A 142514-nucleotide genomic window follows, 5' to 3' on the forward strand; every position below is an offset into this window, starting at 1 on the left:
TCCTTTCCACTTGGTTACTTGCACACACAAGATCTCCACTTTTCTCCTTGCCATAGTTTCAACCAATTCTCTCCCTCTCCCTGTCATGGTGCCAACATTCCAACTCCCCACTCTCATTGACTTAACATTCCTTCCAGGCCCCTTCACCTTGTTTCTTTTCTGTAGCCCCCACTCTACAGTTTTCCCCACAGTAGCATAATTTCCATTAGTACCCTGTTGGGACACAGCACTAATGGCGGACGTTGTTAACCCGGGCCCCGGCCGATCCGGTATGTGGTTTGTGTTCTTTGCAACCATGGTTTTGGCAAGATGGTTTTACGTCAGATGCCCTTCCTGACACAACCCTTTTAGTCGCCTCTTACGACAGGCACTTAGGGAGTAGGCTGATGTGTTTAAAAACAACCAGCGCCAGGCAGGAGTCGAACCTCCAAACTCCTAATCCATAGTCAGACACATTATCCATTGCACCACTGGCCCTGGTGTGACACTACAGGACTGTAACCCAGTGAGCTTAGCACTGCAACTAGTAAAATATTACCCCTGGTCCATTCTTTTCCAAAAGTGAGAAACACCTGTTTTCTACATTTTGTCTGTTTTAAAACCATATCTCTTTAAACCAAACCAAAAGTTTGTCTTTTGCACTGATATTCTGATTCATTTCGATTTCAAAGAAAAAAAAACATTACCTTCCAAAGCATCATAAAATTGTCCCTTCCTCCACACTCTACTTCTCTCTTGTAGTAGTACAGCAGACCTTTCCAGGTGAGCAGATCACAGAGTCCGAAATGAGCTTCCTCCATCAAGCAAAGTACCTGAACATGACTCTGTCATCATAAAAGCGCCCCTGTAATAAAGAAATTAAATCCGAAATCAAGAGGGCAGTTGCCTACTGAAGTTCAAGAAGTCATAAATTTTAACCTAGCAACACATTAAAGGCTGCATCTATACAAGTACGATTCTAGAAATGCTCACCAGATTACGTTTTAAGAAAGAACTGCGCCTCAGGTTCCGCCGAGATCTTAACTCGGATGGCAGGATTCAGAGTCTGGAGTGTGGAATGATGGCGCACGGAGGGTCCACATACTGTGGATCTCTCAGTGATCTTCCGCGTGTTCAAACCGCCAGCGTGTGACTCCCCTGTCCCCGTGACCTCATTGCTCTGCTCTCGCCTCTGTGCAGCTGAGCCCGACTCATGGTAAAGTGGAAAAAAATATGCCCTAAACGTGAGATTTACTCTGGAGTGAGGATAGTTGTTACCTTCTTATCGTTGAAACGGATGTATGTGATATGGCGACTAGGTTCTTCTCCATTAGCAGGCTTAAGGTTAAAGAAAAAAACATTGCTGACTTCTTTTTTTTTTGCCAGCCTCGAGCGCTGATTAGCGAGGTTTGTATTTCATGTTTTGCAAGTTGCATCCATTTTAAGAAAAACAAGTCGCGTTAAAGACAGGAAATGAATACTTGCATTTAATTAAGTCTAGCGGTAGGCGGTTGTCTGTAAGGACCAGTTCAGTTCGAGAAGACAGAACGAAGAAGGCACCACTGGGATTCGGACCCAGCATCTCCTGTTTAAGGAGACAAGCACTTTAACCAACTAAGCCACGGCGCCCTGGGAGTGTTGTCCTTTTGCAGCCACTTGGACACACCACTCAGACACATCTGCATTCGGTGTGTGCTCCGCCTGCTCGCTGAGCAAGTTGCCACCTTTACATACAATAGCAACATCGACACCAAGAGAAAGGATGACAAATGGCTTTTATCTGGAACTTTTCATGTCCAAGGAGCTCAATGTGCTTTCTGTGTACAACAGGGCCACTGAACTCCACACTGGCCACTGAACCACAGCAGTGGCTTGCTGGCTTGACATCTCCCAAGGAAAATGTTGAAATCGCATGTGGAACAGGAAAAGGACCCTCGAGTACGAGGGAAAAAAAAGAAAAAGATCATCTTTAGCGCGCCAACCCATGTCTGGACAGCCCAGTTTCGTCGACGAGGTGGCCGAGTGGTTAAGGCGATGGACTGCTAATCCGTTGTGCTCTGCACGCATGGGTTCGCATCCCATTCTCGTCGCTCTCTATGTCTGACACGTGTGCCTGTTCGACGTTGGCCCTCCTTTTGTTTGCTCCAGTACTAGAGCCGTGCATTTTCTAGCGGTGGCTGAACATGGTATAGTAGGCTAACGTCGGTATCGAGCAGTGGCAGTAACAGTATTTACGTGCCGCTGCTGCCAAGTGGCTCTGGTTTGAGACTGCGTTTTCACTTACTTGCAGCACAAACGGAGAAAGCGATTTTTGACAGTCTCTCGAGAGACTGCGCTAGGTGTTTAGGGATAGATCAAAGGGATAGACTTTGTCAGTTCCCCCTGGGATGATGGCCTCTCAAATAGTTTGTGATTCCTCTAGACGTTTATACAGTAGAAGCCTGCTTCGTGGCTTAAATCCAAGCTAAGGAAACGAGTTAGAGGTCTGATGCAGAACTGCGAATTCAATGAAGGGGAACACTACAGTACATTGCACTGTATGTGTGAGGAAAGCTGCCCCCTTCTGTTCCTTGTCGACCGAACAGAGGACTGTAAAGGATACCGCCAAGAAACTTTAGGATGCTGGTTGGAATCCAGCTCCAAAGAGGCCCCTTTGGGTGTTATGTCATCAAAAAGTAAGAACAGAGAATCTCCCTTTGATCAAAAGCGCAACAGAACTGTTTTCCGTGGAGCAGGTTTCAGACCCGTAGACCTGTTTTATTTGTAGGGCAGGGCGCATTCCCAAACGCGAATCTCCTGTTTTAGAAATGGTTTGGGGCGGCGTGAAGTGAAAATAAGAAGTGGGCTCCAGATGCACATGGAAGCAATCAAGTGTTTCATCCGAGCTGTTTCAAAGACTGCTCAACAGCTTTCCTTTCACAGAGGCCCAACGATTAATGATGGGGGTGCACCCTTCAATGTGCCTTACGACTCTAGGGAGTGATTGAGACGATTCGTAGCGTGTTTTCATTTCCCTCTATTCCCCGTGTTGCAGTGGTAGGATGACGTAAATTCCTGCTTCAACACGTAACGGCATTATAATCACGTGCAGGAGCTGAGGGCTTTTGTTTTGTTTCGTTTTCCATGGCGTTCGTAAACGCGCAAAACAAAGACAATTCCTCCGTCTAACACGAATGTAAATGCTTTTGAAAGTGCAGTGTGGTGCAGCTTGTAAAATCCTTGTCCACATTTTTGGTTTGTTGATGTTTTTTCTGTCTGCCAAAGTTGCATTTTGACATCAGGACGGGGAGACTTTATCATTTGAACGTGAAGCCAGCCTTAAACCCTCTGAGGCGTGTCTGTCTGCCGGCATGTATCTTGTGAAAGGTTTTTTTTTTTTAACGGAGAGCGACTTAAAAAAAGTTTCTGCAGCCACCTCGCACTCCGTGTTAGATTATAGGAGGAATGCGGCGGCGGCGAGCTCGCTGTAGTTGTGGCCGAGTAGTTAAGGCGATAGACTTGAAATCCATTGGGGACTCCCCGCTCAGGTTCGAATCCTGCCGACTATGGCGTCTGCCGCACGTTGCCTTGTGCCTGTGCGGCAAAGGCGAAGTGCAGTTTCTCCTTTCCTGGTACTATAAAAATGCTACATCGCTTGGTCCTGCTTCCATGGAAAGCAGTTCTTCAGGTAATTCTACTCTCTTACCAAAGCTGTTAGGTTCCTTTCCGTGGTGAGAGGGGTTGTCATGCAACGCTGCCACATAGTGCCGACAGACAAGTGTGTTGCGGGAGAAGAGAAAAGTGTTTGAAGATTTAAGAGTGTCTTAGGTGGAGCCAAAATCAAGTGTCACAAATGCAAGTGGGAGGATTTCCAATGTTTAATATGGTAAAAATAAGCGGAAGTTATCTGCCGGTCCGGCACAGTCTGCCATGCTTTTGTCATATACTGTAAAGTGGTGTCGAACTGGGTGTCGAACTGGAGCCTCACCATTTGCATATGTGAGGCTCCAGTTATATATCGAGTGTCACATTAAATGACAAAAATGAAGAGAGTTAAAGCAGCTGGAGAGGTTTTCTTACAACTTTTGAGCTGACACAGTTTTGGAAAATGTTTCCTTCACGCTGCACTGTACAACATAGGCAGCCAAGAGTCCCCAAAACAAAACAGAATTGACAGATAGGAGAAAATTCCCATTCGTCCTGAAGTTCCCAAAATCCAGCACTGAGCGTAAACAAAGTGTCTAAGTAGCGTGGGAATGCTAACCCTAACCCTAGCTGGAGTTTGAGCAATCCAGCACTGAGCGTAAAAAGATGAGTCAAAGTAACGTCTAAATTGGGTTAGTTTCCTTAGAGCTGGTTCAGAGTTTGCTCAAGAGTTTACCTTTCACAGATGGGCAAAGAAGAAAGTTGGGGGTGCACGCTTCAAGGCACCTTACAGCTGTAGGGAGTGATTCGAGACGATTCGTGGCGTGTGCTCGTTCCCATATACCGTACGCCCCGGGGTGCAGTGCTAGGATGACGTACAATACCGCTTGGGCACGTAACGGCGTTATATGCAAGTGCGGGATGTGAGGGTTTTCGTTTTTCCGTTTTGTTTTGCTCTGCTTTGCTTTGTTTCGTGGTCAAGAGGCGTAAGGTAAGTCGTAATCCAGGGAGAACACTGGTGGCAAACAGTCCGAGGTGAGAGGCGAGGTCCAAAGTCAAAAAGGCAGAAGGGGAGTCCAATATCCAGAATAAACGAGGTAATGGAAAAAACGCCAGGTAGAGCTCTCAAGGCATAGACTCAATACCGAGCAGCGGGAAGCAGGTAAAGATGGTAAAAATAGCACTGTGTACCGCACGGTGGAGTGTGTGCAGGTGGGTTAACTCGTGCGGCAGGGTTTGTTAATAATCACCCACTGCTGGTGCTGATTAGATCGCTTAAGAGTTGGTCTTAACTGCCTGGCGGTCATGACAAGCTCCTCTTTAAGCTGTGGTTTAGTTTTGCATTCATGTGTTTCTAGAGCAGTTATTTATGGGGGTGGGTGGGTCTTTCACAGAGGCTCAGGACAAATCCCCCGCATGAAAGTCTACTGTGTGCGTTCAAACAGTCACAGGTCAAGAGCCAGGCAGGAGGACAATGGACAGAAGAGCCAACGAGCTAAAAATAAAAGAACGAATATGAAAAAGCCACCATCTTTTTCTTTTTGACATTTTCCGACATTCATGCAAGCCAAGACAAAGTTGCTCGTAGCTACTTGTGGATTCCAATACTCTATCGAGTGCTTTGATGAGTTTTTGCAATTTGATTGTCGTCCTGTCAGCCTGTTTCTGTTTTTTTTTTCAATCTAGTGATGGAAAGTAAGAGGGAAATGATGGAGCAATCAATAACCGCTCCGGAAAAAAAATGGCAGAAAGAAATGGCCCGTCACTAAGGACATTTGTGAAGCAGAGGAGTGACATCACCACAAAGGCGACTTATTCTGCTGATCGTTTTGGTGAATAATGATTGAGGCGCGTTAAGAGAAAGGTAGCTGCATCAGCATGCTTAGGCTGCAAAGGATAAAGCAAAGGTTTACTCCATGCTGAAAAGAGAAAAAAAGAAGCACAACGTTTTGGCTGTGGAGCCTTCTGCGCCATCTTCTTTAGCGATGGTGATGATGTTTACATTGGAAAAACTGAGACACCCATACCAGAGGGGCTTGAACCACCAACCTTTCAGTTAACAGCCAAATGCACTAACCGATTGCTCCACAGAGACTGACGGCCGCTTGTGCTCCCTACATTTGCAGGTTTATGGTCAAAGAAAACAATCGTTTGCGCTTCTTGTAGCCAGCAATATTTTTTCACTGACAACCAAGAAATTGATTTCATCTTTCACAAAATGTATGGATTTCTTCAGAAACAAGTTATTCCAGAAAGGAAATGCATTCTTGCATTAAACTGAACAAAGCTGTACATGTTTGTCTGAAATGATACATTTGGCACAACAAGACACGGAGAGAGGCACAGCTGGTATTCAGACCCAGGATCGCCTGCTTACTAGGCAGGCACTTTAAGCCACTAGGGAGCACCGCACTTTTACAGACACTTGGACACATCTGCGCTCGGTGTGCACTTAACATAATCTCTGAGCCCGTTGTCTTTTTCCCATTTAATAGCAGAACTGACGCCAAGAGAAATGATGAGAAATGGCATTTATTTGACACTTCTCATGGAGCTCAATGCCCTTGACACCTCCCCAAGGCGACAGAGCTGCATTCTTTGGCGACAACATTTTTTCTTTTGTTTTATTTCTATACTTATTGATAGAAAAAAAAAACGATATGTCATGTACTGTAAGGGAAATGTCTCTTTTCATGGGGAAAGCTAGCACCAGCAAATGTTGTGTTTAGAAGAAGTGATTTAACATGACACGTGACCTAATTTACCGGAGCAAAAGCTCACCCAGCAAGCCCTGCTTTACTTCTACAGGAGAGAAGTACTGTAGAGTCTGCAAGATGTTCAGCTGGGTAGCTACGTCACCATGCCTCGGCTGCAAAGGAACAAGTAATAGGTTTATTGCATGCTGAAAAGAGAAGAAAGGAAACACAACGTTTCGGCCATGAGGTCTTCTCACACCTGAAGAAGCCTCACACCTGTAAAAGGTTCCATGGTTTTCTTTCTTCTCTTTTCAACATGGAATACACCTATTGTCTGCAAGATGTTAGAATTTCACGGTGTTTTGGAAGAAAACCTTTTTTCTTTGAATTCAAAATCAATCGGAATTTCAGCACGACACATCAACACTTTTTCTGTTTTAAGGAGATGATATTTTAAACCTGATAAAAATAGTAGGAAACACAAGTTTCTTGCTGTGAAAATTTAGATGGGGAAGTGTACTACTGGTAGCAGTGTAGAGCTCTCTGTGGTGGAGTGTAAGCGCATGTTCTATGGGCCAGTGGCGTAATGGATAACGCGTCTGACTTCGCATCAGAAGATTGTAGGTTCGAGTCCTTCCTGGCTCGTGAGGCTTTTAAACCTCTCAGGTTCCTCGGTAACAGGTTGCCGTCATGTATATGAACTATAGAAAAGCATTTGCCACAACCCGTAAATTAGCACGCAAGTGCGGGCTAGTTAACACAGAACTGTATGGAGATCATCTCCAGCTCCGAGCTCAATTGCAATGAAAAAACATGCAGAACAGAACTGGAGAGCAGCTGAATTTGTGCTCAGTAGGGTGGGGAGGACTCAGCATTGCTATTGTTCTAATTGGCATGAACTGCAGGGGATCTGAATCAGAACATGTCAGTTAGTTCGATCATTGCGTCAATATGTAGGCCACGTTAATATAGAATTATTACTTTGTCTGTCTCGTCTTTGTATATAGCTGAATGTCCCTGACAATTTCATGTTAGTTTTTAAGAACGACATTGGTTCTAATATATACATATATAGCATATAAGGAACACGTAAAAGTTTAGTCCATGCTGAAAAGATAAGAAAACCGCCACAACGTTTCATCTTGGAATAAATCTTTACTTGTTGTTTTGCAGCCTACCCATTCTGATCTAACTCCTCCCTTGAAATTCCCTAACAGATAAGGGTACGTACCGGCTCATGCGATGCTCAGTTGCAATTTGTCCCAAAACAAACAAGAACAGCAGCTGAGGTTTTGAGTTTGAACATGCACTGTATTAAAGCAGCTTTTATTTCCATTGATAAATGCTAGATATTCCTACAGAGATTCTCCAGGTGAGTAAGCGATTCCTGTTTCTGTTTGTATTTCTGTTTCATATATATATACAGTATATATATATATGTTACATGTGTCTCTGCAATAGTATAAATGTGTTATACACTATCAGGGGCTGCTTTTTTGTGCACCTCATCTACAACAAGGGTTTTTTTTCATTTATGTTTGTGGACCTTCACCATTTGAGGAAGTGAGTTAGATAAGAAAGTTACAGGTATGGTGAGCAATGACTGACAAAGGCACGTACTGCGTATTCCTTACAGAAGAGTAAGCAATTTGTTCTAAAAAACACTGGCTAAAGTCCAACATCGTTAGCAATCTTATTACTTAAATAGAATTAACATCAATAAACTGTAAGGTGCTGGTACATGCGAGTAGATTTGATCTTCTATTAAACAAAAATGCAATTACAGCTCTAAAAAGGTCAACCTAGACTTCTGTAACAGATCTGTTCAGGTCATCGCTGTTCCTCTGACCTTGTGAGTCTTTGGAATTTTAAAAGTGTATTTTGCTTGCCTTTCATGTGGTCTGTGTACAAGTCACTGTGGCGTATGCGGTCCTACACAGCCTTGCTATAGACGTGACGAGCCTCCGCTATGTTGCAATGGAGAACAGGTTCAGTATGGAGCTGCCGAGAAAATTCAGCTGGAAAGCTCGTTGCAGAAAAGCATCGTTATCTGCGTCCAGCTGCAAAGCGTCACTCGTGGGTGCTGAACAATCGATTTCCAAGGCAGTGGGTCTAGGCGATTTAGAGTGTTAAAGGTCCCAGCGAAAACAAAACAGCGCTGGTCCTTTTTCATGCACGCACGAGAGCAAATGCAAAGGACACCGTAGTCGGCAGGATTTGAACCTGCGCAGGGAGACCCAAACAGATTTCAAGTTTGTTGCCTTAACCACTCGGCCACGATTACAGTAAATACGCCAGCTGTTGGCTTCTTGCTACAATCGAACAGGGAGTGCGAGGCGGCGGCAACTTTTTTCAAGTTCGCTCTCCGTTTAAGAAACCTTTTACGCCATACGTGTAAGCAGACACACACCTCAGAGTACTTAAGGGTGGCTTCAAGTTGGAATGATAAAGTCTCCCCGTTCGGACATGAAAATAGAACTTTCTTAGACAGAAAAAAATCAACAACGGAGACATGTGGACGACGATTTCAGTCACTGCACTTTGAATAGCATTTTTACTCGAGTTACAGGAGATGCACGAATGGCCCTTGACCTACGCTCTTACGAATGCCTTGGAACATTGAAAGAGAACAGCCCTCAAGTCCTGCGGTTTATTATAATGCTGTTGCGTGTCGAGGCAGTATTTGACTCCGTCCTACCGTTAAGACACGGGGCGTACTGTAAATGAACTGCACCTGACAGCTTTAGAAAAACACCTGGGCTCAGTACGGTGCTGAGAGCTCAGCGTTGCTGTTCTAATTAGCACGCACTGCATCGGCTATGACCCGAACTTTTCAATTATCCCGAAGGACGGCGCCTGTTTGTGCAGCAGAGTGTTGCCATCAGGAGGCTGGGGCGTAAGAGAGCCACACAGCCCGCAGGGTGAGCGCTCCCTACTGGTCCCAGTCACACCTCTTGCAGGAGCAGCAGCAACCGGAGCTTTTCCGGGGTGGAATCTCCCATCCGGGTGCCGGCCAGGCTCACACCTGCTGGGCTGCCCCGGGGGTGAGCCCAGTCGAGAGTCGCAGGGCCAGATCTAGTCACCGGGGAGAAACGATACAAGTGAAGGATTGCTCGGCTCTCGGCACTTGAAAAGACCGACAAATGTCTCGATCCCGCCGGAGCTGAATGTACCCGCATGTGTGGTGTCGTCTTCTTCCCCCGCCCCGCTGTGTTTGCTGTATTGTCTCTGAAGGCGGCCCCCCCGAGACGAGACGGGCTGTTCCTGTGCCCCAATTAACACTTTACAGGTGCCATTCCCCGGCATTGTGGCCATTGTCGGTGCTCACACGCGATAAGATAAGGCGGAGGAGAGCGGGGCATGCCCAGCGGCAGACATTCAAGGAGGGGGCAGTGCGAGGTGAGGTGAGGTGCGACACGCCGGAGCCCCGACGCAGCTAATGCGGAGCACTTGTTGGACTGGCATCGAAAGGACGTGTGCGCACGGAGCGAGCCTTCCCTGCGGCGGAGCGCGGGAACTTTCTCCCCCCCTCCCGCTGCAGGAGTTGTGTGCACTGCAGCGGTGCCGAGAGAAAAGCACAGAAGGCAGCAGGCTCTGGAGAGCAGGTAAGAGACGGAGCCTTGTGGGCAGGCGAGCAGGCCCGTTTTTTGGAAATTGCTGAAAAGGTTTGTTCGGTGTGTGGCAGGCGCACGTCGCGAGCTTGCGTGGCGATCTGCCGGTCTGGAGTTATGCAAATGAGGCCGAATTGCATCCCGGGACATGCTGCGAATGCGCAACGGCGACTGCAGATGTGTAGGAAACGGCGCGCTCGTTTTCTCGTTTTGCCCACACTTTTGAGTGTTAGTGTGGCGTGTGAGTGTGTGAAAGAGTGGGCCCAGCAGGAGGCGGTGGCGTGCGGGGCGAGGAGGTGGCCTAGACTGCGCGATTTGTGCTGTGGGTGCGGGCCGCTTGCAGGGGCCTGTTTAACTCATACTTACCTGGCAGGGGAGATACCTTGATCAGCCTGTAGGTGGAGTAGTTGGATTGTTTTTCTTTTGTTGGAAGAAGTGTTCGATTTGCGGTTTTTGAAATGGCAACCTTTGGATCCCGTAAGAATGCTGTACGTTTTGAGCTCTTGGATGACCTCTTCATGGATCGTATGCAGTTCAGCAGAAAAGTGTTACAGAAGGAACTTGGCTTTGAACCTCGGCACTTGGATTTCATCTTCGCTCTCCCAGGTCAGAAAGCATTTGAGGTTGTATTTGCTACCTATCCTCTGTTTGAACAATGCGTGGATGTGTTTGAGGCAAAAAGAGGCAAAGTTCCTGCACTTGAGAAGATCAACTTGCAGCCTCTGACACAGAGAGAGAGGAAAACGGTGCACGTTGTTATGTTCTCGGAACTGGCAAAGACGGAGGACATTCACACCTGGCTTAACCAGTACTGCACCGTCCACCATGGAACTGAGGTTAGAGATGTTGATGGTATAAAAACAGGAGCAAGGAAATTCGAGGTTCGCTTGCTACCGGACAGCGTAAATGGAGGCTTAAGGCACCTGCCCTCTACAATCCGGCTGGGCGCCTGCAATGGCTATGTGTTTTATGTGGGACAACCAAAGGTGTGTCGGCGCTGTGGTGCTGTGGGACACCTGGCATCGTCCTGCACTGTGAAATGCTGCAAGACCTGTGGCAAACAGGGACATTTAGCCTCTGACTGTTCAATGCTGCCAAAGTGCAATTTATGTGGCTCGGAAGGACACGTTTTTAAGAACTGCCCTCACGCCTACGCCAATAAACTCAAAATGAGAAAGGATGAGGCAGTGCTTGTTTCAGCCAAACCGGCCCGAAAATCCAAAGCAAACAACAAGTCAAACAAAGAACCCTTGTTGGACAAAGACTCTCAGCCTCCAGCCAGGATCAGTCCTGCTGTGGCTCCGGGGCTGGTGGAAGAGAAATCCACTACGCCCCCACAACCGCAGACTGCACCAGACAAGCACGAGGGTTTGAAAACCCCCGAGAACAGCGAGGACCCCTCCCCCACTCCTGCTCCTCAGAACGAGGGCCAGTGTGGGGCCCCCCGGTGGAGCGGGTCCAGCGAGGATACCCAGGATTCAGCGGAGCTGCTTTTCTCAGACTCTGCAAGTGCTACAGATGCCCTCCTCTCCTCCATCCAGTCCATCACGGAGGATCTGCAGCAGCTGGTGGGTGAGGGGGAAGAGGAGACTGGTGCATCGGCTGCACCCCTTTCCCCTCAGTGCTCCCAGGAGCTGGACTTGAGGAAAAGAAAAAATGACTCTGTTTTCTCCCCGAGCGAGGAGGAAGGAGAGCATGGCGATGGGGACAGCTGGAACCTCTCCACCCCTCCCTCTACCCCCTTCCTTGAAATGGACTCTGTGAACGCTTTTACTGCTGCCACCCTGATGAAGGCTCATTCAGAGGATGACTGGCAGGAAATTGGTAAGAAGAAAAAGAAAAAGAAAAAGGTAACAGGTGAGACCGAAGAGAAATGTGTTTTGTAAAGACTGGTTCCACTTTCTTATGTAATATGGCTCTTAACATAATTTCTCTTAACACAAGAGGTATCAATGACAGAGTTAAATGCCAGTCTGTCTTTGATTACCTCCAGCAGAGAGAGGGAGATGTGTTGATGTTGCAGGAGTGTGCTTTAGCCTATCAAGAGAGGTATAAAAGTTTTGAAGATAGGTGGGATAAAGGGCCTTCTGTTTGGTCAGGGGACAATAACAACAGAGCCTCTGGCGTGGCCATTCTTTTCAAAGGATGGGCATTCAAATTGAAAAGTATTCAGAGGGTCATAGATGGCAGGTTGCTGTGTGTGGATGTGGAATGGGGGACCGTTAACCTGCGGCTAATCAATGTGTATTGCCCTACTGACGTAGGAGGAAGGGTGGAGCTACTCAAGGCACTCTCCCCCCTATTGTTATGCAGCACAGACGTGATAGTGGGAGGGGATTTTAATTGTATCTTAGAGCACACAGACAGGCAGTCTAGCTCGCCGATAAAATTGGATTCCAGCTCACTGGCCCTGCAAAACTTAGTTCAAGACTTTAAACTCTCAGACACATATAGATGTATATATCCCACAACAGCAGGATATACATGGTCAGGGAGGAATAGCAGCTCCAGAATTGACTATTGCTTTGTCTCAGAGAGAGTGAAAGTTGTTGGGGTCACTCTTCAGCCTGTCTTCTTCTCAGATCATCAGGCTTTAGGGTGTAGAGTGGAACTCCAGGGCGGGACTGTCTTTGGCCCAGGCCTCTGGAAACTCAACACAAAGCTGCTAGAGAACGAGGGGGTAGTATCCCGCTACAAGGAGAAACTATCACAGTGGCTGTCCTTGCAGTGTCTGTACGGGTCAGTAGGAGAGTGGTGGGAGGAGGTGAAGGTGAGGACAAAGGCCTTTTTCATGGCTGAGGGAAGGAAGGCTGCTGCCAGACGGAGAGGAGTGCTAGCCAGGAAACAGAGGCAGCTGCAGCGTCTCTACACGATGCTGCACAGTGGCTTCGATGTGCTCGAGGATATCGCCCTTTTAAAAAAGGACATCCGGAGCATAGCCGAAGAAAGTAGTCGAGGAGTGCTGTTAAGAAGCAGAGTGCAGTTCTTGGAAGAAAATGAGAAGTGTACTCGCTTCTTTTTCAGGAAAGTGGTAGGCTCCAAGACTGTCATGGAAAGTGTAGTTGATGAGGAGGGACGAGAGAGAACAGAGCCGAGTGCTATCCTCTCCTGCACCGAGGCCTTCTACTCAAGACTGTACAGCTCTACAGAGGTAAAGGATGAAGATATTCATTTTTTTACCTCAAAGCTAGAAAACATTTTGAGTGAAGAAGATAGGGAAGTACTTGAGAGGGATTTGACAGTAGAAGAGCTGAGACAGGCTATGGAGAGCTTACAGAAGGGGAAAACTCCGGGTGCTGACGGGCTCCCTAAAGAATTTTATTGCACCTTTTGGGATCTGCTTCAGGATCCGCTACTGCTCCTATTCGAGGAAAGCTACAAGACAGAATTGCTGCCTGACTCCTTAAGAGAAGGCACTATCTCTCTCTTGTTTAAGAAAGGAGCAAAAAATGACATAAAGAACTGGAGACCCCTCAGCCTGTTAGGCGTGGACACTAAGATCCTGTCCAAAGCCCTTTTCCTGCGCCTACAAAATGTAGTGGCCTCACTGGTAGGGAAAGAACAGACTTGTGGGATAGCAGGACGCCTGATGAGCGACAACCTGGCCTTGTTGAGGGATGTCTGTCTGTACTCTGAGGATCGCTCCCTCCCTCTGTGCATTTTAGGTGTAGACCTAGAAAAGGCCTTTGACCGCCTAAACCGGCAGTACTTAACATCGGTACTTGAGCACATGAAGTTTGGCCCCATCATGAGAAAGTGGATTAACCTGCTGTACACAGGTAGCAACAGCAGAGTCATGGTTAATGGCAATAGATCACGCACCTTTGAAGTCTGTTCAGGGGTGAGGCAGGGCTGCCCATTATCCCCCTTGTTATTCGTTTTGGCTATGGAGCCCTTAGCCTGTGCCTTGCGCCAGGATCAGGCCATTAATGGGATACCAGTGCCTGGAAGTGGGGGAGGAGAGGTAAAGACATCTCTATACATGGATGACGTCACCCTGCTCCTCTCTGACAATGCCTCAATTAGCAGAGCTCTGCAGTGCTGTGATCGGTTCTCTTTGGCTTCCTCCGCAAAAATTAACACATCTAAGAGTGAGATTTTTTATCAGAACTGGAGGGAGCCAAAAGAAGGACATGATCTCAGGCTGCAAGAGAAGAGAATTAAGGTCCTGGGGGTGTATTTTGGAGAAGAGATGGGAACAGTAAATTGGCAGAACAAATTGCCAATCTTAAACAAAAAACTGATGCAATGGAAGGACCGAGACCTCACCATGACAGGGAAGGTGCTGGTCATCAAAGCCGAGCTCTTGCCTGTCTTGAATTTTCTGGCTTCTACCTTCCCAATCCCACACCGTGTTGCGGCGGTGCTGAGGAGATTGATGTTTCAATTTCTATGGGGTGGGAAGCAGGAAAGACTCAGAAGGGAAATAATGTACAGGCCGCTACCCTCAGGGGGGAAGTCTGTCCCAGATATTGCTACGAAGCTGCTGTGCATTTTCCTGGCCTCTGTGCTGAGAGGCTTTGCAACAGCACCTGCAGCGCGTACCTGGACTTATTTTTCCAGACTCTGGGTAGGTAGGGAGGTGTTCAGAGTGTGGGGTGTCAGACCCAAGCTGGACGTCCCACTCTCTGACACATGCCCTGCAATTTATGGGACAGTTAAAAGTTTTCTAAGATCTCACCCAATTGGCCATATTCCCCTCCGAGATGTCAGCGTCCAAAAACTGGAAGATTTCGTAGCACCCCAGAACAATAGGCAGACCCCTGTGGGCATTTTAACATCAGCCCAAACAAGGAAGGTGTGGAAACACACATCCTCTAAATTTCTGTGCAACATTCACAGAGATTTAGCCTGGAGTGTCGTCCACCAGTGCTTACCGGTACGAACTTTCTTGTACCGTAGGGGCCTCACCCCCAGCCCTCGCTGCGTTAGGGTGGGCTGCGGCGAGGAGGAGACTGTGACCCATCTCCTGTGGTCCTGCTTTTTTGCTAAGGCCTTCTGGGCACAGTTTGAAGATTGGTTGCTGGCTCTCTCGCCCCAATTTACCCTGACCGCTGCTTTCATCATATACGGCATCTCTCCTGTCAAGCTTCCTCCTGACGTGTTTGACAGGATCTGGGCTGTGGTGAACAGTGGGAAAGACGCCCTGTGGAGAGTGAGGAACATGGGGCTGTTCAAAGGCATCGAGGTCCCAGTCAAGGCAGCAGGTAGCCTGGCCCTGTTCATCACCCGAGAGAACTATTACCTCAGAGATCTGTGGAGAGAAGGGAGGGAGGAAGCAGAAAATCTGTGGGAAATAGAGAGCATAGGTCAATATCTCAAGAAACTGTGAAAAACATTATCATGTTTAAATAAAGAATGTGATTTGCACCAGAAAAAAAGAAAATTGTTGCTATGTAACTGTTACCGTGTCAAAATGTAATGAGATGTGATCATATATACTGTTTTAAGTATGTATATTAATGTAAAGCTTTCTGATTTGTGATTTCCTGTATTTTTTTGTGAAAAGAAAATAAAGTTCTTAAAAATCGAAATCGGTTCACCCAGGGCGAGGCTTGGCCATTGCACTCCGGCTGTGCTGACCCCTGCGAATTCCCCAAATGTGGGAATCTCGACTGCATAATTTCTGGTAGTGGGGGACTGCGTTCGCGCTCTCCCCTGATGTGCTTGGTCCAAAATCAGATACGGGAGGGTTAGGACACCACGAGCTGCGTGGCTGCGGAAGGATCCCGGTTCGACAGGAGTGGACGCCGCTGCTGGTTCTCGCTGGCTTTTAGTTAGGGGTCCGGAGAAGCATCTCAAGCTAGTTCCACTACTCTTTCTGGACGTTCATTCCCTTTTCAAAGTCAGTCGTTTTGCTGTAGTCTGCGTTCTTTAGGCTGATTATCGAGGTTAGCCTTTATTTGGTCATGGGGGGCCTCGGTACTGTATGCTGAGTCTAAAGACAGTTTCACCCGTTTTCTGATTGCTCGGTTCTGTACCAGTGCAGACATGTCAAACAGTGAATGGCTGTACCTCTATTGTATCCGTGCTCAATGAATGAAATCGGTAACAAATGAATATATGTCTAGTTATACGAAAAACGAGTGGTTTATCGACTCATCTTCATTTGCAGATTTAGAGGATAGCAGGGGGCACATAGCATACCTCATAGCAGGGGGCACATAGCCGCAATGTATTATCAATGTTAAATTTCAACCATAATATCGACAACATTAATAAACGCATACATTGAGAAAATATTCAACCCAGCATATTTTCCGGTTATATACCACAATGCATTGCTAGTATTCGTTGGTCACGTTTTTCAAACGTAGAAGTATATCCGCAAATATCTCAGCAATCCTCTTTTGACGAGCAAGTATGAACAATAATAATACTATCTGAATACATACAGATCTTTCTTAATATTATTTTGATTAAAATAGTACGTGAATAAGCAAAAAATGGCACATAAAAATAGTGTGAATGGGGAAGATGACACAAAATCGTTTTGCCGTTTCTCTTTTCTTATTCTATGTTGTACTTTCAAACTTTGGGTACTCTTTAATTAGGACAGACTTTATTGCTCAACTGCTATGATGCAAGCCAAATTTTATACATTTATTTCAGCTTTGAGCTCAGTAAACCATTCATTTTTTAGATTATACTAAAGAAGATATTAATCATCATTTATTTGGGAAGTAATATTATATAATTTTCTCCTAGCTGCGGTGCTGAAGTCCCACCCTACATCAACAGAAAAAGAAATAAAGGAGCACGCCATGTGTTACTTGAAGAATGCATATGCAAGGCAGGGGGCCAGGAGATCTGGACACTGAAAATAATAGGTTTTTGGTTCTAACTGTTAGGACAATTAGACAGGGTTTGCAAATAGTGGACAAAAATCGTCTTAACTTCCATTGTAATATTTTTTTTTCTTGGAAATATAGAAGTTGTACATTTTAAAATGTATATTTGAATCAAAATGTGGTTTTGAGTTAGTGTGTTAATGTAATTAGTTTGTGTTTGTCGTTACTATACTGTATATTGCCATGTTACCAGAATTTGAAGCTGAAGTTTAAGACTAGTTGTGTTTTTTATGATTATTGCCCATATGTTGATTGTTGATTGATTGTATACAATGTATAATTTGAAATACATATGTTTCAGGTGTGAATGTGTATTTTCAGAATAAATTTCTAAACCTAATCATTGGCTTGATTTACTAGTTTCTACACCTGTAAAACCTATCTTTGATGTATAATAGACCTCTACCCATATATGTATAATAGTCCTCTAAAGTTATCTGTAACACCTACCATATATGTATAATAGTCCTCTGAATTTATCCGTATAATAGAACTCCAACCATTTACGTATAATGAACATCTAATCATAGACGTATAATTGACGTATAACAGTAGACGTATATTAGAATTTCATTCTAGATGAATTGCAGACCACATTTAGATGTCTAAGGTATGCGTTTAATAGACGTATATTATACGGCTTTTGCCCACTGGGAAGCTCGTTTCTTTCTACCATTATGTCACTATGACAAAATCTGTCTTTAAACACCTTGCTCAGTCTCTGACGAGACTGTCAAAAATTGATTTCGCCGATTGTATTGCAAACCGGCGGAAGCGGGGTATTGGGAAAAGTTTTCAACTAGCAAAAATCGCGCCTCGGCTAAACCTCACAGGCTATGATACTGCCAATGCGCAAAGCTGACGGTTGCCAGGCAACCGCGGGGATCCTATGGAAATCGTTATCGATCGTCTCATGGCATGTCGTTGCTATAATGCTTCATATTTGTCGTCTTCTTCTTCTTCTAGCTTGAGGTTTTGAAGAATTTCATGACAGACAAGGGCTCCGTCAGGAACAAAGGGCGTTGTGAGAAAACCGTTGCTTATTTTCAGCAGCAGAAATACAACCCTTTAAATACAAGATGACAGAACAATGACGAAGGGCATGCCAGGAGGAACTCATGCACTGCAGAGGAAAGGGGGCGGGCACGTACAGTTCACATTCAAGCCACAAGTACTCTTCTCGGATGTTGCATAAACAAATCCTAACGTCCTGAAAGCATTGCAGCATGTTTGTGTCCCACTTCCCATGGCTGCAGGACTGACACGAACGGACAAACACTATCTGTGGCGTTTAGCGTGACATAGTCTTGCAGGCATCGTGCTGTCTTACTGCAATACTATACCGCTGGAGGAAACAGCACGGGTTCGATGAGCCTTGGAATGTGACTAGGAAAGAGATGCCTTTTGAACGAGGTAAAGCACTGCACAACGGAATTGAGGGATAATCTTACAGGGGATTCTGAGCGGTGTCTAAATAAATAAATTCTTCAGCTTCCGGGGATGGCATTTTGCAGCTGGAAGCAGATGTCGATGCTTTTTGAACAGAGCACCAAAAAAGCGTCTTTTTTGAAGGTACTGGCATTGGTGGTTCAGTGGTAGAATTCTCGCCCGCTATGCGGGAGGCTGGGGTTCGATTCCCGGCCAATGCAGTGGCTATTGCAGCGAGCGGCTCCATCACTTGCATCCCCTTGCAACTTGCAACTGAAAACCCACTGAAGCTAAGCAGGTGTTAGCCAGGTCAGTACCTGGATGAGGGTGAGCTACAGGGAAAAACAAAGCTTCCAGCTGGAAGCGGTGTTAATGGTGCCAGTGGGGGGGTGCTCACCCTGAGGTCTGTGCGGGTCCCAATGTCCCAATATAGTGACGGAGAAGCTGTGTTGTAAAAGGGTGCTGTCTTTTGGATGAGATGTAAAACCGAGGTCACAGCGCACTGTGGTCATTAAAAATGACCACCAAAACCTTTGACAAAAGCTCTTGGTAATTGATGGTCTTCAATAATGCTTCTCCTTTAGGTACATTTTAAATCAGCTGAAAAATGCTGTGAAATGGGGGGGCACTTCAGGCCAGTGTAGGATTTGGGTTACAAGAACCATGAAACTGCACGAGAAAGCCCGTACACTGAATTACACGGCTTTCTATTCAAAGGAGGACAAAAGAAATTCCCTGAGTTCGATTTTTTGCAGCACAGAGAGGGCCACTGTTGTGAGGCCGGTTAGCTCAGTTGGTTAGATCGTGGTGCTAATAACGCCACGGTCGTGGGTTTGAGCCTCGTACGGGCCAGGTCCTTTCCTCCTCTTTTACCAAAGCTGTTAGGTTCCTTTCCGTGGTGAGATGAGTTGTCGTGCAACGCTGCCACATAGTGCCGACAGACAAGAGTTATCTGCCGGTCCGGCACAGTCTGCCATGCTTTTGTCATTTACTGTAAAGTGGTGTTGAACTGGGTATCGAACTGGAGCCTCACCATTTGCATATGTGAGGCTCCAGTTATACATCGAGTGTCACATTAAATGACAAAAATGAAGAGAGTTAAAGCAGCTGGAGAGGTTTTCTTACAACTTTTGAGCCGACACAGTTTTGGAAAATGTTTCCTTCACGCTGCACTGTACAACATAGGCAGCCAAGACTCTCCAAAACAAAACAGAATGGACAGATAGGAGAAAATTCCCACTCGTCCTGAAGTTCCCAAAATCCAGCACTGAGCGTAAACAAAGTGTCTAAGTAGCGTGGGAATGCTAACCCTAACCCTAGCTGGAGTTTGAGTAATCCAGCACTGAGCGTAAAAAGATGAGTCAAAGTAACGTCTAATCGGATTAGTTTCCTTAGAGCTGGTTCAGAGTTTGCTCAAGAGTTTACCTTTCACAGATGCGCAAAGAAGAATGTTGGGGGTGCACGTAACGGCGTTATATGCAAGTGCTGGACGTGAGGGTTTTCGTTTGTTCGTTTTGTTTTGCTCTGCTTTGCTTTGTTTTGCTTTCCATCGCGTTGGTAAGAGCGTAAATAAAAAGGCGATTCCTGCGTCTACCACTAATGTAAGAGCTATTTCAAGTGCGGCGTGGTGCGGCTTCTCAAATGCTCAACAGGATGACTTCGCATGCACGCGTGCTTTCTTGCAGTCGTGTGTGCAACCATGTCTGCTTACGTGCAAACGGGCGTGGTTTCATGTATGCAAAAAACTTTCCTGGGCTCTTCTGAAGCACATAACATTTTTTGGAGATATACATTTGTCTTGTTTTCCTCTTAGGCTCTAGAATTGATAACTTTTTTTTCATTTTTGGCATTTTTATCATTTTCCAGAAAGTGGTTGCAAGCCCTATATCATGCGAAGAAACTTCAGAATTCGGGGATCAGTCAATGGATTTTCTTCAAAGTTGGATTTTTGCACTCTGTGGACCAAGAGATGTTGTTCTATAATGTTTTTTTTCAAATTTAAAAATATCATTTTTTCATGGAGCTTTGAAGGGGATGGATTCACCCTCCTTTAGCCAGGACAGAGCTCCAGGAGCCTGGGTAGGATTCTAGCTTTCTCCCCTTGCAGGCACCTGGCACAGAAGACATCATTTTTTTCCTTAAAATCTTTTTTTTTTTGTGTTCCTTGTTGTTCCAAACTTAATTTTAATCACTTTTAATTAGAGATTTTATTAAAAATAGTGCAAAAAATGACAAATTTCACACAAAATAATGTAACATAAAACGGATGTTTTTAACTTTATTGTAGTGTTTTAGAAACTAATATGTCTTCAAAAATGGTTGTTTTTCACTCCTAGGAATGAAAGCTGTTGTTAAATGATGTTTATTTTCAAATTTTGAAAAAATCAAAGGATTCTAGCTTTCTCCCCTTGCAGGCATCGGACACAGAGAACCTCATGGTTTTCCTAAAATCATTTGTTATGTTCCCTGGTGTTCCAAACTTAGTTTTAATCAATTTTAATGTGTTATTATGTTAAAAACAGGGTAATAAGTTTCTAATTGGACTATAAATAATGTCATATTGTCTGCTATAAAACTGATGTTTTCAACTCCATTGTAGAGATTCTAGAATCAACTAATAGAGAATTGAAATAAAAAAAGGGCATAAGAAGACATTACCAACAACGACCACAGGATGGAGATATTGTCTAGACATTACCAACAACGACCACAAGATGGAGATATTGTCCAAAGAGGCAAGAATGGCAATGCCGCGATAAGGTAAAATCATTTTTTGAAAGAGATTGCTGTCAGAATGCACACCCGTATCCCAAACATAATCTCTAGTAAAATATGATCATTTGTGAAACAGGCAAATGAGTGTCTGCGACAATATGATTGCTACATATCTGCATTTGTTGGTTTTTAAGGAGTAAGAGTGCAGGGGGTTTAAACCTGCGATCCAGTGTGTTGAAGTATTTCACAACACTAACCCTAGCACATTTGGAAATAAATCCTCATAATGATTATTGCCCTGGGCATGTACCAAAAAATCAGTGAGCATATATATATATATCACTGTGTTGAAGCTAGAGACACAGAATAAGAGCAAACACATCCTAAATACAGTGTTCCTGCACCTTTGACCTCATCCAGAATGTATCGTTTTTTGAAAGGGATTGCTGTCAGAATGCACAACTGAATCCCAAACAGAATCTCTAGTCAAATATGATCATTTGTGAAACAGGCAAATGAGTCTCTCAGGTGCCCATTGCTCATTTTCAGACACATTTATGCAATACTTTCACCATGCGTTGAGCAATAGGGATTAAAGATACCAGAGGTAAGGTTTAAAAGTGATTCTGAGGTGCAACACATCAGCGATACAGCTAGGCATCTGAAATGCGGGGTTTGAGAGCCCTTCAGGGAACACCGTACCCTAAAGGTACCAGAAGTCCACTAGTATAAGCATTAAGTCACTGTCACCCCTGTTACAATGTGATTGCTACATATCTTCATTTCCTTGGTTTTTAAGGAGTAAGAGTGCAGGGGGTCTAAATCTGCGATCCAGTGTGTTGAAGTATTTCACAACACTACCTGTAGCCCGTCTGGAAATCAATCCTCATTCTGATTGTTGCCCTGGGCATGTACCAATAAATCACTGAGCATATATATATATAGCACTGTGTTGAAGCTAGAGACCTGTATGTAATAATATGATGCTAAAATGTTATTTTCAGATATATTAATGTAATAAATGATTGCTTATGCTTTATAAACAAATCTAATTAAAATAAAAGCTTAAGTTTTGTATTTATCTTGTATCATAGAACATGATTTTCTTTGTATTTCAAGCCCACAAAGTGTCCAAATGACGCACTACATGATATAAGGAAGATTATCACATGCATATCGGTATTATCTTTCTTATGAAAATGCATTCCTTTCATTACCTTTTACTTTTTAAAATGAACTCAAATTGTGTATAATGTAATAATTTAAGTAGAATAGATTCTAATAATATAATGATCCAGTGTGTTGCACTACTTCACTGCTTCACTGCTCTATGCCGTCTGGAAATAAATCCTCAGACTGCTTACTGCCCTGGGCATGTACCAATAAATTACAGGAGCACATCTATATATCACTGCGTTGAAGCAGGGGACACACAATCACTGCAAACACATCCTAACTACAGTGTTCCAGCACCACTGACCTCATCCAGAACGTATCATTTCTTGAAAGGGATTGCTGTCCGAATGCACATCTGAATCCCAAACAGAATCTCTAGTAAAATACGATCATTTGTGAAACAGGTAAATGACTGTCTCAGGGGCCCATTCCTCATTCTCAAGACACATGTATGCAGTACGTACACCATGCATTGAGCAATAGGGATTAAAGACACCACAGGTAAGGTTAGAAGTCATTCTGACTATATTCTAAAATATTGGACTCATATTCTTATGATGGCTGACATGATGCTGCGTTTAAAACCGGGGTTAATGGACATTATATGACTGTCAATTCTGTTTTGTTTTGGAGACTCTTGGCTGCCTATGTGGTACAGTGCAGCGTGAAGGAAACATTTTCCAAAACTGTGTCAGCTCAAAAGTTGTAAGAGAACCTCTCCAGCTGCTTTAACTCTCTTCATTTTTGTCATTTAATTGTCTGTCGGCACTATGTGGCAGTGTTGCATGACAACCCATCTCACCACGGAAAGGAACCTAACAGCTTTGGTAAGAGAGGAGAAATGGACCTGGCCCGTACAGGGCTCGAACCCACAACCTTGGCGTCACTAGCACCACGCTTTAACCCACTGAGCTAACCGGCCTCACAACAGTGGTCCTCTCTGTGCTGCAAAAAATCGAACTCAGGGAATTTCTTTTGTCCTCCTTTGAATAGAAAGCTGTGTAATTCAGTGTACGGGCTTTCTCATGCAGTTTCATGGTTCTTGTAACCCAAATCCTACACTGGCCTGAAGTGCCCCCCCATTTCACAGCATTCTTCAGCTGATTTAAAATGTACCTAAAGGAGGAGCATTATTGAAGACCATCAATTACCAAGAGCTTTTGTCAAAGGTTTTGGTGGTCATTTTTAATGACCACAGAGCGCTGTGACCTCGGTTTTACATCTCATCCAAAGGACAGCACCCTTTTATAACACAGCTTCTCCGTCACTATGCTGGGGCATTGGGACCTGCACAGACCTCAGGGTGAGCGCCCCCCCGCCGGCACTGTTACGTCCCAGTGTGTGTTCTGTGTGTTTTTCTGTTATGTCCACACTGCTGACCCTTGATTGTTCTCCCTTCCCCATTGGCCAACCATCACACCACTGTTTCAATATGATGTCATCATCAATCAGCCTTCAGCCAATCAGAACATATTTTATTCACTATATAACATGGAGGCTTTCAGAAAGAAAAGGCCTTTTGTTTGACTTTGGTCCTGTTTGGTTTTGGTTTTCGCTTCGCTTCGCTTCGCTTCTTGTTATTGCTTCGGCTTCGTTTGTTGGTTTGTATTGCTTTGTGTTTGTGTATTTTCGTATAGCTTCGGCTTTGTTGTTTTGTTGGTTTTACGTTAGTTTCTTTGTACTTTCGTTTGTTTGTGTGTTCATCCATGATTTGTCTTTACCTTGCCCAGGTGTTACATGTTCAACTTATGTGTTCTTTTGTACCCTGTCCTGTTGATTACTCTTGTTTTTCCTTATTTGTATTCCTGGTTCACTTGTATTTTTGTGTGAACTTTTGTATATAAGGTTAGTTTAGGTTGTTGGGTACACTTACACACTTAGTTAATTTTGTATTAGTACACTAGTTTAGTACGGGTGAGTGCCATTTGTCTTGTATGGTTTTGGGTAGTCAGTGCAGGTTAACTAGGGTGTTGAAGACGCAGAAGACCGTGTGTTTCTGGTTTTTCTTTTGTAGTCAGATTAGCTTTCCCTCACTGTCCTAGCCAGCTCCATTTTGTTTGTTATTTTCTTTTCTTTGGCAAAACTCTAGTTCCTTACCCTTATCACGCTTCCTAGTCCCTCACCAAAACCCATCTGCTTCCAAAAGAATTATCCTAAATGTTACACCCCTTTTCCCCTAGACACTTGGGGTCGTAACATTATTGGGGGCTCGTCCGGGATATCAAATTCCCGTCCTAAGGATTTTTTTTTGTGTTGCAGAATTTTGGTGTTGGTACAGGATTTTGATTTGTGGATTGTGTTTTGGCAAGGTACTGTAGTTATGGCTACTTTTGATTTGCGAAAGTTTGTGGAGGAACCTTCCTTTGAGCAGCTGGATAAGTGTAGGAAGGACGAATTGCTCCAAATTGCTGATTACTTCCAGATTCAGGTTTCGACGCAAGCTCTTAAAAGGGACGTCAAGAGACCTGTGATGGATAGATTGGTAGAGTTAGAGGTCATTGCATTAACGAGCAGGTACGCCGGTTCTCCTGGGGCTGGTGCTAAACCTGCTATGGTGGTGGAAGAACAGGACGAGGTGCAGGGGGTGGCTGAAGACTTAGTGGAGGCTGAGGTCAAGGCCACCTTGCCTCCCTTTGAACCGTTCTCTCCGGTCTCCACCGGGTCAAAAAGCGATACTCGCCTGAAAGTTCATTTGGCCCGCTTGCACATGGAGGAAAAAGCCCAAGTACGCCAGGCAGAATTTGAATTGCGCCTTGCAATTCGTAAGATGGAGATCAAGGCGGAGAAAGAGGTTAAGCTCCGACAGCTTGAGCTAGAAGCACGAAAGAATGCTCCTGCTGTGCAGCCGACCCACTCCGAGGCCTCTAGCATGTCTCCTTTGCAAGATCCACTCTCTACCACCTTTGATGTAAGTAAGCACATTGCTTTAGTACCTCTGTTTAGGGAGACGGAAGTTGATTCGTACTTTGGTGCATTCGAGCGAATTGCCACATCACTTCGTTGGCCTAAGGAGGTTTGGTCACTGCTTTTGCAGTGTAGATTAGTGGGCAAAGCTCAGGAAGTTTGTTCTACACTTTCTTTAGAAGAAAGTTTGAATTACAATACTGTGAAAGCTGCTATCTTACGGGCTTATGAATTAGTTCCTGAGGCATATAGACAACGCTTCAGAAATCATCATAAAGTGTCAGACCAGACATTTGTTGAATTTGCTAGAGAGAAGGGCACTCTCTTTGATAAATGGGTTGTAGCCAGTAAAGTGAGTGACTTTAACTCATTGCGTGAGTTAATGCTCTTAGAGGAATTTAAGAACTGTTTGCCTGAACGCATTGTTGTGTATTTGAATGAGCAAAAAGTAACTACTTTATCGCAAGCCGCTGTTTTGGCAGATGAGTTCGTGCTCACTCATAAGAATGTTTTCATGTCTGTGCGTGCGGAGAAGACTTTGTCTACTCTAAGTTCCCAGTCTCAGTCTCCCCCAGTAAAAACTAGTTCCTCACGTCTTAAAGAGGAGCGTGAATGTTTTTATTGTCACAAGAGAGGTCATATAATTGCAGATTGTTTGGCCCTAAAACATAAGCAGCAGCAACAGCAACATCCTAAGAGTGCTGGGTTTGTTAAGACTGTTTCCCGTTCTGCTATTCCTTTGTCTAGTGAAAACAGTCTCCCTGACCCTAGTTATGAACCATTTATTATGGAAGGATTCATTTCGCTAACAGGTTGTAAGAAAACCGGCTCAGGGACGCCAAATATGTAATCATAGTGGCTCTCTGAAGGCACCAGTTCTGTAGGGTTTGGGCATTTACTGAGACAATTATTAATTGTAGCAGTAAATCACAAAGTTGATTCTTTTGATGGCTTTAGAATCCAACCATGCGACATAACTCAAACAACGCACACACACAGGTACTAATACACGAGGATACATTTATTAATACATAGAATATGCATGTAAACCTAACAGATCTTATCGAGAGGGTTATCAGAATACAAAAGGTATATATTCAGTCAGTTACTAAGTGTTACACATATCAAGAGGACATACGTTCAGTATATCATTCATTTATACCGTTTCGTAATTGAACTTGGTTACAACTTCTACATTAGATACTCAAAACAAGTACATAACTCTTAGGAAATAAATTGATATCAACTGGTTGGGATAACAATTGAATTCTCGAGCTGTAATGCATTGAAGTTGAATACTCATCCAATTTCTGGGGATTCAGATCTCCTGCGGGCACAAAGAAACAGTTGCAGGCTGTTGCTGTCAAATCCGCGCTCTCTGGCTCGGTGCCAGGCTGTGATGTGCGGCTTGCAACGATGCGCTGCTGATGCTCACTGTTGGCTTTAACTAGCAAAGTTTGTGCACAGGAGAAAAGATGACTGTGGGTCCCAGCAAGTCAGGAAGAGGACCTGTTCGTTCCTGATGAAGAGCTAGTTCTGAATAGTGATTCAGCTGTCCACAGTTCCGACCTGTTCACGAGGCTTGCTGCTGGTGCTAACCTCGAGTGGATCCTCTGGTTAGTCTCTGGCAACCTCCGCTCTAGACTCTTAGAACAAAGGAAAGTTCTGGCACTCGGACACACTGGCCGTTCCGTGGTTGTCCGGGCTGAGTCTCAGGATGGTCAGGAGGCGCGCTGCGAGAATGTCCTGCCCTTGGGATCCTTCTGCTCCTGGGCCGTCCTGCCCTGGAATTCTCCTTTGAATTCCCTTTAGAACAGTCCACAGAATCCTCTCCAGAATCTTACTGAATCTTACTGAAGCCGAATCTTGTTGAATCTCTCAGGCTCTCTGTGTTGCCTGTTTTTACCTGGAGGAACTTCAGCTCATTGATTGGTTGAAAGTTCCATGGGCATCAGAGTCCCATGTGGGTTACTCGGCCCTACCAGTCCCTGATTGGTTGATCAAGGTGAGATATGAGTCACTTACTCCTGACACTTAGGAATGCAGTCCAGATGTCCAACTGGCACTCCCTAGACAGATAGGCACCAATGGATGACCATTGATCATGATAGCCAGGCTTAGCTAAGTGCATCCCCCTTTGGGAGCTGTCCTAATCAAACCTTATATCAGCTTGCATGAATAGTTTCTCTGTGGCTGCACCACAGAGATGAACAGAGAAATAATTTGGGAAAGCTCAGAAACACTTAATTATTTCTTATTAATAAGCCTCGCCGCTACAAGGTAAACCAGAAGACCAGAAAACAATTCAAATATTTAGAGATAGTGGAGCAGCCCAGTCATTTATTGTTGTGGATGCACTGCCTTTGTCTGATAAATCTTTCTGTGGTTCGAGTGTATTAGTTCAAGGCATCGAAATGGGTTTTATGAAAGTGCCTTTACACTGTGTACATCTACAATGTGGTTTAGTTACTGGATTTGTTAGAGTTGGGGTATGTCCTTCGCTACCTGTTAATGGAGTAACTCTTATTCTTGGAAATGACCTGGCTGGGGGTAGAGTATAGCATATTGTTTGATTGGTTTTGTCTTCATTGTCCAAACATTAGATGTTTGTTTTTATGGGTGGGGGTGTTACGTCCCAGTGTGTGTTCTGTGTGTGTTTTTTCTGTTATGTCAAACAATGTCAACCATCACACCACAGTTTCAATATGATGTCATCATCAAACAGCCCTCAGCCAATCAGAACACATCTTATTCACTATATAACATGGAGGCTTTCAGAAAGAAGAGGCCTTTCGTTTGACTTCGGTCCCGTTTGGTTTTGGTTTTCGCTTTGCTTCGCTTTGCTTCTTGTTATTGCTTCGGCTTCGTTTGTTGGTTTGTTTTGCTTTGTGTTTGTGTATTTTGGTATAGCTTCGGCTTTGTTGTTTTGTTGGTTTACATTAGTTTCTTTGTTCTTTCATTTGTTTGTGTGTTCTTCCTTGTTTTGTCATTCCCTTGCCCCAGTGTTACATGTTCAACTTTTGTGTTCTTTTGTACCCTGCTCCTGTTTATTACTCTTGTTTTCCCTTATTTGTATTCCTGGTTCACTTGTGTTTTTGTGTGAACTTTTGTATATAAGGTTAGTTTAGGTTGTTGGGTACACTTACACACTTAGTTGACTTTGTATTAGTACACTAGTTTAGTACGGGTGAGTGCCATTTGTCTTGTATGGTTTTGGGTAGTCAGTGCAGGTTAGCTAGGGTGTTGAAGACGCCGAAGACCGTGTGTTTCGGGTTTTCTTTTGTAGTCAGATTAGCTTTCCCTCACTGTCCTAGCCAGCTCCATTTTGTTTATTTTCTTTTCTTTGGCACCACTCTAGTTCCTTACCCTTATCACGCTTACTAGTCCCTCACCAGAATCCCCCTGCTTCCAAAAGAATTATCCTAAATGATACACCCCTTTACCCCTAGACACTTGGGGTCGTAACAGACCTCTAACTCGTTTCCTTAGCTTGGATTTAAGCCACGAAGCAGGCTTCTACTGTATAAACGTCTAGAGGAATCACAAGCTATTTGAGAGGCCATCATCCCAGGGGGAACTGACAAAGTCTATGCCTAAACACCTAGCGCAGTCTCTCGAGAGACTGTCAAAAATCGCTTTCTCCTTTTGCGTTGCAAGTAAGTGAAAACGCAGTCTCAACCCAGAGCCACTTGGCAGCAGCGGCACGTAAATACTGTTACTGTTACTGCTCGATACCGACGTTAACCTACTATACCATGTTCAGCCACCGCTAGAAAATGTTCGGCTCTAGTACCGGAGCAAACGACAGGAGGGCCAATGTCGAACAGGCACACGTGTCAGACATGGAGAGCGACTAGGATGGGATTTGAACCCATGCGTGCAGAGCACAATGGATTAGCACTCCATCGCCATCGCCTCGTCGGGGAAACTGGACTGTCCGGACATGAGCTAGCGCGCTCCAGATGATCTTTTTCATTTTTTTCCCTCATACTCGAGGGTCATTTTCCTGTTCCACATGCGATTTCAACATTTTCCTTGGGAGATGTCAAGCCAGCACGCCACTGCTGTGGTTCAGTGGCCAGTGTGGAGTTCAGAGGCCCTGTTGTACACAGAAAGCACATTGAGCTCCTTGGACGTGAAAAGTTCCAGATAAAAGCCATTTGTCATCCTTTCTCTTGGTGTCGATGTTGCTATTGTATGTAAAGGTGGCAACTTGCTCAGCGAGCAGGCGGAGCACACACCGAATGCAGATGTGTCTGAGTGGTGTGTCCAAGTGGCTGCAAAAGGACAGCGCTCCCGGGGTGCCGTGGCTTAGTTGCTTAAAGCACCTGTCTCTTAAACAGGAGATCCTGAGTCCGAATCCCAGTGGTGCCTTCTTTGTTCTGTCTTCTTGAACAGAACTGGTCCTTACAGACAACCGCCTACAGCTAGACTTAATTAAATGCAAGTATTCATTTCCTGTCTTTAACGCGACTTGTTTTTCTTAAAATGGATGCAACTTGCAAAACATGAAATACAAACATTGCTAATCAGCGCTAGCGGCTGGCAAAAAAAAAGAAGTCAGCAATGTTTTTTTTCTTTAACCTTAACCCTGCTAATGGAGAAGAGTTAAACGACCGAGTCTATGCAGCTTAAACGGTGCTCATGTCGGGTTCTTAGCTGAAAGGGTTGTAAATCACGCTCACCCCAGTCCTTAATCTTTTAAAAGGATACAAAATTGAACCTAGTCGCCACATCACATACATCCTGTTCAACGATAAAAAGGTGACATCTATCCTCGATCCAGAGTAAATCCCACTTTGAGGGCATATTGTTTTCCACTTTACCATGAGTTGGGCTCAGCTGCACAGAGGCGAGAGCAGAGCAATGAGGTCACGGGGACAGGGGAGTCACACGCTGGCGGTTTAAACACGCGGAAGAAAACTGAGGGATCCACAGTATGTGGACCCTCCGTGCGCCATCAGTCCGCACTCCGGACTCTGAATCCTGCCATCCAAGTTAAGATCTCGGCGGAACCTGAGGCGCAGTTCCTTCTTAAAACGTAATCTGGTGAGCATTTCTAGAATCGTACTTGTATAGATGCAGCCTTTAATGTGTTGCTAGGTTAAAATTGATGACTTCTTGAACTTCAGTAGGAAACTTCCCTCTTGATTTCAGATTTAATTTCTTTATTACAGGGGCGCTTTTATGAAGACAGAGTCATGTTCAGGTACTTTGCTTGATGGAGGAAGCATATTTCGGACTCTGTGATCTGCTCACCTGGAAAGGTCTGCTGTACTACTACAAGAGAGAAGTAGAGTCTGGAAGAATGGACAATTTTATGATGCTTTGGAAGATAATGTTTTTTTTTTCTTTGAAATCGAAATGAATCAGAATATCAGTGCAAAAGACAAACTCTTGGTTTGGTTTAATGAGATATGGTTTTAAAACAGACAAAATGTAGAAAACAGGTGTTTCTCACTTTTGGAAAAGAATGGACCGGGGGTAATATTTTACTAGTTGCAGTGCTGATCTCACTGGGTTACAGTCCTGCAGTGTCACACCAGGGCCAGTGGCGCAATGGATAACGCGTCTGACTACGGATCAAGAGATTGCAGGTTCGACTCCTGCCTGGCTCGGGTCGTTTTTAAACGCATCGCGCTACTCCCTAAGTAGTCTATGCTACTTACTGCATTGTAATCGTACCCAGTAAGAGATTTCCTTCATGTAAATGAACTGCACCTGACAGCTTTAGAAAAACACCTGGGCTCAGTACGGTGCTGAGAGCTCAGCGTTGCTGTTCTAATTAGCACGCACTGCATCGGCTATGAGCCCGAACCTTTCAATTATTCCGATCAGTAAGTCAACACGTAGTCCACATGAACGGTAGAAATATTCTCGTCTGTCTCTTGTTTGTATAGAACTGAATGTCCCTGACAATGTACTGTTAGTTTTAATTGAAGAACGGCATTTGTGTTCAAATATACCAGACAAGTTTATGTAACTGCTCATGCGACACTCAGTTGTAATTAGTCAAGAAATAAAGTCGAACAACAGCTGCGGGTTTGATTCTGAACGTATCAGATTGCAGCGCCTTTTACTTCCATTGACAAATGATAGAGATTCGAAGAGAGATCCTTCAGACCAGCAAGCAAACCCACGGCTATTTCGGTTTTCTATCTAGGCAACGTTGGTGTGTGCAATAGCATACATGAAAGCGTGATGCAATTTCTGTGGTTACATTTGTTGCACGTCATGCACAGTAAGAGTGTTTCTAACACCAAATAAAAAGTCAACAATTAGCGATCACGCCTTCTCCTCAGTTAACCCACTGAAACCCTTGCTGTTAACAGTTCTTTACTGCGTGCTTTAAGAGCACCTACACATCGTGTCGGTTCTTACAGCTTTATTCATTAGGTTTTCAAAGGCATAAGTAGAGCACCAGAGGTGCGAACGCAAAATGTGTGGTTATCTGAAGAATTGCTTTCCATGGCAGCGGGGCCAAGCGATTTAGCGTTTTTATAGTACCAGGAAAGGAGAAGCGGCACTCCGCCTCTGCCGCGCAGGCACAAGGTGACGTGCGGCAGACGCCGGAGTCGGCAGGTTTCGAACCTGCGCGGGGAAGCCCCAACGCATTTCGAGCCCATCGCCTTAACCACTCGAGCACGACAAATGCGGGCTCCCCGCCGCCGCATTCCTCCTATAATCAAACACGGACTGCGAGGTGGCTGCGGAAACCTTTTTAAAGTTGCTCTCCGTTAAAAAAAATACCTTTCACAAGATTCGTGCCGGCAGACAGACACGCCTCAGAGGGTTTAAGGCTGGCTTCACGTTCAAATGATAAAGTCCCCCAGTCCGGATGTCAAAATGCAACTTTGGCAGACAGAAAAAACATCAACGAACCAAAAATGTGGACAAGGATTTTACAAGCTGCACCACACTGCACTTTCAAAAGCATTCGTGTTAGACGCAGGAATTGCCTTTGATTTGCGCGCTTACGAACGCCATGGAAAACGAAACAAAACTAAAGCCCTCAGCTCCTGCACTTGATTATAATCCCGTTACGTGTCGAAGCAGGAATTTAAGTCATCCTACCACTGCAACACGGGGAATAGAGGGAAATGAGCACAAGCTACGAATTGTCTCTAATCAGTCCCTACAGTTGTAAGACGCCTGGAAGCGTGCACCCCCATCATTAATCTTTGCGCATCTGTGCAAGGTAAACTCTGGAGCAGTCTCTGAAACGGCTCAAAGGAAACACGTGATTGATTCCATGTGCATCTGGGGTTCATTTCTTATTTACATTTAATTCAAGGGAAAGGCTTGGGTCAGTTTCAGACGGCCTCCAACAGCGAGATTCAAGCGTCCCACCTTCAGCCCAATCTGCGCCGCCAGAACGCCAACGGCTCCTCTGGTCTCCGGGGTGCGGTTGTGGCCCCGTAACCTAAAGTGTTGGTGGCAGACAAATGGAGACTAACAGGTGATGTCCTAGGACATGACTACATTGTGACACTCGGTGGGGATGGTGACCATTGCTTGGAAAAGAGTGCGAGGCCCCTTTAGAAAAACATTTTGTTAACAGGCATTCTGCCTCAGCCTAAACACCTATAGCTTGCAAAGCGCATGCTATTAGACAGGCACCTCTGCAAGACCTTAAGAGTCTCTTAAACTAGTGATAGTAAGGTGTTCCCAATGGGCGATGTTCGGCTTTCAAATCATCTCTCCGTGGAAGCGCCGAGATGCAGCTGTTTAAGGCTTAGAAGCAGCTGACTGTTTTACTACCTAGCTGATCACTGTCAGTCAGGGAGCTTAGAGGTGAAAAGCCTGTCTGAGAGACAATTCGCCGTCGATCAGTTCAATATGTTCCGTACCAGCTCGGCGCACCTGAGATCATCTTGGTAGCCGTGTAGCTCATATGAGTGAAAGCGTGTGTGTCAGGACTCTTACTTGGCCATCCCAACATACGGAATTTCTTCTGTTTCAGCCACTCTGTTGTTGATGTACTCCTTTGTTTTTGTCATGTTGCAAGACCCAGCGTCTTTTGAGTTTTAGATCACAGGCAGACACCCTGACATTCTGCTGTAGAATTTCCTGATACATCTCGGAATTCATCGGTCCCTCGATGATTGCAAGCCGTACAGCCTCCGCCATGCTTCCCAGGTGGGATGAGGTTTTGGAGTTGGTATGCGGTGTTTTGTTATCTCCAAACATAACACTGTGCATATTTACCAACAAGTTCAACTTTTGTCACGTCTGTCCACAGAACATTGTTCCATGAGTTGTGGAACATCCATGTCGTCTTTAGCAAACTTGAGAGGGGCAGTGGTGGTTTTTTTTTGGGGGAGAGCAGTGGTTTCCTCCGTGGTGACCTCGCATGATCACCACTCCTGTTCAGATTTCTTCTTATGGTGGACTCATGAACACAGACGTAAGACAAAGTAAACCACCTGTTTGCTAGATCCCATCCCCACTCAGCTAGTCAAAGATTCCCTCGAAGGACTGGCAGGACCTATAATTAGTATGATGAATGCATCGCTTGCGTCAGGCGTCGTACATGATCAATTTAAGGTAGTGGTTCTTAGACCGCTCCTTAAGAAGTCAAATTTGGATCCACAAGTTCTTAACAACTACAGGCCTGTCTCAAAGGTCCCATTTCAATCTAAAAGTCTTGAAAGAATAGTTGTTGCCCAACATCAAATGGATTCAAATAATATACTTGAGAAATTTCAGTCTGGTTTCTGAAACTGCATTAACAAGAGTCGTAAATTATATTCTCTTAGCTACTGATGCGGGGAATGCAACAGTGCTAGGTTGCAACAGTGCTAGGAATGCAAACTTTAGGTTGCGCTTCTTCATGCTGCATCATTGGCATGAGTGGAGCTTTTTAAACGTCTGTACTTACTGCGCCCCATAAGAAATCGTTTGTCCCTGTTCAAAAGAGATTGTGCGATGTCCTGCAGCGTTCGCAAAGCAAACCTTTGACAGTTTGAATAGAGGAATTTATTCTGCTTCCTGTGCGTGCAGTAGTTACAAACTTGAACGTCTTTACACGATCTCCTGCAGTTTTCAGGGGGCAGGCTTGGTCAGATGGCTTGGAAAAACGCACTGTGTTTCGGCTCGGGAAACATCATGAGCAGTGTCCTGCATGTTTTCTGTGTATAGCTGTCTTTTAACGCATACAGAATTCATTCGAAATCATTGATTTCTCCAATTAACAAGGGTCCCTTAAATGATGAGTCAAAGTAACATCTAATCGGATTAGTTTCCTTAGAGCTGGTTCAGAGTTTGCTCAAGAGTTTACCTATCACAGATGCGCAAAGAAGAATGTTGGGGGTGCACGCTTCAAGGCACCTTATAGCTGTCGGGAGTGATTCGAGACGATTCGTGGCGTGTGCTCGTTCCCATATACCATACGCACCGGGGTGCAGTGCTAGGATGACATACAATACCGCTTGGGCACGTAACGGCGTTATATGCAAGTGCGGGACGTGAGGGTTTTCGTTTGTTCGTTTTGTTTTGCTCTGCTTTGCTTTGTTTTGCTTTCCATCGCGTTGGTAAGAGCGTAAATAAAAAGGCGATTCCTGCGTCTACCACTAATGTAAGAGCTATTTCAAGTGCGACGTGGTGCGGCTTTTCAAATGCTTGTGGGCATTTCTCTGTTGTTGATTCTTTTTTTGTGTGTAACAAAGTGGCATTTTCATGTCCGGACGGGGAGACTTTATCATTCCGACATGAAGCCACCCTTAAGTCCTCTGAGGCGTGTCTGTCTGCAAGGCTTGTATTTTGGAAATGTTTTATTGAAACGGAGAACGACTTTGAAATAGGCTTCCGCCGGCGCCTTGCGATCCAGGTAAGATTGTAGCAAGAACGCAGCGGCAGCAGGGCTTGCTGTAGTCGTGGCCGAGTGGTTAAGGCGATGGACTAGAAATCCATTGGGGTCTCCCCGCGCATGTTCGAATCCTGCCGACTACGTTGTCCGCCTCCAGTCGGTGTGTTCCGGCGCAAGCAAAGAAGCGCGCCTCTTTGCTGTTCCTGGTGGTTTTAAAACGCCCAATCGCTTGTACCCGCTGCCTTGAAATAAATTCTTCAGCATCCGCGAATGGCATTTTGCAGCTGGAAGCATATGTCGACGCTTTTTGCACAGAGCACCAAAAAAGCGTCTTTTTTGAAGGCCCAGACACTGAGCATTGGTGTTTCAGTGGTAGAATTCTTGCCTGCCACGCGGGAGGCTTGGGTTTGATTCCCGGCCAATGCAGTGGCTTTTGCAGCGAGCGGCTCCATCACTTGCATCCCCTTGCAACTCGCAACTGAAAACCCACTGAAGCTAAGCAGGTGTGAGCCAGGTCAGTACCCGGATGAGGGTAAGCTACAGGGAAAAACAAAGCTTCCAGCTGGAAGCGGTGTTAATGGTGCCGGCGGGGGGGCGCTCACCCTGAGGTCTGTGCGGGTCCCAATGTCCCAGCATAGTGACGGAGACGCTGTGTTGTAAAAGGGCGCTGTCTTTCGGCTGAGATGTAAAACCGAGGTCATAGTGCTCTGTGGTCATTAAAAATGACCACCAAAACCTTTGACAAAAGCTCTTGGTAATTGATGGTCTTCAATAATGCTTCTCCTTTAGGTACATTTTAAATCAGCTGAAAAATGCTGTGAAATGGGGGGACACTTCAGGCCAGTGTAGGATTTGGGTTACAAGAACCATGAAACTGCACGAGAAAGCCCGTACACTGAATTACACGGCTTTCTATTCAAAGGAGGGCAAAAGAAATTCCCTGAGTTCGATTTTTTGCAGCACAGAGAGGACCACTGTCGTGAGGCCGGTTAGCTCAGTTGGTTAGAGCGTGGTGCTAATAACGCCAAGGTCATGGGTTCGGTCCCCGTACGGGCCATGTTCTTTTCTCCTCTCTTACCAAAGCTGTTAGGTTCCTTTCCGTGGTGAGATGGGTTGTCATGCAACGCTGCCACATAGTGCCGACAGACAAGAGTGTTGCGGGAGAAGAGAAAAGTGTTTGAAGATTTAAGAGTGTCTTAGGTGGAGTCAAAATCAAGTGTCACAAATGCAACTGGGAGGATTTCCAATGTTTAATATGGTAAAAATAAGCAGAAGTTATCTGCCGGTCATGGCACAGTCTGCCATGCTTTTGTCAGATACTGTAAAGTGGTGTCGAACTGGAGCCTCACCATTTGCATATGTGAGGCTCCAGTTATACATCGAGTGTCACATTAAATGACAAAAATGAAGAGAGTTAAAGCAGCTGGAGAGGTTTTCTTACAACTTTTGAGCTGACACAGTTTTGGAAAATGTTTCCTTCACGCTGCACTGTACAACATAGGCACCCAAGAGTCTCCAAAACAAAACAGAATTGACAGATAGGAGAAAATTCCCACTCGTCCTGAAGTTCCCAAAATCCAGCACTGAGCGTAAACAAAGTGTCTAAGTAGCGTGGGAATGCTAACCCTAACCCTAGCTGGAGTTTGAGCAATCCAGCACTGAGCGTAAAAAGATGAGTCAAAGTAACGTCTAATCGGATTAGTTTCCTTAGAGCTGGTTCAGAGTTTGCTCAAGAGTTTACCCAGTGGGCATTGATTCGTCGCATATACGTATATTCACGGCGAAAATACGGCTATACGTATATATACGTCGCCTCGACGTATAATCAACGTCGAATTGCAACCGTAAAATCGACGACATTAATAAACGCATATATAACGTCGAAAACACATCTAACACAGTGCCTGAGGCTTTTTACTGTATGTATCGTGTGTGCCGCAACTAGGAGTATACGGCACTCTGCACAGTGTACGAAGTAAATTATTTTCGCAGTAATTAATTTACACTTGTATAATAAATATAGTAAATATAATAAATTAATTACTGCGAAAATAATTTTCTTCGTAAATCCTGCAATCCAGATGATTGGGGTATTGGTGCATGGCTACAGTCTGTGCTAGGAACATGGAGAGGGTCTCTGGTTCAATACATATTTGTGGGTCTGGTATTATTCGTTATGATCATATCGTTAATATCCTGTTTGAAAAACATGTGGACTAAAGCTGCTGCTTCTGTGCTAATTGTACGCCCTGAAGGGATCATGAAGGTCAAAAAATGATTTCATGGGAAAGATTCTCTTATCTAGTGGCAGAACCTGATGGGTAGAACAATATAGCTTTAAGGGGGGTTACCCTTGGGAGTGATTCCCCTAGATGCAAATGATTATTGTGGTTTGTTTGTTCATAATAAGATGTTTTGCAGGAACGGAACAAAGAGAAATTTTACAACTTCAGCTAGTATTGTTCTACAAAACGTCACAGCTGAGGCAGGGGAACAATGTGTAGATTTTTCTAAGAGTTATTACCCAGTTGTTGACCAATCTGTTGACCAATGTTGACCAAAAAAGCCTAGGATTATGCTGGGCTCCAGCCCACAGGGATTTACCTGTGCTGTAAGAACTAATGAGTGAATAAGGAGACTGGATTCTGGTGAAAGACTTCAGGAAAAAGAAATGGTGTTCACTCAGGTGGAGGGGGCTGTACCAGGTGCTGCTGACCACTGCCACTGCTGTGAAGGTCACAGAAATGGTGCCCTGGATTCATGCTTCCCACTGTAAAAAGGTCACAAACGAACTGAACAAAGCGCAGGAGTGATGTCTCCACAAGGACAGATGGGGATAACCTGCTTGGGACTGATGTGCACAGCCTTTTTCCTTTTTATGTAGAAGCCTGTCACCACCCCAAAAGAGGAAGAATCTAAACACGAAGCCTCTTTGTATACAAACTGGCTGAATGAAACTGATAATGAGGGGGATATGAGTAATTTGTGGTATAAATTTATAAATCATACTGTAAAGTTAAAGAAATTTAATGCATCTTGTTATATATGTGCTTTAATGCCTCATTCTACAGCCTCACCCATGCGACTTTTTATGAAATGTACTCTTTTATTAATATCATGTTAGAAGGCTTAGACGCTATCAAACAAGAATTAAGGGGAGTTAGATTAATGGCACTTCAGAACAGGTTCGTGCTGGACCTTCAAAATGCAGCATCTGGAGGAGTCTATGCTTTAGTAGGAGACTCCTGTTGTACATATATTCCAGCTAATGACTATGATTACGGAAATCTTACGCTCGCTATTCAGCATTTAAAAGAACTAAAAGACAAGGTGAATAAAGAGAGAGGCATAAAAGATACACCGGCTTTTCTCTCCTGGTTAGAATCACTGTTTGGGCCAGGGGGAATGTTTTTCTTTTAAGTTACTAACACCGATTATAGGGGCTGTGATACTTGTCTTCCTGTTTTTATGTTGCTGTATGACATGTATTATTCCAATGCTTCGAAATATGGAAATATGGTACCTAGGGGGATAAACTGTTCATCCTTCCAGTCTGGAGAATTGGCAGCTGTCTGACGTCAGTAAGTGATCCTTAAAAAATTAATAGTTCCATGACAGTGTGCATCACCAGAAAATCAATTTCAATGCATTAAAACTCTTGTTATCCTTCTGATCATTGAAGTGTCATTGCCCCAGCACTGTATACTCTTACTTTTGACGCCTGTCTGAAGTTGGATCCATTTCTAAGAATGGTGACTCACATATCCTCATGCTCAACTTTGGCTCAACCACACAAACTATGAAGTTAATCATCTGCTTTTGCTCCAAGATTTATGTTACTAGGCTCTCTCCTGGGGATCCTCGTGTTCAAACATTGCCCTTATTGTGGATGATCCATGACAGAATTCAGGGAATTCAGAATTCTGATACCTCAGCTCAGATTCTGACTGGGCAGACTGTCATTGCCTGGTGTGAATGTGTGCATATCTGTTTTTGTGCATGTTCTGTGGCCTGTTGTACAGTACATCACAAATGAAAGGGAAATGGAAAACTAAAATAAGACTCAAGTGTTTTATCTTTCATTAACAGTGTTTCATTAGTATCTGTGCTAGATCCTGTCATCCACTGCTTACCACGACAGGCTCTAGCACAGGATAGCAGCTAATACATTTAACAATCTCACTGCACAATGTTGTATATTCAAGGGCTGATCTTCTGTACTTTTTCTTTCACTTTTCATTTCCTAGAAACTCAGTCCTGCCAGGAATAATCTGAGAACAAAATCAATCTGAGTGAAAATCTAAGCAGAGGAAGATTGTTTTACAGAGTCAACAAGGTCTTATTCAAGGTCATCAGCACTAACAACATTCTCTCTGGAGACAGGCGATAAGAAAATTGAAAGTGTGTATTGTTACATAACAGCAGAGACTATGAGTTATGCTATCATGAGAGTGGTGATGGATTTTTTTCATTGCTTAGTTTTGCAGGTTCTGTACATTTGAACATTCAAAGTGACTAAAGTAAAGGAGTTTTCCCTTTTTACCACATAATTCCCAAAGATCAACACTAATAGAAAGCCTAATTCCAGCCAAGATTCAATTACTGTCTCTCAGGCATCCCAGCAGTGGATTTCATGACTTCAGACAGCCATCTTTATCAGTGGAGAACTCAATGCTCTGAGGTTTACTGGCAGAGTCTCACACTGGGTAATATGTTGGTAAATAATGTCCTATGGAATTCTACTATTGATAAATTCTACTATGGAACTGCGATGTGTCCTGAAAAAATCTTCTATGATAGTGGTACAGTCCATCACACCCCACCTACAGCCTTTAAAAGAGAAAAAAATATTCTGATATTATGGTGGAAAAAGAGCCCTGGAATCTTTGTAGAAGGACAAAAGACGGAAAGAACGGGCAGTGTAACCATGGCGAAGAGAAGGGAAATATTGGAGAGAGCTTTTTTCATACACTTTTTATCATTGTTTTTCCAGCCCAACAATGATCAACAAATATGGGCAGGCGTCCTGTGCCAAATCCAATCTACCTTTCTTCCAAGCATACAGGAATGTCAGTGAATTAAATATTGACATATGAAAATACCCAAAAATATGCAATCACACATATGCAGTTTGAGCAAACATAAGACAATACCCAAGTACCACAAACTACCAGGCATCATTAGCAGTTCAGGTGGGGAGCTGTGTCAGCATGCGTAGGCTGCAAAGGAACAAGTAATAGGTCTATTCCATGCTTAAAAGAGAAGAAAGAAAACACAACATTTCAGCCGTGGAGCCCTCACACCTGAAGAAGGCTCCACGGCCGAAACGTTGTGTTTTCTTTCTTCTCTTTTCATCTAGTGTCATTAGCCAGTTCCTGTCAAAATAAAATAGAAATGGATAACATTCTAGAGAGAGTTTGAAATACCAAGGTACAATTTAAACCATATTTCTTCCACTACAACCACAATATTTTGGAGAGATCGCTGAGCCTAACTGTTCTGGCATGCCCGTTAGCCTCCGTCCTGCTTCAGCAATGAATGCAACGGGGCACATTCTGAGGGAGATGCGGTCAATCAGGTTGCAGGAAAACCACGCTATGCTTTTTTTTGAGATCCTGAAAAGGACAGAGGGGCCATGTATATGTGTGCAGCTGGATATGTAATTGCAGGTGGCGTAGCAAATTCTGCTGAAGCCCCACTGCCTGGTGTGGACGGTAGCTGTGCATGTTGCAGCAGAATTGTGCATGTGAGATCAAGGGGGCATGTCATGTGTTTGAGCACTTCACTCCCTTCCGGAAGCACGTGATTCCCTGAGTCCAAAAATATTTGTAAGTTCTTTGGATGACCTGTGGACCGATCTTTCACGATGAAGAATTCCTTAAGAAGAATAGATCTCGGCCCACCATCCCAATGCCTCCATCTCAAAACAGCAACCTCCCACTGCCCTTAGTCTGCAAGGCAGTCCTTTCAAGTGCGATGATGACGCCGGGACCTTCGTTGCCTATTGTACGAGCTGAACTTTTGTGCTCATCAATTCAACGCTCTTTCCATCAACTCATCTTGTCTTTTGACGCTTCGTGTTTTGTGCTCCTTTGACTATCGGCATATCGGGTGACTGCAAACACTGAAGTTCTTGCTTACGGAGTGTGGAATAGTGTTTTCAAGTGATCGCTGTTCTGTCATGTTGACGCCGAGTGAATCTTTCTTTGGCAACATGGGCAGGCTGACAGCAGCGCGAGCGAAAGTAATGGCAAATTTCTTGACTTATTTCTGAATGTGAATGTTCTTTAGAAAAGGGATGCGGCGTTGCTTCTCCCCCGTGTAAAGGTCACGCATTCCAGACGTGGTTATGAGCGAACAGTTGCCGCAAGTGTTTGAAAAGAGCAAGAGAGGAAGCAGCCCTGCCCCGTGTGAGGATCAAACTCAGGACCTTCAGATGATGAGACTGACGTGCTACCAACTACGCCAACGAGGCCAGCTGCAGTACACAGCCGGAAAGTTTGCCTCATGGATTTCAGTCGCCCGTTCCCTAATCTTTAGACGCCCTCTGCTGGATGTTGCATTTGCCTTTTGATCTCAGCGATACTTTTTTGGTCTGTTTCTGTTGCAAGTCTGTTTTTCAGATCTCACCTAGCACAAGTCTCTCTGACTGAAGTGGCCTCTCTGCTTCAGCATCGTGCCCTCACTCAGCCTTTAAAAACGTCACTCGGACTTCTGACATGCTGACATGAAATGTCAAGAGAGAGTGGCGGAGACGCTTAAGGCAGAGAGAAGATGAAGAGGGGGCGTGGCTGCGAAATGATTGACAGATGCATGACGCTCTCCGTGACCACAGGCTAAAGGACACCTTTCGGCACATCAAGCTCTAAGCACACACCTGGAGGACGTGGGAAATGATCCCGCTACCTCTCGCATGCAAAGCGAGCGCTGTACCATGCAAGCTAACCCCCCTCGCTGGGGCTCATGCCTCGGTGTCGCCTAGTGCCGCTTGTTCCCCTCTTACCGGGTGCAGTTCACTGCCCTTCGTCTGCAAGGCAGTCGTGTAATTGCGGCTTTCTTGACTTATTGATGAAGGTCTGACTGGACGAGCGAATGACGCCTCTCCCCCGTCCTCAAGCTCGCTGACAGAATAAAATGGAAAGTGCTGCCGTGGCTCATTGGTTTAGGGGTATGATTCTCGCTTAGAGTGTGGGAGGTCCTGGGTTCAAATCGCGGATGAGCCCTTGTGTGTTCTTTCTGTCCTCGTCCACAAGACTGGGAACTGATATCCACATCACCTTGCAGCATCTGCTTATGGCAAACGATGGAATGTGACTAATGACTGAACGAGCCTGGTGAATACTCATCACGTGGCACAATGAGAGCGTGCAGTCAGCTGTCCAAGGCAGCAACCTCATTGCTCGTTCAAAAGAACACGTACTGAAAACTCATCACCACTATGTCGTAAATGAGCACCGCGATCGGTTGTTGTCATGCGTCCTTACCTGGGAAATGCAGAAGCAAAAACTGCCCTCTCTCAGCCACCGAAACGTGTGCGGCTCGCCTTGCACTCTCTGCGCCTCGCATATTTATGGAGCTGTCTGCTCTTCTTTCTGTTGAAGTACGCAAGTTATGGGGCGTACTGCAGACTATGATGTGCTCAATGACAGCTTTCAAGATTTGAAAACTATGAGCTTGATGGCTCAAGTCGAACGAATGTGGTTGTTACGCAATTGATGATCAAACGCACGTATTCTAACGATTCGTGAGAGTATGTTCTAAAGGTCCCTGGCTCGATCCCGGGTTTCGGCATTTTGTTTCATCGCGCTCTTTGTTCCTCTCTCCAGCGCCCTCTGCCTAAAGTGACGCGTCCCTTTCTCAGCCCGAAACGCAAGCGAGACACCAGCAGCAGTCCCTACAGGTTTCCGTAGTGTAGCGGCTATCACGTTCGCCTAACACGCGAAAGGTCCCTGGTTCGAGACTGGGTGCAAACAGCCTCTTCTTGCACGCTCCTGCACTTCACAGAGGTCTTGAACCACCAGTCATTTGTTCCCAATGTATTTCCGGTGCCTTCATGCACTCTTGTACCAAACGCACGTTTTTTCTGTACCTGGAGCCGATCATTTGCAATTGGGCTGTCCCGACAGACCAAGACGAGCTCTGTCGGCTCAAAAGCAGCGCAACACCTGCGAGAACAACAGAAAGATTAGTACCCAGCGGGGGCCTCTTAGTGAGCCCAAGATCTAATCAAGAATCGACTCCAGAAACAGGGCTTGGCGCATTGTTCCATACTCCGACCACTCTTGGTGTAAACAGGTCCCTCCTGGTCTCTGCATGAAATGCACTTTCCTGCGTTTGCTTTGGTGTAACTGGCTTCCCATGCATGGGCGAATGTGAAGAAGATCCTTAGTAAGTCATTGAAGAAACCCGAGAAGAGGTCGGAGTGGCCTCTGTCGTTCATCAACGATCCAGTCAGGCAGTACTCCTCTGTAAAGCGCCGTTTGTTCACATCGATTGGCTTTTTTTTGCCTTCATTCATGCAAGTAGTAAAAGCAGACGCCCCTATTCTGCCGTGACCCGGATTTGAACCAGGGTTGTTGCGGCCACAACGCAAAGTACTGACCACTATACAATCACGGCGAGTTACCGATACACACGTGGCAGGGCGGAAAAGGCTGTGCTCTCTTCGTGTGACATAATTCGGAAAAGTCCTGACGTTGCATTTCAACTGAGTCCCAGTATACATCGACCCTTCGACACTCTGAGTGACAACTCTCTTGCGTGTTTTCTCATATTTATGTAGTTTGCTTGCATGATGCCCGGAACAGCAGGGTTGTGCACTCCCATATGGTCTAGCGGTTAGGATTCCTGGTTTTCACCCAGGCGGCCCGGGTTCGACTCCCGTTATGGAAACGTGTCAATTTTGCCTCCTGCTTTCCAAAAGATCAGCAGTGTGTACGAAGGAGCCACATTAAAACTACTCAACGTGCAAAACGTGCGAGAAGAGGGGGCGCTTGTTTCCAGCCGAAACTTCTCGCGTGTGAGACGAGCTGACCATCGCTGCAGGAGGTGGGAGGGTCACTCTGGTAGACAGGGCTGACCTTCGGCAATAGGATTTATACTCTCCAAGATGATATTTGCACTTTCTGGAGAGGCGATTTTCTCCACTTCAGTAGCCCGATTTCGTCGATTGCGTGGAGAGGGCTGTAGAATGTGGCGCCGTCTTTCCTGCTCCGTCCATGACAGGCGTGCTGGTCTCTGGAGAGAGAGCACGGTCCATCAGCGCACCCCAATAAAGGCACTGGAAGCAGCTGAATCGCATTGGCGAAGCTCAGCGCTGGGCCGCTGGGCACATCTGACCACAGTTTCCGTAGTGTAGTGGTTATCACGTTCGCCTCACACGCGAAAGGTCCCCGGATCGAAACCGGGCGGAAACAGACCAGACTTCTTCTGTCGCCACGCACAAAATGGGATTGGGGATTGGGGATTCGCCTAGTGATCGAACAGACCCACTCACCTCTTAGTGTGGCGGGATCTGCACAGTGCATGTCGCAGCGCATCCTGCTTTCACTTCAATGCGCGTCCTGATGTACCCCGGTCTCCCGCGTGACAGGTGGGGACAGGTGACAGGTCCTATACTAACGAGGAAGACATCACTCTCTCCGACCCCCGGCATCGTGTCCCGACCCACCGTGCTGGAAGCCGACTCGTGCTGTGATTCCTTTACGGAGCAGAAATGACAACCGAGGAGCCGAGAGATCATTTCAGCATTTCGCGTCTGAACGGAAAACACAAACGACCAACTCGGAATGATTTGCCTTTGACGCTTATCAAAGCGTTCTTTGTGCATCGAACAGACCCACTCACCTCTTAGTGTGGCGGGATCTGCACAGTGCATGTCGCAGCGCTCCCTGCTTTCACTTCAATGTGCTTCCTGATGTCGAGTCGTGTGCCGTGCGGAGGCTCTGAAAGCGAGAGCAATGAAAAGGTGCACGACGCTGTGTTAGAAAACAGAGAAGTGAAAGGCAGTCCTTTCTCTAAGGAGGTAAAAGAAAAGCTACTCCCCGTCGGGGAATCGAACCCCGGTCTCCCGCGTGACAGGCGGGGATACTTGCCACTATACTAACGAGGAAGACATCACACGCTCCGACCCCCGGCATCGTGTCCCGACCCAGCGTGCTGGAATCCGACGCGTGCTGTGATTCCTTTACGGAGCAGAAATGACAACCGAGGAGCCGAGAGATCATTTCAGCATTTCGCGTCTGAACGGAAAACACAAACGACCAACTCGGAATGACTTGCTTTGGACGCTTTTCAAAGCGTTCTTTGTGCACGACAACTGCGCCGCCTAGCAGATACAAATGGGTTGTACAACTTTGAAGTAGCAAATGGAAGAGGGCTAAGCCTCCTCTCTTTTAGCCCAGGTTCGATCTGTCTCCCAGAATCACCAGGGCGCACGCACACACACACACCCATGCCGTTGAAGTACTCTGCTTCATTTCTAAGGGCAACTCAACATTCACTCCTACCCCGAGTGCAGAAAAGACAGCGTCTGCAGCAACAGCAGCTCAGGTCTCTGCACAGGAGCTAAGCTGCCCCCATCTCCTCTGCTCTGCGGCTCCTACTGAGTGGAGTCCTGCCTGGAGCCGTGTTTGCAGGCGGCGGCTCCCCGCACCCTGTCTGTGCGTCGTGTCCAAGAGCTCCTGGGAGGAAGAGAGAGCCCTCCGACTCGGGGGCTTTTCCACGGTCTGTGTGAGGAGGGGCGGGTGTGTCCAGCAGCTTATCGAGCGGAAGCCTGGGGCGGCGGAGAGCTGTGATCGTGCAGACCTTGAGGTGTCACCTCTTTGTCTGCTTTCCCGCCCTCCCTCCGCCCAAGCTCTGCTCCAAAGTAGCCCGGCAACCCCTCACACCTGCACGTGTCACAACCTAAGGTGTGGTCATGAGACACCCATGGGGTGTTGTTCTGTTCTTGCTAATTGTTTCCTGCCCGTCGCAGGCAGGAGTCCATGCGAGGAAGATGCGCTGGACAGAGCTCAGAGGACGCACCTGGGTGGCTTTCCTTCTGAGTGACGTTCCTGCAACACTCTCCCGCTACTCTTGGTGCGCTCATGCCGCAACACAGGAAGGCTGGAGCAGGTGGCTGTGGGCTCTGTGCACCGCCGAAATAGCTCAGCTGGGAGAGCGTTAGACTGAAGATCTAAAGATCCCGGGTTTCGGTGTTTTGTTTCATCGCGCCCTTTGTTCCTCTCTCCAGCGCCCCCTGCCTAAAGTGACGCGTCCCTTTCTCAGCCCGAAACGCAAGCAGCAGCAGTCCCTGCAGGTTTCCGTGGTGTAGCGGCTATCACGTTTGCCTAACACGCGAAAGATCCCCGGATCGAAACTGGGCAGAAACAGACCAGACTTCTTCTGTCGCCACGCACAAAAGGGGATTGGGGATTCGCCTAGTGCTGTGATCGAACAGACCCACTCACCTCTTAGTGTGGCGGGATCTGCACAGTGCATGTCGCAGCGCATCCTGCTTTCACTTCAATGCGCGTCCTGATGTACCCCGGTCTCCCGCGTGACAGGTGGGGACAGGTGACAGGTCCTGTACTAACGAGGAAGACATCGCTCTCCGACCCCCGGCATTGTGTCCCGACCCACCGTGCTGGAAGCCGACTCGTGCTGTGATTACTTTACGGAGCAGAAATGACAACCGAGGAGCCGAGAGATCATTTCAGCATTTCGCGTCTGAACGGAAAACACAAACGACCAACTCGGAATGACTTGCCTTTGACGCTTATATACCTCTTAGTGTGGCGGGATCTGCACAGTGCATGTCGCAGCGCTCCCTGCTTTCACTTCAATGTGCTTCCTGATGTCGAGTCGTGTGCCGTGCGGAGGCTCTGAAAGCGAGAGCAATGAAAAGGTGCACGACACTGTGAAATAAACATTAATAAACGCATATATAACGTCGAAAACACATCTAACACTAGGAGTATACAGCACTCTGCACAGTGTACGAAGTAAATTATTTTCGCAGTAATTAATTATATTTACTATATTTATTATACACGTGTAAATTAATTACTGCGAAAATAATTTACTTCGTACACTGTGCAGAGTGCCGTATACTCCTAGTGTTAGATGTGTTTTCGACGTTATATATGCATTTATTAATGTCGTCGATTTTACGGTTGCAATTCGACGTTGATTATACGTCGAGGCGACGTATATATACGTATAGCCGTATTTTCGGCGTGAATATACGTATATTCGACGAATCAATGCCCACAGCTTGGCATACAAGGGTTTTGTGGAGGGGTCTTGCCACCTGCCTGAAAAAAAAAACAGTAAAATGTTTGAGTGCCTATAGAGTTTCTATTTTTATTTTCTTGAGAAAAGTTGATACCATTTCCTGGAAACCCCGTCCCCCATCAGTGCGCGGTGCCCGGGGAAAAATCTGTAGGGGGGCGTCTGATATTCTGAGCGGGGGTGATATTTCGGTTGAAACGGAGCTGTACGGTGCAGCTACCCAAATGAAATCTCGCAGCTATGCCATTAATTAGTGCTTTATGATAGAAGATATCGACTAGCAATCTGGTATTTGCGATGAAGTTCAGTTTCACATTTTTCGTCACTCTCACTGGAGAGTATTGCCTGGAGCGAAAAGTACCATAAGCGTTCATTTTTGCAGCTACATGGACGTTCTGAATCGTTAAGAAAAAATGTTGTAAAACCAACAGAAAGCACAGACTGCTATAACTAGTCCTAGTTATATAACGATTTTAAGTATAATGATAAACTACTGCAAGGAATCGGTCCACCTGAGCAAACAGGATCGTAATGTTGACACTCAATAACGACACTGATATGTGCAGCTCCTGGACGGATAGCCCTCCTGCCCATCAAACAGACTGAGTGACTGTTCGTGTCATTTAGTGTTGTCTGACCATTGACAAAGTACAACTATTTTTTAGGGCGCAAATTAAGTTAGGTAAATCTTTTTGCCCAAAACTGAAGGGGCAACATTCCCCCCTCCCCCCGTGATGCCAGGCCTGTCCCCATCCTATTCCATAATGTCATTATATATAATACCATACAACAGTGACCGATCCTTACTAACTACATGCGTTAAAATTGCACATCAGCTCATAGCAGGGGGCACATAGCCGCGATGTATTATCAATGTTATATTTCAACCATAATATCGACAACATTAATAAACGCATACGTTGAGAAAATATCGAACCCAGCATATTTTCCGCATATATACCACAATGCATTGCTAGTATTCGTTGGTCACAATTTTGGACACGTTTTTCAAACGTAGAAGTATATCCGCAAATATCTCAGCAATCCTCTTTTGACGAGTATGAACAATAATAATACTATCTGAATACATACAGATCTTTCTTAATATTATTTTGATTAAAATAGTACGTGAATAAGCAAAAAATGGCACATAAAATAGTGTGAATGGGGAAGATGACACAAAATTGTTTTGCCGTTTCTCTATTCTTATTCTATGTTGTACTTTCAAACTTTGGGTACTCTTTAATTAGGACAGACTTTATTGCTCAACTGCTATGATGCAAGCCAAATTTTATACATTTATTTCAGTTTTGAGCTTAGTAAACCGTTCACTTTTTAGATTATACTAAAGAAGATAATCATCATTTATTTGGGAAGTAATATTATACAATTTTCTCCTAGCTGCGGTGCTGAAGTCCCACCCTACATCAACAGAAAAAGAAATAAAGGAGCATGCAATGTGTTACTTGAAGAATGCATATGAAAGACAGGGGGCCAGGAGATCTGGACACTGAAAATAATAGGTTTTTGGTTCTAACTGTTAGGACAATTAGACAGGGTTTGCAAATAGTGGACAAAAATCGTCTTAACTTCCATTGTAATATTTTTTTTTCTTGGAAATATAGAAGTTGTACATTTTAAAATGTATATTTGAATCAAAATGTGGTTTTGAGTTAGTGTGTTAATGTAATTAGTTTTGTGTTTGTCATTACTATACTGTATATTGCCATGTTACCAGAATTTGTAGCTGAAGTTTAAGACTAGTTGTGTTTTTTATGATTATTGCCCATATGTTGATTGTTGATTGATTGTATACAATGTATAATTTGAAATACATATGTTTCAGGTGTGAATGTGTATTTTCAGAATACATTTCTAAACCTAATCATTGGCTTGGTTTACTTGTTTCTACGCCTATAAAATCTATCTTTGATGTATAATAGACCTCTACCCATATACGTATAATAGACCTTTAATGTTATCCGTATAACAGACCTCTACCCATATACGTATAATAGACCTCTAAAGTTATACGTATAATAGACCTCTAAAGGTATACGTATAATAGACCTCTAACCATATACGTATAATAGTCCTCTAAAGTTATCCGTATAATAGACCTCTAAAGTTATCCGGAACTCCAACCATATATGTATAATAGTCCTCTAAATTTATCCGTATAATAGAACTCCAACCATTTATGTATAATGAACGTCTAAACATAGACGTATAATTGACGTATAACTTTAGACGTATATTAGAATTTCATTCTAGACGAATTGTAGACCACATTTAGACGTCTAAGGTATGCGTTTAATAGACGTATATTATACGTCTTTTGCCCACTGGGACTACTGAATGGCGTAGACCTGAAAATAAAACTCACGCGCAACAGAGATGCTTTCTGCTTAATGAACAACATCGGAGAACACAAACTGAGCGTACTCTCTGCATCTTTGTTTGTGAACGCCGAAGCACTCCTGACGGTCGCACCACTAAATACCTAAATACCCCATAGACCGCGTACAGATGAAAGTCTTCAGCCTGCCTGCAGGGAGCCATGTGTGTAACTCTTTCTCGGACAGTTACCCAAAGTGGTAATTTTGGGGTTTGTGGACAAAGCGGCATTCAGCGGCAGTTTTACACAAAACCCCTTCAAATTTAAACACTACAACATTAACTTTCTGGCTCTCTACACGGACGGTGAACAAATCCCGACTAAACCGCTTCAACCGCTTCAACCAGACTTCCAGAATGGACATTGCGTCGGTGAATATTTTAATCTGGTGGAAACATCCGGGAAGCCTCTGAAAGTCTTTTTTTGTGTGTAACAAAGTTGCATTTTCATGTCCGGACGGGGAGACTTTATCATTCCGACATGAAGCCACCCTTAAGTCCTCTGAGGCGTGTCTGTCTGCAAGGCTTGTATTTTGGAAATGTTTTTTTGAAACGGAGAACGACTTTGAAATAGGCTTCCGCCGGCGCCTCGCGATCCAGGTAAGATTGTAGCAAGAACGCAGCGGCGGCGGGGTTTGCTGTAGTCGTGGCCGAGTGCTTAAGGCGATGGACTAGAAATCTATTGGGGTCTCCCCGCGCAGGTTCGAATCCTGCCGACTACGTTGTCCACCTCCTGTCGTTGTGTTCTGGCGCAAGCAAAGAAGCGCACCTCTTTGCTGTTCCTGGTGGTTTTAAAACGCCAAATCGCTTGTACCCGCTGCCTTGGAAATAAATTCTTCAGCGTCTGCAAATGGCATTTTGCAGCTGGAAGCAGATGTCGACGCGTTTTGCACAGAGCACCAAAAAAGCGTCTTTTTTGAAGGTCCAGGCACTGAGCATTGGTGATTTAGTGGTAGAATTCTCGCCTGCCACGCGGGAGGCTCGGGTTCGATTCCCGGCCAATGCAGTAGCTTTTGCAGCGAGCGGCTCCATCACTTGCATCCCCTTGCAACTTGCAACTGAAAACCCACTGAAGCTAAGCAGGTGTGAGCCAGGTCAGTACCCGGATGAGGGTGAGCTACAGGGAAAGACAAAGCTTCCAGCTGGAAGCGGTGTTAATGGTGCCGGCGGGGGGGCATTCACCCTGAGGTCTGTGCGGGTCCCAATTCCCCAGCATAGTGACAGAGAAATAAACATATTTTGGCAACTTTGGTCACCCCCATTTAACTTCTGGGGCAGGAAAAGCACACTTTTCAAAACTTGTTTTTCAGCTCGAAATAAACGTATTTTTTCAAACCTTGGAATCCCAATGTAGCTGCCTGGCTCATTAGAGCCCACTGAGTCAGCCCTTAACCCCACTGTGCAGAAGCTGTCAAAACGGGTTTTTCAGCAGAAATAAACACGTTTGGGCAACTTTGGTCACCCCCATTTAACTTCTGGGGCAGGAAAAGCACACTTTTCAAAACGTGTTTTTCAGCTTGCTGTGACCTCTGTTTTACATCTCATCCAAAAGACAGCGCCCTTTTACAACACAGCGTCTCTGTCACTATCATAAGTGACTGCCATCATAAGAATATGAGTCCAATATTTTAGAATATAGTCAGAATGACTTCTAACCTTACCTGTGGTGTCTTTAATCCCTATTGCTCAATGCATGGTGTACGTACTGCATAGATGTGTCTTGAGAATGAGGAATGGGCCCCTGAGACCGTCATTTACCTGTTTCACAAATGATCGTATTTTACTAGAGATTCTGTTTGGGATTCAGATGTGCATTCGGACAGCAATCCCTTTCAAGAAATGATACGTACTGGATGAGGTCAAAGGTGCTGGAACACTGTATTTAGGATGTGTTTGCAGTGATTGTGTGTCTCCTGCTTCATCGCAGTGATATATAGATGTGCTCCTGTAATTTATTGGTACATGCCCAGGGCAGTAAGCAGTCTAAGGATTTATTTCCAGACGGCATAGAGCAGTGAAGCAGTGAAGTAGTGCAACACACTGGATCATTATATTATTAGAATCTATTCTACTTAAATTATTACATTATACACAATTTGAGTTCATTTTAAAAAGTAAAAGGTAATGAAAGGAATGCATTTTCATAAGAAAGATAATACCGATATGCATGTGATAATCTTCCTTATATCATGTAGTGCGTCAGTTGGACACTTTGTGGGCTTGAAATACAAAGCAAATCATGTTCTATGGTACAAGTTAAATACAAAACGTAAGCTTTTATTTTAATTAGATTTGTTTATAAAGCATAAGCAATCATTTATTACATTAATATATGTGAAAATGACATTTTAGCATCATAATATTACATAAAGGTCTCTAGCTTCAACACAGTGATATATATATATATATGCTCAGTGATTTATTGGTACATGCCCAGGTCAATAATCAGAATGAGGATTTATTTCCAGACGGGCTACAGGTAGTGTTGTGAAATACTTCAACACACTGGATCGCAGATTTAGACCCCCTGCACTCTTACTCCTTAAAAACCAAAGAAATGAAGATATGTAGCAATCACATTGTAACAGGGGTGACAGTGGCTTAATGCTTATACTAGTGGACTTTTGGTACCTTTAGGGTACGGTGTTCCCTGAAGGGCTCTCAAACCCCGCATTTCAGATGCCTAGCTGTATCACTGATGTGTTGCACCTCAGAATCACTTTTAACCTTACCTCTGGTATCTTTAATCCCTATTGCTCAACGCATGGTGAAAGTATTGCATAATTGTGTCTGAAAATGAGCAATGGGCACCTGAGAGACTCATTTGCCTGTTTCACAAATGATCATATTTGACTAGAGATTCTGTTTGGGATTCAGTTGTGCATTCTGACAGCAATCCCTTTCAAAAAACGATACATTCTGGATGAGGTCAAAGGTGCAGGAACACTGTATGTGTTTGCACTTATTCTGTGTCTCTAGCTTCAACACAGTGATATATATATATATGCTCAGTGATTTTTTGGTACATGCCCAGGGCAATAATCATTATGAGGATTTATTTCCAGATGTGCTAGGGGTAGTGTTGTGAAATACTTCAACACACTGGATCGCAGGTTTAGACCCCCTGCACTCTTACTCCTTAAAAACCTGAAGCGTCTGGCGTCTCGCCGACGTCGAACACCCCCCTCAGGCTGTACTCGTACTCGGCTAACTGCTGTGGAACCCTGCGTGAGAAGCCGTTGGCCACGGTGACGGCTGGCGACCCACAGACGCCCCACTATCGGCCGGCTCCAGCCCCGGCTGGTCCTCTAGAGCCTCCCCACACGGCTCCTCCTCCCGGGCCTGGTAGGGGGCCAGCCGGTCTTGGTGCAGGACCACCACTCTCCCCCGTGTTCGCAACCGGACACGGTAGCAGACCTCGCCCACCACCCAGAGTACCTCAGCGGGCCCCTCCCACGACGGCGCCAGCTTAGGGCTGAGGCATTTGCGGCGGCGCGGGTTGTACACCCAAACCGAGTCCCCGGGCTGGAAGGCAGGCCCCCTGCAGCGCAGGTCGTAGTGCCGCTTCTGCCGGACCCCCGCCTGTGTCAGGTGGGTCCGTGCAAAGCTGTGCACCTGCTGCATCCGCTGCCGCAGGTCCCATTCGTAGTCCGGTCCAGCCAGCGGTGCCGACCCGTCTCCGGGCGACGGGCCGAAGACCAGGTCCACCGGGGTTCACATTTCCCGGCCCAGCATGAGTGAGGCTGGGGTGCACCCGGTGGATTCCTGGACCACGGTCCTATACGCCCAGAGTGCAAGGGGGAGGTGGCGGTCCCAGTCCCGTTGGTGCCGGGACACCAGGGTGGCCAGCTGGGTGGTGAGCGTACGATTAAACCGCGCCACCAACCCGTTGCTCTGGGGATGCAGAGGTGTGGTCCGCGTCTTAGTGATCCCCAGGCGCTGGCACACTCTGGCAAAGACCTGGGACTCGAAGTTACGCCCCTAGTCACTATGTAACTCCTCCGGCACCCCCAGCCTGGCAAACATCCCCTCCAGCAGTGCATCGGCCACCGTGGGGGCACTCTGGTCCGGGAGGGCGTAGGCCTCCGGCCACTTCATAAAATAATCCATGGCCACCAAGACGTAGAGGTTCCCGGCCTCGGTGCGCAGAAACGGGCCCAAAACGTCCACCCCCACCCGCTCCATAGGAGCCCCCACCTGGTGTTGTTGGAGGGGGGCCCGAGAGCGCTCGGGGGGACCCTTCTGCGCCACGCACACTGCATACGTTCGGCAGTACCACTCCACGTCCCGGTGGCAAAGACCCCAATAAAAATGGCCTCGGAGGCGCTACAGGGTTTTTTTACCGCCAAAGTGCCCCACGCCCGGCTGGCCATGCACTGCTCGGAGCACCGCCCCGCGGAGCGACCAAGGCACCATCAGCTGCCACCGTACCTCGCCACTGGAGGGTACCCGCCACCCCCGGCGCAGCACCCCGTCCTTTACCTCCAAGGCCTCCCACAGGGCGCAGGGGGCCTTGACGGACTTTGGGTGTGGGGCGAGCTTCTCTCGCGTAGACCGCACTCCGGCTACCACTCCCAGCATGCCCAGCGGTACTACGAGCGCCTAGGGGCGCTTCCTCCTCACCACCAGGCGAGGGCGTTACAATACATAGAATATGCATGTAAAACGAACAGATCTTATCGAGAGGGTTATCAGAATACAAAAGGTATATATTCAGTCAGTTACAAAGTGTTACACATATCAAGAGGACATACATTCAGTATATCATTCATTTAGACCATTTCATAAATGAACCTGGTAATAACTTCTACATTAGATACTGAAAACAAGTACATAACTCTTAGGAATTGAATTGATATCAACTGGTTGGGATAACAATTGAATTCGCGAGCAGTAATGCAGTGAAGTTGAATACTCATCCAATCTCTGGGGATTCAGATCTCCTGCGGGCACAAAGAAACAGTTGCAGGCTTGTTGCTGTCCAATCCGTGCTCTCTGTCTAGGTGCCAAGCTGTGCTGTGCGGGTTGCGACGGTGCGCTGCTGATGCTCACTGACCGGCTAGTTAGTGTTGGCTTTAACTAGCAAAGTTTGTGCACAGGAGAAAAGATGACTGTGGGTCCCAGCAAGTCAAGAAGAAGACCGGTTCGTTCCTGATGAAGAGCTAGTTCTGAATAGTGATTCAACTGTCCACAGTTCCGACCTGTTCACGAGGCCTGCTGCTGGTGCTAACCTCGGGTGGATCCTCTGGTTACTCTCTGGCAACCTCCGCTTTAGACTCTTAGAACAAAGGAAAGTTCTGGCACTCGGACACACTGGCCGTTCCGTGGTTGTCCGGGCTGAGTCTCAGGATGGTCAGGAGGCGCGCTGTGAGAATGTCCTGCCCTTGGGAGCCTTCTGCTCCTGGGCTGTCCTGCCCTGGAATTCTCCTTTGAATTCCCTTTAGAAAACTCCACAGAAATCTCTACTGAATTCCCACTGAATCTCTCAGGCTCTCTGTGTTGCCTGTTTTTACCTGGAGGAACTTCAGCTCGTTGATTGGCTGAAAGTTCCATGGGCATCAGAGTCCCACGTGGGTTACTCGGCCCTACCAGTCCCTGATTGGTTGATCAAGGTGAGATATGAGTCACTTACTCCTGACACTTAGGAATGCAGTCCAGATGTCCATCTGGCACTCCCTAGACAGATAAGCGCCAATGGATGACCATTGATCATGATAGCCAGGCTTAGCTAAGTGCATCCCCCTTTGGGAGCTGTCCCTTATCAAGGGAAACCTTAAATCAGCCTGCATGAATAGTTTCTCTGTGGCTGCACCACAGAGATGAACAGAGAGATGAGGCCTAATTTGGGAAAGCTCAGAAACACTTAATTCTTTCTTATTAATAAGCCTCGCCGCTACACCGCCCAAAGCACTTCTAAAACAGGAGATTCGCGTTTGGGAAAACAGGTCTACGGGTCTGAAACCTGCTCCACGGAAAACAGCTCTGTTGCGCTTTTGATCAAAGGGAGATTCGCTGTTCTTACTTTTTGATGACATAACACCCAAAGGGGCTTCTTTGGAGCTGGATTCCAACCAGCATCCTTAAGTTTCTTGGCGGTATCCTTTACAGTCCTCTGTTCGGTCGACAAGGGACTGAAGGGGGCACCTTTCCTCACACATACAGTGCAATGTACTGTAGTGTTCCCCTTAATTGAATTCGCAGTTCTGCATCAAACCTCTAACTCGTTTCCTTAGCTTGGATTTAAGCCACGAAGCAGGCTTCTACTGTATAAACGTCTAGAGGAATCACAAACTATTTGAGAGGCCACCATCCCAGGGGGAACTGACAAGTCTATCCCTAAACACCTAGCGCAGTCTCTCGAGAGACTGTCAAAAATCGCTTTCTCCGTTTGCGTTGCAAGTAAGTGAAAACGCGGTCTCAACCCAGAGCCACTTGGCAGCAGCGGCACGTAAATACCGTTACTGTTACTGCTCGATACCGACGTTAGCCTACTATACCATGTTCAGCCACCGCTAGAAAATGCACGGCTCTAGAACCGGAGCAAATGACAGGAGGGCCAACGCCGAACGGGCACACGTGTCAGACATGGAGCGCGACGAGGATGGGATTCGAACCCATGCGTGCAGAGCACAACGGATTAGCAGTCCATCGCCTTAACCACTCGGCCACCTCGTCGAGGGATCTGGGCTGTCCGGACATGGGTTGGCGCGCTCCAGATGATCTTTTTCTTTTTTTTCCCTCGTACTCGAGGGTCATTTTCCTGTTCCACGTGCGATTTCAACATTTTCCTTGGGAGATGCCAAGCCAGCAATTAATTCTCCAGGACCTTAATTCTCTTCTCTTGCAGCATGAGATCATGTCCTTCTTTTGGCTCCCTCCAGTTCTGATAAAAAATCTCATTCTTAGATTTGTTAATTTTTGCAGAGGAAGCCAAAGAGAAACGCTCACAACACTGCAGAGCTCTGCTAATTGAGGTACTGTCAGAGAGGAGCAGGGTGACGTCATCCATGTATAGAGATGTCTTTACCTCTCCTCCCCCACTTCCAGGCACTGGTATCCCATTAATGGCCTGATCCTGGCGCAAGGCACAGGCTAAGGGCTCCGTAGCCAAAACGAATAACAAAGGGGATAATGGGCAGCCCTGCCTCACTACTGAACAGACTTCAAAGGGGTGTGATCTATTGCCATTAACCATTACTCTGCTGTTGCTACCTGTGTACAGCAGGTTAATCCACTTTCTCATGATGGGGCCAAAATTCATGTGCTCAAGTACCGATGTTAAGTACTGCCGGTTTAGGCGGTCAAAGGCCTTTTCTAGGTCTACACCTAAAACGCACAGAGGGAGGGAGCGATCCTCTGAGTACAGACAGACATCCCTCAACAAGGCCAGGTTGTCGCTCATCAGGCGTCCTACTATCCCACAAGTCTGTTCTTTCCCTACCAGTGAGGCCACTACATTTTGTAGGCGCAGGAAAAGGGCTTTGGACAGGATCTTAGTGTCCACGCCTAACAGGCTGAGGGGTCTCCAGTTCTTTATGTCATTCTTTGCTCCTTTCTTAAACAAGAGAGAGATAGTGCCTTCTCTTAAGGAGTCAGGCAGCAATTCTGTCTTATAGCTTTCCTCGAATAGGAGCAGTAGCGGATCCTGAAGCAGATCCCAAAAGGTGCAATAAAATTCTTTAGGGAGCCCGTCAGCACCCGGAGTTTTCCCCTTCTGTAAGCTCTCCATAGCCTGTCTCAGCTCTTCTACTGTCAAATCCCTCTTAAGTACTTCCCTATCTTCTTCACTCAAAACGTTTTCTAGCTTTGAGGTAAAAAAATGAATTTCTTCATCCTTTACCTCTGTAGAGCTGTACAGTCTTGAGTAGAAGGCCTCGGTGCAGGAGAGGATAGCACTCAGCTCTGTTCTCTCTCGTCCCTCCTCATCAACTACACTTTCCATGACAGACTTGGAGCCTACCACTTTCCTGAAAAAGAAGCGAGTACACTTCTTATTTTCTTCCAAGAACTGCACTCTGCTTCTTAACAGCACTCCTCGACTACTTTCTTGGCTATGCTCCGGATGTCCTTTTTTAAAAGGGTGATATCCTCGAGCACATCGAAGCCACTGTGCAGCATCGTGTAGAGACGCTGCAGCTGCCTCTGTTTCCTGGCTAGCACTCCTCTCCGTCTGGCAGCAGCCTTCCTTCCCTCAGCCATGAAAAAGGCCTTTGTCCTCATCTTCACCTCCTCCCACCACTCTCCTACTGACCCGTACAGACACTGCAAGGACAGCCACTGTGATAGTTTCTCCTTGTAGCGGGATACTACCCCCTCGTTCTCTAGCAGCTTTGTGTTGAGTTTCCAGAGGCCTGGGCCAAAGACAGTCCCGCCCTGGAGTTCCACTCTACACCCTAAAGCCTGATGATCTGAGAAGAAGACAGGCTGAAGAGTGACCCCAACAACTTTCACTCTCTCTGAGACAAAGCAATAGTCAATTCTGGAGCTGCTATTCCTCCCTGACCATGTATATCCTGCTGTTGTGGGATATATACATCTATATGTGTCTGAGAGTTTAAAGTCTTGAACTAAGTTTTGCAGGGCCAGTGAGCTGGAATCCAATTTTATCGGAGAGCTAGACTGCCTGTCTGTGTGCTCTAAGATACAATTAAAATCCCCTCCCACTATCACATCTGTGCTACTTAACAATAGGGGAGAGAGTGCCTTGAGTAGCTCCACCCTTCCTCCCACGTCAGTAGGACAATACACATTGATTAGCCGCAGGTTAACGGTCCCCCATTCCACATCCACACACAGCAACCTGCCATCTATGACCCTCTGAATACTTTTCAATTTGAAAGCCCATCCTTTGAAAAGAATGGCCACGCCAGAGGCTCTGTTGTTATTGTCCCCTGACCAAACAGAAGGCCCTTTATCCCACCTATCTTCAAAGCTTTTATACCTCTCTTGATAGGCTAAAGCACACTCCTGCAACATCAACACATCTCCCTCTCTCTGCTGGAGGTAATCAAAGACACACTGGCATTTAACTCTGTCATTGATACCTCTGGTGTTAAGAGAAATTATGTTTAGAGCCATATTACATAAGAAAGTGGAACCAGTCTTTACAAAACACATTTCTCTTCGGTCTCAACTGTTACCTTCTTCTTTTTCTTTTTCTTCTTACCAATTTCCTGCCAGCCATCCTCTGAATGAGCCTTCATCAGGGTGGCAGCAGTAAAAGTGTTCACGGAGTCCATTTCAAGGAAGGGGGTAGAAGGAGGGGTGGAGGGGTTCCAGCTGTCCCCATCGCCATGCTCTCCTTCCTCCTCGCTCGGGGAGAAAACAGAGTCATTTTTCCTTTTCCTCAAGTCCAGCTCCTGGGAGCACCGAGGGGAAAGGGGTGCAGCCGATGCACCAGTCTCCTCTTCCCCCTCACCCACCAGCTGTTGCAGATCCTCCGTGATGGACTGGATGGAGGAGAGGAGGCCATCTGTAGCACTTGCAGAGTCTGAGAAAAGCAGCTCCGCTGAATCCTGGGTATCCTCGCTGGACCCGCTCCACCGGGGGGCCCCACACTGGCCCTCGTTCTGAGGAGCAGGAGTGGGGGAGGGGTCCTCGCTGTTCTCTAGGGTTTTCAAACCCTCGTGCTTGTCTGGTGCAGTCTGCGGTTGTGGGGGCGTAGTGGATTTCTCTTCCACCGGCCCCGGAGCCACAGCAGGACTGATCCTGGCTGGAGGCTGAGACTCTTTGTCCAACAAGGGTTCTTTGTTTGACTTGTTGTTTGCTTTGGCTTTTTCAGGCCGGTTTGGCTGAAACAAGCACTGCCTCATCCTTTCTCATTTTGAGTTTATAGGCGTAGGCGTGAGGGCAGTTCTTAAAAACGTGTCCTTCCGAGCCACATAAATTGCACTTTGGCAGCATTGAACAGTCAGAGGCTTAATGTCCCTGTTTGCCACAGGTCTTGCAGCATTTCACAGTGCAGGACGATGCCAGGTGTCCCACAGCACCACAGCGCCGACACACCTTTGGTTGTCCCACATAAAAAACATAGCCATTGCAGGCGCCCAGCCGGATTGTAGAGGGCAGGTGCCTTAAGCCTCCATTTACATTGTCCGGTAGCAAGCGAACCTCGAATTTCCTTGTTCCTGTTTTTATACCGTCAACATCTCTAACCTCAGTTCCATGGTGGACGGTGCAGTACTGCTTAAGCCAGGTGTGAATGTCCTCCGTCTTTGCCATTTCCGAGAACATAACAACCTCTCTCTCTGTGTCAGAGGCTGCAAGTTGATCTTCTCAAGGGCAGGAACTTTCCCTCTTTTTGCCTCAAACACATCCACACATTGTTCAAACAGAGAATAGGTAGCAAAAACAACCTCAAATGCTTTCTGACCTGGGAGAGCGAAGATGAAATACAAGTGCCGAGGTTCAAAGCCAAGTTCCTTCTGTAACACTTTTCTGCTGAACTGCATACGATCCATGAAGAGGTCATCCAAAAGCTCAAAACGTACAGCATTCTTGCGGGATCCAAAGGTTGCCATCTCAAACTGCAAAACAAACACTGCTTCCACAAAACAAGAAAACAATCCAACTACTCCAACTACAGGCTGATCAAGGTATCTCCCCTGCCAGGTAAGCCGAGAGCCGCAGGCGATGAGCCCGGAGCTGAACGGGCCCCACTGGCTCGTTTGTAAGGCCAGGTGCATTGCCAACCACGACCGGCAGGGGAGAGGACTTGAAGGCGGCCTGGGCTCCTGCAGCTGTCCAGCCACGCACTCTGGTTTCTCTTCATCTCGTACAAATCTTTTGCCTTTTACTAAAGATTTCCATGGAGAGGAGCATGAATGAGTTCCATACAATTTTTGTGCTTCCCTGCCTTTGGGTGGGGCGCAGCTGGGCTGGTCAAAGAGAGAAAACAAAACCGCTCACAATCGCTCTTATTACGGCGACTGTGGCCTTCTGCTCTGCGAGTCCTCGGTCTCCGCCTGTCTGATTGGCGCTCTTTTCTTTGGGGGGCGGGAAGTGTCCGGCCGCAAATATGAAGCGTTACAGCAACGACATGCCATGAGACGATTGATAACGATTTCCATAGGATCCCCGCGGTTGCCTGGCTACCGTCAGCTTTGCGCAGTGGCAGTATCGTAGCCTGTGAGGTTTAGCCGAGGCGCGATTATTGCTAGTTGAAAACTTTTCCCAATACCCCGCTTCCGCCGGTTTCCAATACAATCGGCGAAAGCAATTTTTGAGCAAGGTGTTTAAAGACAGATTTTGTCATGGTAACATCATGGTAGAAAGAAACAAGCTTGTTACGTCTCAACAGAAACGCTCTTTAGCTCTTTCAGCGTTATGCAGAGAACAGCGTCTGTCGAGATCACTTTTGAGTCAGCGCGAAACGCCGTGTGCTGTCAGTTTGATTTCATATTGCTCGTAGCGGCGCCCGGCTTTTGTCTGTCAAACGTTAGGTTGCGCTTCTTCATGCTGCATCGTCGGCATGAGTGGAGCTCTTTAAACGTCTGTACTTACTGCGCCCCATAAGAAATTGTTTGTCCCCGTTCAAAAGAGATTGTGCGATGTCCTGCTGCGTTCACAAAGCAAACCTTTGACAGTTTGAAAAGAGGAATTTATTCTGCTTCCTGTGCGTGCAGTAGTTACAAAGTTGAACGTCTTTACACGATCTGCTGCAGTTTTCAGTGGGCGGGCTTTGTCAGATGGCTTTGAAAAACGCACTGTGTTTCGGCTCGGGAAACATCATGAGCAGTGTCCTGCATGTTTTCTGTGTATAGCTGTCTTTTAACGCATACAGAATTCATTCGAAATCATTGATTTCTCCAATTAACAAGGGTCCCTTTTTGAACCTGCGAGAAGCATTCTTTCAATGTAAAAGATTTACTCCGAGGAAAGGCAGCATGACATTGAGAGTAGCTCAAGCTTTCAGCACCCGTATCGGACTGCGTGTATGCAGACACCGCTCAGAATCCCCTGTAAGATTCTCCCTCAATTCCGTTGTGCAGTGCTTTACCTCTTTCAAAAGGCTTCACTTTCCTAGTCACATTCCAAGACTCATCGAACCCGGGCTGTTTCCTCCAGCGGTATAGTATTGCAGTGAGACAGCACGATGCCTGCAAGACTATGTCACGCTAAACGCCACAGATTGTGTTTGTCCCTTCGTGTCAGTCGTCCTGCAGCCACGGGAAGTGGGACACAAACATGCTGCAATGCTTTCAGGACGTTTGGATTTGTTTGTGCAACATCCGAGAAGAGTACTTGTGGCTTGAATGTGAACTGTACGTGCCCGCCCCCTTTCCTCTGTAGTGCATGAGTTCCTCCCGGCATGCCCTTCGTCATTGTTCTGTCATCTTGTATTTAAAGGGTTGTATTTCTGCTGCTGAAAATAAGCAACGGTTTTCTCACAACGCCCTTTGTTCCCGACGGAGCCCTTGTCTGTCATGAAATTCTTTAAAACCTCAAGCTAGAAGAAGAAGACGACAAATATGAAGCGTTACAGCAAAACATGCCATGAGACGATTGATAACGATTTCCATAGGATCCCCGCGGTTGCCTGGCAACCGTCAGCTTTGCGCATTGGCAGTATCGTAGCCTGTGAGGTTTAGCCGAGGCGCGATTATTGCTAGTTGAAAACTTTTCCCAATACCCCGCTTCCGCCGGTTTGCAATACAATCGGCGAAAGCAATTTTTGACAGTCTCGTCAGAGCGTGACATAGTCTTGCAGGCATCGTGCTGTCTAACTGCAATACTATACCGCTAGAGGAAACAGCCCGGGTTCAATGAGCCTTGGAATGTTACTAGGAAAGTGAAGCCTTTTGAAAGAGGTAATGTCGACGCTTTTTTAACAGAGCACCAAAAAAGCGTCTTTTTTCAAGGCAGGGGTACTGAGCATTGTTGGTTCAGTGGTAGAATTCTCGCTTCCCACGCGGGAGGCTCTGGTTCGATTCCCAGCCAAAGCAGTGGCTTTTGCAGCGAGCGGCTCCATCACTTGCATCCCCTTGCAACTCGCACCTCCTGTCGTTGTATTCTGGCGCAAGCAAAGAAGCGCACCTCTTTGCTGTTCCTGGTTGTTTTAAAACGCCAAATCGCTTGTACCCGCTGCCTTGGAAATAAATTCTTCAGCGTCTGCAAATGGCATTTTGCAGCTGGAAGCAGATGTCGACGCGTTTTGCACAGAGCACCAAAAAAGCGTCTTTTTTGAAGGTCCAGGCACTGAGCATTGGTGATTTAGTGGTAGAATTCTCGCCTGCCACGTGGGAGGCTTGGGTTCGATTCCCGGCCAATGCAGTAGCTTTTGCAGCGAGCGGCTCCATCACTTGCATCCCCTTGCAACTCGCAACTGAAAACCCACTGAAGCAAAGCAGGTGTTAGCCAGGTCAGTACCCGGATGAGGGTGAGCTACAGGGAAAGACAAAGTTTCCAGCTGGAAGCGGTGTTAATGGTGCCGGTGGGGGGGCGCTCACCCTGAGGTCTGTGCGCGTCCCAATGCCCCAGCATAGTGACGGAGACGCTGTGTTGTAAAAGGGCGCTGTCTCTTTGGTGAGATGTAAAACCGAGGTCACAGCGCTCTGTGGTCATTAAAAATTACCACCAAAACTTTTGACAAAAGCTCTTGGTAATTGATGGTCTTCAATAATGCTTCTCCTTTAGGTACAATTTAAATCAGCTGAAAAATGCTGTGAAATGGGGGGTCACTTCACGCTAGTGTAGGATTTGGGTTACAAGAACCATGAAACTGCACGAGAAAGCCCGTACACTGAATTAGCAACATCGACACCAAGAGAAAGGATGACAAATGGCTTTTATCTGGAACTTTTCATGTCCAAGGAGCTCAAAGTGCTTTCTGTGTACAACAGGGCCACTGAACTCCACACTGGCCACTGAACCACAGCAGTGGCTTGCTGGCTTGACATCTCCCAAGGAAAATGTTGAAATCGCATGTGGAACAGGAAAATGACCCTCGAGTATGAGGGAAAAAAAAAGAAAAAGATCAACTGGAGTGCGCCAACCCATGTCAGGACAGCCCAGTTTTGTTGATGAGGTGGCCGAGTGGTTAAGGCGATGGACTGTTAATCCATTGTGCTCTGCACACATGGGGTCAAATCCCATCCTTGTTGCTCTCCATGTCTGACACGTGTGCCCGTTCAGTGTTGGCCCTCCCGTTCTTTGCTCCGGTACTAGAGCCGTACATTTTCTAGCGGTGGCTGAACATGGTATAGTAGGCTAACGTCGGTATCGAGCAGTGACAGTAACAGTATTTACATGCCGCTGCTGCCAAGTGGCTCTGGGTTGAGACCGCATTTTCACTTACTTGCAACGCAAACGGAGAAAGCGATTTTTGACAGTCTCTCGAGAGACTGCGCTAGGTGTTTAGGGATAGACTTTGTCAGGTCCCCCTGGGATGGTGGCCTCTCAAATAGTTTGTGATTCCTCTAGAAGTTTATACAGTAGAAGCCTGCTTCGTGGCTTAAATCCAAGCTAATGTAACGAGTTAGAGGTCTGATGCAGAACTGCGAATTCAATGAACGGGAACAGTACAGTACATTGCACTGTATGTGTGAGGAAAGCTGCCCCCTTCTGTCCCTTGTCGACCGAACAGAGGACTGTAAAGGATACCGCCAAGAAACTTAAGGATGCTGGTTGGAATCCAGCTCCAAAGAAGCCCCTTTGGGTGTTATGTCATCAAAAAGTATGAACAGTGAATCTCCCTTTGATCAAAAGCGCAACAGAGCTGTTTTCTGTGGAGCACGTTTCAGACCCGTAGACCTGTTTTATTTGTAGGGCAGGGCGCATTCCCAAACGCGAATCTCCTGTTTTAGAAATGCTTTGGGCGGCGTGAAGTGAAAATAAGAAGTGGGCTCCAGATGCACATGGAAGCAATCAAGTGTTTCATCCGAGCTGTTTCAAAGACTGCCCAAGAGCCTTCCTTTCACAGAGGCGCAACGATTAATGATGGGGGTGCACCCTTCAATGCGCCTTACGACTGTAGGGAGTGATTGAGACGATTCGTAGCGTGTGCTCATTTCTCTCTATTCCCTGTGTTGCAGTGGTAGGATGACGTAAATTACTGCTTCGACACGTAACGGCATTATAATCAAGTGCAGGAGCTGAGCCACGGCGCCCCAGGAGTGTTGTCCTTTTGCAGCCACTTAGACACACCTTTAGAAAAACATTTTGTTAACAGGCATTCTGCCTCAGCCTAAACACCTATAGCTTGCAAAGCGCATGCTATTAGACAGGCACCTCTGCAAGATCTTAAGAGTCTCTTAAACTAGTGATAGTAAGGTATTCCCAATGGGCGATGTTCGGCTTTCAAATCATCTCTCCGTGGAAGCGCCGAGATGCAGCTGTTTATGGCTTAGAAGCAGCTGACTGTTTCACTACCTAGCTGATCACTGTCAGTCAGGGAGCTTAGAGGTGAAAAGCCTGTCTAAGAGACAATTCGCCGTCGATCAGTTCAATATGTTCCGTACCAGCTCGGCGCACCCGAGATCATCTTGGTAGCCGTGTAGCTCATATGAGTGAGAGCGTGTGTGTGTACCACCGTGATTGGATGCCGGCCCTTCTCAAGTCACAGTAAACCTTCTGCTCAAAAAAAGTGAGCTAAAACCTCACTCTGCACAGTAAAACCTCAAAAAAAGTGAGGTTTTATTTAATCTCTGACCAAGGGAAACGTTTCATTTTTTCAAAGAAATGTTTGTTAAAAAATGAAGTCATAGTTCTATGGGATTCAATCAGAGACCGTGCGATATGGAAGTCAGGAACCTAACCCACAGCGCCAACAGCACAGTCACGTGCTGAGTGCTGAAAAAGCACTACAGAAACATTATCGACAGACAATGTACAGTGTGTACTATTCTTGTGTTGCGGTACATGAATATAATTATATCGTTATTAATTTCTAATTTATAACTTTATAAATTTACTTTATAAATTTATTAACGTTATTAATTAATTTCACGACGCACAGACAGGGCGCGGGGAGCTGCCGCCTGCAAACACAGCTCCAGGCAGGACTCCACTCCGCAGGAGCCGCAGAAAAGAGGAGATGGGCAGAGACCTGAGCTGCTGTTGCTGCAGACGCTGTCTTTTCTGCACTCGGGGTAGGAGTGAATGTTGAGTTGCCCTTAGAAATGAAGCAGAGCACTTCAACGGCACGGGTGTGTGTGTGTGCGTGCGCCTGGTGAGTCTGGGAGACAGATCGAACCTGGGCTAAAAGAGAGGGGGCTTAGCCCTCTTCCATTTGTTAGTTCAAAGTTGTACAACCCATTTGTATCTGCTAGGCGGCGCAGTCATCGTGCACAAAGAACGCTTTGAAAAGCGTCAAAGGCAAGTCATTCCGAGTTGGTCGTTTGTGTTTTCCGTTCAGACGCGAAATGCTGAAATGATCTCTCGGCTCCTCGGTTGTCATTTCTGCTCCGTAAAGGAATCACAGCACGCGTCGGCTTCCAGCACGGTGGGTCGGGACACGATGCCGGGGGTCGGAGAGTGTGATGTCTTCCTCGTTAGTATAGTGGCAAGTATCCCCGCCTGTCACGCGGGAGACCGGGGTTCGATTCCCCGATGGGGAGTAGCTTTTCTTTTACCTCCTTAGAGAAAGGACTGCCTTTCACTTCTCTGTTTTCTAACACAGCGTCGTGCGCCTTTTCATTGCTCTCGCTTTCAGAGCCTCCGCACGGCACACGACTCGACATCAGGAAGCACATTGAAGTGAAAGCAGGGAGCGCTGCGACATGCACTGTGCAGATCCCGCCACACTAAGAGGTGAGTGGGTCTGTTCGATGCACAAAGAACGCTTTGATAAGCGTCAAAGGCAAGTCATTCCGAGTTGGTCGTTTGTGTTTTCCGTTCAGACGCGAAATGCTGAAATGATCTCTCGGCTCCTCAGTTGTCATTTCTGCTCCGTAAAGGAATCACAGCACGAGTCGGCTTCCAGCACGGTGGGTCAGGACACGATGCCGGGGGTCGGAGAGAGCGATGTCTTCCTCGGTAGTATAGGACCTGCCACCTGTCCCCACCTGTCACGCGGGAGACCGGGGTACATCAGGACGCGCAGTGAAGTTAAAGCAGGATGCGCTGCGACATGCACTGTGCAGATCCCGCCACACTAAGAGGTGAGTGGGTCTGTTCGATCACAGCGCTAGGCGAATCCCCAATCCCCTCTTGTGCGTGGCGACAGAAGAAGTCTGGTCTGTTTCCGCCTGGTTTCGAACCGGGGACCTTTCGCGTGTGAGGCAAACATGATAACCACTACACTACGGAAACGGTGGTAAGATGTGCCCAGCGGCCCAGTGCTGAGCTTCGCCAATGCGACTCAGCTGCTTCCAGTGCCTTTATTGGGGTGCGCTGATGGACCATGCTCTCTCTCCAGAGACCAGCACGCCTGTCATGGACGGAGCAGGAAAGACGGCGCCACATTCTACAGCCCTCTCCACTCAATCGACGAAATCGGGCTACTGAAGTGGAGAAAATCGCCTCTCCAGAAAGTGCAAATATCATCTTGGAGAGTATAAATCCTATTGCCGAAGGTCAGCCCTGTCTACCAGAGTAACCCTCCCACCTCCTGCAGCGATGGTCAGCTCGTCTCACACGCGAGAAGTTTCGGCTGGAAACAAGCGCCCCCTCTTCTCGCACGTTTTGCACGTTGAGTAGTTTTAATGCGGCTCCTTCGTACACAGTGCTGATCTTTTGGAAAGCAGGAGGCAAAATTGACACGTTCCCATACCGGGAGTCGAACCCGGGCCGCCTGGGTGAAAACCAGGAATCTTAGCCGCTAGACCATATGGGAGTGCACAACCCTTCTGTTCCGGGCATCATGCAAGCAAACTACATAAATATGAGAAAACACGCAAGAGAGTTGTCACTCAGAGTGTCGAAGGGTCGATGTATACTGGGACTCAGTTGAAATGCAACGTCAGGACTTTTCCGAATTATGTCACACGAAGAGAGCACAGCCTTTTCCGCCCTGCCACGTGTGTATCGGTAACTCGCCGTGATCGTATAGTGGTCAGTACTTTGTGTTGTGGCCGCAACAACCCCGGTTCGAATCCGGGTCACGGCAGAATAGGGGCGTCTGCTTTTACTACTTGCACGAATGAAGGCAAAAAAAAGCCAATTGATGTGAACGAACGGCGCTTTACAGAGGAGTACTGCCTGACTGGATCGTTGATGAACGACAGAGGCCACTCCGACCTCTTCTCGGGTTTCTTCAATGACTTACTAAGGATCTTCTTCACATTCGCCCATGCAGGGGAAGCCAGTTACACCAAAGCAAACGCAGGAAAGTGCATTTCAAGCAGAGACCAGGAGGGACCTGTTTACACCAAGAGTGGTCGGAATATGGAACAATGCACCCAGCCCTGTTGCTGGAGTCGATTCTTGATTAGATCTTGGGCTTACTAAGAGGCCCCCGCTGGATACTAATCTTTCTGTTGTTCTCGCAGGTGTTGCGCTGCTTTTGAGCCGACAGAGCTCGTCTTGGTCTGTCGGGATAGCCCAATTGCAAATGTTTGGCTCCAGGTACAGAAGGAATGTGCGTTTGGTACAAGAGTGCATAAAGGCACCGGAAATACATTGGGATCAAATGACTGGTGGTTCAAGACCTCTGTGAAGTGCAGGAGCGTGCAAGAAGAGGCTGTTTTCACCCGGTCTCGAACCTGGGACCTTTCGCATGTTAGGCAAACGTGATAACCACTACACTACGGAAACCTGTAGGGTTTGTTGCTGGTGTATCGCTTGCGTTTCGGGCTGAAAAAGGGAAGCGTCACTTTAGGCAGGGGGCGCTGGAGAGAGGAACAAAGGGCGCGATGAAACAAAAAACCGAAACCCGGGATCGAGCCAGGGACCTTTAGAACATACTCTCACGAATCGTTAGAATACGTGCGTTTCATCATCAATTGCGTAACAACCACATTCGTTCGACTTGAGCCATCAAGCTCATAGTTTTCAAATCTTGAAAGCTGTCATTGAGCACATCATAGTGTGCAGTACGCCCCGTAACTTGCGTACTTCAACAGAAAGAAGAGCAGACAGCTCCATAAATATGCGAGGCGCAGAGAGTGCAAGGCGAGCCGCACACGTTTCGGTGGCTGAGAGAGGGCAGTTTTTGCTTCTGCATTTCCCAAGTAAGGACGCATGACAACAAGCGATCGCGGTGCTCATTTACGACATAGTGGTGATGAGTTTTCACTACGTGTTCTTTTGAACGAGCAATGAGGTTGCTGCCTTGGACAGCTGACTGCACGCTCTCATTGTGCCACGTGATGAGTATTCACCAGGCTCGTTCAGTCATTAGTCACATTCCATCGTTTGCCATAAGCAGATGCTGCAAGGTGATGTGGATATCAATTCCCAGTCTTGTGGACGAGGACAAAAAGAGCACACAAGGGCTCATCCGCGAGTTGAACCCAGGACCTCCCACACCCTAAGCGAGAATCATATCCCTAAACCAATGAGCCACGGCGGCACTTGCCATTTTATTCTGTCAACGAGCTTGAGGACGGGGGAGAGGCATCATTCGCTCGTCCAGTCAGACCTTCATCAATAAGTCAAGAAAGCTGCAATTACACGACTGCCTTGCAGACGAAGGGCAGTGAACTGCAACTGGTAAGAGGGGAACAAGCGGCACTAGGCGACACCGAGGCATAACCCCAGCAAGGGGGGTTAGCTTGCATGGTACAGCGCTTGCTTTGCACGCGAGAGGTAGCGGGATCATTTCCCACGTCCTCCAGGTGTGTGCTTAGAGCTTGATGTGCCGAAAGGTGTCCTTTAGCCTGTGGTCACGCCTTGTATGGAAAGCGTCATGCAGCTGTCAATCATTTCGCAGCCACGCCCCCTCTTCATCTTCTCTCTGCCTTAAGCGTCTCCGCCACTCTCTCTTGACATTTCATGTCAGCATGTCAGAAGTCCGAGTGACGTTTTTAATGGCTGAGTGAGGGCACGATGCTGAAGCAGAGAGGCCACTTCAGCCAGAGAGACTTGTGCTAGGTGAGATCTGAAAAACGGACTCGCAACAGAAACAGACCAAAAAAGTATCGGTGAGATCAAAAGGCAAATGCAACATCCAGCAGAGGGCGTCTAAAGATTAGGGAACGGGCGACTGAAATCCATATGAGGCAAACTTTCCGGCTGTGTACTGCAGCTGGCCTCGTAGGCGTAGTTGGTAGCGCGTCAGTCTCATCGTCTGAAGGTCCTGAGTTTGATTCTCACACGGGGCAGGGCTGCTTCCTCTCTTGTTCTTTTCAAACACTTGCGGCAACTGTTCGCTCATAACCACGTCTGGAATGCGTGACCTTTACACGGGGGAGAAGCAATGCCGCATCCCTTTTCTAAAGAACATTCACATTCAGAAATAAGTCAAGAAATTTGCCATTACTTTAGCTCGCGCTTCTGTCAGCCTGCCCATGTTGCCAAAGAAAGATTCACTCGGCGTCAACATGACAGAACAGCGATCACTTGAAAACACTGTTCCACACTCCGTAAGCAAGAACTTCAGTGTTTGCAGTCACCCGATATGCCGATAGTCAAAGGAGCACAAAACACGAAGCGTCAAAAGACAAGATGAGTTGATGGAAAGAGCGTTGAATTGATGAGCACAAAAGTTCACCTCGTACAATAGGCAACGAAGGTCCCGGCGTCATCATCGCACTTGAAAGGACTGCCTTGCAGACTAAGGGCAGTGGGAGGTTGCTGTTTTGAGATGGAGGCATTGGGATGGTGGGCCGAGATCTATTCTTCTTAAGGAATTCTTCATCGTGAAAGATCGGTCCACAGGTCATCCAAAGAACTTACAAATTTTTGGGACTCAGGGAATCACGTGCTTCCGGAAGGGAGTGAAGTGCTCAAACACATGACATGCCCCCTTGATCTCACATGCACAATTCTGCTGCAACATGCACAGCTACCGTCCACACCAGGCAGTGGGGCTTCAGCAGAATTTGCTACGCTACCTGCAATTACATATCCAGCTGCACACATATACATGGCCCCTCTGTCCTTTTCAGGATCTCAAAAAAAAGCATAGCGTGGTTTTCCTGCAACCTGATTGACCGCATCTCCCTCAGAATGTGCCCCGTTGCATTCATTGCTGAAGCAGGACGGAGGCTAACGGGCATGCCAGAACAGTTAGGCTCAGCGATCTCTCCAAAATATTGTGGTTGTAGTGGAAGAAATATGGTTTAAATTGTACCTTGGTATTTCAAACTCTCTCTAGAATGTTATCCATTTCTATTTTATTTTGACAGGAACTGGCTAATGACACTAGATGAAAAGAGAAGAAAGAAAACACAACGTTTCGGCCGTGGAGCCTTCTTCAGGTGTGAGGGCTCCACAGCTGAAATGTTGTGTTTTCTTTCTTCTCTTTTAAGCATGGAATAGACCTATTACTTGTTCCTTTGCAGCCTACGCATGCTGACACAGCTCCCCACCTGAACTGCTAATGATGCCTGGTAGTTTGTGGTACTTGGGTATTGTCTTATGTTTGCTCAAACTGCATATGTGTGATTGCATATTTTTGGGTATTTTCAAATGTCAATATTTAATTCACTGACATTCCTGTATGCTTGGAAGAAAGGTAGATTGGATTTGGCACAGGACGCCTGCCCATATTTGTTGATCATTTTTGGGCTGGAAAAACAGCCACAAAAACAGTCATAAAAAGTGTATGAAAAAAGCTCTCTCCAATATTTCCCTTCTCTTCGCCATGGTTACACTGCCCGTTCTTTCCGTCTTTTGTCCTTCTACAAAGATTCCAGGGCTCTTTTTCCACCATCTTTTTCTTCTTCTTCTTCTTCTTTTTCACAGCCTTAGTCCCAGACTGTCCTGGGGTCAGCTGCTTTGGTTGCTCTTCTCCATTTGTCTCTGTCGAGCACATCTTCTTTACTCACTTCACATACCTCCATATCTTTTCTCACACAATCTATCCATCTCTTTCTAGGCCTGCCTCTTCCTCTGTTACCTTCCACCTCAAATTCCATTACCCTCTTTGTTACTTCCTCAACGTCCCTCCTCATGATATGTCCATACCACCGTAACCTCGCCTCTCGCATCTTCTCAACCACATTCACCACCCTACATCGTCTACGGATTTCTTCATTTCTGATCTTATCCTTCATTGAAATCTGCAGAATCCATCTCAACATCCTCATTTCAGTTCTTCTCATCAAGTTCTCTTCCCTCTTTCCAACTGCCAAGCATTCAGCTCCATATAGTAGTACAGGTCTAATCACAGTCTTGTACATTTTGCACTTTAACTTTCTGGGAATTTTCCTGTCACAGATTATTCCAGTTATCTCTCTCCACTTGTTCCATCCAGCTTTCACTCTTTGTTTTACTGCCTCCAGTGTTTCTCCTCCCTTTACCAGTTTTGATCCAAGGTATTTAAAGTCATCAACTTGTTTCAGTTTTCCTCCATTTGTCTCCTCATTATTGGTCATAGTATCTCCTCTTCTCTCCATTACCATTATTTCAGATTTTTCTGCATTCATTTTCAGTCCACCTTTTTCCAGACTCCTCTGCCATTTGAACACTTTCTCCTGTAGTTCTACTTCTGAGTCTGCCATCAGTGCCACATCATCAGCAAAGATGAGTTCCCAAGGCACTTCTGTTCTTACCTCCTCTGTCAGTGTGTCAATAATGTTTATGAAAAGGAAAGGACTTAGTGCTGATCCTTGGTGTACTCCAACTGTGATTTCAAACTCTTTTGTCTCTCCCTGTTGTGTTATCATCTTCGTAGTTGCATCTCTATAGGTTGCTTGAACTAACTTCACCATGCTTTCTGGTACTCCTTTCTTCCTCAAGCACCAATAAACCACCTCTCTGGGCACACGGTCATATGCCTTCTCCAAGTCCAGAAAGGCCACATACAGCTTTTTCCCTTTCTCTAGTGTCTTCTCCTGTAACTGTCTCATCACAAAAATGGCATCTGTTGTGCTTTTCCCCACTGAGAATCCAAATTGTGAGTTGTGGATCCTGATTATCTTCCTGAGTCTCTTGTCCAGAATTTTTTCCAGGATTTTCAATCCATGTTCCAGAAGTTTTATTCCTCTATAGTTTTTACACTCCATTGGGTCTCCTTTCTCCTTGTAGATGGTAACCATACTGCTTTTTGTCCATTCTTCTGGAATTCTCTCTTCCTTTGCAATATTGTTTAGCAATCTCGTCAGCCACTGAATCCCCTCTTTTTCCACCATAATATCAGAATTTTTTTTTTCTCTTTTAAAGGCTGTAGGTGGGGTGTGATGGACTGTACCACTATCATAGAAGATTTTTTCAGGACACATCGCAGTTCCATAGTAGAATTTATCAATAGTAGAATTCCATAGGACATTATTTACCAACATATTACCCAGTGTGAGACTCTGCCAGTAAACCTCAGAGCATTGAGTTCTCCACTGATAAAGATGGCTGTCTGAAGTCATGAAATCCACTGCTGGGATGCCTGAGAGACAGTAATTGAATCTTGGCTGGAATTAGGCTTTCTATTAGTGTTGATCTTTGGGAATTATGTGGTAAAAAGGGAAAACTCCTTTACTTTAGTCAATTTGAATGTTCAAATGTACAGAACCTGCAAAACTAAGCAATGAAAAAAATCCATCACCACTCTCATGATAGCATAACTCATAGTTTCTGCTGTTGTGTAACAATACACACTTTCAATTTTCTTATCGCCTGTCTCCAGAGAGAATGTTGTTAGTGCTGATGACCTTGAATTAGACCTTGTTGACTCTGTAAAACAATCTTCCTCTGCTTCGATTTTCACTCAGATTGATTTTGTTCTCAGATTATTCCTGGCAGGACTGAGTTTCTAGGAAATGAAAAGTGAAAGAAAAAGTACAGAAGATCAGCCCTTGAATATACAACATTGTGCAGTGAGATTGTTAAATGTATTAGCTGCTATCCCGTGCTAGAGCCTGTTGTGGTAAGCAGTGGATGACAGGATCTAGCACAGATACTAATGAAACACTGTTGAAAGATAAAACACTTGAGTCTTATTTTAGTTTTCTATTTCCCTTTCATTTGTGATGTACTGTACAACAGGCCACAGAACATGCACAAAAACAGATATGCACACATTCACACCAGGCAATGACAGTCTGCCCAGTCAGAATCTGAGCTGAGGTATCAGAATTCTGAATTCCCTGAATTCTGTCATGGATCATCCACAATAAGGGCAATGTTTGAACACGAGGATCCCCAGGAGAGAGCCTAGTAACATAAATCTTGGAGCAAAAGCAGATGATTATCTTCATAGTTTGTGTGGTTGAGCCAAAGTTGAGCATGAGGATATGTGAGTGTAGTGGAAATCTAATGAGTTAATTGATTCTTAAAAATGTAGAGAGCTTTAAAAAAAATATATTGGTGCTTTTAGATAATATTTCAAGGATATAACTGCTATGCTACAGTACGTGCAGAATTTTAGAAAACAGTTCGTCAACAAAGTACACTGTTTAGGTTAGTTTAGAAGACAATGTACCAAAATAATATATGCTGTCTGGGTCATTAGAATTAGCTGAAAGTAACTGATAAGCTTTGAATAACAAATCTAGTTTTCTTCTCTCGCTCTATGATGTAATCTGTTTTCTCTTAGAGAAAGGGGAAGTTTTAGAAGGGACCAAGTGCTGAACTTTTTTACAGCGCAACGTCTTATAAAAACCCTGTACTGCTTGTAACAAATTGAGTCTCTGATGCACTTTGCGAAGTGGCAGCAGGGCTCCCAATATTGCAATATTGAAATAAAGACCTTACTCAGGTGAGAACTCTCTCTTGTGGCTTCCTTGATAGTTAAATTTCCATGACAATTTGGGGGCTCGTCCGGGATCACAAACCTGAACGCGAACGGCTGCTGAAACTCCATCCGGACCCGGACAATTTTAGCAAATTGGACGAACCTCGGAGGATAAACTGTTTATCCTTCCAGAGACGCGTCTGGAGAATTGGCAGCTGTCTGACGTCAGTAAGTGATCCTTAAAAATTAATAGTTTGAGAAGCGAGCCACAGGGGTGTTCTCACGCGGGTTTGATGAGTCTGGGACTCATATAAAGAACTTATCTTAACACAGACGTGTGGTTTTTGCTCTGCGGAGTAGTTAATGTGATAAGGTTCTAAGTAAGGCACCGATCGGTAAAAATGGGAAATTAAAATTCAGAGACGAAAATGGGACCGAGCAGTCCAGCAAAAGTACATGTACGACAAATTCGGAGAAACAATTATAGCCTGGGTTAGGGAAAAAAATTATGTTCATGAACTGTAAAGCTAGGGTAATAGGTGTAAGGGAACTTGCACATAATTTATATATGATAATTAGGGGCCCATAACTATGAAGGATCTTTGTAAGTGAATCAGAATGGACAGAGGAAAGTTGAATTAGGAAAAAGAAGTTTCCTGAAGAAGGGGAAACTTAGAAGAGAAGGAGAAGAAATGAAAGAAAATGAATTGGAAAACTTATTTAATGGAAAGAGGAATCACAGAAATAATGGGAAGCTTAAAAAAAGACTAGTCTTGAAACTAAAGAACAGCAAACTGCAGCTAAAGTCATGGCCATGCGTACTAAAAAGAAAAAGTCTCCACCGAAATTAGAAAGCGGTCCGGAGCCACTTGTTTGTGAAATACCAATGTGCACTTTTTCAGGTCCAGAAAGAACTCCACCATATGTACAGTACATTGACATTGGTCTCCTAGTGAATTATTTGCATTAGTTAAGTCTTTTCCTTAATTGCCTGATGATCGTAAAGAATTTAGAAGAAAGGCAAGCGCCTTGTTCTTGATTGTCTTAAGCCTAATTACAGTGACATAACCTTGTTGCTAGATCATATTGTTCCTAAAGGTTTTCAACATCCTCTAAAAAGGAGGAGGCAGATTGGCGGATACGTGACCCAAATGATGAAGAAGTATCCATCTAAATTAAACCACACGGACATGGGGAGGAAAAGTTAGGCGGCCGCTTCTAAAAAGAGGTAAGGACTCCTCTTTTCTAAAAAGTCCCTTGTCCTCTCCATGTTGCTGTGGTGGGTTCAGGGTTTTCCTGAAGCTGAAGCGAGTACAACAGAAAAATGAGTTAATGGTGTATGTGTTTTAGATGCCTGTTTTGTGAAGGTGGGGTAGAAAAGGAGGGATTGCTGAAGGAATAGCATCTCGCCCTGCCCGTGCGAAAAAATCCAGGTGTTGCATCCTGGTACACGACTGCAGTACGGCTGAAGGTAGCAACTAGAACTGTACTCGAGGAAGAGCCGAAAATGGTAACTCGATTCAACTGTGTGTTTAAAGCCAGGATTTGGAACCTGGTCCGTGTTCCCGAATTGTGATAGTTCGTCAGTTTGTCTCGACTGGGGGATTCCGCGGGGCGCGTGGGAGACGTGAAAATGGTTTGGTGTGAAGGAAAAAAAAGTTTGATTAATCCAAAGTGAAACTTAAAAGAAATATTGACTGTCAGACGGAATTTAGGCTGAACAGGAATGTAGAAAAGTGTATGAACCTTTGGATAAAAATATTTAGAGGAATATTTGAGAATTCAACAGAATATCATAGATGAGACGCAAAAATCCCTGATGGAAAAGCTAAAAGCAATGGCTGAACGAAACGAAGTTGTATATGTAGAAAAAGAGAAAGCAAAAGAAGAAATAGAACGCCTTAAGAGAGAATCTGGGAGAAGGGTGGGAATTAGTGTGGAGATTTTTGAAAGAGCATTACCCACCGAAAACTGATTAGAGAAAATTAACAGCATGTCAGCAGAAGGAAGTGAGGATGTTTTCAGATTTTACAGAAAGGTTTATAGCTTTATGGATAGTATACTCGGGGTTAGCCGATGAAAAGGAAGTGAATGAAGATACTTCCACAGTAATAAAACAAATTTACTTGAGTTGGTTAAAACCTGATGTTGCCAAGAATGTGCAACTATGCTTTCCTGATATTACGAACAGAGACAGATGTGATTTAATAACTCGCGAAGCATGCATGCAGAACTGCGAGCGCTGCAAATGGGTGGTAAAAAGACTCCCAAGGAGGAGAAAAGGGAGCCGCCAGTTTGTCGAAATTATTGTGCGACTTTAATGTTATACCGAGATATAAAACCTCAAAGACAGAACTACTAATAAGCTGGTGTGCAGTTACTAAAAAAAAAAAAATGTGTTTTTTGGAGAAATTGTAAGAAAGAGGCTTGATTTCACAATTAAAGAACTTGTCAGAAGCTGAAACGAGAGCCGTGTGTGAACTAACAGTTTTAATCTAGTAAGCCCCTCTGTAGCCTTCCTAAATTTATCTCAGGATTTAAATAAAAGTGAAATAATCTTACAGTGTGCAGTAACTGTGGGGCACAGGAGCACAGCTGTCCTGTTTTTAGACTAAAACAGCATAAAGATGTGATATAACGTTTTCTAATGGATAACAGGAGGCTACAGGAGAAGGAGTGTAAGGGTTGTGTTTAAAGCAAATATAAGCTGTCACAGTCTGCTTGGGTAAAGATGTACAGTTTCAACTACTGATGTGGGTGGGGGACACCCCAGACCTATTTTAGGCCCAGACTGCAGCATTTTATAAGGAATAACTGCATGAAATAGCATTTATGTAAACTAACTCAATAGAGTTATGTGATATTGTGATTGTTTTACCTAATGAGGGAATCCATAAGGCCGGACTACTCCAAGTATTGGATCTTGAGAGGAAAAAAAGGAGTATAAAACCAACTACATGATAAAGCCAGGGTGAATGCCTTCTCAGAACGAGCTTGTCTAGTGACGTACTGGTTTAAGGGGGGTAGTGCAGTCTAAAGACAAAATTGCCTTGACCCCTGCAGCAGAAACCGTTTTTGATGTTTTGAAACAAGCTTTCTTGCAGGCACTGGCTCTGGACTGGATTCCCTCAGACGGATCATCTGTATGTAATCTGTATGTAAGTGAAAGAAATGGGTCGTGAGCTGTTGTGCTGGTGCAGGAGCATGGAGATAGGCATCGTCTGGTGGGTGGCCCGGTGGCCAAGGGGCCGTGTTTATGTGTTGTGCAGGCTACCTGCCTGGCTGTATAAACTGTGAATAATCTGGTGTAGAACTAGCAGACCGAATGAAAAGATTTAATTGAAACTTGTAAATATGCTAAATGGAAAATTGTAGCAATTTATATAGACTGTATATATACATTTGGTGTATGCCACAAGTTTGGATGGCAGTGAAGGAATAGGGATTTCCCCAACATGGCAGGGACTCCAGTTAAGAATGCTGGGTTTGTCTCTGAACTGTTAGAAGCTTTGCAGCTGCTGACTGAAGTAGCTGTGGTAAAGTGTAAATCACATAATAAAGAAATGTTTCCAGTAACTCGAGGGAACAACTTTGCAGATGTAGCTGTCAGGTGAGCAGTACTCGTAGAACAGGAGTCTGAGACCCCTGTGAGACCTCTGTTGGTGAAAAGGGGACAGCTACAGGATATTCAGGCTGAGGCCTCTAAAGCAGAGAAAAGGACATGGTTAGAAAAGAGTGTGGTGCTGCCAGCACACTGGACGCTCTGCATGCCCTCACAGCCTAATGCCCTTTATAGCTCGACAAATGCACTCTGTCGGACACCTGGGTGGGGACCGTGTTTGAAGCAGTACCCACTTATGTGGTATCTCAATGTGATGCTTATCAAAGGAACTCAACTACAGTTCAGGTGCAGGTGCTACAGCTCAAAAGGCCTGCTCCTGAGAAACCTTTCACGCAGTAGCAAATGTTTACAATTTACAATTGTAAAGGGAAACCTTGGCTCTTATCATCTGTTTTCCCAGTGGGTTGCTGTCACTGCCTCTGTGTCTACCAAACACTTGATGATGGAGATAAGCCCTCAGTGGGCACTGACCTACCGCTTGTATTATGATCAAGGGACAGGCTGTGGCTGGATTATTCGGGGTGAGATGGACTGAGATCACCCTCAGTCTGCTGGAACAGTGGAATGAAGGAACAGAACTCTAAAAGATCGACTAGACATCAGAATGAAGGAACGCCATGGAATGCGGGCTGGATCAAACAGAACTGTGTAATAGAGCCTGTTTGATATCATCACAAGCCAATCAACAAAACTTCCTGGAGGGATGAATTTGGCTAATGGATTGTTAAATTTGCTAATTCTCTATTGTAATATTGTAGGTTGTTAATTGAAGTGGTGCATGGGGCTGGTGAACAGGTGCTGGACACTTGGAGACCTCCAGTAGAGGGAAGACACGACCTGATACCTGGCGAGTGGGTATGGTGAGGAAGATATACCCTGCCAGATGTTGCAACCCTGCTGGGAAGGACCATATCAAGTGCAACTGACTACCGACTCTGCCATCTGAGTGACAGGACGAGATCGCTGGATCTACGCATTGCGCCGACACCGAACCACTGCACCAGAGACTGAGTGAACATTAATTATTATATTGTAACTGTTTCTGTGTTTGTTGAGCTTCCTGAGGGGGGGCGACAGTGTACCTGTTAAGTGTAATGAGTTTTACTTTGATAAAATGGGGATATGGAATCAATACTTTATCAGTCAGCCACAAATAATAATCAGAGCTCATGTTGGGATTGTATTGCTATAGAAGATGCTCATGGGAGTAATCCCCTTTGATAGAGGTGATTATTTAGGTTTATTGGCATGGGTAAATAGCCCTTCTTTTAGTCTGAGTGTAACTCAGATATATTAAAATGGAAATAACTGTATGCTCCTCGCTATAATCACAGTTTTAGGCCATTCTCTATTAGGGTGATAGACAGCTGTTTAGGTGAGCAAAGACTAAACAGTACTTGTATTCTAGACAATTATTAGCAAATGAATGACTTAGCAAAGCACATCTATGATGAAGAAAAATATATATCATAATTATAATCCAGATAATTGGGGCATTGGTGCATGGCTACAGTCTGTGCTAGGAACCTGGAGAGGGTCTCTGGTTCAATACATATTTGTGTGTCTGGTATTATTCGTTATGATCATACTGTTAATAACCTGCTTGAAAAACATGTGGACTAAAGCTGCTGCTTCTGTGCTAATTGTACGCCCTGAAGGGATCATGAAGGTCAAAAAATGATTTCATGGGAAAGGTTCTCTTATCTAGTGGCAGAACCTGATGGGTAGAACAATATAGTTTTAAGGGGGGTTACCCTTGGGAGTGATTCCCCTAGATGCACATTATTATTATGGTTTGTTTGTTCTTAATAAGATGTTTTGCAGGAACTGACCAAAGAGAAATTTTACAACTTCAGCTAGAATTGTTCTGCAAAACGGCACAGCTGAGGCAGTGGAACAATGTGTAGATTTTTCTAAGAGTTATTACCCAGCTGTTGACCAATCTTGTAAAAAAAACCCTAAGAAAAATGCTGGGCTCCAGCCCACAGGGATTTACCTGTGCTGTAAGAACTAATGCGTGAATAAGGAGACTGGATTCTGGTGAAAGACAGGAAAAAGAAATGGTGTTCACTCAGGTGGAGGGGGCCGTGCCAGGTGCCCTGAATTCATGCTTCCCACTGTAAAAAGGTCACAAACGAACTGAGCAAAGAGCAGGAGTGATGTCTCCACAGGGATAGATGGGGATCACCTGCTTGGGACTGATGTGCACAGCCTTTTTCCTTTTTATGTGGAAGCCTGTCACCACCCAGAAAGAGGAAGAATCTAAACGTGAAGCCTCTTTGTATACAAACTGGCTGAATGAAACTGATAATGAGGGGGATATGAGTAATTTGTGGTACAAATTTATAAATTATACTGTAAAGTTAAAGAAATTTAATGCATCTTGTTATGTATGTGCTTTAATGCCTCATTCTACAGCCTCACCCATGCAACTTTTCCCCCGACCAGTTGATAGTCACATTTCTGAATGCATAAGTCTAGTGGCAGGATTTCCAAAGCCAGATCCAAGATCTTTTCCCACCTTCACCATAACGTATTTGACCTACTCAAAGGGGCATCCATATGCAGCCGGCCTGAAGATAAATAAGTCTACTACAGTAGCATTAGGCTTTGTTTCTCCCAGTGATCCAGCAGTGCATTTTGCTATTCACTTCAATGTTACCAGTAAAAAAGCAGAATGTCCTCCTTTGTGGGATTACCTAAAGAATCACATTACCTGGACTGATTCTCCTGTTAAAATAGCAGTTTACCTGCCTTCTAAGGTTAATCACTCTTATTGCTATGAGAATAAAGGTCGTGGCCCCTCAGTAGGAAGAACAGGAGGCTGTAGCGCCACGGTTACTAACCATACTTTATCTAATGGAACTATGGTTTTGATGGATTGGTATTGGCAATGTGCTACAAAAGTTTATGATAGCCTTCCTCCCCAGTGGAGAGGAGTGTGTGCTCTAGTCACGCTACACCACTCCATTCTCATTGTCCCAGTAAACTCTTACTTGTTAAATTCAATGAAGCCCCTTCAGAGGGAGTCAAGGGTTAAACGCGCTCTCAGTTGGGCTGACAGATATGGTCCAGATATTTCTAAAGTACCAGAAGACCATAGACTATTTACTGCAGCTGAAATGATTTTTTCCTCAGGACTGAGTATTCAGGCAGTAGCTAATGCCCGCTGGTTACAAATTACTCGCTATGAAATGTACTCGTTTATTAACATCACGTTAGAAGGCTTAGACGCTATCAAACAAGAATTAAGGGGAGTTAGATTAATGGCACTTCAGAACAGGTTCGTGCTGGATCTACAAAATGCAGCATCTGGAGGAGTCTGTGCTTTAATAGGAGACTCCTGTTGCACATTTATTCCAGCAAATGAAAATGATTACGGAAATCTTACGCTTGCTATTCAACATTTGAAAGAACTGAGAGACAAGGTGGACAAAGAAAGAGGCATTAAAGATACACCTGCTTTTCTCTCTTGGTTAGAATCACTGTTTGGGCCGGGGGGAATGTGTTTTTTCAAGTTACTAACACCAATTATAGTAGCTGTGATACTTGTCTTCCTGTTTTTGTGTTGCTGTTCGACTTGTATTATTCCAATGCTTCGCAATATGATAATGAATATGTTTGCGCATCAGTATGTTCTGATAAAAACGGAAGAATCTGAAGTATGGGAGCCTCCTGGGAGTCCATATGAAGAATCTAACTTTTAATCATTTTCAAGAATAAAAAGGAGGGAATTGTAGTGGAAATCTAATGAGTTAATTGATTCTTAAAAATGTAGAGAGCTTTGCAAAAAAATATATTGGTGCTTTTAGATAATATTTCAAGGATATAACTGCTATGCTACAGTACGTGCAGAATTTTAGAAAACAGTTCGTCAACAAAGTACACTGTTTAGGTTAGTTTAGAAGACAATGTACCAAAACAATATATGCTGTCTGGGTCATTAGAATTAGCTGAAAGTAACTGATAAACTTTCAATAACAAATCTAGTGTTTTTCTCTCGCTCTATGAGGTAATTTGTTTTCTTTTAGAGAAAGGGGAAGTTTTAGAAGGGACCAAGTGCTGAACTTTTTTTACAGCGCAACGTCTTATAAAAGCCCTGTACTGCTTGTAACTAATTGAGTCTCTGATGCACTTTGCGAAGTGGCAGCAGGGCTCCCAATATTGCAATATTGAAATAAAGACCTTACTCAGGTGAGAACTCTCTCTTGTGGCTTCCTTGATAGTTAAATTTCCACGACAACCCCCTTCCTTGAAATGGACTCCGTGAATGCTTTTACTGCTGCCACCCTGATGAAGGCTCATTCAGAGGATGGCTGGCAGGAAATTGGTAAGAAGAAAAAGAAAAAGAAGAAGGTAACAGGTGAGACCGAAGAGAAATGTGTTTTGTAAAGACTGGTTCCACTTTCTTATGTAATATGGATCTAAACATAAGGCGTGCTGGTCAATGGAGAGAGAGCACGGTCCATCAGCGCTCCCCAATAAAGGCACTGGAAGCAGCTGAATCGCATTGGCGAAGCTCAGCGCTGGGCCGCTGGGCACATCTGACCACAGTTTCCGTAGTGTAGTGGTTATCACGTTCGCCTCACACGCGAAAGGTCCCCGGATCGAAACCGGGCGGAAACAGACCAGACTTCTTCTGTCGCCACGCACAAAAGGGGATTTGGGATTCGCCTAGCGCTGTGATCAAACAGACCCACTCACCTCTTAGTGTGGCGGGATCTGCACAGTGCATGTCGCAGCGCATCCTGCTTTCACTTCAATGCGCGTCCTGATGTACCCCGGTCTCCCGCGTGACAGGTGGGGACAGGTGACAGGTCCACGTGACAGGTCCTATACTAACGAGGAAGACATCTCTCTCTCCGACCCCCGGCATCGTGTCCCGACCCAACGTGCTGGAAGCCGACTCGTGCTGTGATTCCTTTACGGGGCAGAAATGACAACCGAGGAGCCGAGAGATCATTTCAGCATTTCGCGTCTGAACGGAAAACACAAACGACCAACTCGGAATGATTTGCCTTTGACGCTTATCAAAGCGTTCTTTGTGCATCGAACAGACCCACTCACCTCTTAGTGTGGCGGGATCTGCACAGTGCATGTCGCAGCGCTCCCTGCTTTCACTTCAATATGCTTCCTGATGTCGAGTCGTGTGCCGTGCGGAGGCTCTGAAAGCGAGAGCAATGAAAAGGTGCACGACGCTGTGTTAGAAAACAGAGAAGTGAAAGGCAGTCCTTTCTCTAAGGAGGTAAAAGAAAAGCTACTCCCCGTCGGGGAATCGAACCCCGGTCTCCCGCGTGACAGGCGGGGATACTTGCCACTATACTAACGAGGAAGACATCACACGCTCCGACCCCCGGCATCGTGTCCCGACCCAGCGTGCTGGAAGGCGACGCGTGCTGTGATTCCTTTACGGAGCAGAAATGACAACCGAGGAGCCGAGAGATCATTTCAGCATTTCGCGTCTGAACGGAAAACACAAACGACCAACTCGGAATGACTTGCTTTGGACGCTTTTCAAAGCGTTCTTTGTGCACGACAACTGCGCCGCCTAGCAGATACAAATGGGTTGTACAACTTTGAAGTAGCAAATGGAAGAGGGCTAAGCCTCCTCTCTCTTAGCCCAGGTTCGATCTGTCTCCCAGAATCACCAGGGCGCACGCACACACACACACCCGTGCCGTTGAAGTACTCTGCTTCATTTCTAAGGGCAACTCAACATTCACTCCTACCCCGAGTGCAGAAAAGACAGCGTCTGCAGCAACAGCAGCTCAGGTCTCTGCACAGGAGCTAAGCTGCCCCCATCTCCTCTGCTCTGCGGCTCCTACGGAGTGGAGTCCTGCCTGGAGCCGTGTTTGCAGGCGGCGGCTCCCCGCACCCTGTCTGTGCGTCGTGTCCAAGAGCTCCTGGGAGGAAGAGAGAGCCCTCCGACTCGGGGGCTTTTCCACGGTCTGTGTGAGGAGGGGCGGGTGTGTCCAGCAGCTTATCAAGCGGAAGCCTGGGGCGGCGGAGAGCTGTGATCGTGCAGACCTTGAGGTGTCACCTCTTTGTCTGCTTTCCCGCCCTCCCTCCACCCAAGCTCTGCTCCAAAGTAGCCCGGCAACCCCTCACACCTGCACGTGTCACAACCTAAGGTGTGGTCATGAGACACCCATGGGGTGTTGTTCTGTTCTTGCTAATTGTTTCCTGCCCGTCGCAGGCAGGAGTCCATGCGAGGAAGAAGCGCTGGACAGAGCTCAGAGGGCGCACCTGGGTGGCTTTCCTTCTGAGTGACGTTCCTGCAACACTCTCCCGCTACTCTTGGTGCGCTCATGCCGCAACACAGGAAGGCTGGAGCAGGTGGCTGTGGGCTCTGTGCACCGCCGAAATAGCTCAGCTGGGAGAGCGTTAGACTGAAGATCTAAAGATCCCGGGTTTCGGTGTTTTGTTTCATCGCGCCCTTTGTTCCTCTCTCCAGCGCCCCCTGCCTAAAGTGACGCGTCCCTTTCTCAGCCCGAAACGCAAGCGAGACACCAGCAGCAGTCCCTGCAGGTTTCCGTGGTGTAGCGGCTATCACGTTCGCCTAACACGCGAAAGGTCCCCGGTTCGAGACCGGGCGGAAACAGCCTCGTTTTGCACGCTCCTGTACTTCACAGAGGTATTGAGCGACCGGTCATTTGTTCCCAATGTATTTCCGGTGCCTTCATGCACTCTTGTACCAAACGCACGTTCCTTCTGTATGCGGAGCCGATCATTTGCAATTGGGCTGTGCCGACAGATCAGGACGAGCTCTGTCGGCTCAAAAGCAGCGCAGGACCTGCAACAACAACAGAAAGATTAGCATCCAGCGGGGGCTTCTTAGTGAGCCCAAGATCTCATCAAGAATCGGCTCCAGCAACAGGGCTGGGCGCATTGTTCCATTCTCCGACCACTCTCGGTGTAAACAAGTCCCTCCTGGTCTCTGCTTGAATTGCACTTTCCTGCGTTTGCTTTGGTGTAACTGGCTTCCCCTGCATGGGCGAATGTGAAGAAGATCCTTAGTAAGTCATTGAAGAAACCCGAGAAGAGGTCGGAGTGGTCTCTGTCGTTCATCAACGATCCAGTCAGGCAGTACTCCTCTGTAAAGCGCCGTTCGTTCACATCAATTGGCTTTTTTTTGCCTTCATTCGTGCAAGTAGTAAAAGCAGACACCCCTATTCTGCCTTGACCCGGATTCGAACCGGGGTTGTTGCGGCCACAACACAAAGTACTGACCACTATACGATCACGGCGAGTTACCGATACACACGTGGCAGGGCGGAAAAGGCTGTGCTCTCTTCGTGTGACATAATTCGGGAAAGTCCTGACGTTGCATTTCAACTGAGCCCCAGTATACATCGACCCTTCGACACTCTGAGTGACAACTCTCTTGCGTGTTTTCTCATATTTCTGTAGTTTGCTTGCATGATGCCCGGAACAGAAGGGTTGTGCACTCCCATATGGTCTAGCGGTTAGGATTCCTGGTTTTCACCCAGGCGGCCCGGGTTCGACTCCCGGTATGGGAACGTGTAAATTTTGCCTCCTGCTTTCCAAAAGATCAGCACTGTGTACGAAGGAGCCGCATTAAAACTACTCAACGTGCAAAACGTGCGAGAAGAGGGGGCGCTTGTTTCCAGCCGAAACTTCTCTCGTGTGAGACGAGCTGACCATCGCTGCAGGAGGTGGGAGGGTCACTCTGGTAGACAGGGCTGACCTTCGGCAATAGGATTTATACTCTCCAAGATGATATTTGCACTTTCTGGAGAGGCGATTTTCTCCACTTCAGTAGCCCGATTTCGTCGATTGCGTGGAGAGGGCTGTAGAATGTGGCGCCATCTTTCCTGCTCCGTCCATGACAGGCGTGCTGGTCTCTGGAGAGACAGCACGGTCCATCAGCGCACCCCAATAAAGGCACTGGAAGCAGCTGAATCGCATTGGCGAAGCTCAGCGCTGGGCCGCTGGGCACATCTGACCACAGTTTCCGTAGTGTAGTGGTTATCACGTTCGCCTCACACGCGAAAGATCCCCGGATCGAAACCGGGCGGAAACAGACCAGACTTCTTCTGTCGCCACGCACAAAAGGGGATTGGGGATTCGCCTAGTGCTGTGATCGAACAGACCCACTCACCTCTTAGTGTGGCGGGATCTGCACAGTGCATGTCGCAGCGCATCCTGCTTTCACTTCAATGCGCGTCCTGATGTACCCCGGTCTCCCGCGTGACAGGTGGGGACAGGTGACAGGTCCTGTACTAACGAGGAAGACATCGCTCTCCAACCCCCGGCATTGTGTCCCGACCCACCGTGCTGGAAGCCGACTCGTGCTGTGATTACTTTACGGAGCAGAAATGACAACCGAGGAGCCGAGAGATCATTTCAGCATTTCGCGTCTGAACGGAAAACACAAACGACCAACTCGGAATGACTTGCCTTTGACGCTTATATACCTCTTAGTGTGGCGGGATCTGCACAGTGCATGTCGCAGCGCTCCCTGCTTTCACTTCAATGTGCTTCCTGATGTCGAGTCGTGTGCCGTGCGGAGGCTCTGAAAGCGAGAGCAATGAAAAGGTGCACGACACTGTGAAATAAACATTAATAAACGCATATATAACGTCGAAAACACATCTAACACTAGGAGTATACAGCACTCTGCACAGTGTACGAAGTAAATTATTTTCGCAGTAATTAATTATATTTACTATATTTATTATACACGTGTAAATTAATTACTGCGAAAATAATTTACTTCGTACACTGTGCAGAGTGCCGTATACTCCTAGTGTTAGATGTGTTTTCGACGTTATATATGCATTTATTAATGTCGTCGATTTTACGGTTGCAATTCGACGTTGATTATACGTCGAGGCGACGTATATATACGTATAGCCGTATTTTCGGCGTGAATATACGTATATTCGACGAATCAATGCCCACAGCTTGGCATACAAGGGTTTTGCGGAGGGGTCTTGCCACCTGCCTGAAAAAAAAAACAGTAAAATGTTTGAGTGCCTATAGAGTTTCTATTTTTATTTTCTTGAGAAAAGTTGATACCATTTCCTGGAAACCCCGTCCCCCATCAGTGCGCGGTGCCCGGGGAAAAATCTGTAGGGGGGCGTCTGATATTCTGAGCGGGGGTGATATTTCGGTTGAAACGGAGCTGTACGGTGCAGCTACCCAAATGAAATCTCGCAGCTATGCCATTAATTAGTGCTTTATGATAGAAGATATCGACTAGCAATCTGGTATTTGCGATGAAGTTCAGTTTCACATTTTTCGTCACTCTCACTGGAGAGTATTGCCTGGAGCGAAAAGTACCATAAGCGTTCATTTTTGCAGCTACATGGACGTTCTGAATTGTTAAGAAAAAATGTTGTAAAACCAACAGAAAGCACAGACTGCTATAACTAGTCCTAGTTATATAACGATTTTAAGTATAATGATAAACTACTGCAAGGAATCGGTCCACCTGAGCAAACAGGATCGTAATGTTGACACTCAATAACGACACTGATATGTGCAGCTCCTGGACGGATAGCCCTCCTGCCCATCAAACAGACTGAGTGACTGTTCGTGTCATTTAGTGTTGTCTGACCATTGACAAAGTACAACTATTTTTTAGGGCGCAAATTAAGTTAGGTAAATCTTTTTGCCCAAAACTGAAGGGGCAACATTCCCCCCTCCCCCCGTGATGCCAGGCCTGTCCCCATCCTATTCCATAATGTCATTATATATAATACCATACAACAGTGACCGATCCTTACTAACTACATGCGTTAAAATTGCACATCAGCTCATAGCAGGGGGCACATAGCCGCGATGTATTATCAATGTTATATTTCAACCATAATATCGACAACATTAATAAACGCATACGTTGAGAAAATATCGAACCCAGCATATTTTCCGGTTATATACCACAATGCATTGCTAGTATTCGTTGGTCACAATTTTGGACACGTTTTTCAAACGTAGAAGTATATCCGCAAATATCTCAGCAATCCTCTTTTGACGAGTAAGTATGAACAATAATAATACTATCTGAATACATACAGATCTTTCTTAATATTATTTTGATAAAAATAGTACGTGAATAAGCAAAAAATGGCACATAAAATAGTGTGAATGGGGAAGATGACACAAAATTGTTTTGCCGTTTCTCTATTCTTATTCTATGTTGTACTTTCAAACTTTGGGTACTCTTTAATTAGGACAGACTTTATTGCTCAACTGCTATGATGCAAGCCAAATTTTATACATTTATTTCAGTTTTGAGCTTAGTAAACCGTTCACTTTTTAGATTATACTAAAGAAGATAATCATCATTTATTTGGGAAGTAATATTATACAATTTTCTCCTAGCTGCGGTGCTGAAGTCCCACCCTACATCAACAGAAAAAGAAATAAAGGAGCATGCAATGTGTTACTTGAAGAATGCATATGTAAGACGGGGGGCCAGGAGATCTGGACACTGAAAATAATAGGTTTTTGGTTCTAACTGTTAGGACAATTAGACAGGGTTTGCAAATAGTGGACAAAAATCGTCTTAACTTCCATTGTAATATTTTTTTTCTTGGAAATATAGAAGTTGTACATTTTAAAATGTATATTTGAATCAAAATGTGGTTTTGAGTTAGTGTGTTAATGTAATTAGTTTTGTGTTTGTCATTACTATACTGTATATTGCCATGTTACCAGAATTTGTAGCTGAAGTTTAAGACTAGTTGTGTTTTTTATGATTATTGCCCATATGTTGATTGTTGATTGATTGTATACAATGTATAATTTGAAATACATATGTTTCAGGTGTGAATGTGTATTTTCAGAATACATTTCTAAACCTAATCATTGGCTTGGTTTACTTGTTTCTACGCCTATAAAATCTATCTTTGATGTATAATAGACCTCTACCCATATACGTATAATAGACCTTTAATGTTATCCGTATAACAGACCTCTACCCATATACGTATAATAGACCTCTAAAGTTATACGTATAATAGACCTCTAAAGGTATACGTATAATAGACCTCTAACCATATACGTATAATAGTCCTCTAAAGTTATCCGTATAATAGACCTCTAAAGTTATCCGGAACTCCAACCATATATGTATAATAGTCCTCTAAATTTATCCGTATAATAGAACTCCAACCATTTATGTATAATGAACGTCTAAACATAGACGTATAATTGACGTATAACTTTAGACGTATATTAGAATTTCATTCTAGACGAATTGTAGACCACATTTAGACGTCTAAGGTATGCGTTTAATAGACGTATATTATACGTCTTTTGCCCACTGGGACTACTGAATGGCGTAGACCTGAAAATAAAACTCAGGCGCAACAGAGATGCTTTCTGCTTAATGAACAACATCGGAGAACACAAACTGAGCGTACTCTCTGCATCTTTGTTTGTGAACGCCGAAGCACTCCTGACGGTCGCACCACTAAATACCTAAATACCCCATAGACCGCGTACAGATGAAAGTCTTCAGCCTGCCTGCAGGGAGCCATGTGTGTAACCAAGAAAACCTCTTTCTCGGACAGTTACCCAAAGTGGTAATTTTGGGGTTTGTGGACAAAGCGGCATTCAGCGGCAGTTTTACACAAAACCCCTTCAAATTTAAACACTACAACATTAACTTTCTGGCTCTCTACACGGACGGTGAACAAATCCCGACTAAACCGCTTCAACCGCTTCAACCAGACTTCCAGAATGGACATTGCGTCGGTGAATATTTTAATCTGGTGGAAACATCCGGGAAGCCTCTGAAAGTCTTTTTTTGTGTGTAACAAAGTTGCATTTTCATGTCCGGACGGGGAGACTTTATCATTCCGACATGAAGCCACCCTTAAGTCCTCTGAGGCGTGTCTGTCTGCAAGGCTTGTATTTTGGAAATGTTTTTTTGAAACGGAGAACGACTTTGAAATAGGCTTCCGCCGGCGCCTCGCGATCCAGGTAAGATTGTAGCAAGAACGCAGCGGTGGCGGGGTTTGCTGTAGTCGTGGCCGAGTGCTTAAGGCGATGGACTAGAAATCTATTGGGGTCTCCCCGCGCAGGTTCGAATCCTGCCGACTACGTTGTCCACCTCCTGTCGTTGTGTTCTGGCGCAAGCAAAGAAGCGCACCTCTTTGCTGTTCCTGGTGGTTTTAAAACGCCAAATCGCTTGTACCCGCTGCCTTGGAAATAAATTCTTCAGCGTCTGCAAATGGCATTTTGCAGCTGGAAGCAGATGTCGACGCGTTTTGCACAGAGCACCAAAAAAGCGTCTTTTTTGAAGGTCCAGGCACTGAGCATTGGTGATTTAGTGGTAGAATTCTCGCCTGCCACGCGGGAGGCTCGGGTTCGATTCCCGGCCAATGCAGTAGCTTTTGCAGCGAGCGGCTCCATCACTTGCATCCCCTTGCAACTTGCAACTGAAAACCCACTGAAGCTAAGCAGGTGTGAGCCAGGTCAGTACCCGGATGAGGGTGAGCTACAGGGAAAAACAAAGCTTCCAGCTGGAAGCGGTGTTAATGGTGCCGGCGGGGGGGCATTCACCCTGAGGTCTGTGCGGGTCCCAATTCCCCAGCATAGTGACAGAGAAATAAACATATTTTGGCAACTTTGGTCACCCCCATTTAACTTCTGGGGCAGGAAAAGCACACTTTTCAAAACTTGTTTTTCAGCTCGAAATAAACGTATTTTTTCAAACCTTGGAATCCCAATGTAGCTGCCTGGCTCATTAGAGCCCACTGAGTCAGCCCTTAACCCCACTGTGCAGAAGCTGTCAAAACGGGTTTTTCAGCAGAAATAAACACGTTTGGGCAACTTTGGTCACCCCCATTTAACTTCTGGGGCAGGAAAAGCACACTTTTCAAAACGTGTTTTTCAGCTCGCTGTGACCTCTGTTTTACATCTCATCCAAAAGACAGCGCCCTTTTACAACACAGCGTCTCTGTCACTATCATAAGTGACTGCCATCATAAGAATATGAGTCCAATATTTTAGAATATAGTCGGAATGACTTCTAACCTTACCTGTGGTGTCTTTAATCCCTATTGCTCAATGCATGGTGTACGTACTGCATAGATGTGTCTTGAGAATGAGGAATGGGCCCCTGAGACCGTCATTTACCTGTTTCACAAATGATCGTATTTTACTAGAGATTCTGTTTGGGATTCAGATGTGCATTCGGACAGCAATCCCTTTCAAGAAATGATACGTACTGGATGAGGTCAAAGGTGCTGGAACACTGTATTTAGGATGTGTTTGCAGTGATTGTGTGTCTCCTGCTTCATCGCAGTGATATATAGATGTGCTCCTGTAATTTATTGGTACATGCCCAGGGCAGTAAGCAGTCTGAGGATTTATTTCCAGACGGCATAGAGCAGTGAAGCAGTGAAGTAGTGCAACACACTGGATCATTATATTATTAGAATCTATTCTACTTAAATTATTACATTATACACAATTTGAGTTCATTTTAAAAAGTAAAAGGTAATGAAAGGAATGCATTTTCATAAGAAAGATAATACCGATATGCATGTGATAATCTTCCTTATATCATGTAGTGCGTCAGTTGGACACTTTGTGGGCTTGAAATACAAAGCAAATCATGTTCTATGGTACAAGTTAAATACAAAACGTAAGCTTTTATTTTAATTAGATTTGTTTATAAAGCATAAGCAATCATTTATTACATTAATATATGTGAAAATGACATTTTAGCATCATAATATTACATAAAGGTCTCTAGCTTCAACACAGTGATATATATATATATATGCTCAGTAATTTATTGGTACATGCCCAGGTCAATAATCAGAATGAGGATTTATTTCCAGACGGGCTACAGGTAGTGTTGTGAAATACTTCAACACACTGGATCGCAGATTTAGACCCCCTGCACTCTTACTCCTTAAAAACCAAAGAAATGAAGATATGTAGCAATCACATTGTAACAGGGGTGACAGTGACTTAATGCTTATACTAGTGGACTTTTGGTACCTTTAGGGTACGGTGTTCCCTGAAGGGCTCTCAAACCCCGCATTTCAGATGCCTAGCTGTATCACTGATGTGTTGCACCTCAGAATCACTTTTAACCTTACCTCTGGTATCTTTAATCCCTATTGCTCAACGCATGGTGAAAGTATTGCATAATTGTGTCTGAAAATGAGCAATGGGCACCTGAGAGACTCATTTGCCTGTTTCACAAATGATCATATTTGACTAGAGATTCTGTTTGGGATTCAGTTGTGCATTCTGACAGCAATCCCTTTCAAAAAACGATACATTCTGGATGAGGTCAAAGGTGCAGGAACACTGTATGTGTTTGCACTTATTCTGTGTCTCTAGCTTCAACACAGTGATATATATATATATATGCTCAGTGATTTTTTGGTACATGCCCAGGGCAATAATCATTATGAGGATTTATTTCCAGATGTGCTAGGGGTAGTGTTGTGAAATACTTCAACACACTGGATCGCAGGTTTAGACCCCCTGCACTCTTACTCCTTAAAAACCTGAAGCGTCTGGCGTCTCGCCGACGTCGAACACCCCCCTCAGGCTGTACTCGTACTCGGCTAACTGCTGTGGAACCCTGTGTGAGAAGCCGTTGGCCACGGTGACGGCTGGCGACCCACGGACGCCCCACTATCGGCCGGCTCCAGCCCCAGCTGGTCCTCTAGAGCCTCCCCACACGGCTCCTCCTCCCGGGCCTGGTAGGGGGCCAGCCGGTCTTGGTGCAGGACCACCACTCTCCCCCGTGTTCGCAACCGGACACGGTAGCAGACCTCGCCCACCACCCAGAGTACCTCAGCGGGCCCCTCCCACGACGGCGCCAGCTTAGGGCTGAGGCATTTGCGGCGGCGCGGGTTGTACACCCAAACCGAGTCCCCGGGCTGGAAGGCAGGCCCCCTGCAGCGCAGGTCGTAGTGCCGCTTCTGCCGGACCCCCGCCTGTGTCAGGTGGGTCCGTGCAAAGCTGTGCACCTGCTGCATCCGCTGCCGCAGGTCCCATTCGTAGTCCGGTCCAGCCAGCGGTGCCGACCCGTCTCCGGGCGACGGGCCGAAGACCAGGTCCACCGGGGTTCACATTTCCCGGCCCAGCATGAGTGAGGCTGGGGTGCACCCGGTGGATTCCTGGACCACGGTCCTATACGCCCAGAGTGCAAGGGGGAGGTGGCGGTCCCAGTCCCGTTGGTGCCGGGACACCAGGGTGGCCAGCTGGGTGGTGAGCGTACGATTAAACCGCGCCACCAACCCGTTGCTCTGGGGATGCAGAGGTGTGGTCCGCGTCTTAGTGATCCCCAGGCACTGGCACACTCTGGCGAAGACCTGGGACTCGAAGTTACGCCCCTAGTCACTATGTAACTCCTCCGGCACCCCCAGCCTGGCAAACATCCCCTCCAGCAGTGCATCGGCCACCGTGGGGGCACTCTGGTCCGGGAGGGCGTAGGCCTCCGGCCACTTCATAAAATAATCCATGGCCACCAAGACGTAGAGGTTCCCGGCCTCGGTGCGCAGAAACGGGCCCAAAACGTCCACCCCCACCCGCTCCATAGGAGCCCCCACCTGGTGTTGTTGGAGGGGGGCCCGAGAGCGCTCGGGGGGACCCTTCTGCGCCACGCACACTGCATACGTTCGGCAGTACCACTCCACGTCCCGGTGGCAAAGACCCCAATAAAAATGGCCTCGGAGGCGCTACAGGGTTTTTTTACCGCCAAAGTGCCCCACGCCCGGCTGGCCATGCACTGCTCGGAGCACCGCCCCGCGGAGCGACCAAGGCACCATCAGCTGCCACCGTACCTCGCCACTGGAGGGTACCCGGCACCCCCGGCGCAGCACCCCGTCCTTTACCTCCAAGGCCTCCCACAGGGCGCAGGGGGCCTTGACGGACTTTGGGTGTGGGGCGAGCTTCTCTCGCGTAGACCGCACTCCGGCTACCACTCCTAGCATGCCCAGCGGTACTACGAGCGCCTAGGGGCGCTTCCTCCTCACCACCAGGCGAGGGCGTTACAATACATAGAATATGCATGTAAAACGAACAGATCTTATCGAGAGGGTTATCAGAATACAAAAGGTATATATTCAGTCAGTTACAAAGTGTTACACATATCAAGAGGACATACATTCAGTATATCATTCATTTAGACCATTTCATAAATGAACCTGGTAATAACTTCTACATTAGATACTGAAAACAAGTACATAACTCTTAGGAATTAAATTGATATCAACTGGTTGGGATAACAATTGAATTCGCGAGCAGTAATGCAGTGAAGTTGAATACTCATCCAATCTCTGGGGATTCAGATCTCCTGCGGGCACAAAGAAACAGTTGCAGGCTTGTTGCTGTCCAATCCGTGCTCTCTGTCTAGGTGCCAGGCTGTGCTGTGCGGGTTGCGACGGTGCGCTGCTGATGCTCACTGACCGGCTAGTTAGTGTTGGCTTTAACTAGCAAAGTTTGTGCACAGGAGAAAAGATGACTGTGGGTCCCAGCAAGTCAAGAAGAAGACCGGTTCGTTCCTGATGAAGAGCTAGTTCTGAATAGTGATTCAACTGTCCACAGTTCCGACCTGTTCACGAGGCCTGCTGCTGGTGCTAACCTCGGGTGGATCCTCTGGTTACTCTCTGGCAACCTCCGCTTTAGACTCTTAGAACAAAGGAAAGTTCTGGCACTCGGACACACTGGCCGTTCCGTGGTTGTCCGGGCTGAGTCTCAGGATGGTCAGGAGGCGCGCTGTGAGAATGTCCTGCCCTTGGGAGCCTTCTGCTCCTGGGCTGTCCTGCCCTGGAATTCTCCTTTGAATTCCCTTTAGAAAACTCCACAGAAATCTCTACTGAATTCCCACTGAATCTCTCAGGCTCTCTGTGTTGCCTGTTTTTACCTGGAGGAACTTCAGCTCGTTGATTGGCTGAAAGTTCCATGGGCATCAGAGTCCCACGTGGGTTACTCGGCCCTACCAGTCCCTGATTGGTTGATCAAGGTGAGATATGAGTCACTTACTCCTGACACTTAGGAATGCAGTCCAGATGTCCATCTGGCACTCCCTAGACAGATAGGCGCCAATGGATGACCATTGATCATGATAGCCAGGCTTAGCTAAGTGCATCCCCCTTTGGGAGCTGTCCCTTATCAAGGGAAACCTTAAATCAGCCTGCATGAATAGTTTCTCTGTGGCTGCACCACAGAGATGAACAGAGAGATGAGGCCTAATTTGGGAAAGCTCAGAAACACTTAATTCTTTCTTATTAATAAGCCTCGCCGCTACACCGCCCAAAGCACTTCTAAAACAGGAGATTCGCGTTTGGGAAAACAGGTCTACGGGTCTGAAACCTGCTCCACGGAAAACAGCTCTGTTGCGCTTTTGATCAAAGGGAGATTCGCTGTTCTTACTTTTTGATGACATAACACCCAAAGGGGCTTCTTTGGAGCTGGATTCCAACCAGCATCCTTAAGTTTCTTGGCAGTATCCTTTACAGTCCTCTGTTCGGTCGACAAGGGACTGAAGGGGGCAGCTTTCCTCACACATACAGTGCAATGTACTGTAGTGTTCCCCTTAATTGAATTCGCAGTTCTGCATCAAACCTCTAACTCGTTTCCTTAGCTTGGATTTAAGCCACGAAGCAGGCTTCTACTGTATAAACGTCTAGAGGAATCACAAACTATTTGAGAGGCCACCATCCCAGGGGGAACTGACAAGTCTATCCCTAAACACCTAGCGCAGTCTCTCGAGAGACCGTCAAAAATCGCTTTCTCCGTTTGCGTTGCAAGTAAGTGAAAACGCGGTCTCAACCCAGAGCCACTTGGCAGCAGCGGCACGTAAATACCGTTACTGTTACTGCTCGATACCGACGTTAGCCTACTATACCATGTTCAGCCACCGCTAGAAAATGCACGGCTCTAGAACCGGAGCAAATGACAGGAGGGCCAACGCCGAACGGGCACACGTGTCAGACATGGAGCGCGACGAGGATGGGATTCGAACCCATGCGTGCAGAGCACAACGGATTAGCAGTCCATCGCCTTAACCACTCGGCCACCTCGTCGAGGGATCTGGGCTGTCCGGACATGGGTTGGCGCGCTCCAGATGATCTTTTTCTTTTTTTTCCCTCGTACTCGAGGGTCATTTTCCTGTTCCACGTGCGATTTCAACATTTTCCTTGGGAGATGCCAAGCCAGGAATTAATTCTCCAGGACCTTAATTCTCTTCTCTTGCAGCCTGAGATCATGTCCTTCTTTTGGCTCCCTCCAGTTCTGATAAAAAATCTCATTCTTAGATTTGTTAATTTTTGCAGAGAAAGCCAAAGAGAAACGCTCACAACACTGCAGAGCTCTGCTAATTGAGGTACTGTCAGAGAGGAGCAGGGTGACGTCATCCATGTATAGAGATGTCTTTACCTCTCCTCCCCCACTTCCAGGCACTGGTATCCCATTAATGGCCTGATCCTGGCGCAAGGCACAGGCTAAGGGCTCCGTAGCCAAAACGAATAACAAAGGGGATAATGGGCAGCCCTGCCTCACTACTGAACAGACTTCAAAGGGGTGTGATCTATTGCCATTAACCATTACTCTGCTGTTGCTACCTGTGTACAGCAGGTTAATCCACTTTCTCATGATGGGGCCAAACTTCATGTGCTCAAGTACCGATGTTAAGTACTGCCGGTTTAGGCGGTCAAAGGCCTTTTCTAGGTCTACACCTAAAACGCACAGAGGGAGGGAGCGATCCTCTGAGTACAGACAGACATCCCTCAACAAGGCAAGGTTGTCGCTCATCAGGCGTCCTACTATCCCACAAGTCTGTTCTTTCCCTACCAGTGAGGCCACTACATTTTGTAGGCGCAGGAAAAGGGCTTTGGACAGGATCTTAGTGTCCACGCCTAACAGGCTGAGGGGTCTCCAGTTCTTTATGTCATTCTTTGCTCCTTTCTTAAACAAGAGAGAGATAGTGCCTTCTCTTAAAGAGTCAGGCAGCAATTCTGTCTTATAGCTTTCCTCGAATAGGAGCAGTAGCGGATCCTGAAGCAGATCCCAAAAGGTGCAATAAAATTCTTTAGGGAGCCCGTCAGCACCCGGAGTTTTCCCCTTCTGTAAGCTCTCCATAGCCTGTCTCAGCTCTTCTACTGTCAAATCCCTCTCAAGTACTTCCCTATCTTCTTCACTCAAAACGTTTTCTAGCTTTGAGGTAAAAAAATGAATTTCTTCATCCTTTACCTCTGTAGAGCTGTACAGTCTTGAGTAGAAGGCCTCGGTGCAGGAGAGGATAGCACTCGGCTCTGTTCTCTCTCGTCCCTCCTCATCAACTACACTTTCCATGACAGACTTGGAGCCTACCACTTTCCTGAAAAAGAAGCGAGTACACTTCTCATTTTCTTCCAAGAACTGCACTCTGCTTCTTAACAGCACTCCTCGACTACTTTCTTGGCTATGCTCCGGATGTCCTTTTTTAAAAGGGTGATATCCTCGAGCACATCGAAGCCACTGTGCAGCATCGTGTAGAGACGCTGCAGCTGCCTCTGTTTCCTGGCTAGCACTCCTCTCCGTCTGGCAGCAGCCTTCCTTCCCTCAGCCATGAAAAAGGCCTTTGTCCTCATCTTCACCTCCTCCCACCACTCTCCTACTGACCCGTACAGACACTGCAAGGACAGCCACTGTGATAGTTTCTCCTTGTAGCGGGATACTACCCCCTCGTTCTCTAGCAGCTTTGTGTTGAGTTTCCAGAGGCCTGGGCCAAAGACAGTCCCGCCCTGGAGTTCCACTCTACACCCTAAAGCCTGATGATCTGAGAAGAAGACAGGCTGAAGAGTGACCCCAACAACTTTCACTCTCTCTGAGACAAAGCAATAGTCAATTCTGGAGCTGCTATTCCTCCCTGACCATGTATATCCTGCTGTTGTGGGATATATACATCTATATGTGTCTGAGAGTTTAAAGTCTTGAACTAAGTTTTGCAGGGCCAGTGAGCTGGAATCCAATTTTATCGGAGAGCTAGACTGCCTGTCTGTGTGCTCTAAGATACAATTAAAATCCCCTCCCACTATCACGTCTGTGCTACTTAACAATAGGGGAGAGAGTGCCTTGAGTAGCTCCACCCTTCCTCCCACGTCAGTAGGACAATACACATTGATTAGCGGCAGGTTAACGGTCCCCCATTCCACATCCACACACAGCAACCTGCCATCTATGACCCTCTGAATACTTTTCAATTTGAAAGCCCATCCTTTGAAAAGAATGGCCACGCCAGAGGCTCTGTTGTTATTGTCCCCTGACCAAACAGAAGGCCCTTTATCCCACCTATCTTCAAAGCTTTTATACCTCTCTTGATAGGCTAAAGCACACTCCTGCAACATCAACACATCTCCCTCTCTCTGCTGGAGGTAATCAAAGACACACTGGCATTTAACTCTGTCATTGATACCTCTGGTGTTAAGAGAAATTATGTTTAGAGCCATATTACATAAGAAAGTGGAACCAGTCTTTACAAAACACATTTCTCTTCGGTCTCACCTGTTACCTTCTCTTTTTCTTTTTCTTCTTACCAATTTCCTGCCAGCCATCCTCTGAATGAGCCTTCATCAGGGTGGCAGCAGTAAAAGCGTTCACGGAGTCCATTTCAAGGAAGGGGGTAGAAGGAGGGGTGGAGGGGTTCCAGCTGTCCCCATCGCCATGCTCTCCTTCCTCCTCGCTCGGGGAGAAAACAGAGTCATTTTTCCTTTTCCTCAAGTCCAGCTCCTGGGAGCACCGAGGGGAAAGGGGTGCAGCCGATGCACCAGTCTCCTCTTCCCCCTCAACCACCAGCTGTTGCAGATCCTCCGTGATGGACTGGATGGAGGAGAGGAGGGCATCTGTAGCACTTGCAGAGTCTGAGAAAAGCAGCTCCGCTGAATCCTGGGTATCCTCGCTGGACCCGCTCCACCGGGGGGCCCCACACTGGCCCTCGTTCTGAGGAGCAGGAGTGGGGGAGGGGTCCTCGCTGTTCTCTGGGGTTTTCAAACCCTCGTGCTTGTCTGGTGCAGTCTGCGGTTGTGGGGGCGTAGTGGATTTCTCTTCCACCGGCCCCGGAGCCACAGCAGGACTGATCCTGGCTGGAGGCTGAGACTCTTTGTCCAACAAGGGTTCTTTGTTTGACTTGTTGTTTGCTTTGGCTTTTTCAGGCCGGTTTGGCTGAAACAAGCACTGCCTCATCCTTTCTCATTTTGAGTTTATAGGCGTAGGCGTGAGGGCAGTTCTTAAAAACGTGTCCTTCCGAGCCACATAAATTGCACTTTGGCAGCATTGAACAGTCAGAGGCTTAATGTCCCTGTTTGCCACAGGTCTTGCAGCATTTCACAGTGCAGGACGATGCCAGGTGTCCCACAGCACCACAGCGCCGACACACCTTTGGTTGTCCCACATAAAAAACATAGCCATTGCAGGCGCCCAGCTGGATTGTAGAGGGCAGGTGCCTTAAGCCTCCATTGACATTGTCCGGTAGCAAGCGAACCTCGAATTTCCTTGCTCCTGTTTTTATACCGTCAACATCTCTAACCTCAGTTCCATGGTGGATGGTGCAGTACTGCTTAAGCCAGGTGTGAATGTCCTCCGTCTTTGCCATTTCCGAGAACATAACAACCTCTCTCTCTGTGTCAGAGGCTGCAAGTTGATCTTCTCAAGGGCAGGAACTTTCCCTCTTTTTGCCTCAAACACATCCACACATTGTTCAAACAGAGAATAGGTAGCAAAAACAACCTCAAATGCTTTCTGACCTGGGAGAGCGAAGATGAAATACAAGTGCCGAGGTTCAAAGCCAAGTTCCTTCTGTAACACTTTTCTGCTGAACTGCATACGATCCATGAAGAGGTCATCCAAAAGCTCAAAACGTACAGCATTCTTGCGGGATCCAAAGGTTGCCATCTCAAACTGCAAAACAAACACTGCTTCCACAAAACAAGAAAACAATCCAACTACTCCAACTACAGGCTGATCAAGGTATCTCCCCTGCCAGATAAGCAGAGAGCCGCAGGCGATGAGCCCGGAGCTGAACGGGCCCCACTGGCTCGTTTGTAAGGCCAGGTGCATTGCCAACCACGACCGGCAAGGCAGAGGACTTGAAGGCGGCCTGGGCTCCTGCAGCTGTCCAGCCACGCACTCTGGTTTCTCTTCATCTCGTACAAATCTTTTGCCTTTTACTAAAGATTTCCATGGAGAGGAGCATGAATGAGTTCCATACAATTTTTGTGCTTCCCTGCCTTTGGGTGGGGCGCAGCTGGGCTGGTCAAAGAGAGAAAACAAAACCGCTCACAATCGCTCTTATTACGGCGACTGTGGCCTTCTGCTCTGCGAGTCCTCGGTCTCAGCCTGTCTGATTGGCGCTCTTTTCTTTGGGGGGCGGGAAGTGTCCGGCCGCAAATATGAAGCGTTACAGCAACGACATGCCATGAGACGATTGATAACGATTTCCATAGGATCCCCGCGGTTGCCTGGCTACCGTCAGCTTTGCGCAGTGGCAGTATCGTAGCCTGTGAGGTTTAGCCGAGGCGCGATTATTGCTAGTTGAAAACTTTTCCCAATACCCCGCTTCCGCCGGTTTCCAATACAATCGGCGAAAGCAATTTTTGAGCAAGGTGTTTAAAGACAGATTTTGTCATGGTAACATCATGGTAGAAAGAAACAAGCTTGTTACGTCTCAACAGAAACGCTCTTTAGCTCTTTCAGCGTTATGCAGAGAACAGCGTCTGTCGAGATCACTTTTGAGTCAGCGCGAAACGCCGTGTGCTGTCAGTTTGATTTCATATTGCTCGTAGCGGCGCCCGGCTTTTGTCTGTCAAACGTTAGGTTGCGCTTCTTCATGCTGCATCGTCGGCATGAGTGGAGCTCTTTAAACGTCTGTACTTACTGCGCCCCATAAGAAATTGTTTGTCCCCGTTCAAAAGAGATTGTGCGATGTCCTGCAGCGTTCACAAAGCAAACCTTTGACAGTTTGAAAAGAGGAATTTATTCTGCTTCCTGTGCGTGCAGTAGTTACAAAGTTGAACGTCTTTACACGATCTGCTGCAGTTTTCAGTGGGCGGGCTTTGTCAGATGGCTTTGAAAAACGCACTGTGTTTCGGCTCGGGAAACATCATGAGCAGTGTCCTGCATGTTTTCTGTGTATAGCTGTCTTTTAACGCATACAGAATTCATTCGAAATCATTGATTTCTCCAATTAACAAGGGTCCCTTTTTGAACCTGCGAGAAGCATTCTTTCAATGTAACAGATTTACTCCGAGGAAAGGCAGCATGACATTAAGAGTAGCTCAAGCTTTCAGCACCCGTATCGGACTGCGTGTATGCAGACACCGCTCAGAATCCCCTGTAAGATTCTCCCTCAATTCCGTTGTGCAGTGCTTTACCTCTTTCAAAAGGCTTCACTTTCCTAGTCACATTCCAAGACTCATCGAACCCGGGCTGTTTCCTCCAGCGGTATAGTATTGCAGTGAGACAGCACGATGCCTGCAAGACTATGTCACGCTAAACGCCACAGATTGTGTTTGTCCGTTCGTGTCAGTCGTCCCGCAGCCACCGGAAGTGGGACACAAACATGCTGCAATGCTTTCAAGACGTTAGGATTTGTTTGTGCAACATCCAAGAAGAGTACTTGTGGCTTGATTGTGAACTGTACGTGCCCGCCCCCTTTCCTCTGTAGTGCATGAGTTCCTCCCGGCATGCCCTTCGTCATTGTTCTGTCATCTTGTATTTAAAGGGTTGTATTTCTGCTGCTGAAAATAAGCAACGGTTTTCTCACAACGCCCTTTGTTCCCGACGGAGCCCTTGTCTGTCATGAAATTCTTTAAAACCTCAAGCTAGAAGAAGAAGACGACAAATATGAAGCGTTACAGCAACGACATGCCATGAGACGATTGATAACGATTTCCATAGGATCCCCGCGGTTGCCTGGCAACCGTCAGCTTTGCGCATTGGCAGTATCGTAGCCTGTGAGGTTTAGCCGAGGCGCGATTATTGCTAGTTGAAAACTTTTCCCAATACCCCGCTTCCGCCGGTTTGCAATACAATCGGCGAAAGCAATTTTTGACAGTCTCGTCAGAGCGCGACATAGTCTTGCAGGCATCGTGCTGTCTAACTGCAATACTATACCGCTGGAGGAAACAGCCAGGGTTCAATGAGCCATGGAATGTGACTAGGAAAGTGAAGCCTTTTGAAAGAGGTAATGTCGACGCTTTTTTTTTTTTGGCGTGGTACTAATAACGCCAAGGCTGGGGTTCGAGCCCCGTACGGGCCAGGTCCTTTTCTCCTCTCTTACAAAAGCTGTTAGGTTCCTTTCCGTGGTGAGATGGGTTGTGATGCAACGCTACCACATAGTGCCGACAGACAATTAAATGACAAAAATGAAGAGAGTTAAAGCAGCTGGAGAGGTTTTCTTACAACTTTTGAGCTGACACAGTTTTGGAAAATGTTTTCTTCACGCTGCACTGTACCACATAGGCAGCCAAGAGTCTCCAAAACAAAACAGCATTGACAGTCATATAATGTCCATTAACCCCTGTTTTAAACACAGTATCATGTCTGCCATCATAAGAATATAAGTCCAATATTTTAGAATATAGTCAGAATGTCTTCTAACCTTACCTGTGGTGTCTTTAATACCTATTGCTCAATGCATGGTGTACGTACTGCATACATGTGTCTTGAGAATGAGGAATGGGCCCCTGAGACATTTACCTGTTTCACAAATGATCGTATTTTACTAGAGATTCTGTTTGGGATTCAGATGTGCATTCGGACAGCAATTCCTTTCAAGAAATGATACGTTCTGGATGAGGTCAAAGGTGCTGGAACACTGTATTTAGGATGTGTTTGCAGTGATTGTGTCTCCTGCTTCAACGCAATGATATATAGATGTGTTCCTGTAATTTACTGGTACATGCCCAGGGCAGTAAGCAGTCTGAGGATTTATTTCCAGACGACATAGAGCAGTGAAGCAGTGAAGTAGTGCAACACACTGGATCATTATATTATTAGAATCTATTCTACTTAAATTATTACATTATACACAACTTGAGCTCTCAGCACCGTACTGAGCCCAGGTGTTTTTCTAAAGCTGTCAGGTGCAGTTCATTTACATGAAGGAAATCTCTTACTGGGTACGATTACAATGCAGTAAGTAGCACAGGCTACTTAGGGAGTAGGCTGATGTGTTTAAAAACGACCCGAGCCAGCAGGAGTCGAACCTGCAATCTCCTGATCCGTAGTCAGACGCGTTATCCATTGCGCCACTGGCCCTGGTGTGACACTGCAGGACTGTAACCCAGTGAGCTTAGCACTGCAACTAGTAAAATATTACCCCCGGTCCATTCTTTTCCAAAAGTGAGAAACACCTGTTTTCTACATTTTGTCTGTTTTAAAACCATATCTCTTTAAACCAAACCAAGAGTTTGTCTTTTGCACTGATATTCTGATTCATTTCGATTTCAAAGAAAAAAGAAACATTACCTTCCAAAGCATCATAAAATTGTCCCTTCCTCCAGACTCTACTTCTCTCTTGTAGTAGTACAGCAGACCTTTCCAGGTGAGCAGATCACAGAGTCCAAAATGAGCTTCCTCCATCAAGCAAAGTACCTGAACATGACTCTTTCATCATAAAAGCGCCCCTGTAATAAAGAAATTAAATCCGAAATCAAGAGGGCAGTTGCCTACTGAAGTTCAAGAAGTCATAAATTTTAACCTAGCAACACATTAAAGGCTGCATCTATACAAGTACGATTCTAGAAATGCTCACCAGATTACGTTTTAAGAAAGAACTGCGCCTCAGGTTCCGCCGAGATCTTAACTCGGATGGCAGGATTCAGAGTCTGGTGTGGAATGATGGCGCACGGAGGGTCCACATACTGTGGATCCCTCAGTGTTCTTCCGCGTGTTCAAACCGCCAGCGTGTGACTCCCCTGTCCCCGTGACCTCATTGCTCTGCTCTCGCCTCTGTGCAGCTGAGCCCGACTCATGGTAAAGTGGAAAAAAATATGCCCTCAACGTGAGATTTACTCTGGAGTGAGGATAGTTGTTACCTTCTTATCGTTGAAACGGATGTATGTGATATGGCGACTAGGTTCTTCTCCATTAGCAGGCTTAAGGTTAAAGAAAAAAACATTGCTGACTTCTTTTTTTTTTGCCAGCTGCGAGCGCTGATTAGCGAGGTTTGTATTTCATGTTTTGCAAGATGCATCCATTTTAAGAAAAACAAGTCGTTCAAGACAGGAAATGAATACTTGCATTTAATTAAGTCTAGACGTATGCGGTTGTCCATAATGACCAGTTCTGTTTGAGAACACAGAACAAAAAAAGGCACCGCTGGGATTCGGACCCAGGATTTCCTGTTTACTAGACAGGCGCTTTAACCAACTAAGCCACGGCGCCCCGGAAGTGCTGTCCTTTTGCAGCCACTTGGACACACCACTCAGACACATCTGCATTCGGTGTGTGCTCCGCCTGCTCGCTGAGCAAGTTGCCACCTTTACATACAATAGCAACATCGACACCAAGAGAAAGGATGACAAATGGCTTTTATTGGACTTTTCATGTCCAAGGAGCTCAATGTGCTTTCTGTGTACAGCAGGGCCACTGAACTCCACACTGGCCACTGAACCACAGCAGTGGCTTGCTGGCTTGACATCTCCCAAGGAAAATGTTGAAATCGCATGTGGAACAGGAAAATGACCCTCGAGTATGAGGGAAAAAAAAGAAAAAGATCAACTGGAGTGCGCCAACCCATGTCAGGACAGCCCAGTTTTGTTGACGAGGTGGCCGAGTGGTTAAGGCATGGGGTCGAATCCCATCCTTGTCGCTCTCCATGTCTGACACGTGTGCCCGTTCGGTGTTGGCCCTCCTGTTCTTTGCTCCGGTACTAGAGCTGTACATTTTCTAGCGGTGGCTGAACATGTTATAGTAGGCTAACGTCGGTATCGAGCAGTCACAGTAACAGTATTTACATGCCGCTGCTGCCAAGTGGCTCTGGGTTGAGACCGCGTTTTCACTTACTTGCAACGCAAACGGAGAAAGCGATTTTTGACAGTCTCTCGAGAGACTGCACTAGGTGTTTAGGGATAGACTTTGTCAGTTCCCCCTGGGATGATGGCCTCTCAAATAGTTTGTGATTCCTCTAGACGTTTATACAGTAGAAGCCTGCTTCGTGGCTTAAATCCAAGCTAAGGAAACGAGTTAGAGGTCTGATGCAGAACTGCGAATTCAATGAACGGGAACAGTACAGTACATTGGACTGTATGTGTGAGGAAAGCTGCCCCCTTCTGTCCCTTGTCGACCGAACAGAGGACTGTAAAGGATACCGCCAAGAAACTTTAGGATGCTGGTTGGAATACAGCTCCAAAGAAGCCCCTTTGGGTGTTATGTCATCAAAAAGTAAGAACAGCGACTCTCCCTTTGATCAAAAGCGCAACAGAACTGTTTTCCGTGGAGCAGGTTTCAGACCCGTAGACCTGTTTTATTTGTAGGGCAGGGCGCATTCCCAAATGCGAATCTCCTGTTTTAGAAATGCTTTGGGCGGCGTGAAGTGAAAATAAGAAATGGGCTCCAGATGCACATGGAAGCCATCAAGTGTTTCATCCGAGCTGTTTCAAAGACTGCTCAAGAGCTTTCCTTTCACAGAGGTGCAATGATTAATGATGGGGGTGCACCCTTCAATGCGCCTTACGACTCTAGGGAGTGATTGAGACGATTCGTAGCGTGTGCTCATTTCCCTCTATTCCCCGTGTTGCAGTGGTAGGATGACGTAAATTTCTGCTTCGACACGTAACGGCGTTATAATCAAGTGCAGGAGCTGAGGGCTTTTGTTTTGTTTCGTTTTCCATGGCGTTTGTAAGCACGCAAATCAAAGGCAATTCCTGCGTCTAACAGGAATGTAAATGCTTTGGAAAGTGCAGTGTGGTGCAGCTTGTAAAATCCTTATCCACATTTGTGGTTTGTTGATGTTTGTTCTGTCTGCCAAAGCTGCATTTTGACATCCGGACGGGGAGACTTTATCATTTGAACGTGAAGCCAGCCTTAAACCCTCTGAGGCGTGTCTGTCTGCTGGCACGTATTTTGTCAAAGGTATTTTTTTTTTTTTAACGGAGAGCGACTTTGAAAAGGTTTCCGCAGCCACGTCGCACTCCGTGTTAGATTAAAGGAGGAATGCGTCGATGGCGAACTCGCTTTAGTCGTGGCCGAGTGGTTAAGGCGATGGACTCGAAATCCGTTGGGGACTCCCCGCGTAGGTTTGAATCCTGCAGACTATGGCGTCTGCCGCACGTCTCCTTGTGCCTGCGCGGCAAAAGCGTGGTGCCGCTTCTCCTTTCCTGGTACTATAAAAACGCTAAATCGCTTGGCCCTGCTGCCATGGAAATGAGTTCTTCAGATAACCACACATCTTGCGTTTGCACCTCTGGTGTTCTACTTATGCCTTTGAAAACCTAATGAATAAAACTGAAAGAACCGACACAATATGTAGGTGCTCGTAAAGCACGCATTAAAGAACTGTTAACAGCAAGGGTTTCAGTGGGTTAACTGAGGAGAAGGCGTGATCGCTAATTGTTGACTTTGTATTTGGTGTTAGAAACATTCTTACTGTGCATGACGTGCAACAAATGTAGCCACAGAAATTGCATCACGCTTTCATGTATGCTATTGCAGACACCAACGTTGCCTAGATAGAAAACCGAAATAGCCGTGGGTTTGCTTGCTGGTCTGAAGGATCTCTCTTCGAATCTCTATCATTTGTCAATTGAAGTAAAAGGCGCTCCAATCTGATACGTTCAGAATCAAACCCGCAGCTGTTGTTCGACTTTATTTCTTGACTAATTACAACTGAGTGTCGCATGAGCAGTTACGTAAACTTGTCTGATATATTTGACAAATGCCGTTCTTCAATTAAAACTAACAGTACATTGTCAGGGACATTCAGTTCTATACAAACAAGAGACAGACAAGAGAATGTTTCTACCTTTCATGTGGACTACGTGTTGACTTAATGATCGGAATAATTGAAAAGTTCGGGTTCATAGCCGATGCAGTGCGTGCTAATTAGAACAACAGCAACGCTGAGCTCTCAGCACCGTACTGAGCCCAGGTGATTTTCTAAAGCTGTCAGGTGCAGTTCATTTACATGAAGGAAATCTCTTACTGAGTACGATTACAATGCAGTAAGTAGCACAGACTACTTAGGGGAGTAGCCCGATGCGTTTAAAAACGACCCGAGCCAGGCAGGAGTCAAACTTACAATCTCCTGATCCATAGTCAAACGCGTTATCCATTGCGGGACTGCAACCCGATGAGCTCAGCACTGCAACTAGTAAACTATTACCCCCGGTCCATTCTTTTCCAAAAGTGAGAAACACCTGTTTTCTACATTTTGTCTATTTTAAAACCATATCTCTTTAAACCAAACCAAGAGTTTGTCTTTTGCACTGATATTCTGATTCATTTCGATTTCAAAGAAAAAAAAACCTACCTTCCAAAGAATCATAAAATTGTCCCTTCTTCCAGACTCTACTTCTCTCTTGTAGTAGTACAGCAGACCTTTCCAGGTGAGCAGATCACAGAGTCTGAAATGAGCTTCCTCCATCAAGCAAAGTACCTGAACATGACTCTGTCTTCATAAAAGCGCCCCTGTAATAAAGAAATTAAATCTGAAATCAAGAGGGCAGTTGCCTACTGAAATACAAGAAGTCATCAATTTTAACCTAGCAACACATTAAAGGCTGCATCTATACAAGTACGATTCTAGAAATGCTCACCAGATTACGTTTTAAGAAGGAACTGCGCCTCAGGTTCCGCCGAGATCTTAACTCGGATGGCAGGATTCAGAGTCCGGAGTGCGGACTGATGGCGCACGGAGGGTCCATATACTGTGGATCCCTCAGTGATCTTCCGCGTATTCAAACCGCCAGCGTGTGACTCCCCTGTCCCCGTGACCTCATTGCTCTGCTCTCTCCTCTGTGCAGCCGAGCTCGATTCACGGTAAAGTGAAAAAAAAAGGTGCCCTCAACGTGAGATTTACTCTGGAGCGAGGATAGATGTTACCTTTTTATTATTGAACAGGATGTATGTGATGTGGCGACTAGGTTCAATTTTGTATCCTTTTAAAAGATTAAGGACTGGGGTGAGCGGGATTTACCACCCTTTCAGCTAAGAACCCGACGTGCGGACCGTTTAAGCTGCATAGACTCAGTCGTTTAACTCTTCTCCATTAGCAGGGTTAAGGTTAAAGAAAAAAAACATTGCTGACTTCTTTTTTTTTGCCAGCCGATTGCGCTGATTAGCAAGGTTTGTATTTCATGTTTTGCAAGTTGCATCCATTTTAAGAAAAACAAGTCGCGTTAAAGACAGGAAATGAATACTTGCATTTAATTAAGTCTAGCTGTAGGCGGTTGTCCATAATGACCAGTTCTGTTCAAGAACACAGAACAAAAAAGGCACCGCTGGGATTCGGACCCAGGATTTCCTGTTTACTAGACAGGCGCTTTAACCAACTAAGCCACGGCGCCCTGGGAGTGCTGTCGTTTTGCAGCCACTTGGACACACCACTCAGACACATCTGCATTCGGTGTGTGCTCCGCCTGTTCGCTGAGCAAGTTGCCACCTTTACATACAATAGCAACATCGACACCAAGAGAAAGGATGACAAATGGCTTTTATCTGGAACTTTTCATGTCCAAGGAGCTCAATGTGCATTCTGTGTACAACAGGGCCACTGAACTCCACAATGGCCACTGAACCACAGTAGTGGGTTGCTGGCTTGACATCTCCCAAGGAAAATGTTGAAATCGCATGTGGAACAGGAAAATGACCCTCGAGTACGAGGGAAAAAAAAGAAAAAGATCATCTGGAGCGCGGCAACCCATGTCTGGACAGCCCAGTTTCCTAGATGAGGTGGCCGAGTGGTTAAGGCAATGGACTGCTAATCCACTGTACTCTGCACGCATGGGTTTGAGTCCCATTCTCGTCACTCTCCATGTCTGACATGTGTGCCCGTGTGCCTTTGGCCCTCCTGTTGTTTGCTCCAGTACTAGAGCCGTACATTTCCTAGCGGTGGCTGAACATGGTATAGTAGGCTAACGTCAGTATCGAGCAGTGACAGTAACAGTATTTACGTGCCGCTGCTGCCAAGTGGCTCTGGTTTGAGACCGCATTTTCACTTACTTGCAACGGAAATGGAGAAAGCGATTTTTGACAGTCTCTCGAGAGACTGCGCTAGGTGTTTAGGGATAGACTTTGTCAGTTCCCCCTGGGATGATGGCCTCTCAAATAGTTTGTGATTCCTTATACAGTAGAAGCCTGCTTCGTGGCTTAAATCCAAGCTAAGGAAACGAGTTAGAGGTCTGATGCAGAACTGCGAATTCAATGAACGGGAACACTACAGTACATTGCACTGTGTGTGTGAGGAAAGCTGCCCCCTTCTGTCCCTTGTCGACCGAACAGAGGACTGTAAAGGATACCGCCAAGAAACTTTAGGATGCTGGTTGGAATCCAGCTCCAAAGAAGCCCCTTTGGGTGTTATGTCATCAAAAAGTAAGAACAGCGAATCTCCCTTTGATCAAAAGCGCAACAGAACTGTTTTCCGTGGAGCAGGTTTCTGACCCGTAGACCTGTTTTATTCGTAGGGCAGGGCGCATTCCCAAACGCGAATCTCATGTTTTAGAAATGCTTTGGGCGGCGTGAAGTGAAAATTAGAAATGGGCTCCAGATGCACATGGAAGCAATCAAGTGTTTAATCCGAGCTGTTTCAAAGACTGCTCAAGAGCTTTCCTTTCACAGAGGCGCAACGATTAATGATGGGGGTGCACCCTTCAATGCGCCTTACGACTCTAGGGAGTGATTGAGACGTACGTAGCGTGTGCTCATTTCCCTCTATTCCCCGTGTTGCAGTGGTAGGATGACATAAATTCCTGCTTCGACACGTAACGGCATTATAATCAAGTGCAGGAGCTGAGGGCTTTAGTTTTGTTTCGTTTTTCATGGCGTTCGTAAGCGCGCAAATCAAAGGCAATTCCTGCGTCTAACAGGAATGTAAATGCTTTGGAAAGTGCAGTGTGGTGCAGCTTGTAAAATCCTTGTCCACATTTGTGGTTTGTTGATGTTTTTTCTGTCTGCCAAAGTTGCATTTTGACATCCGGACGGGGAGACTTTATCATTTGAAAGTGAAGCCAGCCTTAAACCCTCTGAGGCATGTCTGTCTGCCGGCACGTATTTTGTCAAAGGTATTTATTTTTTTTTAACAGAGAGCGACTTTGAAAACGTTTCCGCAGCCACCTCGCACTCCGTGTTAGATTATAGGAGGAATGCGGCGGGGGTGAGCTCGCTGTAGTCGTGGCCGAGTGGTTAAGGCGATGGACTCGAAATCCGTTGAGAACTCCCTGCGCAGGTTTGAATCCTGCCGACTATGGCGTTTGCCACACGTATCCTTGTGCCTCTGTGGCAAAGGCGAAGTGCCGCTTCTCCTTTCCTGGTACTATAAATACGCTAAATCACTTGGCCCTGCTGCCATGGAAATGAGTTCTTCAGACCTCTGGTGCTCTACTTATGCCTTTGAAAACCTAATGAATAAAGCTGAAAGAACCGACACGATATGTAGGTGCTCGTAAAGCACGCAGTAAAGAACTGTTAACAGCAAGGGTTTCAGTGGGTTAACTGAGGAGAAGGCGTGATCGTTAATTGTTGACTTTTTATTTGGTGTTAGAAACACTCTTACTGTGCATGACGTGCAACAAATGTACCCACAGAAATTGCATCACGCTTTCATGTATGCTATTGCAGACACCAACGTTGCCTAGATAGAAAACCGAAATAGCCGTGGGTTTGCTTGCTGGTCTGAAGGATCTCTCTTCGAATCGCTATCATTTGTCAATAGAAGTAAAAGGCGCTGCACAGAGAGGATCACTGTCGTGAGGCCGGTTAGCTCAGTTGGTTAGAGCATGGTGCTAATAACGCCAAAGTCGTGGGTTCGAGCCCCTTACTGGCCAGGTCCTTTTCTCCTCTCTTACCAAAGCTGTTAGGTTCCTTTCCGTGGTGAGATGGGTTGTCATGCAACGCTGCCACATCGTGCCGACAGACAATTAAATGACAAAAATGAAGAGAGTTAAAGCAGCTGGAGAGGTTCTCTTACAACTTTTGAGCTGACACAGTTTTGGAAAATGTTTCCTTCACGCTGCACTGTACCATATAGGCAGCCAAGTGTCTCCAAAACAAAACAGAATTGACAGTCATATAATGTCCATTAACCCCGGTTTTAAACGCAGCATCATGTCTGCCATCATAAGAATATGAGTCCAATATTTTAGAATATAGTCAGAATGACTTCTAACCTTACCTGTGGTGTCTTTGATCCCTTTTGCTCAATGCATGGTGTACGTACTGCATACATGTGTCTTGAGAATGAGTAATGGGCCCCTGAGACAGTCATTTGCCTGTTTCACAAATGATCGTATTTTACTAGAGATTCTGTTTGGGATTCAGATGTGCATTCAGACAGCAATCCCTTTCAAGAAATGATACGTTCTGGATGAGGTCAAAGGTGCTGGAACACTGTATTTAGGATGTGTTTGCAGTGATTGTCTGTCTCCTGCTTCAACGCAGTGATATATAGATGTGCTCCTGTAATTTATTGGTACAAGCCCAGGGCAGTAAGCAGTCTGAGGATTTATTTCCATACGGCATAGAACAGTGAAGCAGTGAAGTAGTGCAACACACTGGATCATTATATTATTAGAATCTATTCTACTTAAATTATTACATTATACACAACTTGAGTTCATTTTAAAAATTAAAAGGTAATGAAAGGAATGCATTTTCATGAGAAAGATAATACCGATTTTTCATGTGATAATCTTCCTTATATCATGTCGTGCATCATTTGGACACTTTGTGGGCTTGAAATACAAAGAAAATCATGTTCTATGGTACAAAACAAATACAAAACTTAAGTTTTTATTTTAATTAGATTTGTTTATTAAGCATAAGCAATCATTTATTACATTAATATATGTGAAAATGACATTTTAGCACCATAATATTACATACAGGTCTCTAGCTTCAACACAGTGATATATGCTCAGTGATTTATTGGTACATGCCCAGGGCAATAATCAGAATTAGTATTTATTTCCATACGGGCTACAGGTAGTGTTGTGAAATACTTCAACACACTGGATCGCAGATTTAGACCCCCTGCACTCTTACTCCTTAAAAACCAAAGAAATGAAGATATGTAGCAATCACATTGTAACAGGGGTGACAGTGACTTAATGCTTATACTAGTGGACTTCTGGTACCTTTAGGGTACGGTGTTCCCTGAAGGGCTCTCAAACCCCGCATTTCAGATGCCTAGCTGTATCGCTGATGTGTTGCACCTCAGAATCACTTTTAAACCTTACCTCTGGTATCTTTAATCCCTATTGCTCAACGCATGGTGAAAGTATTGCATAAATGTGTCTGAAAATGAGCAATGGGCACCTGAGAGACTCATTTGCCTGTTTCACAAATGATCATATTTGACTAGAGATTCTGTTTGGGATTCAGTTGTGCATTCTGACAGCAATCTCTTTCAAAAAATGATTTTACCTTATCGCAGCTTTGCCCTTCTTGCCTCTTTGGACAATATCTCCATCTTGTGGTCGTTGTTGGTAATGTCTAGACAATATCTCCATCTTGTGGTCGTTGTTGGCAATGTTTTCTTATGCCCTTTTTTATTTCAATTCTCTATTAGTTGATTCTAGAATCTCTACAATAGAGTTGAAAACATCAGTTTTATAGCAGACAATATGACATTATTTATAGTCCAATTAGAAATTTATTACCCTGTTTTTAACATAATAACAAATTAAAATTGATTAAAACTAAGTTTGGAACACCAGGGAACATAAAAAATGATTTTTAGGAAAACCATGAGGTTCTCTGTGTCCGATGCCTGCAAGGGGAGAAAGCTAGAATCCTTTGATTTTTCAAAATTTGAAAATAAACATTATATAACAACAGCTTTCATTCCTAGGAGTGAAAAACAACCATTTTTGAAGACATATTAGTTTCTAAAACACTACAATAAAGTTAAAAACATCCATTTTATATCACATTATTTTTTGTGAAATAATTAAATTGGCTTATTTCTCTCGCATTAAATTGGCTACAAATGCAAGAATTCAACCAGATATTCTTGTAAAATGTATAGTGTTGCATTGCAGTTAGTTAATGTAGTTAGTCCATAGTCAGCAATCTAAACTTTATTGTTAAGCTTTAATGATTGATGTTGTACCAGTAACCTTTAGAAATACTATAGTACTTCACAAATGCTTTGTGTGTTTGGAAATCTTTTGAGTAAAAGCCTTATAAAAATAGGTTTAGTTTTTACAGGACATCACAAAGAAATAGGATGGTATAATTCTTATAATTGCTTAGTGATTGTATTTGGAAGATTATGCACTAAACAGACTTCAGGAATGCCAGTGGATCATTGTGCTATTTGGAATTATTCCAAAAATCAAGTGACCTCTTTGCTGAAGTATTTTTAGTATTATTTATTTAGTATTAATAAAGAATAGATTTATTAAAGTCATGCGATGTGCAAGCGGGATATGTAAAATAATTGAAAATAAAGTTTTTTATTATTGTTATAGAGAAACATGATCAGATTTTCCCTGGTTCAGAAAAAAAACGATTAAAATCTGTAATCTTTCCACTTGTATGTCATCAGACATTAACGAGTACAACCCCCCTCTCTGCCGGAGTGCTGGCTGTGACGAATTAAACCAATTTCACAGGTATTTTCAAAGTAGGAAGTACAGTGTTAACTAGTAGATGGCCTCCTCAATGAAATCGCTTCAACATGCTAATGCGTTGGTGTAACAGTCCGGGCGTGGCAAGCTTCCAATGTCAACTCGACTCGATTGGAAGACAATGAACGTATTTTAGCCCTAAATGAATTAATAGCAAACATGGTTTACATAAAAGACATTTTTCCAAGAAAGTTCATAATAATACGATCTATAGTTGAAATCTGAGCCTAAATATAAAGAAAAAAGCATTTTCAGAGAGCAATCACGCTGTGTTTATGTAGAAAAAGCGATTAGGTTTATGAGCAATCTAATTATCTATTCGCTTAAAACGCTATATAAAATAAAGTTTATTTAAAGATGAATGATAAGTGTCGCAGTTTAAATAATTTTCGTAGTAGGGCTTGGACAGATTCCAAGTGCATTTTTGCAATTTACGTTGCATTGTCCAATGTGATGTTGTAATACAGTTTAGAATACAGTAAGTCTAAACTGTATCAGCTTTATTTATGGGTTGCAATTTAGAAAAAGTCAAAAACCGCACTCAAAATGCAATTTAGAGCTTTCTGGCAAGAGGAGACACCCAAATTATAATGTAACATGCCACTGTTTGTGCATGAACAAAGTTATACTGCAATTTTCCTTAGATTCGCAATTAAAAAAAATAATTTTTTTGAATCCCCGGCCGAACACATTCCATTAGAATCAGCACTTTTATACAGTATATCGCCTTTAAACACATATATTTAAACACACGTTTACGATTTAAATCAAAACGCGATTCAAATCAATATAAATGTTTATTTTGTAACGCATAGGTGACTATTCATTGTTATTAAAAAGACGTAAATTCGATCATGTTGTGATATTTAGAAATATAAATTTGTTTTGATGCGAGTGAGGTTTTATTTAATCTCTGACCAAGGGAAATGTTTCATTTTTTCAAAGAAATGTTTGTTAAAAATTAAAGTCATAGTTCCATGAGATTCAACCACAGACCATGTGACATAGGAGTCAGGAACCTAACCCACAGCACCACCAGCGCAGACACATGCTGAGGGCTGAAAAAGCACTACAGAAACATTATCGACTATAAAATAATGTAATTAGGCACAGAAGAAGTTTACAGCACAGTACAATAATAAATGCTGACCATGACTTTAGAAGCATAAATTACCTTACACTCAATTTAAACACAAGCTGTCTTTAGCCCTCTAAGCTGGTTCATACAGAAATGTAGAGAACCAGGCTCAGAACACACAGCTTCATTAGCGAATACATATGCAGAACAACTAGAGAAGATGTTTTACAGAGGATGGATTTTTAGAAACATCCCATCAGTGACATCACTGAAGTCAACTCCTAGGTAACTGTCGTGTGGATAGTTTCACAAGAATCAGACAAAGGTTTAAGCATCACTTATTTTAGATAAAACTGCAAAAAAACAACAACAACCCATAATGTACTTCTTTGCGGCTCTGTTTGCCCAAATCATATATTCACAACGTGAAATTAGAAAATAATATTACGTAACCAAAAACCGCAATATGGAAACAGAACCTGTGTAATTGTTGACAGATGATGTACTCGTAACATTTTTACAAGACGAACTACAACATTTAAAAAATGACTTGTATGTACTTGATATCTCTAATCAATCCACTGCACTGCATTAAAACAAAACGAAAACTAAAACGCCCTGGGCATACCGTTTCGCGCTTCTTATCAGTTGCTCAAAAGCAATTTGACCGTATGAAATGCATAATATAAACCTAGAAACATATACGTGAGGAGTATTTACGTAGTATCGGTGTCAAGACATACCTCTCAAATACTGTAAATCAAGTTAAAAATATCTCAAGACCGATTCTGGTCATAATGAAACCATGTTTCGTGTATGTTTTCTTTAAAGTACCGAGACCAGCCATATACTGTATGTTTATGTTCCAAAATTAATATCGTTTATGGCCTTCACACGTGTTGCAGTATGCTCCTATTCTTTTTATGCTCAGGCACTAAGATTTCCCTTCAGTGGTAAAATTCCAAATAAATATTCAATACTTAAACGGGCACAGTTAAGACATTACATATACATATACATATACATATACAAACTGTATACAGTACAGTTTGCATACGGTAATATGTTTATGTTCCTAAATCAACCTCTTTTATGAGCATGTGAAAGGCATGGTGAATCGATTCTCAAAAATTACTGTACTTTGCATGATTGGAAAAAAATGCGTGATTGCGAAATGCTGTGGTGTTACTTTTACAAAGACGGTCAATGAAAAAAATAATGTGGACCAGGGCAATACTTTGAGTTTACAGCTTGTCCAAGTTCATTTATTATTAATACTATTAGTAATATCTTCATTAAAGACTTTGATGGCTACAGCTCAAACATGAGAAGTTGAGCTTTATTAGCGCCACCTTGCGGAAATTCCGGATACTATTATTTTGCTAGCGGTATTTACCGGTAACTCGCGGTATTTACCGGTAACTTGTGGTAGACTGCGTACAGCGTACGCCCGCGCATTTTGAATGGCTGCATCTGTAGCAATCATATTGTAGCAGACACTCAATTGCCTGTTTCACAAATGATCATATTTTACTAGAGATTCTGTTTGGGATACGGATGTGCATTCTGACAGCAATCTCTTACAAAAAATGATTTTACCTTATCGCGGCTTTGCCCTTCTTGCCTCTTTGGACAATATCTCCATCTTGTGGTCGTTGTTGGTAATGTCTAGACAATATCTCCATCTTGTGGTCGTTGTTGGTAATGTCTTCTTATAGATAGATACTTTATTGATCCCGTGAGGGAAATTGCAGTGCAACAGCAGCTTAACACACACAACACAGCCACAGTGTAACAATTATATAATAATAGTACAATACTGTATATATACTGTATATATATATGAAACAGAAATAGAAACAGAAACAGGAATCGCTTACTACCTGGAGAATCTCTGTAGGAATATCTAGCATTTATCAATGGAAATAAAAGCTGCTTTAATACAGTGCATGTTCAAACTCAAACCCTCAGCTGCTGTTCTTGTTTGTTTTGGGACAAATTGCAACTGAGCATCGCATGAGCCGTTACGTACCCTTATCTGTTAGGGAATTTCAAGGGAGGAGTTAGGTCAGAATGGGTAGGCTGCAAAACAACAAGTAAAGATTTATTCCGAGATGAAACGTTGTGGCGGTTTTCTTATCTTTTCAGCATGGACTAAACTTTTACGTGTTCCTTATATGCTATATATGTATATATTAGCACCAATGTCGTTCTTAAAAACTAACATGAAATTGTCAGGGACATTCACCTATATACAAAGACGAGACAGACAAAGTAATAATTCTATATTAACGTGGCCTACATATTGACGCAATGATCGAACTAAGTGACGTGTTCTGATTCAGATCCCCTGCAGTTCATGCCAATTAGAACAATAGCAATGCTGAGTCCTCCCCACCCTACTGAGCACAAATTCAGCTGCTCTCCAGTTCTGTTCTGCATGTTTTTTCATTGCAATTGAGCTCGGAGCTGGAGATGATCTCCATACAGTTCTGTGTTAACTAGCCCGCACTTGCGTGCTAATTTACGGGTTGTGGCAGATGCTTTTCTATAGTTCATATACATGACGGCAACCTGTTACCGAGGAACCTGAGAGGTTTAAAAGCCTCACAAACCAGGCAGGACTCGAACCTACAATCTTCTGATCCAAAGTCAGACGCGTAATCCATTACGCCACTGGCCCATAGAACATGTGTTTGCATTCCACCACAGAGAGCTCTACACTGCTACCAGTAGTACACTTCCCCATCTAAATTTTCACAGCAAGAAACTTGTGTTTCCTACTATTTTTATCAGGTTTAAAATATCATCTCCTTAAAACAGAAAAAGTGTTGGTGTGTCGTGCTGAAATTCTGATTGATTTTGAATTCAAAGAAAAAAGGTTTTCTTCCAAAACACCGTGAAATTGTCACATCTTGCAGACAATAGGTGTATTCCATGTTGAAAAGAGAAGAAAGAAAACCATGGAGCCTTTTACAGGTGTGAGGCTTCTTCAGGTGTGAGAAGACCTCACGGCCGAAACGCTGTGTTTCCGTTCTTCTCTTTTCAGCATGCAATAAACCTATTACTTGTTCCTTTGCAGCCGAGGCATGCTGACGTAGCTACCCAGCTGAACATCTTGCAGACTCTACAGTACTTCTCTCCTGTAGAAGTAAAGCAGGGCTTGCTGGGTGAGCTTTTGCTCCGGTAAATTAGGTCACGTGTCATGTTAAATCACTTCTTCTAAACACAACATTTGCTGGTGCTAGCTTTCCCCATGAAAACAGACATTTCCCTTACAGTACATGACATATCGTTTTTATTCTATCAATAAGTATAGAAATAAAACAAAAGAAAAAATGTTGTCGCCAAAGAATGCACAGTTCTGTCGCCTTGGGAAGGTGTCAAGGGCATTGAGCTCCTTGGACATGAGAAGTGCCAGATAAATGCCATTTCTCATCATTTCTCTTGGCGTCAGTTCTGCTATTAAATGGGACGGAGGCAACGGGCTCAGAGAGCAGGTTAAGTGCACACCGAACGCAGATGTGTCCAAGTGTCTGTAAAAGCACGGTGCTCTGCTGGCGCTGTTCCCTAGTGGCTTAAAGTGCCTGCCTAGTAAGCAGGCGATCCTGGGTCTGAATACCAGCGGTGCCTCTCTCCGTGTCTTGTTGTGCCGCATGTCTCATTTCAGACAAACATGTACAGCTTGGTTCAGTTTAATGCAAGAATTCATTTCCTTTCTGGAATAACTTGTTTTTGAAGAAATCCATACAGCTTGTGAAAGATGAAATCCATTTCTTGGTTGTCAGTGGAAAAAGATTGCCGGCTGCAAGAAGCGCAAGTGATTGTTTTCTTTGACCATAAACCTGCAAATGTAGGGCGCACAAAAGACTGTCAGACTCTGTGGTGCTGAAAAGTTGGTGGTTCAAGCCCCTCCAGTATGCGTGTCTCAGTTTTTCCAATGTAAACATCATCACCATTGCTAAAGAAGATGGCGCAGAAGGCTCCACAGCCGAAACGTTGTGCTTCTTTTCTTCTCTTTTCAGCATGGAGTAAACCTTTGCTTTATCCTTTGCAGCCTAAGCATGCTGACGCAGCTACCTTTCTCTTAACACGCCTCAATCATTATTCACCAAAACGATCAGCAGAATAAGTCGCCTTTGTGGTGATGTCACTCCTCTGCTTCACAAATGTCCTTAGTGACGGGCCATTTCTTTCTGCCATTTTTCCGGAGCGGTTATTGATTGCTCCATCATTTCCCTCTTACTTTCCATCACTAGATTGAAAAAAAAAAACAGAAACAGGCTGACAGGACGACAATCAAATTGCAAAAACTCATCAAAGCACTCGATAGAGTATTTGAATCCACAAGTAGCTACGAGCAACTTTGTCCTGGCTTGCATGAAAGTCGGAAAATGTCAAAAAGAAAAAGATGGTGGCTTTTTCATATTCGTTCTTTTATTTTTAGTTCGTTGCTTCTTCTGTCCATTGTCCTCCTGCCTGGCTCTTGACCTGTGACTGTTTGAACGCACACAGTAGACTTTCATGCAGGGGATTTGTCCTGAGCCTCTGTGAAAGACCCACCCACCCCCATAAATAACTGCTCTAGAAACACATGAATGCAAAACTAAACCACAGCTTAAAGAGGAGCTTGTCATGACCGCCAGGCAGTTAAGACCAACTCTTAAGCAATCTAAACAGCACCAGCAGCGGGTGATTATTAACAAACGCCGCCGCACGAGTTAACCCACCTGCACACACTCCACCGTGCGGTACGCAGTGCTATTTTTACCATCTTTACCTGCTTCCCGCTGGTATTGAGTCTACTCCTTGAGAGCTCTACCTGGCGTTTTTTCCATTACCTCGTTTATTCTGGATATTGGACTCCCCTTCTGCCTTTTCGACTTTGGACCTCGCCTCTCACCTCGGACTGTTTGCCACCAGTGTTCTCCCTGGATTACGACTTACCTTACGCCTCTTGACCACGAAACAAAGCAAAGCAGAGCAAAACAAAATGAACAAACGAAAACCCTCACGTCCCGCACTTGCATATAACGCCGTTACGTGCCCAAGCGGTATTTTACGTCATCCTAGCACTGCACCCCGGGGCGTACGGTATATGGGAACGAGCACACGCCACGAATCATCTCGAATCACTCCCTACAGCTGTAAGGCACCTTGAAGCATGCACCCCCAACATTCTTCTTTGCGCATCTGTGAAAGGTAAACTCTTGAGCAAACTCTGAACCAGCTCTAAGGAAACTAATCTGATTAGACGTTACTTTGACTCATCTTTTAAGGGACCCTTGTTAATTGGAGAAATCAATGATTTCGAATGAATTCTGTATGCGTTAAAAGACAGCTATACACAGAAAACATGCAGGACACTTCTCATGATGTTTCCCGAGCCGAAACACAGTGCGTTTTTCCAAGCCATCTGACAAAGCCCGCCCACTGAAAACTGCAGCAAATCGTGTAAAGACGTTCAACTTTGTAACTACTGCACGCACAGGAAGCAGAATAAATTCCTCTTTTCAAACTGTCAAAGGTTTGCTTTGCGAACACTGCAGGACATCGCACAATCTCTTTTGAACGGGGACAAACGATTTCTTATGGGGCACAGTAAGTACAGACGTTTAAAAAGCTCCACTCATGCCGACGATGCAGCATGAAGAAGCGCAACCTAACGTTTGCATTCCTAGCAAATTCCTTTTATTTTTTGATAAATAAAGACAGTCTTGTTTAACAAACAACACACACAACATTTTACATTGTCAATTCAATTCAAATCAATGTATTTCTATATAGCGCCTTTCACAACAAGGTTGTCCCAAGGCACTTAACAATGCAAGTTGTTAAGAGCCTTGTGTCTAATATGCCGCCTAGGTAACGTGCTGTCTCTTTGAGGCAAATGTTTAAATCCTCTGAGTTAAGTGCTGAAGTTATAGTAGTCCTATCAGTATTGTTGCCTCCCATCAACAGATCCTCATTTTTCTCAGAGTTGAGTAACAAAAAGTTTTCACACATCCAAGTATTTCCTTCCTTAATGCATTTAACTAAACTGATAATAGAAGAGTTGTCGTTTGGTGTAAACAAAATGTTTATTTGAGTGTCATCAGCATATGAATGAAAGTTCATATTATTTTTTCAGATTATCCTACCTAGCAGCAGCATGTAGAGAGAGAGAGCAATATTGGTCCCAGCACTGATCTTCTGGTACCCCAAATTGAACTGGTGACATTGATGAAGCAGTACAATTATTAGATATTTGAACATAATGAAAACGATGAGTAAAATGTGAAGTAAACCACTGAAGGACGGTTCCAGATAAGCCAACCTCAAACTCAAGCCTGTGTAACAAAACAGAGAGGTCAACCGTGTCAAAGGCAGCTCTAAGATCTAGAAGCACAAGCACTGTTGCATTCCCCGCATCAGTAGCTAAGAGAATATCATTTACGACTCTTGTTAATGCAGTTTCAGAAACCAGACTGAAATTTCTCAAGTATATTATTTGAATCCAGATACGATTGACGTTGGGCAACAACTATTCTCCCAAGACTTTTAGATTGAAATGGGACCTTTGAGACAGGCCTGTAGTTGTTAAGAACTTGTGGATCCAAATTTGACTTCTTAAGGAGCGGTCTAACAACCGCTACCTTAAATTGATCAGGTACAACGCCTGACGCAAGCGATGCATTCATCATACTAATTATAGGTCCTGCCAGTCCTTCGAGGGAATCTTTGACTAGCTGAGTGGGGATGGGATCTAGCGAACAGGTGGTTGACTTTGTCTTACGTCTGTGTTCATGAGTCCACCATAAGAAAAAATCTGAACAGGAGTGGTGATCATGTGAGGTCACCATGGAGGAAACCACTGCTCTCCCCCCAAAAAAAACCACCACTGCCCCTCTCAAGTTTGCTAAAGACCACATGGATGTTCCACAACTCCTGGAACAATGTTCTGTGGACAGACGTGACAAAAGTTGAACTTGTTGGTAAATGTGCACAGCGTTATGTTTGGAGATAACAAAACACTGCATACCAACTCCAAAACCTCATCCCACCTGGGAAGCATGGCGGAGGCTGTACTGCTTGCAATCATCGAGGGACCGATGAATTCCAAGATGTATCAGGAAAATCTACAGCAGAACGTCAGGGTGTCTGCCTGTGATCTAAAACTCGAAAGACGCTGGGTCATGCAGCATGACAAAAACAAAGGAGTACATCAACAACAGAGTGGCTGAAACAAAAGAAATTCCGTATTTTGGGATGGCCAAGTAAGAGTCCTGACCCCAATCCCATTGAAGTGCTGTGGCGTGATCTGAAGCAGGCCGTTCAGTGCAAGACATCCCAAAAATATACATGAACTGAAACAGTTTTTCATAGAGGAATAGGCCAAAATACCTCCTAACCGCTGCTCAGGTCTGACCAGCCGCTACAGAAAGTGGGGGTTGAGGTTTTTGTCATAAAGGAGGTTCCACTAGCTCCTTAATATAAGGGTTCACGTACTTTTTCCATCAATGACCTTGATTGTTTAAACCATTTGGTCAATAAAGAAACAGCAATGTCAAATGTTGGGCGTGTGTTGTTTGTTAAATCAGACTCTCTTTATTAATTATTATGACTTAGATAAAGATAAGATCACATGTTAGGAGCCATTCATGCAGAAATCCACATCATTCCGAAGGGCTGTTTACAAAAGTTTTTCTCCCAACTGTATGTGAGAGAAAAGCAGAGACGCTCACTGAGTAAGGTGGGGTTGCAGCTTTGCAAATCAAAAGGACATTTGTACGCTCAAAATGGGACAGGAGCACCCCAGATGGGACTCAAACCCACAATCCCTGGCTTAGGAGGCCAGTGCCTTATCCATTAGGCCACTGCGCCACACTGGGTTGGGTCGATCATGCTGATGAAGAGCCAGTTTTTTTTTCCTTTGCTTTTTCAAAGGGATCCCCAAAATTAGGAAAGTTAGGCAGCAGAAGGTTTACTGTGACCTGAGAAGGACCGGCATCCAATCACGGTGGTACACACAGACACGCTCTCACTCATCTGAGCTACACGGCTACCAAGATGATCTCAGGTGCGCCGAGCTGGTACGGAACATATTGAACTGATCGACGGCGAATTGTCTCTCAGACAGGCTTTTCACCTCTGAGCTCCCTGACTGACAGTAATCAGCTAGGTAGTGAAACAGTCAGCTGCTTCTAAGCCTTAAACAGCTGCATCTCGGCGCTTCCACAGACAGATGATTTGAAAGCCAAACATCGCCCATTGGGAACACCTTACTATCACTAGTTTAAGAGACTCTTAAGGTCTTGCAGAGGTGCCTGTCTAATAGCATGCGCTTTGCAAGCTATAGGTGTTTAGGCTGAGGCAGAATGCCTGTTAACAAAATGTTTTTCTAAAGGGGCCTCGCACTCTTTTCCAAGCAATGGTCACCATCCCCACCGAGTGTCACAACGTAGTCATGTCCTAGGACATCACCTGTTAGTCTCCATTTGTCTGCCACCAACACTTTAGGTTACGGAGTCACAACCGCACCCCGGAGACCAGAGGAGCCGTTGGCGTTCTGGCGGCGCAGATTGGGCTGAAGGTGGGGCGCTTGAATCTCGCTGTTGGAGGCTGTCTGAAACTGACCCAAGCCTTTCCCTTGAATTAAATGTAAATAAGAAATGAACCCCAGATGCACATGGAATCAATCACGTGTTTCCTTTGAGCCGTTTTAGAGACTGCTCCAGAGTTTACCTTGCACAGATGCGCAAAGATTAATGATGGGGGTGCACGCTTCCAGGCGTCTTACAACTGTAGGGACTGTTTAGAGACAATTCGTAGCTTGTGCTCATTTCCCTCTATTCCCCGTGTTGCAGTGGTAGGATGACGTAAATTCCTGCTTCGACACGTAACGGCATTATAATCAAGTGCAGGAGCTGAGGGCTTTAGTTTTGTTTCGTTTTCCATGGCGTTCGTAAGCGCGCAAATCAAAGGCAATTCCTGCGTCTAACACGAATGTAAATGCTTTTGAAAGTGCAGTGTGGTGCAGCTTGTAAAATCCTTTTCCACATTTGTGGTTTGTTGATGTTTTTTCTGTCTGCCAAAGTTGCATTTTGACATCCGGACTGGGGGACTTTATCATTTGAACGTGAAGCCAGCCTTAAACCCTCTGAGGCGTGTCTGTCTGCCGGCACGAATCTTGTGTAAGGTATTTTTTTTTTAACGGAGAGCGACTTTAAAAAGGTTTCCGCAGCAACCTCGCACTCCGTGTTAGATTATAGGAGGAATGCGGCGGCAGCGAGCTCGCTTTTGTCATGGCCGAGTGGTTAAGGCGATGGACTCGAAATGCGTTGGGGACTCCCCGCGCAGGTTCGGAACTTGCCGACTCCGGCGTCTGCCGCAAGTCGCCTTGTGCCTGCGCGGCAAAGGCAAAGTGCCGCTTCTCCTTTCCCGGTACTATAAAAACGCTAAATCGCTTGGACCCGCTGCCATGGAAAGCAGTTCTTCAGATTACCACACATTCTGCGTTCGCACCTCTGGTGCTCTACTTATGCCTTTGAAAACCTAATGAATAAAGCTGAAAGAACCGACACGATATGTAGGTGCTCGTAAAGCACGCAGTAAAGAACTGTTAACAGCAAGGGTTTCAGTGGGTTAACTGAGGAGAAGGCGTGATCGCTAATTGTTGACTTTTTATTTGGTGTTAGAATCACTCTTACTGTGCATGACGTGCAACAAATGTAGCCACAGAAATTGCATCACGCTTTCATGTATGCTATTGCAGACACCAACGTTGCCTAGATAGAAAACCGAAATAGCCGTGGGTTTGCTTGCTGGTCTGAAGGATCTCTCTTCGAATCTCTATCATTTGTCAATGGAAGTAAAAGGCGCTGCAATCTCATACGTTCAGAATCAAACCCGCAGCTGTTGTTCGACTTTATTTCTTGACTAATTACAACTGAGTGTCGCATGAGCAGTTACGTAAACTTGTCTGGTATATTTGAACACAAATGCCGTTCTTCAATTAAAACTAACAGTACATTGTCAGGGACATTCAGTTCTATACAAACAAGAGACAGACAAGAGAATATTTCTACCTTTCATGTGGACTACGTGTTGACTTACTGATCGGAATAATTGAAAAGTTCGGGTTCATAGCCGATGCAGTGCGTGCTAATTAGAACAACAGCAACGATGAGCTCTCAGCACCGTACTGAGCCCAGGTGTTTTTCTAAAGCTGTCAGGTGCAGTTCATTTACATGAAGGAAATCTCTTACTGGGTACGATTACAATGCAGTAAGTAGCACAGGCTACTTAGGGAGTAGCCTGATGCGTTTAAAAACGACCCGAGCCAGGCAGAAGTCGAACCTACAATCTCCTGATCCGTAGTCAGATGTGTTATCCATTGCACCACTGACCCTGGTGCAACAGTGCAGGACTGCAACCCGGTGAGCTCAGCACTGCAACTAGTAAAATACCCCCGGTCCATTCTTTTACAAAAGTGAGAAACACCTGTTTTCTACATTTTGTCTGTTTTAAAACCATATCTCTTTAAACCAAACCAAGAGTTTGTCTTTTGCTTTGATATTCTGATTCATTTCGATTTCAAAGAAAAAAAAACTACCTTCCAAAGCATCATAAAATTGTCCCTTCTTCCAGACTCTACTTCTCTCTTGTAGTAGTACAGCAGACCTTTCCAGGTGAGCAGATCACAGAGTCCGAAATGAGCTTCCTCCATCAAGCAAAGTACCTGAACATGACTCTGTCATCATAAAAGCGCCCCTGTAATAAAGAAATTCAATCTGAAATCAAGAGGGCAGTTGCCTACTGAAATACAAGAAGTCATCAATTTTAACCTAGCAACACATTAAAGGCTGCATCTATACAAGTACGATTCTAGAAATGCTCACCAGATTACGTTTTAAGAAGGAACTGCGCTTCAGGTTCTGCCGAGATCTTAACTCGGATGGCAGGATTCAGAGTCCGGAGTGCGGACTGATTGCTCACGGAGGGTCCATATACTATGGATCCCTCAGTGATCTTCCGCGTGTTCAAACAGCCAGCGTGTGACTCCCCTGTCCCCGTGACCTCATTGCTCTGCTCTCTCCTCTGTGCAGCCGAGCCCGATTCACGGTAAAGTGAAAAAAAATATCCCCTCAACGTGAGATTTACTCTGGAGCGAGGATAGATGTTACCTTTTTATCATTGAACAGGATGTATGTGATGTGGCGACTAGGTTCAATTTTGTATCCTCTTTAAAAGATTAAGGACTGGGGTGAGCGTGATTTACCACCCTTTCAGCTAAGAACCCGACGTGCGCACAGTTTAAGCTGCATAGACTCGGTCGTTTAACTCTTCTCCATTAGCAGGGTTAAGGTTAAAGAAAAAAAACATTGCTGACTTCTTTTTTTTTTGCCAGCTGCTAGCGCTGATTAGCAAGGTTTGTATTTCATGTTTTGCAAGTTGCATCCATTTTAAGAAAAACAAGTCGTGTTAAAGACAGGAAATGAATACTTGCATTTAATTAAGTCTAGCCGTAGGCGGTTATCCACTGGGATTCAGACCCAGGGTCTCCTGTTTACTAGACAGGCGCTTTAACCAACTAAGCCACAGCGCCCCGGGAGTGCTGTCCTTTTGCAGCCACTTGGACACACCACTCAGACACATCTGCATTCGGTGTGTGCTCCGCCTGCTCGCTAAGCAAGTTGCCACCTTTACATACAATAGCAACATCGACACCAAGAGAAAGGATATCAAATGGCTTTTATCTGGAACTTTTCATGTCCAAGGAGCTCAATGTGCTTTCTGTGTACAACAGGGCCACTGAACTCCACGCTGGCCACTGAACCACAGCAGTGGCTTGCTGGCTTGACATCTCCCAAGGAAAATGTTGAAATCGCATGTGGAACAGGAAAATGACCCTCGAGTACGAGGGAAAAAAAAGAAAAAGATCATCTGGAGCGCGCCAACCCAGTTGGGACAGCCCAGTTTTGTTGACGAAGTGGCCGAGTGGTTAAGGCGATGGGTTGCTAATCCATTGTGCTTTGCACGCATGGGTTCAAATCCCATCCTCGACTGTTTCCATTCTGTTTTTGATCCCTATTGCTCAATGCACAGTGAAAGCATTGCATACATGTGTCTGACAATGAGAAATGGGCCCCTGAGACAGTCATTTGCCTGTTTCACAAATGATCGTATTTTACTAGAGATTCTGTTTGGGATTCAGATGTGCATTCGGACAGCAATCCCTTTCAAGAAATGATACGTTCTGGATGAGGTCAAAGGTGCATCATTTGGACACTTTGTGGGCTTGAAATACAAAGAAAATCATGTTCTATGGTACAAGATAAATACAAAACTTAAGCTTTTATTATAATTAGATTTGTTTATAAAGCATAAGCAATCATTTATTACATTAATATATGTAAAAATAACATTTTAGCATCATACGTTTAGTATATTTAGTCCCTAATGCTGAAAGAAATGATCATAGAACATGACTTCTAACCTTACCTGCGGTGTTTTTGATCCCTATTGCTCAATGCACAGTGAAAGCATTGCATACATGTGTCTGACAATGAGAAATGGGCCCCTGAGACAGTCATTTGCCTGTTTCACAAATGATCGTATTTTACTAGAGATTCTGTTTGGGATTCAGATGTGCATTCGGACAGCAATCCCTTTCAAGAAATGATACGTTCTGGATGAGGTCAAAGGTGCTGGAACACTGTATTTAGGATGTGTTTGCAGTTATTCTGTGTTTCTAGCTTCAACCCAGTGATATATATACAGTGCCTTGCGAAAGTATTCGGCCCCCTTGAACTTTTCAACCTTTTGCCACATTTCAGGCTTCAAACATAAAGATATACATTTTTTATTTTATGTGAAGAATCACCAACAAGTGGGACACAATTGTGAAGTGGAACGAAATCTATTGGATTTTTGAAACTTTTTTAACTAATAAAAAAATGAAAAGTGCGGCGTGCAAAATTATTCGGCCCCTTTACTTTCAGTGCAGCAAACTCACTCCAGAAGTTCAGCGAGGATCTCTGAATGATCCAATGTTGTCCTAAATGACTGATGGTGATAAATAGAATCCACCTGTGTGTAATCAAGTCTCTGTATAAATGCACCTGCTCTGTGATAGTCTCAAGGTTCTGTTGAAAGCGCAGAGAGCATCATGAAGACCAAGGAACACACCAGGCAGGTCCGTAATACTGTTGTGGAGAAGTTTAAAGCCGGATTTGGATACAAAAAGATTTCCCAAGCTTCAAACATCCCAAGGAGCACTGTGCAAGCGATCATCTTGAAATGGAAGGAGTATCAGACCACTGCAAATCTACCAAGACCTGGCCGTCCCTCTAAACTTTCAGCTCAGACAAGGAGAAGACTGATCAGAGATGCAGCCAAGAGGCCCATGATCACTCTGGATGAACTGCAGAGAACTACAGCTGAGGTGGGAGAGTCTGTCCATAGGACAACAATCAGTCTTACACTGCACAAATCTGGCCTTTATGGAAGAGTGGCAAGAAGAAAGCCATTTCTCAAAGATATCCATAAAAAGTCTCGTCTAAAGTTTGCCACAAGCCACCTGGGAGACACCCCAAACATGTGGAAGAAGGTGCTCTGGTCAGATGAAACCAAAATCGAACTTTTTGCCCACAATGCAAAACGATATGTTTGGCGTAAAAGCAACACAGCTCATCACCCTCAACACACCATCCCCACTGTCAAACATGGTGGTGGCAGCATCATGGTTTGGGCCTGCTTTTCTTCAGCAGGGACAGGGAAGATGGTTAAAATTGAGGGGAAGATGGATGCAGCCAAATACAGGACCATTCTGGATGAAAACCTGTTGGAGTCTGCAAAAGACCTGAAACTGGGACGGAGATTTATCTTCCAACAAGACAATGATCCCAAACATACAGCAAAATCTACAAAGGAATGGTTCACAAATAAACGTATCCAGGTGTTTGAATGGCCAAGTCAAAGTCCAGACCTGAATCCAATCGAGAATCTGTGGAAAGAGCTGAAAACTGCTGTTCACAAACGCTCTCCATCCAACCTCACTGAGCTCGAGCTGTTTTGCAAGGAAGAATGGGCAAGAATTTCAGTCTCTCGATGTGCAAAACTGATAGAGACATACCCCAAGCGACTTGCAGCTGTAATCGCAGCAAAAGGTGGCTCTACAAAGTATTAACGCAAGGGGGCTGAATAATTTTGCACGCCCCACTTTTCATTTTTTTATTAGTTAAAAAAGTTTCAAAAATCCAATAGATTTCGTTCCACTTCACAATTGTGTCCCACTTGTTGGTGATTCTTCACATAAAATAAAAAATGTATATCTTTATGTTTGAAGCCTGAAATGTGGCAAAAGGTTGAAAAGTTCAAGGGGGCCGAATACTTTCGCAAGGCACTGTATATATGCTCACTGATTTTTTGGTACATGCCCAGGGCAATAATCATTATGAGGATTTATTTCCATATGTGCTAGAGGTAGTGTTGTGAAATTTTTCAACACACTGGATCGCAGGTTTAAACCTGCACTCTTACTCCTTAAATACCAACAAATGCAGATATGTAGCAATCATATTGTAGCGGACACTCATTTGCCTGTTTCACAAATGATCATATTTTACTAGAGATTCTGTTTGGGATACGGATGTGCATTCTGACAACAATCTCTTTCAAAAAATGATTTTACCTTATCGCAGCTTTGCCCCTCTTGCCTCTTTGGACAATATCTCCATCTTGTGGTCATTGTTGGTAATGTCTAGACAATATCTCCATCATGTGGTCGTTGTTGGTAATGTCTTCTTATGCCCTTTTTTATTTCAATTCTTTATTAGTTGATTCTAGAATCTCTACAATAGAGCTGAAAATATCAGTTTTGTAGCAGACAATATGACATTAGTTATAGTCCAATTAAGACTTTATTACCCTGTTTGTAACATAACAAATTAAAATTGATTAAAACTAAGTTTGGAACACCAGGGAACATAAAAAATGATTTTTAGGAAAACCATGAGGTTCTCTGTGTCCAATGCCTGCAAGGGGAGAAAGCTAGAATCCTTTGCTTTTTCAAAATTTGAAAATAAACATCATATAAAAACAGCTTTCATTCCTAGGAGTGAAAAACAACCATTTTTGAAGACATATTAGCTTCTAAAACACTACAATAAAGTTAAAAACATCAGTTTTATATTACTTTTAGTATTTTTAGTGAAATTAGTCATTTATTGCACTATTTTTAATATAATCTCTAATTAAAAGTGAATAGAATTAAGTTTGGAGCAACAAGGAACACAAAAAAAAAAGATTTTAAGGAAAAAAAATGATGTCTTCTGTGCCAGGTCCTGCAAGGGGAGAAAGCTAGAATCCTACCCAGGCTCCTGGAGCTCTGTCCTGGCTAAAGGAGGGTGAATCCATCCCCTTCAAAGCTCCATGAAAAAATGATCATTTAAAATTTGAAAAAATAAACATGATATAACAACAGCTTTCATTCCTAGGAGTGAAAAATAACCATTTTTGAAGACATAGTAGTTTCTAAAACACTACAATAAAGTTGAAAACATCCGTTTTATATTACATTATTTTTTGTGAAATTAGTCATTTATTGCACTATTTTTAATAAAATCTCTAATTAAAAGTGATTAAAATTAAGTTTGGAACAACAAGGAACACAAAAAAAAAAAAGATTTTAAGGAAAAAAATGATGTCTTCTGTGCCAGGTGCCTGCAAGGGGAGAAAGCTAGAATCCTACCCAGGCTCCTGGAGCTCTGTCCTGGGTAAAGGAGGGTGAATCCATCCCCTTCAAAGCTCCATGAAAAAATGATATTTTTAAATCTGAAAAAAAACATTATAGAACAACATCTCTTGGTCCACAGAGTGCAAAAATCCAACTTTGAAGAAAATCCATTGACTGATCCCCGAATCCTGAAGTTTCTTCGCATGATATCGGGCTTGCAACCACTTTCTGGAAAATGAAAAATGCCAAAAATGAAAAAAAAGTTATCAATTCTAGAGCCTAAGAGGAAAATAAGACAAATGTATATCTCCAAATAATTTTATGTGCTTCAGAAGAGCCCAGGAAAGTTTTTTGCATACATGAAACCACGCCCGTTTGCACGTAAGCAGACATGGTTGCACACACGACTGCATGAAAGCACGCGTGCATGCAAAATCATCCTGTTAAGCATTTGAAAAGCCGCACCACGGCGCACTTGAAATAGCTCTTACATTAGTGGTAGACGCAGGAATCGCCTTTTTATTTACGCTCTTACCGACGCGATGGAAAGCAAAACAAAGCAAAGCAGAGCAAAATAAAATGAACAAACGAAAACCCTCACGTCCCGCACTTGCATATAAAGCCGTTACGTGCCCAAGCGGTATTGTACATCATCCTAGCACTGCACCCCAGGGCGTACGGTATATGGGAACGAGCACACGCCACGAATCGTCTCGAATCACTCCCTACAGCTGTAAGGCGCCTTGAAGCGTGCACCCCCAACATTCTTCTTTGCGCATCTGTGAAAGGTAAACTCTTGAGCAAACTCTGAACCAGCTCTAAGGAAACTAATCCGATTAGACGTTACTTTGACTCATCCTTTAAGTGACCTTTGTTAATTGGAGAAATCAATGATTTCGAATGAATTCTGTATGCGTTAAAAGACAGCTATACACAGAAAACATGCAGGAAACTGCTCATGATGTTTCCCGAGCCGAAACACAGTGCGTTTTTCCAAGCCATCTGACAAAGCCCGCCCACTGAAAACTGCAGCAGATCGTGCAAAGACGTTCAACTTTGTAACTACTGCACGCACAGGAAGCAGAATAAATTCCTCTTTTCAAACTGTCAAAGGTTTGCTTTGCGAACGCTGCAGGACATCGCACAATCTCTTTTGAACGGGGACAAACGATTTCTTTTGAGGCGCACTAAGTACAGACGTTTAAAAAGCTCCACTCTTGCCGACCATGCAGCATGAAGAAGCGCAACCTAACGTTTGCATTCCTAGCACTGTTGCAACCTAGCACTGTTGCATTCCGCGCATCAGTAGCTAAGAGAATATCATTTAAGGCTCTTGTTAATGCTGTTTCAGAAACCAGACTGAAATTTCTCAAGTATATTATTTGAATCCAGATACGATTGACGTTGGGCAACAACTATTCTCTCAAAACTTTTAGATTGAAATGGGACCTTTGAGACAGGCCTGTAGTTGTTAAGAACTTGTGGATCCAAATTTGACTTCTTAAGGAGCGGTCTAACAACCGCTACCTTAAATTGATCAGGTACAACGCCTGACGCAAGCGATGCATTCATCATACTAATTATAGGTCCTGCCAGTCCTTCGGGGGAATCTTTGACTAGCTGAGTGGGTATGGGATCTAGCGAACAGGTGGTTGACTTTGTCTTACGTCTGTGTCCATGAGTCCACCATAAGAAGAAATCTGAACAGGAGTGGTGATCATGCGAGGTCACCACGGAGGAAACCACTGCTCTCCCCCCAAAAAAAACCACCACTGCCCCTCTCAAGTTTGCTAAAGACCACATGGATGTTCCACAGCAACTCCTGGAACAATGTTCTGTGGACAGACGTGACAAAAGTTGAACTTGTTCAACTCAAAATCAAAGGATTCTAGCTTTCTCCCCTTGCAGGCATTGGACACAGAGAACCTCATGGTTTTCCTAAAATTCATTTGTTATGTTCCCTGGTGTTCCAAACTTAGTTTTAATCAATTTTAATTTGTTATTATGTTAAAAACAGGGTAATAAGTTTCTAATTGGACTATAAATAATGTCATATTGTCTGCTATAAAACTGATGTTTTCATCTCCATTGTAGAGATTCTAGAATCAACTAATAGAGAATTAAAATAAAAAAGGGCATAAGAAGACATTACCAATAACGACCACAAGATGGAGATGTTGTCTAGACATTACCAACAACGACCACAAGATGGAGATATTGTCTAGACATTACCAACAACGACCACAAGATGGAGATATTGTCCAAAGAGGCAAGAAGGGCAAAGCCGCGATAAGGAGATTGCTGTCAGAATGCACATCCGGATCCCAAACAGAATCTCTAGTCAAATATGATCATTTGTGAAACAGGCAAATGAGTCTCTCAGGTGCCCATTGCTCATTTTCAGACACATTTATGCAATACTTTCACCATGCGTTGAGCAATAGGGATTAAAGATACCAGAGGTAAGGTTTAAAAGTGATTCTGAGGTGCAACACATCAGCGAAACAGCTAGGCATCTGAAATGCGGGGTTTGAGAGCCCTTCAGGGAACACCGTACCCTAAAGGTACCAGAAGTCCACTAGTATAAGCATTAAGTCACTGTCAGCCCTGTTGCAATGTGATTGCTACATATCTTCATTTCTTTGGTTTATAAGGAGTAAGAGTGCAGGGGGTCTAAATCTGCGATCCAGTGTGTTGAAGTATTTCACAACACTACCTGTAGCCCGTCTGGAAATAAATCCTCATTCTGATTATTGACCTGGGCATGTACCAATAAATCACTGAGTATATATATATATCACTGTGTTGAAGCTAGAGACCTGTATGTAATAATATGATGCTAAAATGTTATTTTCACATGTAAGAAAACCGGCTCAGGGACGCCAAATATGTAATGTTGCCATAGCAAAATTAAATGTAGTGGCTCTCTGAAGGCACCAGTTCTGTAGGGTTTGGGCATTTACTGAGACAATTATTAATTGTAGCAGTAAATCACAAAGTTGATTCTTTTGATGGCTTTAGAATCCAACCATGTGACATAACTCAAACAACGCGCACACACAGGTACTAATACACGAGGATACATTTATTAATACATAAAATATGCATGTAAACCTAACAGATCTTATTGTTCGTTTTGTTTTGCTCTGCTTTGCTTTGTTTTGCTTTCCATCGCGTTGGTAAGAGCGTAAATAAAAAGGCGATTCCTGCGTCGACCACTAATGTAAGAGCTATTTCAAGTGCGCCGTGGTGCGGCTTTTCAAATGCTTAACAGGATGATTTTGCATGCACGCGTGCTTTCATGCAGTCGTGTGTGCAACCATGTCTGCTTACGTGCAAACGGGCGTGGTTTCATGTATGCAAAAAACTTTCCTGGGCTCTTCTGAAGCACATAAAATTATTTGGAGATATACATTTGTCTTATTTTCCTCTTAGGCTCTAGAATTGATAACTTTTATTTCATTTTTGGCATTTTTCATAATTTTCCAGAAAGTGGTTGCAAGCCCGATATCATGCGAAGAAACTTCAGGATTCGGGGATCAGTCAATGGATTTTCTTCAAAGTTGGATTTTTGCACTCTGTGGACCAAGAGATGTTGTTCTATAATGTTTTTTTTCAGATTTAAAAATATCATTTTTTCATGGAGCTTTGAATGGGATGAATTCGCCCTCCTTTAGCCAGGACAGAGCTCCAGGAGCCTGGGTAGGATTCTAGCTTTCTCCCCTTGCAGGCACCTGGCACAGAAGACATCATTTTTTTCCTTAAAATCTTTTTTTTTGTGTTCCTTGTTGTTCCAAACTTAATTCTAATCACTTTTACTTAGAGATTATATTAAAAATAGTGTAATAAATGACTGATTTCACTAAAAATAATGTAACATAAAACTGATGTTTTTAACTTTATTGTAGTGTTTTAGAAACTACTATGTCTTCAGAAATGGTTATTTTTTACTCCTAGGAATGAAAGCTGTTGTTATATGATGTTTATTTTCAAATTTTGAAAAAATCAAAGGATTCTAGCTTTCTCTCCTTGCAGGCATCGGGCACAGAGAACCTCATGGTTTTCCTAAAAATCATTTGTTATGTTCCCTGGTGTTCCAAACTTAGTTTTAATCAATTTTAATTTGTTATTATGTTAAAAACAGGGTAATAAGTTTCTAATTGGACTATAAATAATGTCATATTGTCTGCTATAAAACTGATGTTTTCAACTTCATTGTAGAGATTCTAGAATCAACTAATAGAGAATTGAAATAAAAAAATGGCATAAGAAGACATTACCAACAACGACCACAAGATGGAGGTATTGTCTAGACATTACCAACAACGACCACAAGATGGAGATATTGTCCAAAGGGGCAAGTAGGGCAAAGCCGCGATAAGGTAAAATCATTTTTTGGAAGAGATTGCTGTCAGAATGCACATCCGTATCCCAAAGATAATCTCTAGTAAAATATGATCATTTGTGAAACAGGCAGATGAGTGTCTGCTACAATATGATTGCTAGATATCTGCATTTGTTAGTTTTTAAGGAGTAAGAGTGCAGGGGGTTTAAGCCTGCGATCCAGTGTGTTGAAGTATTTCACAACACTACCCCTAGCACATCTGGAAATAAATCCTCATAATGATTATTGCCCTGGGCATGTACCAAAAAATCAGTGAGCATATACATATATCGCTGTGTTGAAGCTAGAGACACAGAATAAGTGCAAACACATCCTAAATACAGTGTTCCTGCACCTTTGACCTCATCCAGAATGTATCGTTTTTTGAAAGGGATTGCTGTCGGAATGCACAACTGAATCCCAAACAGAATCTCTAGTCAAATGTGATCATTTGTGAAACAGGCAAATGAGTCTCTCAGGTGCCCATTGCTCATTTTCAGACACAATTATGCAATACTTTCACCATGCGTTGAGCAATAGGGATTAAAGATACCAGAGGTAAGGTTTAAAAGTGATTCTGAGGTGCAACACATCAGCGATACAGCTAGGCATCTGAAATGCAGGGTTTGAGAGCCCTTCAGGGAACACCTTACCCTAAAGGTACCAGAAGTCCACTAGTATAAGCATTAAGTCACTGTCACCCCTGTTACAATGTGATTGCTACATATCTTCATTTCTTTGGTTTTTAAGGAGTAAGAGTGCAGGGGGTCTAAATCTGCGATCCAGTGTGTTGAAGTATTTCACAACACTACCTGTAGCCCGTCTGGAAATAAATCCTCATTCTGATTATTGACCTGGGCATGTACCAATAAATCACTGAGCATATATATATATATATCACTGTGTTGAAGCTAGAGACCTGTATGTAATAATATGATGCTAAAATGTTATTTTCACATATATTAATGTAATAAATTATTGCTTATGCTTTATAAACAAATCTAATTAAAATAAAAGCTTAAGTTTTGTATTTATCTTGTACCATAGAACATGATTTTCTTTGTATTTTAAGCCCACAAAGTGTCCTTTGATCTCTATTCTGTGGTAATCCACGATGACCCCGTTCTTCAGGTGATTCATCATGTCCTCCCTCGCCTGTTGAGAGGCCATCCTGATCTCTTCTGCCGTGGCGTGCTTCATAAACGCCCTCTTCAAATGAGCAGGAAGCTGATCAAAAGTATTCAGGCACATCTTGCACACCAGGGGAATCCTCGCGGGTTTCCTTTGAAAATAAATAATACCATCTGTGTATAGAAACAAGCTAAGACTGATTTATTAAATTATCCTTAAAATTCTCTCTCATAGTTTGAGCATAATGATTTTATTGCATTTATATAAGAATTGCTCATTGCTCCAAAATAAATAATGGTTTCATAAAAAATTGAACACTTACTTGGTCTCAGTCACAGACTTTCCAATAGAAGCCATTGTGGAGTTCAGCAACTGCAGGTCCTAGAAGTGGGGAAGGAATTTTAAAAGAGAAATTGAATTACAATACAGAAGGAATGGCTGAGGGTTCACTGAAATATATAAATATACAAATTCCAAAGACTGAGTCCATATAGAAACAACTACTTTTCATTTTCAGTATAAGAAAAAAAAAACATTATCTTCCAAAGCATCATAAAATTGTCCCTTCTTCCAGACTCTACTTCTCTCTTGTAGTAGTACAGCAGACCTTTCCAGGTGAGCAGATCACAGAGTCCGAAATGAGCTTCCTCCATCAAGCAAAGTACCTGAACATGACTCTGTCTTCATAAAAGCGCCCCTGTAATAAAGAAATTAAATCCAAAATCAAGAGGGCAGTTGCCTACTGATTTCGTACTAATCGTACTTGTATAGTTGTATCTATACAAGTGCGATTCTAGAAATGCTCACCAGATTACGTTTTAAGAAGGAACTGCGCCTCAGGTTCCGCCGAGATCGTAACTCGGATGGCAGGATTCAGAGTCCGGAGTGCGGACTGATGGCGCACGGAGGGTCCATATACTGTGGATCCCTCAGTGATCTTCCGCGTATTCAAACCGCCAGCGTGTGACTCCCCTGTCCCCGTGACCTCATTGCTCTGCTCTCTCCTCTGTGCAGCCGAGCCCGACTCACGGTAAAGTGAAAAAAAAAGATGCCCTCAACATGAGATTTACTCTGGAGCGAGGATAGATGTTACCTTTTTATCATTGAACAGGATGTATGTGATGTGGCGACTAGGTTCAATTTTGTATCCTCTTTAAAAGATTAAGGACTGGGGTGAGCGTGATTTACCACCCTTTCAGCTAAGAACCCCACTTGCGCACCGTTTAAGCTGCATAGACTCGGTCATTTAACTCTTCTCCATTAGCAGGGTTAAGGTTAAAGAAAAAAAACATTGCTGACTTCTTTTTTTTTTGCCAGCCGCTAGCGCTGATTAGCAAGGTTTGTATTTCATGTTTTGCAAGTTGCATCCATTTTAAGAAAAACAAGTCGCGTTAAAGACAGGAAATGAATATTTGCAAGTCTAGCCGTAGGTGGTTGTCTGGAAGGACCAGTTCTGTTTGAGAAGACAGAACAAAGAAGGCACTGCTGGGATTTGAATCCAGGATCTCCTGTTTACTAGGCAGGTGCTTTAACCAACTAAGCCACGGTGCCCCGGGAGCACTGTCCTTTTGCAGCCACTTGGACACACCACTCAGACACATCTGCATTCGGTGTGTGCTCCGCCTGCTCGCTGAGCAAGTTGCCACCTTTACATACAATAGCAACATCAACACCAAGAGAAAGGATGACAAATGGCTTTTATCTGGAACTTTTGATGTCCAAGGAGCTCAATGTGCTTTCTGTGTACAACAGGGCCACTGAACTCCACACTGGCCAGTGAACCACAGCAGTGGCTTGCTGGCTTGACATCTCCCAAGGAAAATGTTGAAATCGCATGTGGAACAGGAAAATGACCCTCGAGTACGAGGGAAAAAAAAGAAAAAGATCATCTGGAGCGCGCCAACCCATGTCCGGACAGCCCAGTTTTGTCGACAAGGTGGCTGAGTGGTTAAGGTGATGGACTGCTAATCCATTGTGCTCTGCAGGCATGGGTTCGAATCCCATTCTCACCGGTCTCCATGACTGACACGTATGCCTGTTCGACGTCGGCCCTCCTGTTGTTTGCTCCGGTGCTAGAGCTGTACATTTTCTAGCAGTGGCTGAACATGGTATAGTAGGCCAACGTCGGTATCGAGCAGTGACAGTAACAGTACTTACTGCGCCCCATAAGAAATCGTTTGTCCCTGTTCAAAAGAGATTGTGCGATGTCCTGCGGCGTTCGTAAAGCAAACCTTTGACAGTTTGAAAAGAGGAATTTATTCTGCTTCCTGTGCGTGCAGTAGTTACAAAGTTGAACGTCTTTACACGATCTGCCGCAGTTTTCAGTGGGCGGGCTTTGTCAGATAGCTTGAAAAAACGCACTGTGTTTCAGCTCGGGAAACATCATGAGCTGTGTCCTGCATGTTTTCTGTGTATAGCTGTCTTTTAACGCATACAGAATTCATTCAAAATCATTGATTTCTCCAATTAACAAGGGTCCCTTTTTGAACCTGCGAGAAGCATTCTTTCAATGTAACAGATTTACTCCGGGGAAAAGCAGCATGACATTGAGAGTAGCTCAAGCTTTCAGCACCTGTATCGGACTGCGTGTTTGCAGACACCGCTCAGAATCCCCTGTAAGATTCTCCTTCAATTCCGTTTTTCAGTGCTTTAGCTCTTTCAAAAGGCTTCACTTTGCTAGTCACAATCCAAGGCTCATGACAGCATTTGAAAACATTCGCCACTGCGTTGGCCGGGAATCGAACCCGGGTCAACTGCTTGGAAGGCAGCTATGCTCACCACTATACCACCAACGCACACCCACAGGAAGCCTGCAGGACACCACCAGAGAATGCTTTTTTTAATTTTTTTTTTATTAAACAGAATTTACAAATACAAATACAACAAGAGGATCAGAGTCATGTACAAGAGAAAAAAAACGCAGCAGAAAAAAGCATTTAACTACCAGAGGTAATTAAGTAATTATGTGATCAAATTGTATATTTTACACGTATCATATTTTCCTTGCTTTAATATTTCTCAATTATTTATAAACTTTAGTTTCAACATGCATGCGTTTCCTGTAAAAAATAAAACTCAGCACACAGTTTTTCTTTTAACAACATTTCGAGTACCTCTGGCATTCATGAAAAAGACATACACAAAAGCAAATAACTAACTCTAAGACTGTCTAAACTATTGAGTTTTTCAAAGAACCAGAACTATAACAGTCCTTAACACTTAACTACACCATTCCAAACTAACACTAAAGAAACACTAGTATATACTGGTATAACAAATATAACCAAACATAATCATTAACTGAGCAGTCACTGGGAGCAAATCTCCTTCCCGTCCACAAAGGCCCTCGCTCCCACAAAGTAGGCTCTCCTCCCCTCTCTTCTGGCAGCTTCAACCTGGGGCCACAGCTGGTTCCTGGTACTCCTGTCCGCGGCAGACAGGTCCTCTGCAAACCTCAGTTTGTTCCCATTCAAATACTCATTCCCCCTCGCCGCTCGCCACAGCATGTCCCTCGCCGTCCTCTTGGTGAACTGTATTATAATCGATCTGGGGCGCACTTGCCCAGACATGTTCGCTCTCCCGAGCCTGTGAACAAAGTCAATGGCCGATATTACGTCCTCCTGGTCCGGCAGGGTCCTTTTACAGATACCCTTCACTGTTGCAACAAGGTCCTTATCACGTTCCTCTTTAACTCCAAATAATTTTAAATTCCATCATCGACGGTATCTATCTACATCGTTCACTTTCAATTCAAGTTCTTTAATATGCTTTTCTTGTTTGGTATTTACTTGTTTAAGAACTTTTACTTCACTCTTTAAGTACGCTGGGCAAACGTCCCGAGATCGAATTCTTCCGCGACGGGGGTACCTTTAAAGCGGAGACGACGGCACCGAAAATTTTTGGCGCGCCCTCTCTTTAAAGCCCTGGCCAAATACGAAGACAGTACGTACAGTTATAATTCAAACGGAATTAAAAACTACACATCCCAGTTACCATGGTGGTGCTTGTGATCATTGCGTTTAACCAACGAAACAGGGCGAAAAATCAGTCACATGACTTTGGGGCAGAGTTTCGAAAGCTTAACCTCAGCAACAAAGCGAAATTTACACGATAGGCTACCTCAAACTGTCAGTTACACGACTGTGTATGTCGCTTAAGCCACTCCTATTTGGCATTTTAGTTATGGAGGCGAGACGACGCCCCCCCCCCCCCCTCTCTGGGTGCCTGATTTGCCGCCATCTTTAACCGCTTCGTGTCCAAATCGCAGTAGCTACGCGTACGAAATAAAGTTCATCCCAGCTACAAAACATATATATTTTTGTGGTAAGAGGGAGCAAAACATCAGTATTTACTGCTATTAATTAGTGTACGATTTATAGTTGAAATCTGAGCCTAAATATAAAGTTAAAATCTCGACAAAGCAATGTAGGAAATACAGAGAAAAGAAATCCTTTCTGACATCTAAAATCAGTTTCGATCAAGGTCTCTAAAACGAACAAGAAAAAGAGGATTTTCGGAGGGCAATTACGCTGTGTTTATATAGGATAAGTGATCTATGAGCAATCTAATTTCTTGTTCGTTTAAAACAGTGAAATGTCAGCTCCAAAAGATCGCACCAGAAACAGCACTCTCTCTGCCTGTCATAGACGTTCAGGAAAGGCTGAATGAAGTCATGTCAAGAACAATAATTCGGTGATCAATAATAACAGTTGTAGGACAAGAAACAAAAGATAATGAAAACTTCTTTAGGCTAAAACTCAAGTTCATTCTACAAATTAAGGCAAATGAAAATTCAGGATGTTAAAGTGCTAGAGGTGTAAAAAATACAAAAATGCACATGAGTAAAAAGTTTTAGAAATGGAGCAGGTGTTGCTTTGAAATAAGCAAACAGAAAAAAAGCCATGACTAAAGTGCAGAAGAGGGATGCAGGAACACTTGCTTAGATGTACAAAAAAAATCACAAAAAGGTGTATGTTACAAAAGAACATGCAAACATGTTCATCATGTACATCAATTTCCCTTCACGATCAATAAAGTCTTATCTATAAACATGAAACAGAGTGAGGAATCAGAAAATTAGCATGCATAAAAAACAGCAATTCTGTCAATAAGCCCTAAATGAATTAATAGCAACCATGGTTTCATGGAGGGCTTCTCAGATAGTTGGGCATTCAGGTAGATTGCCAGGTGAAAGGATTTGTAAACATACTTTGTTAAAGCAAGTCAGTTTTTTCTGCAACACATAAAAGACATTTTTCCAAGAAAGTTTAGCCTTTGTCACTAATGAAACCACTAAATAAAGACATAAATATAGAAATCTTAAGATTTTGTTATTCAATGTTGGTAGCAGGATGAACTGTGCTAAGTGTATATTTTGTCGCAGCTTTGCTGCAAGATGTTAACAGTGAAAAAAGGTATTTAGAAATGAGTTATTTCAAGAAGAAAATGTTCAGAATAATTGCAAATCTAGCAGGATAGAGAAAGCACAGAAAACAGGCAGTTAGATTGATCAGATTAATATGAAAAGTTATTTAGCAAAGGGAATGAGAAGAGTGACAAACTAGTATGCTTTAGATCTTTTTACAGTATCTGGACCAGGGAAAACTGATCATGTTTCTCTATAACAATAATAAAAAACTTTATTTTATATATCACCTTTAAAAGTGGCATCTCAAAGCAATACAGTAGATATAAAAACAGATAAAAGGACCACAGATTACAAAGTAAATACATATAAGAAAGACAAGCAGTTAGAGGTGCTACCAAAATTAGAAAATGAAGCAGATACAGACACTAAGTCTTCTGAAAAGAAAGGTTCTGAGGTTAGATTTAAATGCACTCAGGGTACGTGACTGATATCACTGGGAATACAAATTGAGAGCTCTGGGGTGCAGCTAGAGAAGACCCTGTCACCCACAGAATGTAGATGTTCTTGAGGACAGCTAGAAGACCAGAGTCAGACGGACAAAGGTGGGGAGTAGACAGATAATAAGCCATATACTGTAGGTACTGAATGAGGATGAGGATTTTGAAGTTGACTCAAAACCTGATAGGTAACCAATGCAAGGACTTGAAAACAGGTGTAATGCATCCCTGATAGGATTCTCGCTGTCATATTCTGAACATATTGAAGATTGCTCAGTGTGGATTTAATTTCCCCAGTGAACAGGATGTGCATTTATTAATTCTAGAAAAAAAAGCCTTTCTTGATTTCTCTAGTTCTTAGTTTCTCTAGTTCCCTTTAAAATAAACTATTATTCCACAATGCAGATTATTATATGGACAGTATTTACACATGATATTTGTGATTTAAAGAAATGAACACAAGCAGCTTTTCGAGATTTAAGTGTTGGCTGAGTTATTGCAGGATAAAAAACTAGAGATGTTGGTAAGAAGATAATTTTGGGATAGCTGAGGAATACACTGATAACAAGAACACTTCCTAATGGGGTTAGGCATACTTTTGATGAAGATGATGAAGTTAACAGACTGTATGTTTACATAGATACTGAAATGAGGATTGTATTTTAGATTTTGTGTAGTTGCTAGCATTGAACTGTGTGTTGGATGGACATGAATTGAAGGAATGGGCAAACATCGCTGATGCGGATCCACAGAGCCAGCATATTAAGATGTTTA

General features: G+C 44.8%; 30 non-coding genes across 30 annotated transcripts; 19 read left to right on the plus strand and 11 right to left on the minus strand.

Moving 5' to 3' along the window:
- The first annotated feature begins 6871 nt into the window (after positions 1-6871).
- On the plus strand, positions 6872-6944 carry trnar-ucg (transfer RNA arginine (anticodon UCG)). The gene has a single exon. It is a non-coding gene; the product is annotated as a tRNA-Arg (tRNA).
- Positions 6945-15401: 8457 nt separating this feature from the next.
- Positions 15402-15571, plus strand: LOC138231392 (U1 spliceosomal RNA). Its single transcript, XR_011186648.1, has one exon. It is a non-coding gene; the product is annotated as a U1 spliceosomal RNA (small nuclear RNA).
- Positions 15572-17479: 1908 nt separating this feature from the next.
- LOC138231448 (U4 spliceosomal RNA) lies at positions 17480-17621 on the minus strand. Its single transcript, XR_011186699.1, has one exon. It is a non-coding gene; the product is annotated as a U4 spliceosomal RNA (small nuclear RNA).
- Positions 17622-30529: 12908 nt separating this feature from the next.
- trnar-acg (transfer RNA arginine (anticodon ACG)) lies at positions 30530-30602 on the plus strand. The gene has a single exon. It is a non-coding gene; the product is annotated as a tRNA-Arg (tRNA).
- Positions 30603-43339: 12737 nt separating this feature from the next.
- Positions 43340-43411, minus strand: trnah-gug (transfer RNA histidin (anticodon GUG)). The gene has a single exon. It is a non-coding gene; the product is annotated as a tRNA-His (tRNA).
- Positions 43412-43612: 201 nt separating this feature from the next.
- trnae-uuc (transfer RNA glutamic acid (anticodon UUC)) lies at positions 43613-43684 on the plus strand. The gene has a single exon. It is a non-coding gene; the product is annotated as a tRNA-Glu (tRNA).
- A 451-nt stretch (positions 43685-44135) lies between these two features.
- On the plus strand, positions 44136-44208 carry trnav-cac (transfer RNA valine (anticodon CAC)). Its single transcript has one exon. It is a non-coding gene; the product is annotated as a tRNA-Val (tRNA).
- A 623-nt stretch (positions 44209-44831) lies between these two features.
- Positions 44832-44903, minus strand: trnad-guc (transfer RNA aspartic acid (anticodon GUC)). The gene has a single exon. It is a non-coding gene; the product is annotated as a tRNA-Asp (tRNA).
- Positions 44904-56055: 11152 nt separating this feature from the next.
- Positions 56056-56137, minus strand: trnas-gcu (transfer RNA serine (anticodon GCU)). The gene has a single exon. It is a non-coding gene; the product is annotated as a tRNA-Ser (tRNA).
- Positions 56138-60213: 4076 nt separating this feature from the next.
- On the plus strand, positions 60214-60330 carry LOC138231474 (U5 spliceosomal RNA). Its single transcript, XR_011186725.1, has one exon. It is a non-coding gene; the product is annotated as a U5 spliceosomal RNA (small nuclear RNA).
- A 230-nt stretch (positions 60331-60560) lies between these two features.
- On the plus strand, positions 60561-60705 carry LOC138231444 (U4 spliceosomal RNA). The gene has a single exon (XR_011186695.1). It is a non-coding gene; the product is annotated as a U4 spliceosomal RNA (small nuclear RNA).
- Positions 60706-62012: 1307 nt separating this feature from the next.
- Positions 62013-62154, plus strand: LOC138231428 (U4 spliceosomal RNA). The gene has a single exon (XR_011186680.1). It is a non-coding gene; the product is annotated as a U4 spliceosomal RNA (small nuclear RNA).
- Positions 62155-65946: 3792 nt separating this feature from the next.
- Positions 65947-66018, plus strand: trnad-guc (transfer RNA aspartic acid (anticodon GUC)). The gene has a single exon. It is a non-coding gene; the product is annotated as a tRNA-Asp (tRNA).
- A 1145-nt stretch (positions 66019-67163) lies between these two features.
- trnae-uuc (transfer RNA glutamic acid (anticodon UUC)) lies at positions 67164-67235 on the minus strand. Its single transcript has one exon. It is a non-coding gene; the product is annotated as a tRNA-Glu (tRNA).
- A 201-nt stretch (positions 67236-67436) lies between these two features.
- Positions 67437-67508, plus strand: trnah-gug (transfer RNA histidin (anticodon GUG)). Its single transcript has one exon. It is a non-coding gene; the product is annotated as a tRNA-His (tRNA).
- Positions 67509-82346: 14838 nt separating this feature from the next.
- trnav-cac (transfer RNA valine (anticodon CAC)) lies at positions 82347-82419 on the plus strand. Its single transcript has one exon. It is a non-coding gene; the product is annotated as a tRNA-Val (tRNA).
- A 634-nt stretch (positions 82420-83053) lies between these two features.
- trnad-guc (transfer RNA aspartic acid (anticodon GUC)) lies at positions 83054-83125 on the minus strand. Its single transcript has one exon. It is a non-coding gene; the product is annotated as a tRNA-Asp (tRNA).
- A 1196-nt stretch (positions 83126-84321) lies between these two features.
- trnav-aac (transfer RNA valine (anticodon AAC)) lies at positions 84322-84394 on the plus strand. Its single transcript has one exon. It is a non-coding gene; the product is annotated as a tRNA-Val (tRNA).
- Positions 84395-85241: 847 nt separating this feature from the next.
- On the plus strand, positions 85242-85313 carry trnae-uuc (transfer RNA glutamic acid (anticodon UUC)). Its single transcript has one exon. It is a non-coding gene; the product is annotated as a tRNA-Glu (tRNA).
- Positions 85314-85764: 451 nt separating this feature from the next.
- On the plus strand, positions 85765-85837 carry trnav-cac (transfer RNA valine (anticodon CAC)). Its single transcript has one exon. It is a non-coding gene; the product is annotated as a tRNA-Val (tRNA).
- A 9906-nt stretch (positions 85838-95743) lies between these two features.
- On the minus strand, positions 95744-95825 carry trnas-gcu (transfer RNA serine (anticodon GCU)). The gene has a single exon. It is a non-coding gene; the product is annotated as a tRNA-Ser (tRNA).
- A 4075-nt stretch (positions 95826-99900) lies between these two features.
- On the plus strand, positions 99901-100017 carry LOC138231476 (U5 spliceosomal RNA). Its single transcript, XR_011186727.1, has one exon. It is a non-coding gene; the product is annotated as a U5 spliceosomal RNA (small nuclear RNA).
- A 230-nt stretch (positions 100018-100247) lies between these two features.
- On the plus strand, positions 100248-100392 carry LOC138231445 (U4 spliceosomal RNA). The gene has a single exon (XR_011186696.1). It is a non-coding gene; the product is annotated as a U4 spliceosomal RNA (small nuclear RNA).
- Positions 100393-101700: 1308 nt separating this feature from the next.
- LOC138231429 (U4 spliceosomal RNA) lies at positions 101701-101842 on the plus strand. Its single transcript, XR_011186681.1, has one exon. It is a non-coding gene; the product is annotated as a U4 spliceosomal RNA (small nuclear RNA).
- Positions 101843-104089: 2247 nt separating this feature from the next.
- trnat-agu (transfer RNA threonine (anticodon AGU)) lies at positions 104090-104163 on the minus strand. The gene has a single exon. It is a non-coding gene; the product is annotated as a tRNA-Thr (tRNA).
- Positions 104164-105955: 1792 nt separating this feature from the next.
- On the plus strand, positions 105956-106037 carry trnas-cga (transfer RNA serine (anticodon CGA)). Its single transcript has one exon. It is a non-coding gene; the product is annotated as a tRNA-Ser (tRNA).
- Positions 106038-108210: 2173 nt separating this feature from the next.
- On the minus strand, positions 108211-108284 carry trnat-agu (transfer RNA threonine (anticodon AGU)). The gene has a single exon. It is a non-coding gene; the product is annotated as a tRNA-Thr (tRNA).
- A 1816-nt stretch (positions 108285-110100) lies between these two features.
- On the plus strand, positions 110101-110182 carry trnas-cga (transfer RNA serine (anticodon CGA)). Its single transcript has one exon. It is a non-coding gene; the product is annotated as a tRNA-Ser (tRNA).
- Positions 110183-117252: 7070 nt separating this feature from the next.
- Positions 117253-117325, minus strand: trnaq-uug (transfer RNA glutamine (anticodon UUG)). Its single transcript has one exon. It is a non-coding gene; the product is annotated as a tRNA-Gln (tRNA).
- A 21273-nt stretch (positions 117326-138598) lies between these two features.
- On the minus strand, positions 138599-138670 carry trnag-ucc (transfer RNA glycine (anticodon UCC)). The gene has a single exon. It is a non-coding gene; the product is annotated as a tRNA-Gly (tRNA).
- Between the last annotated feature and the right edge of the window lie 3844 nt (positions 138671-142514).

This window comes from Lepisosteus oculatus, unplaced genomic scaffold, assembly GCF_040954835.1.
Source record: "Lepisosteus oculatus isolate fLepOcu1 unplaced genomic scaffold, fLepOcu1.hap2 HAP2_SCAFFOLD_60, whole genome shotgun sequence".
Lineage (NCBI taxonomy): Eukaryota > Metazoa > Chordata > Actinopteri > Semionotiformes > Lepisosteidae > Lepisosteus > Lepisosteus oculatus.